Source organism: Lethenteron reissneri, chromosome 18 (assembly GCF_015708825.2).
Source record: "Lethenteron reissneri isolate LAM-NWPU_2019-01 chromosome 18, ASM1570882v1, whole genome shotgun sequence".
Lineage (NCBI taxonomy): Eukaryota > Metazoa > Chordata > Hyperoartia > Petromyzontiformes > Petromyzontidae > Lethenteron > Lethenteron reissneri.
This window is the reverse complement of record NC_083796.1, coordinates 9,425,690-9,569,868: the sequence shown is the minus strand read 5'-3', so window position 1 is coordinate 9,569,868 and position 144,179 is coordinate 9,425,690. Positions and strand designations below refer to the sequence as shown.

The 144,179-nt window shown below is 45.2% G+C and overlaps 1 protein-coding gene and 1 long non-coding RNA gene across 5 annotated transcripts; one reads left to right on the top strand and one right to left on the bottom strand.

Annotated features, from left to right (window-relative positions):
• Positions 1–56,395: 56,395 nt before the first annotated feature.
• Positions 56,396–67,178, bottom strand: LOC133343845 (nuclear receptor subfamily 2 group F member 1-A-like). Of its 3 annotated transcripts, none has more exons than XM_061553755.1 (4): positions 67,014–67,178; positions 61,539–61,991; positions 60,039–60,623; positions 56,396–58,138 (listed from the first exon to the last, which is right to left on the bottom strand). In XM_061553755.1, exons 1-4 carry the CDS (start codon positions 67,042–67,044, stop codon positions 57,864–57,866), a joined length of 1,344 nt encoding a protein of 447 aa, XP_061409739.1. In that variant the 5' UTR covers positions 67,045–67,178; the 3' UTR covers positions 56,396–57,863. The 3 variants fall into 3 exon arrangements, with proteins under 3 accessions (XP_061409739.1, XP_061409740.1, XP_061409741.1); XM_061553756.1 differs by having other exon boundaries at positions 60,039–60,569; positions 67,014–67,176; XM_061553757.1 differs by lacking the exon at positions 67,014–67,178 and having other exon boundaries at positions 61,539–62,944.
• Positions 64,620–124,674, top strand: LOC133343846 (uncharacterized). Of its 2 annotated transcripts, none has more exons than XR_009755287.1 (4): positions 64,620–64,915; positions 109,361–111,080; positions 118,928–119,178; positions 124,325–124,674. It is a non-coding gene; the product is annotated as an uncharacterized LOC133343846 (long non-coding RNA). The 2 variants fall into 2 exon arrangements; XR_009755286.1 differs by having other exon boundaries at positions 118,896–119,178.
• The last annotated feature ends 19,505 nt before the right edge of the window (positions 124,675–144,179 follow it).

Here is a 144,179-nt window from a genome sequence, read left to right as displayed (position 1 = left end):
AGTTAGTGTGTGTAGGGTGCCTCCCGGTCTTGTCGCATTTTAATAATGAACCGAGTCACGGTTGGACTATTTGGACAAAAGTACAGCGGAGCAAGAAGTCTCCGGAGGGAATAGAGCACAGGTCTTAGACCTTATCCATGAAAAACAGATGGGGAAACAACTAAAATGAGACTGGATTACCAGCAATCGATGGACATTCCAAATGAAGCCTGTTGTTTTACCTCCTGCTTGCTCCCCTCGTGTCCCAGCCTTCTGGCCTTGACCCGGTTAGCAAAACAGGGGCTTGCTCGGGAAAACAAAGAGAGTGACAGGGAGGTCTGTAGTCTACAAAGCCATATCTCCCTTCTGTATACTTACCGTGAGCCAACAGTGTGAGGTCAGTTCATGTACCAGCATACACCTTCTGAAGGGGGCCCAGATATTGTAGAAGCTTAGCCATTGCATGCCCCTGACCAGAATAATTAAGTGCACATATCAGCTTACCTCTATTTTAAAGGAGAAACCGTGCAATTTAAAATGTATTTATGCATCTCATGTGGCTTCTAATTTTTTCAAATTATATTTATTATTGTATACTTAGAGTAGACCAGGAAGAAAAATGGATAGTAATTTGTGAGCCTAATTACCTTACAAAGTATTAATGTTCTCTGGCCTCGAAGAAAATTAGCGCTATCTGACCACGAGGGTGCACATTTTAAAATGCAGGATTAATTACCGAAGAACACAGTTATAAGTTTGTTTAAATTATGGTATACATAGCGAGGAAACTTGCTTTTAAATTAAACCTTTTAGGATAATGGCACCAGTGCTCGCAAAGCCACGCAGGGTAGGACGCTGTGGGTGTCTCGTTGTCGCCTTGGCTCAGTGCATTGGAAGAGTCGTGTGTGGTTTGGGCACCTGTCACCTCGCTGGCTCCGATTGTTGTTCGACAAAGGTACGGGGTGCAGAAACGTACCAGGGCTTCACGTCTTGCTAGCTTCACCAAGAATATTCCGCACCCCCCCCCCCCCTCTCACTGGCTATACATACAAAAGTGGAATCTACATATATCAGAGCTCCAATGAACAGAATGTGACAACGATGAAATGAATAAATACAGAAATATAAATCGTCATGATCATTTATTGCCCATTCTCCGTCTACTTCTGAATGAATGCCCCCCTCCCCATGCCTTCAGCCGTGGGGGTTATTTGACTGGTAGTGACCGGCTCAGATAGTACTGTTTAAAATATTACTCACCACTTAGTTTTTTTTTTTTACGTGGGATGGGAATCACACTCAGGGTTACCTGGTTTACAGAGGCAGTGCACTCGTGCTGTTTGACCCAACTTGAGACCCAGAATATTTTCAGGTTTTGTATTGATATTTACAGATACATGACATTCAATATGTTTTTTTTATGTGGAGTCCTATTTATTAATGTGGGGTTTTATTTGTTCATTTAGGGCCCTGTTGTATTAATGTAGGGCTCTATTTAAAAAAGCTTTACATTTTGGGATCGCTCCACCTCCTCTTTGGGAAGTTTCGTCACTTTGCTCTTTCGGCCGTTTTCAACTATCACCACATTTCACGTGTCGTCCACGTGGCTTTCCCCTTTCGTCCGATTTCATCCCCAAACCTTCCACGACGTTCGCGCGCCACGCGCCGTCTTTTTCGTTCAGTCTTTGATTTAGATGTAGTTCAGTGAGCATCTCTTATATTTGTTTTATCCATATGTTAATAAAATACTGTACTTGTTTCTGTGATTATACTGTAAACAATTCGTAGTTATTTTTGTGATAACAGTATGATACTACAGTGTTCCTAGTTATTTTCGTGATTATAAAACACGTGTACAGTATTCATACTGCGCTTGTTTTTTGTGATTACTGTAAAATACATAAGGTTCTCAATTTGCAAGAAAAGCTTGGCATAGTCAAACTTAATGAGCAAGGCGAAATAAAGGCTCTGCTTTGACTTTCGTCCATGCTTTGAATCCTAACCAGAGACGAAAGTGCGAGGTTTTCCTGTGTGCATGTATGTTCGAACGTCTCTCGCACCGTACGTAGCCAACCGTGATGACTGGAGGTGTAGGGTAAGGACAAAAAACTAAACACAAAAAGTCGATTAAATAGTGCATAGCTCCAGTGGCTTGATAATGAAGTGGTGATGATGATGAGGTGGTGATGGTTATGATAATAATATTCGCGATGATGATCAAGTGGTTATTATCATCATCATTATCATTACTTTAGAAGCTGTCAAATCATCACGTGATGATTTTGTGGCCATTTCTTAGGCCGGTAGATAAACAGTTTTAGGGTTATTCGGGGTTACGCAGTCCGACCAGCATCTCACAACTTTTGAATATGTGCGCGTGCGAATGCGTACCCTCAATCGAGTAAATAGACCGCAATTGGTTCCCCTGCTGCTTTGAGAGATGTCCCGATGAGGTGAAACGTATCTCTATTGGCGGAGGTGCACGCAACGCGGCCATGCGTCGTATCGTGCGAGCCCATCTTTGTTCTTGGCGCTGGCAAATCGACGCCACTGCCGCTGTGATACACGGCTGTAATGCATCCGACAGATAGGGTCTCGGACACTCTTAGCAAAAAAAAAAAATCCCTTTTTCTGCTCGTAATTAAGCACATCGGAAAGCTCTCCCCGACTAATGGATGTTTATGAGAGGAAGGGAGAAGAGCCTTTCCACGGGTGATGTTAATGCTCTCATAGCTAACCTTGGATGTGGGATCACTGGTGTGCATGAAAATGAGGACATTTCAGCTGCTTGGTAACAAAGGTCTTCTGTAACATCACCGATTGCTGCTCTCCGTAATCGAGTGGCGTTGCTCTTGGTCCATTGATCGCGTTCAGCATTATCCCACAGTTGTAAAATATATATTTGATGTAAAATATATTTAGCTTTTTTGTGCAATCGTCACATGTATTGTGTGTCATTTAGGAAGAACTGCAACGAATATTGACTTTTGAAATGAAACGGTAATCCTGGATTTTATTCCATTCCATTTCTCAGTCGCATTCATATATATATTTAATATTTAAATTACATCTTTCAAAGTTAATATTTTCAATTAATTGTCCATCATTTAATCCCTTTAATAAAAAAAAATGGGGATAAAATGACAGTGAACAATTATGCAAGAGGTTTAAAAAAACCTTTGTCACTCAAACAGAGAGCGGGGGAAAATCGTCTTTGGCATTCAGCAGCATAGCTGGGGCTGCCTTGCATCTCAACTCCAAACTACAATTGTACATTAGGCGACTAAAAAAATTGCCATTTTCCACAACAGCGCCTCTGCTTTAAATTTGCATAATGGGGGGGGGGGGGGGAGGGGGGTACGTGAATATATTTCCACCGAGCTCAGGGGCTGTCATTTCGAGCTGCCCGCATTGCTCCGGCTCTGATCAGCGGTGTTAATTGAGGGTCAGCGTGAGGACAATGCCGTCCCGTCACTCTCGCCGCCTCTGCCCATCAAGGCCGGGCGACGCCTGCCCGCCACGGCTGACAGCCGCGATGGGCAGGCGCTGTCGAGCGGCCATTAAACCCCGACGCCCCGAAAATTGAATATCGCACTGAACTAAATGGAAAGGTAATGATAGCATGCTGCACGTAATTAGATGCAACGTGGGAGAGAATGGGTGGGGGTGGGGGTGGGGTGGGGAGACTGCCTTTATTTAAAACAATGCAGAATCCTCAAAGATGCCGGAGAAATGGTGGAAATGATTTGCGCGCGCGTGCAAATCATTTCGTGTGACTCTATTGTTTTTTAAATTCTCCCGCATCAAAGGAAGGATGTATTTCATAATGCCGAAACTCCCTGCTTACTTTATAATGGAAATTCATTGGTATTCTATTCATTAAGTGAAATCAGTATGTAGTTACATGTGGCATAATAACTATCCATGTGGGGGACTATCCGATGTTATTTAGGTTTTTTGCTTGTACATGGTATACGTTGTTATAAATTGGGCTTCTCAGCAATTTAAAATATATATACATTTCGAATACGTAAAAACGACATCCCAAAAAGTTATTTTTTTCATGAAGCGCACTGCTGTGAGGGTTATTTACAGATGTGTCTCTCCATTAGACAAATGTACGCTTACTCCCAAATGCTCTGCTTGGTCATGTGTATTTTATGCAAAAAAAAATGCATTTCGAAAGTTACAGGTGGTTTACACCCTCAAGCGGTTCTCCGTGATGAAAACTCAACGATCTTGTCTGCTGCGAAACCACCCCGCGAAATCCGAGCATGAAATATTCAACAGCCACCTTTTACGGCTCGCACGTCTGCTGGGAGAGAGCAGGTACAGGGGGGTGGTGGGGGGTGGTGGTGTACGTGAGAGAACGAGTTTTCTACGGCTGTGAGCGAAGACGGCCGTGCGTATTTTTTTTGTATCTCTTTTCTCTCTCTCTCTCTCTCCTCCTGCAGTCAGGCCTCATTAGTTACGACAGTGACGGCGCGTCACAACGGCAAACAGCTGCTTATGTCATTTCATGTCACGGCCAAAATGTGGTCGCCTGTGGAGTGTTGCTCAACGGAACGGCGCTTTCTCATTACCACGGCCGGCATGCGGTCAGTAGCCCAAGGCGCGGTGAGCTGCAGAACAGCCAACATCTGCACTTTGCTAATCAGCAACGCTTTGCATTCTGGACAAAGCTAAAACTGCAACAACAACAACAACACCAAAAAGTATAAACGCGTTCGATACATACGGCAACGACTTGTTGTGCTCTTGAATGGGGGTTCACCAATGTAATCGATGAGACTCATTTCGCCCGCTTTTCTCCGACGTTGTGTTAGGCTTTCGAAAGGAGACATCTCATTAGAACAAAAACAGAGTCTTTGTTCGCTGTCTTTTTGCCGACGAGTTGAAATATTTTGTATGCAGTGCGTTAACGTTGAAACAATTAACATTTTCAAATATATATATACGCATCGAAAGTTATTGTGAATATTGCCACCCATTGCAAAGTGGATCCGTTTTTTTTTATAAACACAGTTTGGAAGGCGTTCAACGCTTGTTTGGCACATGGTATTAACATTTAAATCATTGGCAAATATCCGGTTACACATTGCAGGGAACATGAGAATTGTACCAACAAAGTATTTGATATAAATATCTTCTGCAATTCAATCCAACACGGCAATTCGTTTTCTTTGCCTATTAAGCCCTGGCGGCAATTAAGCAGTGATGGGCGGTAATCCGATTTCTGGCAATGCTGCCGGATCTCATTTTGTCCTTGGACTGCATCACGGGCAAACTGCATTTGCTAAAGCCTCACGGTGGAACACCTTGAACATTTGCTGACAGATAGGGCTAATTGGGAAAACATTAGTCTCATAGCTGAGTTCTTATATCATATTTATCCATCCCACAGTAATTATACAAAGGATCCTTGGTGGTGTGGACGGATCGACGATTACATATGTTGCCTTTGTAAAACTATCTCTCCATGTTAATACCTAGGCATCATTGTTGGCAGCCATGAGCTTCGCACTGCTGGATGAAGACCTCCCCAAGCTGACACTTGTCACGGCCTTGCAAGGCTACGATCTGCTGAGCTCCCGCACACGAGATGATCTCAACACTTCATCTCTGCAGTAGAAGTCCTCTTCCGTGTGTGTTCCTTCCTTTGGCCGCAATCCTGTCAACCCCCCCCCCCCGGCCACCGTGTCACTGAGTGGCGTGTTCTGCCCAAGCTCACGTTTCCCAGCAGTCTTTAACGTGCGTGCGTTCTCTAATCCACGCGCTCTTCTCCCTGTCTTTCAATTTAATTCCAAGGGCGCGCCTCTCAACGCTTCTTTGCGCACTTTTCATCTTTTTTTTTGTTTGTTCAACGTCGCACGTCATGGTGCAGGTGTCTGATCCACGTGGCATAGCAGGTAATGCACACCGCTACGATTGTTCTTCTGTGGACACAGTGGTGTGTTTCTCTTCATTATTAAGTCTCATTTTCGCCAGAAGTATTCCAAACTGCTTCCATCCACCCAGTTTATTTAATAAATTTCCACCTTCAGTAACTGCCCTTGGTATATATATATAGACCCTGGCGTGCCTTCCAGCTGTGCCCCCCCACCATCCCCGACAGACATCCTCGACTGTTCATCAATTTACATCAACAGATCCGTTTGCCACGTTTTAGAAGTTGCCCGGAAAAATGCACGCATGGAGTCTAATACACGTGCCTCGACTGGTAACCACAAGGTGTCTCTCTTTCGACAGCTTTCATAATCACTTCACTTTGACAAATATAGCTTCACAGGAATAAATTGGAGTTTAGATAAATATAAATGGGATTAAGTGCCAAAACATATCTGCGTGCTAGTTTTTCTGTGCAACTATCAAGCAACCTCTTCATATTGAAACACTGATGCTTGTTTATAGAGCAGCGGTGCACATACACAGATAATGGCTTCGTCAATAAAACGGTAGCCTCAAATAGAAAAAAATATATCAACACCGTTTTGGACGATGGTCCTTCTTCATAGCACATGACGATTGTGGCGCTTCATGTTATACGCACGATCCCACAATCTCTGCAGTAATTGCCAAGTTGGGTCAGTGGGCAGACTTGAGATGGAAATATACCTTGAGCACGACTGATATCAAATTTGTTTTAAAAATCTGGTCAGTAAAAGTGAAGTAATATGTGGTAACCTTTGCAATGGTCATCCAAATATCATCGTCAGTTTGTTCATAGACATTGGAAGAAGAAAAACACACGCACACAAATAATTCTAATCTTTGTCACCTAGACAATATCAAAAAGTGAAATGTCCTGTCTGAGCCCATGGACATGCCAGATTTGTTGCTTCAGCATCGGGTTGCTGATACTTTCAAATGCCTCTGCTGAATTACTGGGACCGAGAGGGCAATTCAGAGATTGCCAAATATTGCATGACTTTTCAAACGGACTTCATTAGTGACTCCTGGCACTGTCTTCAATGCTCGTGATATAAATAAATTGTAGTGGCACCATCAGCAGCATACCGTATCAGTTAAGTTTGTTTGTTTGAAAATACATTTTCACTAACAATTTTACCAGAAATACTCATGAATGCATTATTAAACGCGTAAAAGTTGGTTATGTAACTCGCACAGAAACAATGTAATGTTTATAAAACCTTTAATTAACGTATTCTTGTTGCTTCCCATTATAGTGCAATGTAAATTGTGCATATGTGTAGAAAAATCGCTTCTGTTTACAATAAAAAAAGCAAAATAGACATTTAGCATATCTTTTGATGTAATTTAATTGTGGTAAACAATAGTTGTTTTTTTATATTCCTTTAATCTACCTGTGTATAACAGGGCACACAATTATCAGCCTTGACCGATCTACTGTTGGATGACGGCCTTCCCAATTCTCCACTCCACCTGTCTGGCACCTGTTCATACGTGAGCTGATTTGTATCGCTCCATCTCCTTCAGGTGGATGGGGCAACGTTTATTTGCACGCATTCCGTTCCTTGGCTGCCGCTCCATTGATTATAATTCGCGTACCGATGACAAAATCATCGCCTCTAAAGCGACCTGTCCTGCTGAAGCTCACTTTTATTTAAAATTCCTGTCTAAACGAGATCACGAACACCTGCAGACGTTCTCGAATGAGTGTTCCTCTCTCTCTCACAATGCGAAGTCCATGTAAGGGGCCATCCATTTAGAAGGTACGCAAAAATTTGTCAAAACTTGACCCCTCCCTGTATGCACGCGTACTTTTTACACACCCCCGCACCCCACCTGCGTACATATGCTTGATGCACCCCCCCCCGAATCCTATAGAACGGCCGATATTTAATCCACGCAGAAACGATCAAGGATTAATAATATTCACGTGTTTAGCAAACCGATCGTCAACAGCCGGCTGCATTAAAGAATTAAGGTGCGTACCTTGGCCACTTATTTTGCTGGGCTGCGTGATAGCTACAGTCAGGGGCACGGTGGCATAGAAGTGACACCTCTCCCACAGTCCCACTTCTCCTGGCAGTACTTGGTGACAGCTGAAGCAACTGGACTGTGGCTCATTTGAAGGCCAATGTAGACAAATTATTATCCAGGTTTCACCCCCCCCCCCCCATTTCCTATGCGTACATTGTCAGTAGACCCCCCATATGCAAGCGTACGTATTTGGGTTAACCCCCCTCCCTCCCCCCTCCATGAGTACGTACTCAAGTACTCAATGGATGGCCCCGAAGTTGACCGACTTTTACTGTTTCGATGCGGGGAGTGCCTCCTCCTCTGCATTGCCTCAGTAGCCAATCAGCGCTGCAGCTTCCAGCGCGCTGGTGGCGTGGTCTTGGTCTGGGATTGGCTGCTCGACGCTTTGGACAGCGATCTTGATTTGAAGCTTTCGTGACTGCAGGAATCCATACTCTTTGGTTCTTTCGGTAAAGTTACGTAGATAGAAAATTAATCGATCACGATGTTTCGATCGAAACACAAGCAACCGTCATCAGGTATTAAACAAATTGTATCTACGTGACTTTACCGAAAGAACCAAAGAGTTTGGATAAGGATTTTGAAGGACGGATATTGGGTTGGGCTGAACGATTAATCGATTTCAAATCGAAATCGCAATTTGTAACAATGCGACTAGCAAATCGCAAAGGCTGCGATTTTTTTGCGATTTGAAAAGTCCTATTACCTTCTCATTGGAATTGTTTTATTTTTTATTATTATAACTTTATTTATTTAACTTGACAATTGATTGTTCTATTTCAATTAAACATTATACTAAATAAATGTTGGAAGCAATTCATATCTTTAAGTTCTCATCCTTGCATTAGAATATATAGAGCAGTTCATATTTTGATGGTATCATGTGATAATGCTCCATCACATGTTTTAAATCTATTACACAGTGAATATTGAACTGAAGCTTGACTTAACATTTTTATCGCAAATAAAATCGCAATCGCAATATCTGTCAGAAAACTCGCAATTAGATATTTCCCCCAAATCGTTCGGCCCTAATATTATTGAGGGGGTGGGTGGTTAAAGGAGCGCTGCGTCTCAACGCTGTTTACATCCCACAAAGACAAAGACCCCCTGTGTAGCCTTAATAGACGGTTGGGGCAAGTGCAGTTAGCGACTAGCACCTATGAAGGCCGGAACGGCACGCGAGGGGGGGGGGGGGGGCAGCAACCACGCCGGCCCGCCTTTGTCTCCCCAGTGGCGATGTTTACACACCGCACCAGGTACTCATTTGAGGCTGAGTCGACCTAGGGGAGGCCCAGGTACCAGTTCAGATAATCGTCACTGGTGTTGGCCGTGAGCGGAAATCGAACCCGGGTCGCAAGGTTGGTAGCGCAGCGCGCTGACCGCTACACTACCGCTCCCCATCAAACAAAGACACACACTCTCTCGCCTTGCTCCACCTTCCCGAAAACACGAACCACCCCACCCCACCCACTGTGGGCCCCGGCGTAGTGGCCGGCGGTGCGGGCTGACGGCTCTCTGCTGCCGTACTGCGCCGCGAACAATGCAGAGAGGTGGGGGGGGAGGTGGAGGAAGGGGCTGGATCGGCCACTGAACGGCACGGAGGAGAGACTTCCTCTGTCCTAGCTTGCGAAAAAGTTACGGTTCTTTCCTTCCATGTAAGTCCGCGCTGCGGCACAGCGGTTGTGCAGCGCTGAGCCCGTCTTTGATACCAATTGAGAGGGGAGCCGTGCGATTGGTTAAGGGGAGAGGGAGTCAGCCGAGAGCAATCGGTGAGCTCTGGGAGAGAGGATTGAGAGAGCGCGGTGGTCGTGGCTAAACTCGAGTCCGCCTTGTGAACAAGTTCCCGCAGAGCGATGCGTGTTGTGTTGATGACTTCATGAAATAGGCAACTTTAGAAACGACCTCATCCGAGACTCCTTTGACAGACGCGTTTCTCCATGCTTCTTGACGCACTTCTCAGTTATTGTTTGTTTGTAAGTGGTTTTCTCTTTTTTTAATAGCACTGAATTTACAACAACAACAAAAACAATCTTCTTGATACACATTGCGATGTCACTCCAGTCGTGGTGGAGCCGAGGGAGATGGTGGAGAACAATGGGGGGGGGGGGGGGGGGTGATCGCCGCTCCCCCGAATTTGAGAGATTCCTGGATCCGTCCTTGTATGTTTCTGTCGTACTTTAAGCTTTCTAGAAACTCCTTACCCGTTCGTCCACCTCTTTGTCATTTAGATTCTGGTCCACCGTCAATGGCTGCCCGAGGTACACATGTAATTCCGTCTCTGTGTTTTATAATTCGATATCTATTTACTTTGAATTACAGAAGTCAGTTGACCAATGCTCACCTCCGTTCACAGTTGTGAACATATACGGAGAGAATATTCCATCACGCGACGGTGGTGGGATCCGTTTCCTCCTTCGGACAAACGTACACGGGCGCGGTGTTCATTTAACCATCCTTGCTTGTGGTGTGATGATTGGCTAAGTGGCTGTGAGTGACATTGCATCGTCTCACAGTTGAGAGAGTTCTGCTGCTCCACAAAGTTAAGAGTCCGACACTACTTGAGAGTGAACGTAGGCGTGATGTATTATTATTATACGACACGGACGCTTAAGTAACATGGTTATATATATATATATCCATGTAACCACACAAATGCTCATGATATAAAAAATAATCAAATAAAGCCCCGTAACTCTCAGATGCATATTCTGTACACAGAAACACGACGCATGCATGGATCCTTGCACACGGCCGTGGCGCCCCGATCGCGCGCGTGGACGAACTGTCAGGAACGCGTTCACAGGTTGCGTATCTTAATTGAAGGGGGATGGATGATAAGTGACCCAGCGCAGAGCGGATTTGTCATGGTCTGGGACTCTCAGAATGTGCCCCCCCCCCCCAACTCTTAAGCAGAACTATTTTTTTTATCCTTAGCATATAAAACTTGCAGGACTATTAAAAATGTACATGCTGTATCTTTTCCCTGTGGCCATGTTTTTATCAGTGTAAGGTAAGAGGGTAATGGGAATGCTAAGGAGCCATTAACCGACTGAATCACTTTATGGTTAACCTCTGCTGCCCTATTCATTCGTATTCAACTAATCAGCCATTATGAGCCTGTTTGTTACATGCAGCTTGCCCTGCAGCATTTCCAATGAAGTCACCAACGCATGGGCTTTGCTGTGCAAATTTAAATTGTTAAGCACGCCCCAATGGCAGCTGCAGTCGTAGCGGGGACGCTGCAGCGGTGCAGTGCTGAGCAAACGCCACTTCGTTCTCCCGGCGCGGCACTTATAACGACGGGTATACTCTTTGGTTCTTTCGGTAAAGTCACGTAGGTATAAAATAAATTAAATCACGACGTTTCGGGCGCAACATGCTTTCCCACCTGATGACGGACGCTTGTGTTGCACTCGAAACGTCGTGATTTATTTTATTTTATACCTACGTGACTTTACCGAAAGAACCAAAGAGTATGGATTCCTGCAGTCACGAAAGCTTCAAATCTAGATATAATGGGTATACTTTCTTAATTTCCCTCCAACTTACGCCAACCTACCACTACTATCATTGTACACCCATCGGTACAAACGGGCAGCACCACAGCTGACGTTGATCAGCACGTGGTGAACTAAAGCGTGGGTGGGCACCTCCCGCACCTCTTCTTAAGACGTCTGGGCAGCGTGGAAGAGTAGGCCAAACACTCCCTCAAAGGGGCTCTACAGAGAGCGCCTGCTTTGAGAGTCGTTAGTGTTGTTCTGTGAAATTGTGTCTCTCCTCACCGGAACTGATGTTGCATTCATCAGCGTGTACATGGCTTGTGACTGCAGTGACTTTAACTTGTATGCATTGGGTAACACGCAATGCACTGGCCGTTTCATCAGCTAGCCCTCTGATGTAAATTGTAGCCTGAACCAGATGTTACAAATCTGGCTAAATCATTGAATTAATAAACAGTTCGTGCATTTTATTCCAAGCGGTGGATATAGCCTAGAGAGGGAGTGACAATCAGTGATGGTGTAACGATAACACGTTATACATCACTCTGAGGGTGCACAAAATAGGAAGAGTATTGGGTTATGGGTGGCAAATGGTCATGACATTGGCACTTCATTAGCCGAGAGGCAGGGCACGTGTCTCAAGTTTCAGATTTGTGGGCACGGCAATGCGTCATTAGCCAATACCCGACGATCAATTAGTTTCCGTTGCTGTGTGGACCTCCGTAAGGGCATTTTTCTCATCGTCCTCAATTCATTATGTTCGTGTTAAAATTAATTCCACCACAACTAATTGCCTAAGTTTGCGAATTGTGTGTGAATTTAAATGGAAGGCAACACCTTTGGTCCGTGGTGATAGATTATTTCTGGTTTAAATGACCACTTCCATGAAAATGCCACTAGTTTATAAGACAATCAACAGTGATTGGCATATTTAAAATCTGGCCACTGCAATAAGAATGTGGAATTGTCACCACTGTGTTCAGGGACACCAATGCAAATGAACACTATTCACTCTGAATCTAAAGTCACTCTTACTTCTAAAACGTATCTTTGAAACACTGATTTCCATGGAACATTAATATTTCTGTTCATAATAAAATGCGAAACGTCTCATAACTTAACGATTCATTCCTTACTATTTCGAATTGTTTCATAGCGGCCAAAGGAGTCTTGACAATGACAAAATTCACATCCTGTAAAGTATATGAATATGAAGTGTATAATACGTGACCCGCAAAAAAAAAAATAAGCCGGCAAATAAATAAATCAGGCATTTCGTTAGTATCTCTGCATTAATTATCTATCCAGCAGTGCATCTTATTTTCCCCACTCCTGTCAGCCGCTCACTCCGCTGTGTTCTCTGACTCACCCGCTGCTGGTGCATGTCCTGACTGCAGCTCAGCACGGACCCGAAATCCTAAATAATGCATCGCCTTCATCAGCCATGCTCTTTTAGCCAATGCAGGGGGAAGATGTTGTGTGGTGAGAAATGTGCTGTTCGCCAACACCGGTGGCCTGGGACTTGATAATAGGAAATTCATCCGCATCACGGAGGGATTTGCCAAGCCTCCTGCAGGTTAATAAACTCAGTTTAGATGTTCTCAGACCATAACCACACAACACCCTTAAGAAGAGGTAATATTATCCTACGGGGCTGAGTGTGATACTGTACACATTTTATGTAATGAATTATGAAAGTAATTCCAAGCCCGCTGCTTAGAACCCCCTCCCTCTGCCCCCCCCCCCCCCCCCCAATGCTTTTTATGCTGTGATGAAATTCTAGAGATCCGTATAATGAGGCTGGAGGATTGTAAAGAAAGGGATATAGTTTGATGCCCTGTGGGCTGGTTCAGCTGTGAGGTCTGGTTTCAGTGTGTGCCATGCATGCATCACTTAATAGGCGGTCAGGACCCATCCCGTAATCCTCCATGACAGAAATTAGGCCTTAGCAAACATTAGCTCCATTTCTGAGTCACTGAGTAGACAGCTTCCTCCCCGGATCTTGCCGTTGCAGCCAGCTTTTAAAATTGGATATGAATTATGGATAGGAAATGTCACATATCAGAAAGATCAACATTTGGGGAGCTTCAAAGGGCGGGAGTTCAAATGTGAACCTATCGATTCCTGTACGGTATTCTGTCCGAAGTATGCGGCGGTGGGTCGATCAGGTGCCAGCGTGGATCCATTCAGAGGCGGGGCTGGCGGAGAGGTCTTCTTTGGGTCAGCCACAGAGGTTAGTCTAATAGCCGAGGATGTGGCAGAAAGTGGAGATGATAATGTGATGTGTGGGAGCCAGGGAGTCTCTCTGTAATGTGATAAACGTGGCATTTTGTGTCGCAGCCTTGGCCCTGTGGCCACATTGGCACGAAGCTGGTACCAAAAAAAATGTGAAATTGTCATCGCGTGTTGTGAATACTGTCACGCAACTTTGCCTGGGGTTTTTTTTTGTTTAGTTTCTAATGCAGCACTTAACTTTTGCTTAATTGTTTATGCATTGACCTCTTCAATTATACTTCTTGCTCCAAGTGCGTATCTGACATTTTATTGAATATTACAGGTTCACGGGGGTGGGGGGAAATGTAGATTTAACTGTTAATCTCCTGAAAAACATGCTTAGTCCATTGCAGGAAGTGTCAGGGGTCGACATTCTTGCAAAGATTTCGCAAATCTCTAAATATTTCCCGCATGCAAGCATACCAACTTCTCAGCGAGCAAATCCCCACTACCACCACCCACCCACCCACTCACCCACTCACCCCATCCCAGCACCCACCCATCCACAATCCAACCTTACCACTTCTCCCACTAAGCAAAAAAAAAAAAATCAGCAACGGTAGCTGGATGGGCCAGGCAGGAAGGCTGGATTAAGGTTGAGAAATTATATTGGCTCGGGCTGGTGCAGATTTGTCTGATGTGCTTCCAGCCTCTCATTAGATAGCTTTCTTCGCGGAGCGCGGGGTCAGTGCGTATTAATATGGATTGCCGTTTGCATTACTTCCGCGCGAGTGGGTGCGCTGGGCTAGCTCCCCTACGCCCCCCCCCCCCCCCGTTCCATTTGCCGCTGCTCGGCGCGCATTTGGCCCAGGCCGCCACTGATTCGGGCTGACAGGCCGGCAGCCCTCCCTGCCTGCGCTGGGGCCGGCCAGTCTGCCGCGCCCTGCGAACGCCTCCATCACCCCCCCCCTCCTTCCTCCTCCTCGACGCAGGAACGGGTTGGTGGCAGATGCCAAAGATTAGGCCCTTTAGACTGCCGTCTAATCAGCCATGAACTAAACATAACCCATTTGTTCATATTGTTAAAAATCAAGTCGTGTAAACATTCATTACAGTCTCGGGGTTTGTTTTTTTCGCTTGCCGCTTTAAAAAAAATTGTTGTACGTGTCTGCGTCTTAATTTTTGGTTTTGTTACGTTACATTTTGTACAGTGATGCATTCCTCGATATGCAATTACCGCATGGGGTTCGTTCATTAATTGTGAAATTACAGTGTAAATTAATTGGTTTTACAGTTTGGTTATTTAGTACAATTAGGCTCGCGGTCTAGAAGCCACGTGACACGGAGTACTTTGTTTGGGTCTCAAATCGTCTGCAATTGCATTTGCGGGGTTGGAGCTGCATGTTCCATCGAAACCCCACAGAGTGATCCAAATTTATATATTTTCTAAATATCCACATTTCAGGTGATAATACACCCCTACATATACCTTGATTTGTCACGCGCGATGCGTCGTCAGAGTTTTGCGAGTGTTTCTCACGCTTCATAAAACGAGTTCATTCGTAGCTTTTGAGATTTTAAAAAATATATATGTATACTGTATTTATATTTAACAGTTTAAAGTCACTTTAACAAATTTCTTCGAAACGATAACTTTTACAGCAATACATATTGAGTTTCTCGGAAATCATTGTCGACTTGCATTCGAGTCTTTAAGTAAATCATAAATTAAATGTTAGACACATTTGTTTGCGTAATGTCGCTCAGAAATAATGAATGTGCAAACACCATTGAAAACTCAATGTCTAATAATTAAAATATGTTCACACGGAATTAAATAAATATTTGGACAAGTACTAACCATGAAGTGTGTTAATGGAAACGAATGCGATTCAATTATTTCGTATTCGTATTCTTTATTTATTTACGCATTGTATACCGGATACTAATTTGATGCTACAATGTTGTAGTTCACATAATTAAGCACTGATGACTTTTAATAAACGTTCACTGAAAAATACAGCTTTTGAAGCAATAGCTTACCAATATACAAATTACAATCTACGATTATAATATGCATTTATATACAAAACAACAAAGATAAACAAAGATCCCCCATATAGCCTTAACAGACTGTAGGGGCAAGTGCGGTTAGCGAGCACCTATGAAGGCCAGAACGGTACACGAGGGGGTGGGTGGCCAGCACCACGCCCGACCGCCTTTGTTTCTCTAGCGGCGATGTTTACACACCGCACCAGGTACTAATTTGAAGCCGAGTCAAACTAGGGGAGGCCCAGGACCGGTTCAGATAATCGTCACTGGGTGTTTGCCGTGAGCGGGAATCGAACCCGGGTCGCCAGGTTCGTAGTGCAGCGCGCTGACCGCTACACTACCGCTCCCCATAATATGCATTTATAAAGATAAAGATCCCCGTATAGCCTTAACATACTGTAGGCATTTATATACACACACGCACACACACGTGTGATTGTCGCGGTTGCTTCGACCGAAATCGTCCACGGCGCTACAACAACGAGTCCTAAGGAACATTGTCGCTTGTGTAATCCCGAGGAATGGATATTGACCATATGCCATTTGCGAATTCCTTTTTCACAAAGTTCATCCACCCGTGATTAATTTTCCTCAACACGCGGAGGGTCTCCACACTCGTATGTCGTTTAATTATTTATTTGCTTCGCTAATAATCCCATATTAAAGGAGGCATAAAGGTGGGCTTTAGACCATGTAAACATTATGTATATATAATAGAGTTAATGAAATGTATTGGGGGTGAGGCCTTCATCCAGCAGTGGATAGATCATTGCTGATTATGATGGTTATGGCAATTCATTTCGGAGGGATACGAGTTTTTACAATGAACATGATGGGAATGTCCTTTCCTTTACGTGAAATAAACGTGTTCAGTTGTGTTGTTTACAGTGAAAGGGAAGCTCCTAACGACGTCTCAACGCAAAACAATGCTGTAAATATCTTCTTGGTTCTTTCGGTAAAGTCACGTAGAACGGCTGCTTGCGTTGTGACCGAAACGTCGTGAGAATTATTTTATTATGTTTTATTTTTATTATTTTATTATTTCCCTTCTACGTGACTTTGCCGAAAGAAGCAAGAAGATGAATCCCTGTAGTCACGAAAGCTTCAAATCGAAATTTAAAGCTGTAAATAATTTATTTTATTGGAAATATATTTCCTTGAGTTTGAAAATGCAAGCCCAGAAAGCCATCATTAAGCTTTCAGCATGTCAGCTGACGTGTGTAAGTTAATTTACACCGATTAACAAAGTTGTATTTACAATTGTTTAACTAGGGTGTTGTGACCAGACTTTTGCTTTGCTCACAATTTTATTGTGCCTTCCCTTTTCCACTTTATGTGGGTTTTTTTTGCACGTTCTTTATTTCCATTCGTTATTACAACGACTTCGTCATCAGCTAATTTTGAAAAGCCTGACATTTTTGTTCCCTCTGCTTATGCGTGTCTCTTTATTTTCCCCATCCAATTTTCGAAAGATATATATGTATATGTTTTTTTTAATCACTGCGAATAACCTTGGCAATAGCGTGTCTCCCTGTCTGACTCATGTAATCTCCAAACGTTGTGCTTCCTTCTTCTTATTTGATCTATTATCGTAGTGTATCCATCGATCTCCAACGAGTCTATCTGTGATAAACCATTGTAAAGTACACGCTTAATCCAGTGATAACCATGATCACGGTGACTCATTACACTATAAAATCAAAACGTATAACCTACACAGTCACGTATAACCTACACAGTTATTTTCTTTTTCCCAAAAAGCACAATTTGAGCCTTCAAATTAGCAAGATATTAAACTGGCTCAGTACGGCCGCGAACAATGACAGGATTCTTGCTTCAGCCCCAATTGAATAAATGAACCGCCGGTGCATTCTTACCGGGCTTAAGATCTGCAACTTGCATTCACGTTGAATGTGCCCTGCACTTACATATTTGCAAAAAAAAAAAAAACTATTTGGCAAAGCAAAAGAGTAAATTTTGACATCTCATCACGGTTTCTTTGATTGCAAACTCTTATTTCGTGCTGACACTTCTAATTGGAACCCTGCCCATGAGCCGGGATATGAGATGGGCAGCTTCCTTTAATTGCTTGTGGCAACGCGGTCCTATTTCTGCATTGGGTTATAGCACATTTAACAGATTGTCCCACTGTCTGAAACTTTGGAGACCTTGTAAAAAAAAAGTTAATTGTGGCTAGACCAATGTATGCACTTCTGCTGGAAATATCCGTGACATTACAATTATCGTTACGCTTGAAATACGCACTTGCAGGTATGTCACTCGTTCCAAAAGAGATATTGGGAAATGCACGTGACCGTATTGTGACAGACAACAAAGGAGCCTGAATGTCACTTTTTTTCAAAGTCATTTCAAATTGCGATATAAAAAAAATGTTTAATGTCACAACCTTAATGTTACAAGTTTAAATATATCTGTTAATAATGAGACATTTTTTTTCTAGTCACGGTCACGCAGTAAATGATCATACAACGGTCATATATAGTTATAGATTTGTTTTTTTGTTAATGTGTCATGATTGCCTGTGAAGCAGCATTATGAAAAACGCATTGTGCCATATCAGAAAGTTAACATTTTGCGTTAATTTATCACTCACTTTCACGGAAACGGTACAAGGGGGGGAGGGGGGGTGTATGGGGGGGGGGGGCGCAAGCCTCAGTGCTTTGTGACATTTATCTCACACGTCTCGCCGTAGAGCGTGTACCATGCACGAGTTGAATCAAAGGTGAACAGCATAAAAACCGCGCACTGTGTCTCGGAAGCAAAAGTGCATTGACGTGTCCCGGTCACTCTTCACGTGACATCATTTTCAGAAAGCCAGGCACAGAAATGAAACACGAGCGGCCACGGACGTGAGCAGACGGATCACCGCGTGACCCGACATCTAACTTTCTCCTTTTGTTATGCTGCATAGGGATCACTTGACAGCTAATGAAGCATTAAATAGGCAAGACGTGAGGACGCAGAGCGTCACGTGGCACGTCGGTGAGTGGTTGGAGATGACACTGATGACGAGAATGATGTCGAGGAGGTTGATGAGGATGATGATGATGAGGATCACGACGATAATGATGATGAATTCAGGTGTATTGAAGCAATACGTACATCTCGTCCGTAACTTATCACATGTAAATAAATAATTCGCTGTGTTCATATATATGCTTTCGTCTGATAATGTCAGATATTCATTCGAATTTTTCACGCAAAGATGTATACTGTCGTGTACTTGTTTACATATTATTTTGCTTAACGTGTTGTTTTTCTTTTCTCAAACATATTTAGAACTATTATGATTCTAAGTATTATATTCTTGGTTCTTTCGGTAAAGTCACATAGAAGGGAAATAAAATAATAATAAAATAATAATATATATTTTATTATTTCCCTTCTACGTGACTTTACCGAAAGAACCAAGAATATGAATCCCTGCAGTCACGAAAGCTTTAAATCAAAATCTAAGTATTATGTTGAACTTCTTTCGTACCGTACCTAGCCAACCGCGCCAATCGGAGGTGCAAGATCTAACCTGATAGTGCACACTTAGGCTACAAGTTACTGTGCAATGATATTGCAGACGTATAATGTCGGAATGCAATAAACTAATGACAATGAAATAATAGCAATAATATCCTCAATGCGATTGACATTTTATAAATGCTACTCAATTTCGTTTGGACGATCTTTGACGACCGTGTACAATACACGAAGTGCCGCATACCTGTCAAAAAGGTGTGCTCTTGCAAGCGTTAGTGCCACGTCAACTCACATCCACGATGACACGGACCTCGTTAGTTGGAATAGACTCGATCTGACCGCGTAGTAGCATCGAATGAACAGAACTAGACGATAAACATCACCGGAGAGGCATAATATATTATTTCATCTTCTTGGTTCTTTCGGTAAAGTCGAAAGAACCAAGAAGATAAATCCCTGCAGTCACGAAAGCTTTAAATCGAAATATTATTTTATATTATTCATTATCATTTTCACCCAAATTACTCGAGAAATTCAGCCATTTGTTGGCGTTTCAGCCGAAAACATTCGTGACGCCTTCCGTCAGCGGTCCGAGACGAAAGCTTAAAACGGAACCACAGCGAGCACGGACAACCTGAAAACTTCGATGTAAAGCTTTCGTGACTGCAGGGATTCATCTTCTTGGTTCTTTCGGTAAAGTCACGTAGAAGGGAGATAATAAAATAATACAAAATAAAACATAATAAAATAATAAAATTCTCACGACGTTTCGGCCACAACGCAAGCAGCCGTCCTCGGGTGAAGAACAGGTCTGTCGGAAAGACAGCGTCTGAATGACGACAGACCTGTTCTTCACCTGAGGACGGCTGCTTGCGTTGTGGCCGAAACGTCGTGAGAATTGTATTATTTTATTATGTTTTATTTTTTATTATTTTATTATCTCCCTTCTACGTGACTTTACCGAAAGAACCAAGAAGATGAACCTGAAAACTCTGCGCTCGATGACGTCTCGCCGAGATATTCCGTTGCGCTGCACAATTTCCGGCCTTCTCCGCAGGTGTGCGTCCCCGGCTCTTTTCAAGGTGGCAATCTCAAACAGCAAAAAATGACGCGCGTCAAAGCGTCCACACAAATAATAACCACGTTGCAGCTATTTTTTCTCCGGCTGTAGCTCACGCAGAAACGCGCCCCGACGTGTTACCCTGTGTGTGTGTGCGTGCGTGGGTGGAGAGCTTCAACAAACGTGAACGCAGAGTCAAGTGCGAAATAACCACGATCGCGATGTGAACGCTTCCCATCGGCTTTAGCGTCACACTCCACGGGAGGCGAATTACTTGGTTCACCGACGACGAGACTATGATGATGACGACGACGACAGGGGGAGCGTCTTATTTGCGTTTAAAGCGTTGAGCGTGAGAACTATGGAGTACTGTAGAATGTGTACGTGGCCGTGCCCTGTAAGTGAAACTCATGGACCTCCTGCCCATCGTGACGTTGGCCAACGTATAACACGTAGGACTCGGTTACATCTCTGCCACGTTTGAAGCTATCCTGGCCCTTTCGGAACACAGATAGGGCATTTCATCAGCCGCTCGAACACGATCATCGACCCGGCTACCTGTGTTGTACACGCGCTCCTGTGTGAGTTGTTGAGAGAACGACGTTTTTTTTTAAATCATCGGCATCATTATGAACGCGCTTTGTTTAGTCCAAGGAAAGCCTCGCTGAGTCTCGTTACGGGAGGGTCTTGCCAAGAGTCTCAGGCCCGTGGCGCCGGAACGCAAATGGCTTACTCTCTCGCATGCCGTCACGGGATCTTTAACGTCCACCGTGAAAGCAGACGGCGCGGAGTTATTGCTCACAGTATTAACTAGGGCGGCCGCTCGATTTGAAACCGCGAATCTCTGCAACAAGCAGCGAACTCGCTCGGCAGTGTCACCCAATTGCACAATGCTACTTTGACTCATAGAGCAGCATCGACGCGACATTTCCGCGATTACTATTGATGAAGGGATTGATGTTGCAAAGGGGACGCCATGCAAGAGTTGAGAACAAAGTTGCTCAAGTTACCAATCGTGAGCGCTGGTGTGGCCGCACTTCTGCTGGGCAACGGAGAGCGGCTGTCGCCTCGCGACTAACGGGGCCAGGCCAAAGCGTCAACGAGCAGAGTGTCTCCCCGACTGATAATGAACACCACGAGTGATGATGAACACCACGGGAGATGATGAACAACACGAGAGATGATGAACACCACGGGTGATGATGAACACCACGAGTGATGAAGAACACCACGAGTGATGATGAACACCACGAGTGATGATGAACACCACGAGTGATGATGAACACCACGACTGATGATGAACACCACGGGTGATGATGAACACCACGTGTGATGATGAACACCACGAGTGATGATGAACAACACGGGAGATGATGAACACCACGAGTGATGATGAACACCACGAGTGATGATGAACACCACGAGTGATGATGAACAACACGGGAGATGATGAACACCACGGGTGATGATGAACACCACGAGTGATGATGAACACCACTAGCGATGATGAACACCATGAGTGATGATGAACACCATGAGTGATGATGAACACCACGAGTGATGATGAACACCATGAGTGATGATGAACACCACGGGTGATGATGAACACCACGAGTGATGATGAACACCACGAGTGATGATGAACAACACGAGTGATGATGAACACCACGGGTGATGATGAACACCACTAGTGATGAAGAACACCACGAGTGATGAGACACCAAGTGATGATGAACACCACGAGTGATGAGAACACACGAGTGATGATGAAACACCACGATAAAAACACACGAGTTGATGAGAACACCACGGTAAAGGTGATGATGAACACCACGAGTGATGAGAACACCACTAGTGATGAAGAACACCACAGTGATGAGTGATGAAAACACACAGTGAGTGAAGAACACCACGAGAGGATGAACACCACTAGTGATGAGAACACCACGAGTGATGATGAACACCACTAGTGATGAAGAACACCACGGGTGATGATGAACAACACGAGAGATGATGAACACCACGAGTGATGATGAACACGAGTGATGAATGACACCACGGGTGATGATGAACACCACGAGAATGAATGACACGAGTTATTTGAAAATGAACAACCACGGTGATGATGAACACAGTGAGATGAACAACGGAGTGATGAGTGAAACACACGATTGATGATGACCACCACGAGTGATGATGACCACGAGTGATGATGAACACCACGAGTGATGATGAACACCACGAGTGATGATGAACACGAGTGATGATGAACACCACGGGTGATGATGAACACCACGAGAGATGATGAACACGAGTGATGATGAACACCACGAGTGATGATGAACACCACGAGTGATGATGAACAACACGAGTGATGATGAACACCACGAGTGATGATGAACAACACGAGTGATGATGAACACCACGAGTGATGATGAACACCACGAGTGATGATGAACAACACGAGTGATGATGAACAACACGAGTGATGATGAACACCACGAGTGATGATGAACAACACGAGTGATGATGAACAACACGAGTGATGATGAACAACACGAGTGATGATGAACAACACGAGTGATGATGAACACCACGAGTGATGATGAACACCACGAGTGATGATGAACACCACGGGAGATGATGAACACACGAGTGATGATGAACACACGAGTGATGATGAACACACGAGTGATGATGAACACACGAGTGATGATGAACACCACGAGTGATGATGAACACCACGAGTGATGATGAACACACGGGTGATGATGAACACACGAGTGATGATGAACACACGAGTGATGATGAACAACGCGAGTGATGATGAACAACGCGAGTGATGATGAACACCACGAGTGATGATGAACACCACGAGTGATGATGAACAACACGAGTGATGATGAACAACACGAGTGATGATGAACACACGGGTGATGATGAACACACGAGTGATGATGAACACACGAGTGATGATGAACAACGCGAGTGATGATGAACAACGCGAGTGATGATGAACACCACGAGTGATGATGAACACCACGAGTGATGATGAACAACACGAGTGATGATGAACAACACGAGCGTACGGCAGTAACTTTCTTCGCTGGTGAGACCCGAGCCACCACCCCCCACCCCCCCGGTAAAACAAACACAAACACGTTTCACATCCCTGTGGTATGGGACCCTGCGAGGGGTCACTGATGCGAGGTGACCCACGCGCACGCGCACCGGGAATCGAACTCGCAGACAAACTTTTGAGTCGAACGCAACTTTTTTTTTATTCATTCAGCTGAGCGCCAACCGGTCGGGTGCCATATGCCGAACTTCTTTCGCACCGTACGTAACCAATTGTGCTGATCGGAGGTGCGGGTTACATAGGTTTGCATGTTGAACTTCTTTCGCACCGTACGTAACCAACCGTGCGAATCGGAGGTTCAAACTAATTATACACCAACATTCGCCAATAAGAATCACGAACAAAACCCCCGACCATGTTTTTGCCCACCCCCCCTCGCACCCCCAGGATGAGAAGGGCATCTTAAATCGCGCACACGACTCGTGTTTTACACGTGGCGCTGCTACACGCGTGGCACTTTATTTTGTTTTTTTGTTGCACGCCGCCGTCATTGCGCATCGTCAGAGGCACCTCGCGCGCACTTGGGGCCGGGGTTCATCCCGCGAGCCGCTTGCGCGACAGAGGCGGCTCGACTCGTCGTGTTCGTCGCGATGCCCATCTCAAAGTTGAATGCCGTCAACGTGGCGGCGGCCTGCGCGCTGCGTCGTTGCAGAGGCGTGTTCCTGATTTATTTACTCTCAGCTCTCTCAGCTCTCTCGCTCTCTCTCTCTCTGCCTTAGGTAACCCAAAGGGATCATAGGTGAGCAACATGAGCTTTCTGGCCTGAGGATAACGTGGCTACGTCTCGGGATCGTGAAGGCCACTGCTTCTGAGCTCAAATTTCGACTCGAAATGTATTCAGCGCATATATTGTGTCAAAGCCACCCGCTATGCGATATGCACGCCTGTGTGACAGGTGTCACTGTGTGCGTGTAGTCAAAGTTAAGCGTTCATGGTGTACGATGCTGTGGAGGAGCCGTGTTGAAATCATCATCGGCGTGTTTTGTCTTCTGACGTTGCGATGAAAACTGTTCTCAGGTTGGGATGAAGATGGGACGACAATAGCGTCCAGACCTTTTTTTTGGTTTCCAAAAATATTCATTTTGGAGGTGGCCCGTGACACGTTGTCTGCGAACGATAATGAAGCAGAGCGGAGCAAAGAAAATAAAACAAAAAACCCGTATATTACACAGAAGAATTAAATCCTTTTTATATGACTACATGAACTTACTCGCAGGAGATTAACATTTAATTTGTTTCGCTCTTGTAAGTGCTCAAAATGTTTAATCGCGCGCATATATGTAATAGTGTAGCCGTCTTTGATACTGCCGGCTTACCTATATATATAGTACAGTACTTGAAAAATATGCATTGCCTTCGTTATAATCGTAGGCACAAAACATTTGGCATCTGTTCATATCAACGGATAAACTGCCTAATTGGTTTTGCGGGAAGCGCCGTGCCCTTTCGGTTGCATGGAACTATGGGCCAAGCGAAGTGGAAACTGAGCTTTAGTTTTTCGTGCCTAAGGCTGTCTCGAAATCTGTCGACAATGACTCCACCATCCACACCAGCCCATCCATCCCACACCTCCCCTCCCCTCCCTCCATCTTCTCCCTCCATCTCCTCCCTCCACTCCCTCTCGGGCATTCTCTCTCTCTCTCTCAGTCGAATCACACACACACACACACACGTGTACGTGTAACATCGTGTACAAAATTTAGGACGCATTTGCACGTGTCTGTTAAAATGTAATACACAGGCGTACATGGACGCGCAAGCAGGCCTCGAAATAGTCATACGAGTTCATATATTCGTATGCATGTGTGTTTGTACCTGTGGATGTATGTATGAGTATGCACTTACACGTACTCTGTGTATACACTGTATGCAAAACAACAATAGTTTATTGTGAAATAGGTGCATTAAAGGTTACGCAAAGCAATATATATGTCGGCTATGTAGTACTGTAAAATGACGCGTATTATATATTTAAATGTACGATAAAAAAATACTATATGCGCATTTGGAGATCATTAGAGGACGTTTGTCTGTGTTCAAAAACATTTTGCCAGCATTGAATCATCTCAACCACGCCACTGGGATTGCGATAGACTTTTAGACCATTTAACGTCGGATAAATTCACATTCATATTATGTTTTTTTTCTTTTTATTTACCACCGCCGATGTTTGCCAAATGTTCCGCGTTCAAGGGAGACAGACTGCCGTCTTCATGAGCTCACAGTGCAAGTTGCAAGATGCAGACAACGGCCCTTTCTCGATCGATCGTTGCGACTTTTTTAGTTCATCATGCTCGGCAATTACTTGTTGTCATTCGCATTGTACCTTAACATGAGGATTACTGCTTCGAGTACACACCATGCATAATTTATCACTGGTGCAGAGCGCCGAAAAGTGCATTGCGAAGGATATGGAGCCAGACAATCAATGTCTCTCGGTGCAGCTTATCGTTGCCCCTGTCAAACATATATGCATATATATTTACACACACACACACACACAATGTATACTGTTCAATATTTCAATTTGTATCGTCTTCTTCACAATATGCTGCTTTAGTGATGCATATATGTATATATATATATAGACACATACATATATGTATACAGTACGTAAATATGCAAGAGGCAGCGCATGTATACACTACATGTTTAAACGCAGAGAGGAAGTTTAATAATGATCCAGTAGTAGAATCCGTTTGCGTGCGTTAGCTCAATGTGGGGAGTGGTCGTGTAGCGGTTAGCGCTATGCTGCGCTACAACACCAGGGGATCCGAGTTCGATTCCCGCTCACGGCGAAACACCAGTGACGATTATCTGAATCGGTCCTAGGCCTCCCCTAGGTCGACTCAGCCTCAAATGAGTTCCTGGTGCGATGCGTACACTTTGCAAACCGGGAAGACAAATGCGGCCGGGCGTGGTGTTAACCCCCCCACCCCCGCCGCCCTCGTGTTCTGTGCCGGCCTTTATAGGTGTTCGCTACCAGCACTTGCCCCAACAGTCTATTACGGGGGGGGGGGGGGGGGTCTTTGCTCAATATGAACCGGGAGCGATGCAATGCAGCAACGGCAGCACCAAGGACAGCGCTCTTGGTGAAAATCGCGGAGTGTGTGGCCGTTAACCAGAGGTCGCAAACGGGTTTAGATTCCTTACCCGTACCCTGGCCGCACTAGGGTCGCAAACGGGTACCCGTACCCGGCCGTATACGGGTAGGGTACGGCTATCGGGTACCTGATTGCGACCTTTAGGGATGAAGCCATGTTGCAGGCGCGGGTGGGTTGATTCTAGGAACTTGAATTGTGAGAAGAGACAAGACGTTGGAAAAAGAGTGACAAACAGTTACTCACCAGTGACTCACGGTCTACCCGTACCCGTACTCGGCCGCACCAGGGTCGCAAACGGGTACCCGTACCCGTACCCGGCCGGGTACGGGTAGCCGGGTATCGGGTAGGGTACGGGTATCGGGTACCCGGTTGCGTCCTCTGCCGTTGACGCAGTGGGGCTTGACGCGCGTCTTTAAACTCCGATGTTGTCCGCTGCAAGTGCATGCGTGTGCGGCGAGAGACGCTCGCGTGCTTCGCGTACGTTGAACTTGAACTTCTTTCGCAGCCGCGCTGATCGGCAGGTGCGAGGGGTGGACGACGAACTCGACGCATGAAAGCGGTTCGAAAGAAATGAGTTTTTTCAATGGATATTTTAAAGTGCATAGCTCCGTTGGGTTCCTAACGTCGGGATGAAGAGAGCGTTCCAGACGGCTGCAGAAGCGCATCTGAAAGCGCGCGATGCAGTGACCGTAAAAAAAAATCAGTGCACGAGTACTGTATTTGTTACAAGAAATAAAACCCAAAGAGCTAATTATTACATTAAACGTGGAAATTTTGAAAGGGTCTAGCATGCAAGCGACGAAGTATATAACGCAGTTGCGAACAAACAGCAGAGTCAGTGCAAACGTGTGTACAACATGAAACAAGTGTCAACAGCGAGTGCCTGACAGTATAACAACACGTGCACATTATCAGCGGAATTTAGTTTTTTTTTACATTATCCAATCGAGTCACGTGAAGTGTGGCATCTTAATTAAATCGCTAAATAATAAGGATCCAGAAATACGAATGGTACGCGTGCGCTGTAAACGCCGCACCCGTTTCTGCAGAGATTAATTCTTTCCACCAAAGTCGCGTTCCCTCGTCTTCGTGTCGCTACGGTGTGGTTAAGAGATTAATTTACGAACAACGCAGCGGGTGATGTGGTCGCAGAGCCCTTGAATTGTTTCGCAACAAGTTTTAAAAATAACAGGAATTTCGCGAGTGTCTAGAACGATCGTTCTGAAAATAACAACAACTACACGCTCAACAACACCTCATCGCCATAAATAATTGACCGTCTTAGGAAGCATTCAACTGATAATAAAGTATTTGTATGTATGTATATGTGTGTGTGTGTATATATATGTGTGTAGGAGGAGGCTCGTGAAGGACGCTGCTACTGGGCAGTCAGAGGCAGTCGCCCTCCAGCAACAACGGAGGGCAGAGGAGCGACGCCCACAACAACGAGCAGAGCGCCGGGCGGATAAAATACAGCAAGTTGGCACAGTCGGGGGTTACAGCTGATGTGCATCTACCGGTCATCTCAGTCATCCAACCCATGGCACCTGCTGGGTCTGTCCCGAGACTTCCTCCTGTCAGCAGCGAGCCTTCGACACTTCACGTGGCTTCAAAGTGCACCTGGCCTGGCACAGGCGCCGTGGTGAAGTCACCATCACTTCATGGCGAATGGCGGCTATTGGTATTATATATATATACATATACACGTGTGTGTGTGTGGCGGATGGGCGTAGTGTTGGCCAGCCACCCCCTCGTGTGCCGTTCCGGTCTGCATAGGTGCTCGCTAACAGCACTTTGCTCCAACAGTCTGTTAATGTATACTGGGAGATATTTGCCATTAATCACCAGTAAGTATATCTGAACGTAGGCTTACCTGTATAGCTATGCTATGTAATTGATATATACACGTGCAGTATATGTGTGTCGTTAAACTCGTGCTACAGGGATAGCCGTTGAAATGTCAACACATTCGTTGGTAAAACGCAGCGTAAATAATAATAATAGCGTTACACAATCCTCCACTTTCGTAAGTTATATTGGCGCATTGCGTCGCTATGATGTGCCATCTCTGCTATATCAAAATATAGACGGTACCACAATATCTATAACGACGCATCATCATCATCATCATTATGTACATCTCAGGTAGAGATAAATTCAATTCTGCGCACGGGGCTATTGCAGATTCACTGCCCCCGTTGCGTTTTCGAGTCGATCCCGCGTCGTTTTTCCGCCGTCAAAAGTGCCGAAAAGTCGGCACGCCCGCTACTCGAGTTGCTCTCCCAGAAGTTTCACGCCTTCCGAGCTCAGCGTCCCAGCGACGCCGACGTTTCGCGTTCGCGCGCAGCCTGAAAAGTTGAGCGCGACCGCTTTGCGATTTAGCTCGGAATCGGTTGGGGGGGCGGGGTGGGGTGGGGTGGGGGGTTGCCCGCTTTCAATTGGCCTTGGTGTCACACTCGCAGCGCGACGGGCGAATTACTTGGGCTCGTTGCGACGACGACCGTGATCGCGTGGCGCGTTACACGAGGCTCAAAGCAACAGAGAACTTCTCTGTTTAGGAGAGAGAGAGAAACAAAAATCTCGACAAGCTATTTTAAAGACGAACAATATGTATATTCGTCGACGTTTCAGGCAATGGTCCTCCTTCACAGCACGCGAACTTGTTGCATGTTCATCCCGCCGCGAAGGGTGCAGGCAATCGTGAGTTTTCGTCGTCTAAATGTATAATGTAGTTTTATACAATGTTTAGTCACGGGCATGGGATATATTACATTTGTGCAAAACGTCAGCATTGTAAATCGTTACAGATTGCGTCGCGATCGTCTAGCAGTGGAGCAGCGGTTAGCGCACAGCGCTACGAAACCCGGACGACCCGAGTTCGATTCCCGTTCACGGTCACCAACAACCGGTCCTGGGGCCTCCCCTAGGTCGACTCAGCCTCAAACGAATACTTGGCGGGATGTGTAAACGTCGCCACAGGGAGACAAATGCGGCCGGGCGCTCGTGTGCCGTGCCGGCTGGTGTAGGTTGCTCGCTAACAGCACTTGCCCCAACAGTCTGTGAATGTACACACGGAGGAGGGGGGGGGGCGTCTTTGTATTTGTATAATATTTTTCTGTAATCACGTTCATAACGGAATATTGATTATTCACAGGCAACAATATCGACAGCACTTTGCCTTTTCAAAGCCACGAATAAACTCGCACAAGTCTCCTTTACGAGTGATTCATTTACATTACGAATACGTTTGGACGGATCGAAAATGTAAAAATCGTTGTTCGGCTGTTTATACTGGCTTGGATAGGATCTTGTCCTTAAAACTTTTTTCGTTTACGACTCCGTGTATATTAATACACAAAGCACACGTGTCCATATAGATGAGCTCGCGGTATAAACCGTACACCTGTTTAACACAACCCCGTGTACCGTGAACAATGCGCGCACAACACAGCGTGGAAGCGTTCAGAAATGTCCCCACACTCACGCACCTGCTTTGCATGTATTCTCAACAATTACGCAGGTACTCCGCGTAATGATTGTAGTACATGCGTGCACGTATAGTGTGTGTGTGAGTCGTAGTGGGGGGGGGGGGGGGGTAGTGACGGGGCGGGTGGCGAAGGGGTTTTACGAATCAAATCCAGTCTCAGCACGGCAATCTTCTTCCGAAAGGCCACTACCCAAAGCGCGCCACCTACCGTTAAGTGGACGTTAAAGACTCGATTGGAGACATTCGAGAACGATCCACGTTTTGAATTCGTCTGTTTCGTGTGTCCGGGCCGTGAATCGGACTCATCTTGGAGGAATCCGATGAGTTCCGCAGCTTTTCTTCACGGATGCCCAGCGCAGAAAGTTACAGCCAGAACGACACGAACAATGGGAATTGTTTAACCCTGCACTGCAGCCACGCTCGGGCAAATCGACGGAGTTGTAGTTGGTATATCGGCGATACGTGTAGGGTGTATATATATACACCGTAGGTGTGAGTGAGAAGAGACATACACACAGAGTAACGCGTATTGAACTTTGTAGCCAAATATCGTAATCGCGATCGTAAATGCATCCCCCACAGAGCCGATTCCATACGGACTGTTGGGGCAAGTGCTAGCAAGTATAGCAGCAGTGCAGATGAACGCCGGCACGGCACACGAAGGGATTGTTGGCCAAGCACCACGCCCGACCGCCTTTGTCTCCCCAATGCTGTTGTCCATGCAAAAATGCTGGCGTAAAATGTTGCATTTACGCACACACACGAAGACAAAAGATCCCCCGTATAGCCTCAACGGACTGTTGGGGCAAGTGCTGTTAACGAGCACCTATTGAGGCCAGAACAGGGGCACAAGGGGGCGGGTGGCCAGCACCACGCGCGACCGCCTTTGTCTCCCCAGTGGCAATGTTTACACATCGCATCAGGTACTCATTTGAGGCTGAGTCGACACACACACACAGACAAACGTTCACGTAGCGATAATTGACTCGAGAAAATAAAGTACTGAACAAATTCGCACCTTTATATGTTCTAGTAAATGTCGAACTCCATATTTATCCGTATGGAGACACCAACAGTCGGTCGTATTGTGCATATACGCATGGGTATCATAGATACCGTGGGACTGTTACCTAAAAATACTAAATGTGTTCGAAACACTAGTAATTATAATCGGATACTGTGTGCATTCGAACTAAGTGTCGTATTAACGATTCCGCACACGGAGTCTTTCCTTTGTATATGTGTTGGATAATGTAGAGGCGCTGGCAATTAATTTGCTGAACTAACAACGGATCTTGCAATGTGGGGGACGCGGCACAATAACAGTATCGTATTCCTAAAATGCAAACACACTGTAATTAAGCATCGCCGCCACATACATATACATACAAGATACGCACTCTAATATTAAGCTTTATTAACTAAAGCACGAAAGTTTTTTTTTTAATTCTCAAAAATGTCACTTTTAAAGTGTCACAGCCATCTGTGGTCCCCATCTGTGCGCTACGTGCTTGCAATGCGAGGTATTTGTTCCAATAACAGCAACAATAATAACAACAACAACAACAACAAAAACAACAAGAATAACAAATAATAAATGTACGCGTCTCGGGAACATCTGCGTGTCGGTAGTTTACGCGTGAATACATTACCTGTGTCGAGACCGTGCTGCGTTATCGTGTTAAATCGTGCTCATGTGCCATACTCCATGCACGCCCTCACATTGATTGACTCTCGGCCTGGATTCCAACCGACTGCTCGAATGTTGCCCTGTTGGTGCATGTCGCCCACGTGGCCACTACGAAAACAAAGATCTCCCCCCGCCCGTGTGGTCTTGAGAGCCTCGGAGGGGAGGCAAGTGCTGTTTGCGAGCACCTATTGAAGGCCGGCACGGCACGCGCACGCGTGGGTGGCCAATACGGACTATAAACAAAGACAAAGATCCCCCATTTAGCCTTAATATACTGTAGGGGCAAGTGCTGATAGCGAGCACCTATGAAGGCTGGCACGGCACACGAGGGGGTGGGTGGCCAAGACCACGCCCGGCCGCCTTTGTCTCTCTAGTGACGGTGTTTACACATCGCACCAGGTACTCATCTGAGGCTGAATCGATACGGACTACACACACAATGCAATATATATAACTATATAAAACTGATGTTAACGTGTGTAGCATTCTCAGGGAACGATTAACATCTTTAATTGTGTTTGTATGCATGCAATACATACGTGGATATCATCACGTGTACACATTCATTTCTTCGTATAGTATATAGGCTCATTTGCAACTAAATTCGCCTCGGACATATGTATGTATCTATTTAAATATAATATATGTGTATCTATGTAGGCACTGGATAAGTCATTTGCTGCGTTGACAAAAAAATCGCGTGCACGAGCCCTTTACTGAATACATCTGCGTTTATATATATCTATATATATGCGAATTAAGGTTTCAATCACATTGCATATCGGACTACATTTCTCTGATGCAAGGCGCATATATGTAAATACTAAAACCGGCGATGCTGATCCCGTATGTAAATGCAGATTAATTAACGTGTGAATTGCGTCAATCCATCTCGTCATGTGCATTTTGTTCAAATAATTGTTTTTATTGGAAAAAAAAACCTGACGTTTTAATATTTGTAAATATACTATTCAGTAACAAAAAAAAAGTATACAGATCACGGATAAATAAATTGCAGGTATTGTTCGCACCCAACTCACAAGCAAACGGTTAACGCATAACGCTGCAAGTTATTGACGTCTAAGGTTTCTAACCGCAACGAGGGTGCGAACACAATTTTATTGGAACGAAAGCTCGGGATCTACTCCGGTCGTCTTTATTGAAATGCGAGTAAACTTTAAACGCTCGCACAAACCACAGGGACGTCACTTCCAATTAAGGGCGGCCCCGCGCCTGATTAAAGGCGGCGTCACGAACCCCCCGTTCGATGCCCAGTAACTCTCAATTCCCCTTGTCTGCACCCCCCCCCCTCGCCATATCCACAACTCTTTGAACAATACAGGACATTACATTGTACACGCGATGTGCTCGTGGATTTGTTATTATTTACATGGAAAAAACAACACGAGGATCCGTAGCGGTGAGTGTGTGTGTGTGGGGAGCGGTGGTGCAGTGGTTAGCGCGCTGCGCTACGAGGCCGACCATCAGTGTTTGAGTCCCACTCACGGCCATCAGAGAACACTGTCGATGATATATCTAAAGCGCTCATGGCCCTCCTCCCCTAGGGCGACACAGCCTCAAGCGATTACCTGGTGCGGTGTGTGAACATCGCCGCTGGGGAGACAAAGGCGGCCGGGCGTGGTGCTGGCGACTCCACACCCACGTGTGCCGTACCGGCCTTCATAGGTGCTCGCAAGCAGCACTTGCCCCAACAGTCTATTACGGCTATACGGGGGATCTTTGCATTTGTCCTGTGGTGATATTGAAATACATTTTTATTAATATATTTAAATGTATTGCAACAAAAAAACAAATTACGTTTTAAATGACCGGGCCTGTTCGTACAGTCCATGCGCAACTCATTTCCTCCGTTATGTGTTTTGATTTAATAGATGATTTCAAAACGAGAAACAATAACAATAATAATGTGCTAGCAATAATAATAATAATGTCGTGATTCGGATTGCATTGCCGTGGCCACGTGTGCGTGACGGAGGTTCATGGGATGCCGCGATGTCAAAGGCCCCGGTGATGAGCGGGAGGACAGCAACCGTCGCTAAAGAAAATAAAAAAGAGGGGGCGGTTTGTAACAAACAAACAAACAACAGCCCCCCCCCCCTAAATAAAAAAAAATGATGAACGGTGAAATGAGACAACGACGAAGGATGCCGCGAAATTTAATTTCGAAACGCATTGTTAATACTACAATGAGACCGTCGGTCATCAGGGCCACGAGAACACGTGATACATTTCAACAATCGTATCTCAGTGTTGCATGCGACGCACATTTTGTCTCGGGTGTTACACCACGTTGTACCGTTAAAATAAACGCGCATCATTATTTGCCCCTTTTATTTAATTTCATGTATTTATCCTGCCATTAGGGTATTTCTCTTTTTTTGTAGCATTCGTATTTTCTAACACATTTTGTCGGCGTTCCAAAATAGTGCTTGTTTTGCATAAACCACGCAATTATGACATTAACAATATGTAATAATACTACTACACGGTAGATTGATTAACCGAGCAAATAGAATATTTATGGCCGCTGTGCATGTCATCATTTAACATCCCGTATTAACATTGCGAAATCCATCCGTAGGCGCGCACACACACATCACGTTTAACAAAGCGTCCTGACAATCACATGAATTAAGAAACATTCCGTTAGCAATGACTTATTCCTATAAATGCGATATGTATCGTTCACTCGTTTGTGCCACGGGTGTTGAAGGGAAACGAAATGGAGTCTGTCGGGATCGCAGTTGTCCACAGGACCGAATGTGTTAAAATGTACGTGTTGAACTTCTTTCGCACCGTACGTAGCCAACCGATCGGATGTGCGGGGCAGGGACAACAAACTGGACACACAAAAAAAAATCAGCTGTCAAGAAATGAGTTGTCAATCTAGATGATGATTTAAACGTGCAGAGCTCTCCAGCGGCTTCCGAATATCGGAAGGAAGAGCGTTCCAGACGGCCGCAGCAGCAGCACACGTGTGCATATTACGGAGCAGAGATTGATGCCATGTATGTCGCCCTGCTGCTGCCCACGTACGCGCGACCATCGCTTGCAGCGTATTCCTTACGCGAACCTTCCGTCGGAGATACAAGCACGTGTGCGTATACACACAATTGACAAACGCAACAATCGTCCGTTTTAATCATGCAACAAAGCGCGTCACAGTAGCTCTCTTATTATTACATACTAAAAAAATCGTATAATAGTTGGAGCACCCCTTCGATACAATAAATAAAACATCACCGCCCGTTGTGTACAACGGAGCGGTTCGCAGCCACACTGCGCCGTGCCTTCTATCGACCACGCTATTATAATTCGCTACCGTCCCTGTCGTTTGTTATAAATAAGAGTTCAACAGCCCGTGGCGGAGGTAGCTCGCGTTAATAGGCCCATTTGCGATTCACGTGTATATATATATACCATATATATCGTCCCACCCCTTACACATAGTGCGCTCTCAAAGCCTGCGCCCATAATTGACGCTCCGCTCAAATGTGCAAAGCAGCCCAAATGATGTGGAAATTAAGTCGCGCGAGGCACCGAATTCTCTCGCGAAGCTGAAATCTCCGAGAATGCAAATGATGATAATAATAATAATACTAAAGGCAATAGCAAATTGAGAAACGTAGCGTACATATCTCTCTCTCTTTCTCCCTATCTACATCCGTGCACAAGGCCCACGGTGGTTTGCGTGGAGATGACGACGCCTCTGCAGAATAAGTCGTCGCGGGGGGAGACAATGTAAACACGACGGGAATGATGAAGGTTTGGGGAGGAAAGGAGGTGGTTGTTGTGAAGGTTGGTGGGTTGGTGGTGGTGGCAGCGGCGGGAGGGGGGGGGCTGATGAGGCGTTAAGGGCAAGGGATGGGGGTGTGCATGTCGGGTTAGGAGGAGTGGTGGTGGTGGTGATGATGATGATGATGCGCTGTCTGGCTTGGCGAGGGTACATGAGTTCGCCTTAGCGAACAACTCGAGGCGACGGCTCTAGACTGCGTTGTAATCCATCGTCCAGGAGAGACATATACATCCACACACATTAAACAAAGTTGTATTCTTCATTGGTTTGGTTTGTAACGCTGTCTTGTCGTGTCCTCGGCGCTTCGCCACGCAGACTTACGCAGGCTCCAAGGCACAGACACGTGTGTGTGTGTGTGTCTGTGCGTCGTGTGTGATTACCGCGATCGGCGAGTATTGGTACCGCTTCTGGGCCTTCCCCTAGGTCTACTCAGCCTAAAATTAGTACTTTGGTGCAGTGTGCAAAATCACGAGTACTGGGGAGACAAAGGCGGGCTGGCGTGATGCTCGCCACCCAACCCCCTCGTGTGCCGTGCCGGCCTTTATGAGGTGCCCGCTAGCAGCACTTGCCCCAACAGTCTTGTGCAAGGCTATACGGGGAATATTTGTATTTGTTTAGCACATCTAGTTTGCACTCTCACGTAAAAACAACAAATATATTCAAATCCGTGCTTGATTGTCACTGTATTCGCGAGAAAACAAATGTTAGGCATCCCGCCCCCGTGATACCGTTGCATTAAAACGCACACGCATACACACACCACGCACAGCGGTACACGCGGATTGTGTCTGTCTGTGTATAGTATACCCATTGTACATAACGCGTTCAACGAATGCATGCCGAATCGTTCGGTATGCTTACGTTGTGAGCTATTCCCGTGTTTAATATCAAGGCGATGGCGTCGAACGCCTCACCATATACATACGCGTGCACGGAACTTGCAATGCAGCCGCAGTTGGATGTCATACGTGCCATGGGCCGTGGACAATACCGAGGCGTTTTGACGCCTAAGACGCACGCTACAGTGTCGCACACCGACAAATGCCGTTACGGATTCCTCCGCGTGGCGCAGCAAAAGCCACGTGCGCGAGACCCTTGTCCGTGACACGAGTCCGTCGGACGAATTCATCTTAGTTCGGCTAAGACACCGGGCTTGGGTTTAGTTTCGGGTTTTTTTTTCCGCGCAGGTAAGACGACTCTCGATATGAAACACGGAGCATAGCAGCTGCGCGTGCTTCTCACGTTTCACGTTTCTTCTTCATCTTAAAAAAAACCCAAAAACGAGAGACGCACGCGCACACGCGCGCGCGCGCGCACACACACAAAAGACTTACTCCTTGGCAGTGGGCGACGCGGAGGGCTTTGGGCAACCCGCTCTGCGGTGCAGTGCACGGCGCTTCCATTCCGTCCTGCGGGGTAATCGGCCATGGAGGGAATTCTACGAGGAAATACACAATTATTGTGTCTGCTCAGTGACGCCCTAAGTGTAACTGCACGAACGCGTGCAGCACGCGGGCGTGTTGGTTGTGTGGGGGGAGCGGTAGTGCAGCGGTTAGCGCTGCGCTGCAAACCCGGCGACCCGAGTTCGATTCCCGCTCGCGGCCGACAGCGGTTGACGATTAATCTGACACTGGTCGTTGGCCTCCCCTAGGTCGACTCAACCTCAAATGAGCACCTGGTGTTGTGTGTAAACATCACCACTGGGGAGACAAAGGCGGCCGGGCGTGGTTGTTGGTCATGCATTCCCTCGTGTGCCGTGCCGCCTTCATAGGTGCGCGCTATCAGCACTTTGCCCTAACAGTCTGTTAAAAACTAAATGAGGAATCTTTGTCTTTGCTTTGTGTGTAGTTGGGAGGGTCAGCGGTTTGGTTCGTGCACTCCGCTACGACCCTTCCGACCCGAGTGAGATTTACGGGCCCTCACCGTCAACATTCCCGGCGAATATTTAAACCGGTCCCGGGCCACCCCTAGGTCGACTCAGCCTTAAGTGGGTACCCTGGTGTCAACATCAGCAACTGGGGGAGCAGAGGCGACCGGGCGTGGTACTGGGACACTCCACCGCCCACCCAGAACTTACACGCCGTGCAGGCCTCAATAGGTGCTCGTTAGCAGCACTTGTCCCGACAACCGACATGTCTGTACGGGGGATCTTTGTCTTTGTGTGTAGTTAGCGTGCGTTGGGTGGCAATATTGTTGTCAAGGTCTCGTTCAAATACACGCTCAGACATTCTTTACACAATATTGTTGTGTTTTTTTTGGTATATCCACTGATAATACTATATAGTATTGTATAATTATCGAACATTATATATAACGCTTCTTGCATAAAGGTGAAGCCATGGGCGAGGTGTAATATTGGGCAGTTTAATCTGTCTTTCAAGGTTCTATCTTTACTCTCTCTCTCTCGTGTATAAATATATAACACCACTGCCGTTATATTTACCATATTGTAACATTACATTGAAAATGTCGAGTAATTATACAACTGTCACGATTCATCGTTGCATTATAATCCCATGTATACCACCTTCATCGAGAATAACCCGGCTATTTTCTGTAGTTCCCGTTTCTCGTAAGCCTTCAAACATACTAATACGCCTTGATTTAGCTGGTATATAACCTAAAGTAGTAGATAATCTAACGTCCAATTCGATACAGGCACATTCCCCCGCCTGGATCTCAGTGGTGTGTGTACAGCTGTGTGACTTGGCGCTCTGTAAGGAGCGAAAGTTATTTAGACCAAAATAAAAAGGCTCTTCCCATTGCTTCCCGTCTTTATTTTTAGTGAAGAGGCGGGTTCCACTCCATTTGGGAACATTTATTTAACCATAACCACGGTGTAGCAATAGTACAGCATGAGTGAAAAAAAACAATCTCTAATGTAACTATGCAAGCCCTGCAATTATTCCACGTGCAATAACAGTATTATCCTGTATTATTAAACGTAATCGCGTGTGATAACACTCGTACATGTTTTAATGCAATAGCACTCACAAAACATTTAACGATGCAATCAAAACTCACGATTTAACTTTGTTTGCCGTAAACGTTACGAATTTTGATGATGTATAAACTGACCGGAACGCGAGCTTTGGCGAAATCAGATCACTGCGTGGCTTACTTAACGACCACTTCACAGCAGGTGGCGCGGTTTGATAAATACTCCTGGAAATCGCCCATCGGAGTCTCCTTGCTGGTGGTTGTTGGGGAATCGAACCGTGACGACTGAGGACCGTTCATATGCTCATCGATCTGCTGGCCTCAATTCCATCATCAACAGAGTCAAAAAATTTACTCTGCCTGTGCAGAGCGGTGGTGTACCGGTTAGCGCGCTGCGGTACGAACCCCTAGGTCGACTCGGCCTCAAATGAATACCTGGTGCAGTGGTGTGTAAACATCGCTACTGGGGAGACAAAGGCGGCCGACCGTGGTGCTGGCCACCCACCCCCTCGTATGCCGTGGCGGCCTTCATAGGTGCTCGCTAACAGCACTTGCCCCGATAGTCTGTTAAGTCTATACGGGGAATCTTTGTATTTGTCTTTGTCACCTAATACATTGTTTTCTACGATGTATAAATATCCTGTGTACATATGTAAAGGCGCGACCCTGCAATCGCCTGCTTACGCCACGTGCTGCCGGACGTGCCTCCACTGAAGCGAACTCGAGAAGCGCATTCATTCGGTCTGCTTGTCCACGTGAACCGGGCGTGTTGCAAAGGTGGGTATACCCACTCTGCAGGAGGGAGAGCCCCTCGAGAGGGTACGTGGCCTATGTGCGTAGGCAGCCGTGCTAATCGGAGCTGCGGGGGATAGGAAATCAAACTAAACACAAAAAGCAGTTCGACAGAAAAAAAAATTATATAAAAAAAAAAAGATTTTTCAAACTACGCTGGACCGACATTTTGGACGGGGACGTGAGGAGTGCCCACAATTTACCCAGACCCACACACGCAATCTGCCGAGCGACATACGATATTACTGCGTGGGCAGGGTTGGGTGGGTGGGGTGTATTACTACTATTCATATTCTTTTAAAAAAAATTACCAGGTGAGGCCTACTGAGCGATATTGCTCTCTTTCAGAAGCGACCTGGCCACAAATGATAGCTCAACGAAGTGGCTTGTCACGTGGAAATTTACATCAGCCAGATACTCTTAAGGGCATGCTTCTAGATGTGGAGGGGGGACCCGGAGGAATATCCACGCGACTACGGGGAGAAAATACAAACTCCAAATAAACAGTCGTCAAGGTCGCCATCGAACCCACGTCCTACGACATACCAGGCGATAACTTCCGGGCCAAGAGACCCAATCGAGTCGGCGCGACTCACGGATTGCATGTCCAGTGCGCTAACCATTAGACTCTGACAGCCCCTTTATAATAAATGCCCAACAAACGTAAAAAGTGACTCTCTGCTCAAACGAGCATCGAGGCCATGCCTGTCTCCTGTTGATCGCCCTAAACCAGTGGTAAAACATTCCACATTTCTGTGGCAGGGGGCGCGTATATCAACAGGTCAACCACTTCTACCGGAAAATCTGCGAAACTACTGGACATCCGTGATAAAAGAGCTTTATAGCTCATTGGATTCCTCCAGTAAAAACAAAAAATTAGAAATTATGATTCAGACTTTTGGCTTCCGCACAAAATGCTACTCATATAACTTGTTTCGTATCAACCCCGGCGGGCTGTGAAGAAACTTGGTGAACTCCCGGTCACCGTTTGAACTCGCAACCTTCCCAATTGCGAACGGCGCCCACACTGCCGCCGCAATCACCACGTTGCAACGTGCGCGTGTGCGTGGCAACACTGGACCATCAACAAGGTGGGGGAGGCAAAGCCACTTAAGTCGAATACGTGGGACGTGGCACACAACGTCCAAGAAATCACCCCCCCCCCACCCACCACCACCGCCGGATAAGCGGATCGAGTCGCCCCCTGCGAGCGTCTGGAGCTACCGGGCCCTATCTCTGTCTCGTGTGTTGTACGGGGATGTTGGTTTATTATCACCACTGTGTTCAATTCCTTCGCCTTTAAACAACAGGTGTATGCAGCGGCGTGGTGGCTCGAGGCTTGGTCGAACGCAGGGCTCGCAGTGAAGGGGGGTGGTGGGGGGGGGGGAAACCCCGGCTGTCATCCGCAATGCGTGCGTAAAATACTGCGACGTGTGATTTGTTGTTGTTTGTCAATCAACAACAAGAATCATCGGCGACATCATCATCACCGCCACCGCCACCACCAGGCACGCCGATGCGAGATGCACGCCGAGTGATAAGGATGCCGGGCAGCGGGCGGACTTCGCACCGCGTGAAATCGAGTGTGCTGAGCGCCACCTGCCAGTATGTTGGGGAAACGCGGACTCTTGCTGCAAATGTTCAGAGGTGACACACACACACACCTGCCTGCAAGGTGCGTCAGTCTACCTTTGTTTGCGCTCTTACAGCGCAAACAACACAATCCACGTACCTTCTCTGTGCGAGTTCCAGTGGCCTGAGGAATTAATAATTGGCGTGCCTTACACGTCATTGTTTTGTTTGTATCTCTACGCAAGTGCAGCTTTAAATAGCGTAAGTTATAGACCCCCCCCTACTCCCCCCCCCCCGCGTCTCACACACCGCCGCCCCCCCCCCCATTATTTCCACCTCCCACTAACACGCATGGTGCAGCAAGCGGTACAGCGTGGCAGGCAATTAGCACGTATACTATATGAGCACACACACACACGTGTGTGAGCATGTTTGAGCACGTGGATTTGGTGTGGTACAGGGGAAGGGTTTATAACGTGTGAATCCAAGATTCCATTAATGCGCGCATATTTACCTTTCAGTGTGGAGCAGCGGGCTTCCCAATGTCATTCCATTAATAATTAAGCAATAAAACCATAATGTGTATTTCTAGGTTTAACAATGCCATTTTCTCGTAATGGATGTTTGCTTTACCTAATTGCGTTTCGCCGTCTCGACTGCAGCGAGCGGTGAACGAACGGTGTCTAAACAAACCCACGGAGCGAGATAACATCTCGGACTAACTCCGTAGCGCTCATCACGACCCCCCCCCCCTCTCTCTTCTCCACGATCGTTTACAAAGTTATAAAAACTGATGGTGGACAATTAGATTCACTTAAAGTCCCTCCCTTCCACCCCCTGCCGCAATAAACGGCGTTGTAATAATTCTTGAGCAGATTTACATCAACGGACGGCTCTTCCATTCATGTGTCACCCATGCCGTCCTGGGTGTGGGTGGCATTGCGTGCAAGCAGGACGCCAACGATGGCAAAGTTTGAGCACGGATTTATTCATCGCGGGGAAAACAAATAAAAAATTTAATGGGTCAGTTGGGGTGCGATGCAATACTGGAAGTAGTAGTAGTAATAATGATATTTTTTTGTAATATTAAAGTCTACATCGATCCATTATTCTCCGCTTCTAATTTAGAATTGGATTGAGTTTCGTCTTTGGAGGCAGTCATTGCCGTGTGCGCGATTACGTGACCCTCTTTTCGCGCGTGATTTGATGGATTTAATTTCTTTCTTTTTTTAATCTACACGAGGGTCAAGGGGAAAGGACTTTGCCCACCTTATTAAATAAATTGTGCTGATGGAGACGAAAACAAAAATCAAACAATTTATCAAGTCCACGGCGAGACGGCTTCGAGCGTGGGATAGGCGGACGCACGTCGGGATGAAACCGGGCCTTAATGATCCGTGCCTTTCAAGAGGCTGTCAATCAGAGACCGACCACGTTTATAACAAGAAGATGCGAACGGGTGGAACATTAAACGCACGCAATAATATGTTCGGCACTTCAATGACCAAACGTTGTTTATTACACTCGTCATATATAGCTTTATTTCTTTTTTTTAAAATACAACCAGAAACGTGTGCATCGCGTATCAATAATAAAACAAATTCTCAATTTTAAATTTGAAAATATAAAATGCAGTTTTACGGCATGCAGTTTTACGGTATTTTATATTTAAACAAAGACTCGTGTATTAAAAAAAAAAACATTCGGGCCGCTTATCTTGCGACGCCGAGATGCTCTGACGTGCCTATAATTGCGCCTCTGTAAATTAAATGCGTATCGCTGATAAGGCCAGAAAATAAAGTTCACAATATTACATAAAACCTAATTTAAACCCGGCGCCACCGTATATCAACTAACATTTGCTCGCGTTTAAACGGAAACTCATTTAAGTGCCTATAGTCTGCACGACATTAGTGCCTGTCATGGCTTCGCCACAATACAGCTGCTGTCACATTGAGTAACAACATACACTACACTACTTACTACACACCCACCCGAGCGATATTCATCCTCGCACGAGACTATTTATTTTTCTTGTTCTCTAGAGTACAGGTGTAACGAAGGGGAGGAGGGGTGGCAGTGGTGGTGGAAGAAGCAGATGAAATTAAAAAAGGTGTTTGCGACTGTATTATTATTATGATTATGCATTACGTTAGCGACATGAACTGCTAAAGAATCACACCAACTTGTCTTGGGGCGTGATGCGTCACTTGATGAACAGGTCCACAGTGGGCAACCATTCGTTCTTTATTTACCACGACGGATGCCGCTGATGTGCGCTACACCTTTTGGGTGTCGTGGGAGCAGCCATAAATATTACGCGATGTATTTGATTAAAAAAAGGCTTCGAAATTTCCGACTTGTTTTTTTTTCGTTGACCTCCTCTCTCTCTCTCTCTCTCCTCGTTCGCTCGCTCGCCGGCTCGCTCTCTAAATACATGAATTGGCCGGTGCCATTGACGACGAAGACCTTTAACCTTGGGGTTTCGTCATAAATACCGGGGTTAAAACTGTCCTGCGCGCGTGAATGTGTGCGCGCGTGTGTTAATGATAAATCTGCGCGCACGGTATTAACGTCCGCGTGCGTGTAAAGTGTACACGTTTTTCTTTTTTTTATAAATAGCTGTGCATGTGTGATGTGCACTCGCAATAAAGCCTGCAAAGGATGCAAATTCAATCAACATTTCTTAACGACTTTTTTTTTAAATACACACATATATGTATAATTGTATAAACGCGTTCGTGGCACCCGTTGAAAATAACGCTGACAACGGCGTAATTGTTATCGTGTCGTTGTTGTCGTTGTTTGTTTCTTCGCGAACGTTTAACACAATGGGGACATGGGGGGGGGGGGTAAAAATGAATTAAAAGGGGGTACGGGAGGGAGACTCTGAATCGCGATGCTGTAACGCGTTTGGCACAAACTCGCCGCTCCGGGAGCCTGGACCGCGGCTCTCAGCGCGGGAGCCCCACTTTGGTGGGGGTGGAGGGAGGGAGGGAGGCTGTGCATCAGATCAGCAACATCAAACATCTGGCTTGAGATAGGGGCTAACGATTAGAATGTAGCGCGAGTTAATGAGCTGGGTTTGTCACGAGTGATCGGGGAGGGAGCGTGCCTCAGGATAATGCGCATCGCCCTGTCTCCTCTCTTGCATGCAAACGTGCTGGTAGGTGGTGGTGGTGGGTGGTGGTGGTGGTAGGTGGTGTTGGTAGTGGGTGGTTAGTGGTTGGTGGTGGTGATGACCGCTTGCTATTGCCTGCATGCATCACCAATGTAGGGGTACACGGACAAGTTTGGCAACGATGCCCAACATTGAAATGGAAATTGAATAACCTGCAGTGCCAGCGAGGGGCTTGAATGAGTGTGGGCACACAAAGACAAAGATCCCACGTATAGACTCAACGTACTGTTGGGGCAAGTGCTGTTGGCGAGCACCTATGAAGACCGGAACGGCGCACGAGGGGGTGGGTGGCCTGCACCACGCCTTTGTCTCCCCAGTGACGATGCTTACTACACACCGCACCAAGTACTCATTGCAGGCTGAGTCGACATAGGGGAGACCCAGAACCGATTTAGATAATCGTCACTGGTGGTGGCCGTGAGCGGGAATCGAACTCGGGTCGCCGAGTTCGTAGCGCAGCGTAGCGCTAACCGCTACACTACCGCTCCCCACTTATAAGATACGCACATACGCTGCATTCGTGTGTGCTTTTTGTAGACGTGAATGTGTCTATATGCGTGTGCGTGCGTAAGCGTATGTCGTGTATGCAATATATGTGTTTTTGTGTCGTTTAAAACAACGCGAAAGCCAATTCGTGTTGTAATTAAAGACATGTTGTGTGATTCTGTGTTGGCAGTCACGCGTAACAACAAATAACACACATGCAAGACACCAGTCGAAATAACACTGTGGTCTTAAGATGGAATATATAACAGGCAACGTTTCGAGCAATGACCCTTCTTCATAGAACGTTGCTGGTCGATGTCCGTCTTAATAACGACTATATAATGTACGTATTTATTCATTCAGGAAAAGTCTCAACGAGTCTCGAGGCGTTGTCATCAAGAACATCCTGCTTTGAGAAGTGAGGCTAATTTTCGTGTTATTTAACGGCGTTCTCAGTAAAACAAATATATAGTGAATATGTATCCAGGCACGCGCATATATTGAACTTCATCTGGCGTAACGCTGTGTCGCCATAATGTATCACTTCGTGGTCTAGATTTTTGTTTTATTATTGACTTCATGTTTATTATATTCAAACCATCCAAGGTGGCGTATAAGATATCGTCCGTCAATCACAATCGCTGAAACTTTCACGTTAAACGTGAACAATCAAAAGAATAAGACGCGATTGCGTTTGATAGCGTCCCCATTTACGATGTTCAAATGTTAATTCTATTTCAAAAAAATGTACGCGCGCGTGCAGCAGTGTTTCGATTATTGTACGTACATTTGTAGGCAAGCGATGAGTCCAATATAGCATTTTACAAAAATAATTACTAACTTACACATTTACCAGTGATTAATGATACTGAATTATATCGGTATTGTGTTAATTGCATTGATGGAAGAACAATCTCGTACAAACGTGTCTTAATGCATTTAATGCCTTCCGGTAAATGCATTATTCGCATAATTACATTACAATTCACTAAACGTACACATTTAAATAAACGTATATATATTACGTAGAGAATATCACGGGATAGCTATGCACTCGTGTTACAAAATATAGGCGCGGAATATTTCGGAATGGTAATTAAGAAAACGTCCGTCTGTGTCCACCTATACTGCACATTTGTAATCATTGTAAACACGTGCTGCACTTTGACTATCGCAGCCGGATATTTTTGTTTGTGCAAATCTACGGTTCAACACAATTTCACGGTGTGATCATCACTCACACTTGTGTCATATGTTCCGCATAAAAATGCGTCTCGTATCTATAGTATATATATATTTTCGTTTTCATAGCACAGTGTCAATACAAAAGCATTCGTCCGCAATCGTAACAAACAAAAATGAACCACCCATCGTACATGATTTGTATTCATATAATAGTTGTGCGTGTGCATACCCATGTCCAGCTACACAACAAATACAAAGATCCCGCGTATAGTCCGAGGAGACTGTTGGGGCAAGTGCTGTTAGCGAGCACCTATGAAGGCCGGTACAGCACACGAGAGGGTGGGTGGCCAACACCACGCCCGGCCGCCTTTGTCTCCCCGTTGGCGATGTGGTTTACACATCGCACCAGGTACTCATTTGAGGCTGAGTCGACCTAGGGGAGGCCCAGAACCGGTTCAGATAATCGTGACCGGTGTAGGCCGTGACCGGGAATCGAACTCGGGCCGCCGGGTTCGTAGCGCGGCGCGCTGACCGCTACACTACCTGCTCCCCACGTCCATCTATACACACACGCGTACAACATGCGTAACACACGTACAACATACGTAACATGCGCGCATGCATCACCGTTGCATATCAGTGTAATTGTATTAACCGTACCCCGTTGTTGTGTCGCAAAACGTATTTAGTGTCAATAAATCCGTCGCGGGAAATCTGTACGCGGACCCGTCGATTGAATGCGAGCCATTATTGTTGTTGTTATTTATTTATTAGGAAACGCCAATGCGAAATTGAGAGATGTGATTAAGCGATAGGCTTGTGTTAGCTACAAGCAAATCGGGGGGTGAGGGGGTGTGAAAGGGGGGGGGGGGGTCAGGGGGGGGGGGGGGGGTCGGGGGGGGGGGTCTGAGCGCAATTACGACGTGAGCCACACGGAGCTCAGTAAGAGAGAGAGAGAGAGCTCGAAAGAAAACATATATACACACACAACAACAACAACAACTCTATTGCCAGCGCAAATAAATCATAAGTAAATAAAAGAAACAACTCCGCATGCGTGTTGGGTTGTTTTCTTGTTTTAGTACATACATACCTACACATCGCGTTTACAAACACTGCAGCAGCAGCAGTAGTAGCAAGTAAGCAAGCAAGTGGCAAGCGCCGAGAATGCATTCACTTGTAGTTTAAACGCACAGGCTCGTTGATACCGGGGGATGCACCACCACCACCACCACCAACCCCCCCGTGTGAAATTGCAAATCTCCCAGATGAAGCCGCCGCATTGCCGGGTTTGGACAGGAAGACAAACTGTGCCAAGAGCAGGGCACCACCACCACCACCACCACAAAGCCATTCACTTTCATGGTCGCCCCTTCGCTTTACCGACATCCCTGGCCCTATCCCTTACCGGGTGTGTGTGTGTGGGGTGGGTTTTTTTCATATCGAGAGAGAGAGAGCAAGCATAGGGCAAACGTGGAAAATCCAAGAGGCACGCTTTCAAGATGACAAATCACTTTGTCATGCTACTTACGGACAGTTTTTTCTCTCTCTCCCGTTTCCTCCAGGCCAGCGGAGGCGAGTTGTTCTTCTTACTCGTGTGGACGATGCCGCGAATCTGAAATCTTCGCCGGTGAATTTGCCCGGCACGAAATTAAAAACGAAAACCCCGTCTTGCTTGTAAACCCTCGGCGCTTCGTCTGCAGGACAAAGTGCCGGTGCAGAGTTTGCAACTTTTTTGATCGTGTCGAGTCTCTTAGAAGATCGCTACTCCCCTCGTACAGAGGGGATCGTGGACAGATTGAGACATATCGGCTCCGCGAAAGAAAAGGGGGGGGGGGGCTCCGTTTGATCCAAACTGTTGACAAGGAGCCGGGTTCGCCGTGACTGGCATGCCTGAGCAGCTGAAGCGAGCGACGGGTTTCCCCGGCTTTTGATGAGACAAAAGCCGCTCAAGTGATGGCTGAGAAGAGCCTACATGAGGCTGAGAGGCGCAGCGCTCTGTCCCCCCCGTGAAACACAAAGAAAACACTTTCACCACGTCGTGTGCATGCAGTGCGTATGCGTGCGAGCATGTGGTTTTTTGCGGTCGTGGTAGTGTTCGGCGCGCTGGCGCTACCACCCGAGTTCGATTCCCGCACACGGCTCGATCGTCGGTGAGGATTTATCTGAATCGGGCCTTGGATCCCCTTCGAGGTCGAGTCAGCCCCAAACTGAGTACCTGGTGCGGTGCGGTGTCTAAACATCGACACTAGGGAGACAAAGGCGTCCGAGCAGGGTTGCTGCACCACCACCGCCCCCAGCCACACCAACTCGTGTGCTGTTCGGGCTTTCGGAGGTGTTCGCTAGAAGTACTTGTCCCAACACTCATTTAAGGCTATATGGGGGGGGGGGTTGTCTTTGTTTTGCTCCCCTCGCCGCCACTCATAACACTCGCATTTGTATATCGTTCAATTAAATCGTCCATGTGCAGCGCACGTGAAAAATAAAGAGGCGATAAAATAAAACCCCCAACGCGGCGTGAATTGATGAATAAACGCCCCCCACCACCACCACCATCACCACCACCCCCGCCCGTTGCACATCGAGAGTCCAGACAGCTCGTGCACGATATACGAGGGCGGCCGAGACGCGAAAACGATAGCACAGAAGCGCATCTCTGTTAGCTGTCAATTTGCATTCCACCCTCGGCGATGCTAATGAAGTCAATGGACCGCTGATGGTGGGTGGGGGTGGGGGTGGGTGTGTGGGTTATGATTTCATCCAGCGACATCGGATCAATGGCTGACCCTAAAGGTGAGCTGTCGGTGGCTCCGTAACCGCGCGCCGCGACGGTGACGCCGCGCAGGCAATCGCGTGTGCGTGGAAGGGCCTCTGGCAAGGTGGCGGTGCTGCGGGCAAGGGACGTGCAGAGTCTAGAGGCCACACGACGGTGGCCTTTGGCGAGCGAACGAGCGAGAGAGAGCGCGTGGGAGGCTGAGAAACACAGGCGAACACGCGTAGAGTTCAACGCAGCACACACCCGCGTGTATCACTCGCGCGAATGCGTGTCTCTCTGTGTGTGTGTGTGTGTTTTGTGTCAGCGTGGTGAAGTATGGTCAAATAACTCCATCCCCCGCCCGCCCCCAATCCCCGACATCCAACAACAACAATCCGCACGGCGCGGAAAGGACCGCGCAGCAGTAGATTGGCACGAGGGACGCACGTGAACGTTTGTTCCGTGCCGGCCTTCAACATTTGTGCTCGCTAACAGCACTTGCCCGAACAGTTCTGCTAAGGCTGCAGGGGGAACCTTTGTCTTTTGAGTGTGTGTGTGCGCGTGTGAGAAAGTAAGTGTGTGTTCAGCAATGACACGGGAGAAATTGAGAATTAGCTTGGAAGACGCCCCTGATTTGCCATGGAACGAGCCGAGGACGAAGGCGATTAATGTGCTCACCAACATTGACGGAATGCGGCGAATCCTGGTGGGAAAACAGAGGAGTCACGTAATGATCCTTTTTGTGTGTATGTGCCATATTTCCTAATGCCATTGCTTGGGCTGTGGGACTGTACGCCTGAGGATTCCGAGACTACACACCTTGAAGATCAAGTGTTTCTCTCTCTCTCTCTGAAACCTCCAGTTACCCAATCGATTTAAGAATGCGTTAACTATAACACCAAGGTGTCAAATATGCAGCGCGCATACGCGTATGTCCGTAGCAACGTTGCTTTATTCGCCCCAGTGTGTTGCGTAGGATCATCGCCTGAACGAATCAAGAGACGCGTGCGTGTGTATTCATGCATTCGTACGAATCCGGCGACTTGAGTTCAATTCCCCCTCGCGCACGACCAATAACAGTAGCGAATATCAGAACCAGTTCTGGGCATCTCCTAGGTCGACTCAGCCTTAAACGAGAAAACTGGCGCTCTGTATAAACATCAGAATTGGGGAGGCAAAGGAGGTGGAGGCGCGGGTTTTGGTCACTCACCCCCCTCGTGTGCCATGCCGGCCTTCATAGGTGCTCGCTAACAACATTTGCCTTAACAGTCTGTTAAACACTATAAGGGGGGATCTTTGTTTCACCCATTGCTTGCGAACAGCACGTGCCACAACGGTCTGTTACAGGCGATACGGGGTTACATTTTTTGTTCGTATTTTTTGTCATACATATACATTCGCACACAAACACACACATTGCGTGCACGTATCAATTTATTGGTGAGCATATCCCGCATGGACACATATCCACGCATTCACGACAGGGGAGGATGAGCGGTAGGGAGGGGGGGGAGGTCAAATATGGTTTTGGGATAGCTTGCCCTGTACGCATCAACAACGCAAAGTGTATTTCGGTATACAATGCAGTCTCCTCCCATAACTGTGTATTATAATATAACACGGTCAGCGTGGAAAGATGGGAAGTGTCAAATTATACTAAAAACGTTTACGTGTACTGTGTGTGTGTGTCTGCGTGCGTGCGTGCACGTGTGTGTGTGTCTGCGTGCGTGTGTGCACGTGTGTGTCTGCGTGCGTGTGCGCACGTGTGTGTGTTTGTGTGTCTGCGTGGGTGTGTGCACGTGTGTGTGTCTGCGTGCGTGTGTGCACATGTGTGTGTGCACGTGTGTGTGTGTATGTGTGGGAACAGTGGCGCACGTGGTTAGCGCCCTGCGTTGCGAATCCAGCCGCCCAAGTTCGATTCGCGCTCGCGGTCAACACCAGTGACGATAATCTCAAGCGGTCCTGGGCCTCCCTTAGGTCGACTCAGCCTCAAAACGAGTACTGTACCTGCTGCGGTGTGTCAACGTCGCCACTAGGGAGACAAAGGCGGCCGGGCGTGGTGTTGACACGCGGACCCTCGTGAAGTGCTCGCTCACAGCACTTGCCCCAAAGGTCTGTGAAGGCTATGACGGGGGGAATCTTTGTCTTTGTGCGTACGTGTGTGTGTGGCAGAGGGGATGTTGTGTTTATATGTGCATGACAAATCAAGTTTCAACACAGTGGGGGGCGGTAGTGTAGCGGTTAAGGCGCTGCACTATGAACCTGGCGACCCGAGTTCGATCCCCGCTCACTGGCTAACACCGGTGACGATTATCTGAACCGGTCCTGGGCCTCCTCTAGGTCGATCCACTCTCAAATAAGTAAAAATACATTTTGCGGTGCGTAAAAACATCGCCACTGGGGAGACAAAGGTGGCTGGGCGTGGTGTGCCTTTCCGGCCTTCATAGGTGCTGGCTCGCAAACAGCACACTTGCCCCAAACAGCCTGTGAAGGCTACACGGGGGATCTTTCTCTTGTGTTTATGCGTGTGACGACAAATCAAGTTTCAGCACACAGAGGGGGCGGCTGCACGTGGCGGCGTGGGATGGAGTGGGGCTCGTGGCCGTGCCGACGCGGGCCGGGAGAGGCACGGGGAATCACGTGCTCGCTACTTTCCACAGCCTCGCATTCCAGCAGTCTCGAAGGGCAGCCGTGAGTTCGCACGGGCGCTTTATAAATCTGGATAAATACCGCGGGTGGCCATTAGCAAAAGTGCGTGCGCGTGCGCGCGTGTGTGTGTGTTAATGTTTATGCTCGTTTGTTTGATCCGCGTTTCTTACGGCCGGGTGTAAGGTCTGCTACCAAAGGGCGACTGTGACTAAAATAATTATGCCGCTGCGGTAACAAGACACACTTGAGATCATTTGCAGATTTCTGGACATGGATGAAATATCTACGTCCCAAGGCATCGTAATAATAAAAAAAAGTATAAAAGCTCGCGACAAGACGAATGGGTGTATTTTAATCAATCGTGGAATCTCTTATTATTATAGAATGCGCTTAAGATGATGTGCATCTATTGTTTTATATATTTATTTTACCATTGGTATATGCATATACGTACACTTGTGAGTTGAGGAGAGGACAATAACATTCATGGTTTTTTTTTAGATTGTGCATTATAATTATTATAATGCAGAATTGTAAAGTGAATAAGTATTATAATACCGTGGACGTACGAAAATAAATGATTGGTGGGGGGGGGGGGGGAATGTCGTGGTATAAAAACGCGAATTCATCATCGCAGATGCCAGTGTGTTAATCTATGGCTCGATCGTTTTCCTTTTGAAACCAATGAATGGTTTAAACTTTGAAGTGTGCTTGTTATACGACTCCTGCGAGGATAAAACGAAACTGAAGTCCGCTAACAATCTATGAAGTCCTAAAAATAGGTCAATTGAGCACGTACTCCCAGGCGTTTCCAGAAGCAGACGAAAAAAAATTCTTCCAAAGAATAAACAAAGCCGGATATTTTTTTTTCTTTTCCTTCTTCTTCACGAGAAGCAGTAAAATATCTTGCGTGGCTGTCGCGAAAATTTCAAGTCTTGACGCGTGCAGGGATGTGCTATGTTTAGCGACAAACCAGCCCCCTGATCGAGTCCCACAGTTTGAAGGGCACGGAGGCTGCATCTCTTCACACGCGAATGTAAACCAAAACAAAATTTGCCTATATATATGTCAGTCCGGCTAAATAAAATCGTATACGTTCACATTTGGCCGTTTAATATACATTTATGTATTTTTAAAATAGCAAAATTTCTTGGTAGGATCAAGAGTGCGTTATTAATTGCGTGGCTGTGAGTTAAAAGAAAAGAAATCACACGAAACTAAATCAGAGTGCACGGGTTTAAGTGCGTGTGCGCGTGTGAATAAAGCGGCGTGTACGATGTGCGCGCGTGCGTTTACGTGGTGTACAACTTGAGTGTGTGCGTGTATATATACACGTACATATTTTATCTTTGCAACGGTCTAGCGGGAGAGGGGTTTGCGACGAGAAATGGTGACTGGTGCGATGGCTGATACGCGACAAGAGCGTGTGTGTACGTCGAACCCTCTCGTGCACCTGACTCTGATTCAACGGCGCAGCAATCTAAACAAGACCACTCCGTTGACCGCTGTAGCGTTGCTGAACATTATATATTACAGACCCATAAGAGAGACAAGAGAGAAAGACGCGTGTGTGTGGATGGGACGTTATCAGCGGATGGGGGGGGGGTGAAGGGGAGGGAGGGCAGAGACATACACACACCAATGAAAAGGGTGCCAGACCCTAAGTGCAGGTTTGTAATTTACGCACCGCGAGTGAAAGTTGGAACTGCCGCGGAGTGTGTTAAGCCTGCCGATTAGAGAGCAAGCCAGTCGCGAGTTTGTCCGATCGGCCTCCGATTCGGGGACGTCTGCAATGTAATTACAGGCCCTTCCCGCCCGCAGTCGGATGCCATTAGGTTCAATAGACTGCGGCCGGATAATTAAGTATCGTCGCAGTGGGGTGGTGGTGGTGCCGGGGATAGAAGCCCCCAAAATCCCAACTAAACTAAAAGGTTTTTTTTTTCCACGAACGCATGAATGATCGCGGGACACAAGGTGTTTTCTGTCTCTCTCTCTCTCTCGTAGCTTCACACTGTTCTACATGCCCTCAAACCAAATCAACACCAGACCATCTATTACCGCGAAAGTTGCGCACAACTTATAGTAAATTGCTTCATGCTGTTTACACAATTGGACGTAATTAGTTAATATACCTCCCAAGTGACTGTGTATTTTATTTCAGCTTCGCCGTGCCCTTTAGAAACGTTGATTGCTTCAATTCCCTGCCAACACGTTAACTAAATTGATTTACATTGAGTTAAAACCTTCAGAGAGAGAGAGAGAAAAAAACACATCTCTCACGTGGACGCGAATGTGAAAAGGACCACAAAGGTACGAGCCATTCGAAATGAAAGTGAAAATAATCGCGAATCGTGAAAATATTTACAAAACCCACCACCACCACCACCTACCGCCACCAGCGACATTGACACACAATCACCAAGCATGCATCACCATCATCATCATCATCATATTCGGTGATGTGATCGTCACACGCTGATACACTTTTACTCGACTATATGCATGCACGGCGGTGCAAGCTTCGTTATCTCTTGAGCAACGTTGGCGCTAACATCATACGGACGTGCAGCACAGCAGCGCGGCATAGATCACGTACAGACGACATCATCATAACACGCAAATGCATGGTGGTGGGACCGCCAGTGTCGGTAACATCGGACAGCCCCCTAACCTACATACAGTGTTATGCCAGAGCGTGCTAACAGGAGCCACGCGCCATTCAGGAGGATTAAGTATCATTTTGTTTTGCCTGCGTGCAATCCTCAGCTTTACCGAAAGGATAAAGCCTTCGTGGGGGTTTAATTTTGCTGCGGCACCCCCCCCCCCGACACACACCCCGCTCACACCACCCCCCCTTACACTGCCTTTCTTGTTCCCCTGTTAATGACTCACGCCCGCCGATGTTTCGTGCGGCAAAGGCTGTAAGCGTGGCAAAGCAGAGGCAGGGCACGGGCAGAGCAATCGAGAGAGCTTGCTGATGCTGCTGATGCTGCGGCTGCTGCTGCTGCTGGTGGTGGTGGTGAGACGACCACACAAACCTTGCAGGCAGGCAGACAGCAGCAGCAGCCATGTTAGAGCGTCGCAGGCATTGCAAAGCGCTCCCTTTTTTGTTGTCGTTGCTTTGCACTGCCTGGGCATTGCACGCTTGATCCGCCGTTTCACAGCCTCTCGTCTCTCGCTCTCAACTTCGCAATCCGTTCCCTTCCCCCCCATCTCTCTCTCTCCTCCTTCTGCTCCCCCACCACCACCACCACCCACTCTCTCTTTTCCTTCTTTGTTTCTTTTTTTTATTCTGCCAGCCGGTAAAGCGTTCAAGCCTCGGCTCGAGTGCTCCAGTAACACTTAACAGCCAAATGGATCCTTGTAACGCGCGCGTGCATGCTTGCCATGCATGGATCGACTAAAAAAAAGTATAGAACGCACGTTGGCAGGGAAGGGGGGCTGGCTATGGGTGCGTGCTGCGTGCGTGGCACATAGGCTGCAGTGCAGTGTTACAATACATACAGGCACCCCGTACGGGTGTGAATTAAAAGAAACAACCGAACCTGAACACACACACACACACATAGTACTGCATACACCATTTTGCACGACCACCCCCACTGACACCTTGGTGGTGCACGGCGCTCCAGCGGCGGTGTGGAGAGCAGCGTTCTGACACCACGACACGCGTCAGTGGTACACACACACACACACAACAGACAAAGATCCCCCCTGTAGCCTTCACAGACTGTAGGGGCAAGTGCTGTTAGCGAGGCCCTTCGAAGGCCGTGCGGCACGGCACGCGAGAGGGTGGGTGGGTGGCCAACTCTACGCCCGGCAGCCTTTGTCTCCCCAGTGGCGAATGTTTACAGCAGGTACTCATTTGAGGCCGAGTCGACCTAGGGGAGGCCCAGGAACGGTTTAGACGATCGTCACCGGTGTTGGTCGTGTGCGGGAATCGAACCCGGTTCGCCAGGTTCGTAATGCAGCGCGCTAAGCACGACACTACCGCTCCCCGTGGTATATATATATACACACACGGACACACACAAGGCGCTTTCGAATTCGACGTCGACACAGAATCGGTTCGGTGATACCGAAGAGTGTAGCGAGCAGGTCACAGACGCCGCGGGCAAGCTGTTGTGTTGCGCGTGTGTAGTGTGTATATATACATACACAACGGCGAGTTGCTTTGCGCTGCAGAATGATTGTGTCGTGCTGCTGTTGTTGTGTTACTGGGGGTCGAAACGTGGTGGAAGCATGCGGGGGGGGGGGGGGGTCCGGAGAGACACGCTTAATGTTTGGATGCTTTTAGCTTTGACAAGACAGCACGCGCTGATCACACGGATAGCAGGGATGCTATGGAAGTCGGACGGTTGTTATCGCCCGTGCCGTTTAGAGATCCATTTACCACCATCACCAGCACGCATTATGCACGTTGTACCACCGCTCGGATTCTGCACATGAGGACGCACACCCGTGCATATTATATGACTGAGTGCTTCCGGGGGGTTGAAGATTCATGCATAAGCTTGCTGCAAACCGTTATCAATTGCTGTTGTGATAATGTAATGCAGCTATACGGTATCGTTTGTTCAGTATATTGTGTGCTGTATATGCAAAAATATATTTGTAAAAAAAAAAAAACCATAAGGCCAATGTTTTCCGAGAATGTATTTTATTTTAATTATTTAAAAAGTTAACAAGGAAAATACATTGTATACATATACGACTTATGCGTTATAATGTCTGAACATCGCAAAAAATATGCAATGTGTACACTTTTATATTAGGGAGCTGGGAGAGAAATTCAAACACACAAGAGCGATGGCTAAAGATTTTGCGTTTTGTTTTTAAATTATTTACTGCGATTCCAGAGACAGAGCGAAAGAGAGGAAATGAACAAAGGGATATGTACAACGCATTGTTAAGAATAAAACAAAAATGTCTTAAATATTCCGAATAATTCCGAAATGGCATAAATATGCAGGTTTTTTTTTGTCAGCGGACAGATAGGTAATGTCTATCAGTCAATCTGATATCTATTTATGAAGGCAACATTAACAAAAATAAACTCAAAAAAGTCCTGCGATTGACATTAAAGCTACTATAAGAGCTCAGAGTGACAAAGGATGTGCATTCCGATCAGAAGAGTAGAGTTGTACGCGATGTCATTTTTACTGCACAGCGCTTTGGGTTTGAATTACTAGCTGATGTATTTAAATATAAACCATTAAAACGATTTGTATTGTCTATTTGTCTGCAAAATAACTCATTGTGTAAGTACTATAAGCTGCCTTGGGTCCCAGTGCAATTGTACAAAGTGAATGCAAAGTCAGGCAAGAGCCAAATTGCCCAAAGGTGCACACACTTTTTATTTTGCTTTATACCAATGGTTTATGTACATAACAAATAAAAGCACTGCTAATACAATTTACAATTGTAAACTTAACATACGTATTGAATGAGACGTGTCCATTACCAAGGTTACTGACTGGCTGAATGCTTTTCGAAAGATGCACACATATCTTTATTATTATTTTAAAAATTCAAGTGAATTCATAAGCAGTTGATGCATGCGTCATCGTCATCATGATTATCGTCAACATCATAATTTCATATTATTAATCACTGTCCGCTTTTGATTTCACATTGAGACCCTCGTATCGAGTAGTGGAACAACAGCAGTCTTGAGAGATAAATACAATTCATGAAATTGGTCTGCACATTAAAAAAAACCATTGTATATTCTTGTAATTAACGCGGTTTTGACATCAACCTTTGAATGATCATCATCAACTGTTTGTATTTCTCTCTCATAATTGTTGTTATTATACTATATGCGTCAAGTCTTGTAGGTACACAATGTATCACGGTTTTATAAACCAATACTCTGGGCAACGCAACGTGCATGATTTTTTTTCCTTCTTCTTCTCCTCTTGTTTAACTATACAAAAAACCAGAAGCATTCTACAGAGTGGGGAATAAGGAGACTTCATAAACACACCAACATGCGTGCCTTAGACACCTTTGCCTATGCAATGCAGGTCTCCCGAACGACCTACACGTAACACACGCGGGCTCCACGCCCAGACCAGGGGGTTTGCACTGGTCACACCAACCGGCACTCGGGCCCGTTTTAACTTTCATTTAAAAGTATCAAGTACATTCCATTCACATACGACAATGGAGGTATAGAGAGAGCATACTTGTATTTATTTATATGATGCGCTTTCAGCGGGATCTTGAAGTCCAAAAAAAATCTGTCCTCATTTCAATATTTAATCGAATTTACTTATTTAATTTTTTCTCTCAACTTGTCTAAAACACACCTTACAAGATACACCTTACTGTATACGAAAATGGTTATATCAAAATTATTAGTATGGAATCACGAGAAAAAACTGGTTTGCAACCAGAAAATACAAAACAGCTATGGATACATAGACACAGGACAATTTACAATAATTTGGAAAATGTTAATTTCCTTTTTGTCGTTTTTAATCTTTACATCGACATCCTTCCATTGCTTGAAAAAAATATGTCCATTTTTTTTTACAAAAAAAATTAAACAATAATAATAACTAAGAGCTTGCCATGTTGCACTACACATACAACTTCTAAAGAAATACGCCGGCATCATTTTGTACAAGATATTTTTTTTTTACAGTCAAACGCTCCGGCCTGCTCACTTCACAGACTTCATCCGCTTTTGCTTTTTTTTCCTTCCTTCTCCTCCTCCTCTCTCCTCTGGGCACCAGGACGAAAAGTCTGTTTCCCCCCCCCCGTTCCCACGGTCCATGCGCAAGCGAGTGTTCTCTATTGGATAGGCATGTAGGGCCAGTTGAAACTGCTTCCAGACAGTAACATGTCCCGGATGAGAGTCTCGATCGGGGTTTTACCTACCAAACGTACGAAGAAGAGCTGTTCGATTACCGAAGAGGACACGGTGCGAAGCGAGGGCAGACGCAGCAATAATTTCCCGAACCGGGTCGGCTGGTTCGGGTACTGACTTCTCACGTACTCTTCCAACGCACATTGCGATTTCTCTTGTAGACTTTCTATGTGAGCAGCGTCCGACAAGCCACACGCATCTTTGGAGGGGAAATGAGACAAAGAACGCAACAAAGCCTGTAAATTAAAAAAAGACGCCTCCGTGCTCATGGTTCAGCAATATGCACACCCGAAAAAAGCCACCGTCTGTTATCGTTACGTTGCTTATACGTTAATGTCCGTGCCATGCATTGTATCGTAACGCGTACTAATGATCATCATATATCGTGCACACTTTCAAAGGGGTTATTATTCTCAGAGGGTAAACATTGCGAGGGCGTGGGGGTCTAGCGTGTAACTCAAACAGCACGCATGGATCGCTGGGCGTATCGAACAATGCTGTTTAATCCACAGCCCTTTTGTCAATGAAGAAGGCCTTCCCCTACGCGGATATGCCGACCCCGTGGAGGTTATTTAACCATACTTCACCACGCTAGTTTCATGACACGGAGGGGGCACAGGACCCGGTTCAGATATATTACTCGCCCACTGATGCGAATCGTGGCGGGGGAATCGAACTCAGGTGGCCGCGTTCAGAGCGCAGTGCGCGCACTATTTGCCCCACCGCTCCCCCAACATAACAACTCGATGTATCAAACGACGTTATCAAGGCCTGCGGCTGGCAACCCCTTTAACACGATACCCGCATACACGACGACACACAACGCACATTTCTGTCGGTATCATTCAAGAAACATTCCACGCGAACACGTCTCGTGGCCTAAAGCACAGGGCCACTGTACGTAACAGGTACAAAGCACGTGTTCTCTCTCTCACACTTGCATTACACAGCAGCGTGCGCATCTGCTGCTACTGCTGCCCCAGTGTTGACGAGGGCGGTGATATACACGACACGTGTTCACGTGCACGAGAGGAAGAAAAAAATATTCCCAATTTCGTGAATTAATAATACACGGAACAGCAGCAGCAGCAGCATAAAAGCGTGTGCCAATTTCATGCGGTGAAAACTGTGAAGAAAGCACGCGGTCTTCACGTGGGCCAAACGTTCTGACCCCCCCATTTAAATGCGTACACGTGCATAGCTCCGCGTCCAGATTACACCACACTGTACGTGGATTTCCACTGAATATTTTATACATGCAAATTAGTTATCGGTGCTTAAGCTGTCAAGGGGTTGTGTACCTGCAAATTAAGTGCCATCGAGAGCTACGTGCCGTGTACATTGTAATGGCAACACACACACAAAATGCTCCTGTAAAATGTTTAGCGGTCGAATTTGCCTGTTTGCGCGCGCGTGTGTGTGTGTGCATACGAACGCGTATACTTAGCACGGCCGTAGCCATATTTCGCAAATAATTGTATAATGTCGCAAATTATCGTTTCGTGGCGTCTCTTAAGCCCAAACACTTTCCTTTAATTGCATGCAGTGGTAGAATTTATCCCGATATTACGATGAATGTATATTACGTGGTGTCGAACCGCACAATTAGCAACGTGTTTAATAAGTGTTACCAAAAAAAGTATATGCGTGTATTAAAAAATGCGGTTCTCCACTTAAAAGTAATATCGTCAGCTTTTTTCCCCTGCCCAAAGCTGCGAAATGTGTTCCATTAATTGCCATAACTCAAAGTGTATGCAGGCCAAAGTGTGCACGCGTATATTACAAATGTAATGGAGCATACGCTTAAATTTGTGTTTCTTTATCAAAGTGAAACCACTATTTAGAAAAAAATAATGCTTGCGAGTAAAAAATAATCACAATCACTACGATCAAAATCACCGCAAAACTGTAATGCAATGAAATTTAAATGTGAAATTTCTGAAGATTTAACCGCAAAAACACAAGGTGCCCGTGACACACGCACGCCGGCACCATCTAATAAACACACCCATAAACAAACAAACAAACACGGACCACCGCCACACACACACACACATCTCTCTCAATCCACGCCGTGTCATCTCTCAAGAAAGACTCACCCGTGGTGAACAGCACGATCGCCTTGATGCAGCTGTACTCGGCCGAGTCAACGTGCAGCGCCTTGAGCTTCTCCACCTGCTCCTGGAAGATGCGGATGTGGTCCATGAAGGCCACCACGCGATCAGCGGACATGGGCGACGCGTGGAGACCAGCGGCGGCGAGCAGCGGGGCCACGTGGAGCGGCATGGCGCACTGCGCCGCGTTCAGCACGAACAGCTCGCTCCACACGAGCCGTAGCAGCGCCACCTGGTCCGTGATCTGCAGGTCGGGGAAGAACGGGATGTTCCTCGCCCACTCCACGGCGCTGAAGAGGAGACGCGCCGCCAGCTCGCAGATGTTCTCAATGCCCATGATGTTGTTAGGCTGCATGCACTGGCTTCCGTAGCGCGACGTGGGGTAAGGTTCGGCGCGCAGCAGCAGCGAGATGTACCCCGACAGGTACGAGTGGCCGTTCAGAGGGTCGCCGTTAACCAGGGCGTACTGTGCTGGATTCGGATGCTGTGAAGGAGGCAGTCTTCCCCTCTGCACGGCTGCAATGGGAGACAGAGAAGACCGTTGCATTGCAGACCCGAGACCCGCACGATCTACGGGGCAGTCACATCGACAGTGTGGGGTCAAGCACAGAGAATGGTGGAGGAGGGGGGGGGGGGGATGAGCAGGGAGGGAGGGAAGGGGGTTACAATATTTACTGTACTGTATACGTGGCGGCAAAACTGAAAAGGGGGGCTTACAATTGACTAAAGCAAACGCACGCGTATATATATATGCACGAGCAAGTGGACGTACACACAGACACACAGACACGTGTGCGCGGACACACACGACACACCGCGCAGACGCACGCACACGAAGACGCGCGCGAGCCCCGACGATGAGCATTCAATAGCCACGACACGCACACGACACACACACACACACACACCACGCACACCACACACACACCACGCACACACACACCACAGGCACATACCACAGGCACACACGAATGACACGCGCACACATCACAGGCACACACACACAGGCACACACACACACGACACACACACACGACACACACACACACGATACGTACACACACTACAGGCACACACACAACACGCACACACACACACACGACACACACACACATACGACACGCACACCCATACGGCACGCACACACATACGACACGTACACACATCACAGGCACACACACACACACGGCACACGACACGCACACTCACACACGACACACATTTAGAATTATCTCACGCATAGCGTCTAATTGCGGTGGGGGCAGGGGGTGGGGAGGCATTTCATAAACGCATTGACAATACGTGATGGCAGCTCTTCTATTTACAGTCCGAACGCATCATGCGAATGCACGATGCACACCATAGCACGCACGCACACACGCACACACATGCACGCAGACCCGTAAATAATAGAGAGACTGTATGGTGAGCGCGCGTGTGTGAGTGTGTGTGTGAGCGAGTTTGATGTTCGCACGTGTTCTGTACCTTCGCGTCGCATGCCGACTTTGAGACATTTCTTGAGTCGGCAGTACTGGCACTGATTGCGGTGGTGCTGGTCGATGGGACAATTCCGATTGGCGCGGCACGTGTAGGTCAGGTTCCGGCGAACGCTGCGCTTGAAGAAACTTTTACATCCCTCGCACGTGAACTGTCCGTAGTGCTTGCCGCTCGATTTGTCGCCGCACACGACGCACTCCACGTTCGGCTGCTGCTGCTGCTGCTGCTGCTTGTCACCCTGCGTGCTGCCCTGGCCCGGAGTCGTGGGGGGCCCGCCCGACTGACTCGGCGTCTGCGGCGTCTGCGGCCCCGCGGGAGCCAGCGGGGCTTGCCCCGCCTGGCCGGGCACGTTCGGGGGGCTGGTCAGGTCGCCCTGTGGGTCTCGCCACGGCCCGACTACCATTGCCATCGCTTGTGGAGAGGTAGGGGAGCGGAGAGCGTCTGCCCAAATCGGGAGGAAGGTTGTGGGTCGTCGCGGCGATGGTGATGGTGATGACGGCAGCGGCGGTGGTGGTAGTCGTGGTGGTCGTATCGTTCACGACGGCGGTAGAGGCGGAGACGAGGAGAAGGAGGAGGAGAAAGAGGAAGAGTCGTCGGTGCAAGCGGAGGCGATGAGATGCGATGGGAGGGCGGGCGGGCGGGCGGGCGGGCGGGAGGGCGCAGGGCGGGAGGAGTTCAGGATACGCGGGTGTCGGAAGGCCAGGTCCAGGGCAGAGCGCAGTCAGCCATTCAGGAAAGCAATATATATTATTATTATTATAAAATACCGAACGAAAGGTTAAAGATTACAAAGCTTCGCGCATCTGTATTAAGAGTAACAACAACAACAACAACAAAATTCCGAATAAGACTACGACAATAGACGACCCTAGCGCTCAGGAGCGAGAGAGCAAAGTCACAGTGGCCGCAAATGAGAAATCGGATTTGTTCTGACTTCCTTTCCGCCGCACGCAAAACAATTTAAAGGCGAAACACTCTCACGGATTCGAGGCGGGCTAGCGAGGTTTCGAGACACCTCCGACAGAGCGCAGGAGAGAGCGCAGGAGAGAGAGAGCGAAAGACGCGCAACAACAACCAAAAAAAAATAAAAAGACACAAGCCACTTGGTGGCCCGAAGTTTGCCCACCACCTTATACAATAGGCGGACCCCCCGAGAAAAAAAAAAAAACCTCCTCCCCTAATAAAATATTCAGAGAGTGCGCGCCGTTTGAAGAAGGAGCTGGATGCTTGGCGGAGTGCGCCTCTGAAAGAAGGAGAAGCGCGGATGTCAGTATATAGTGAACTTTGACACGAGGAGCGAAACTGACACGTTACCGTGGCGACCGCTTCCATATAAGGCTCGCAGTGTCAGAGCGTGCGGGGAGAGGGCCCTCTGGCAGCTGATAATCAAAGGCGAATGGTCAGAGACTGGGGCCCGGGGGGTGGGTGGGTGGGTGGGCGGGTGTGGAGGGGTGGGTGGGTGGGTGGGTGTGGGTGGGTGGTTGTGTCGTGGGGAGAGAGAGAGAGAGACAGAGAATGTGTGCGTGTTGGGGCGGTTGAGGTTGGTGGTTTGGAGGTTGGGGTGGTTGGGCGGTGGGTGGAGAGAGGAGAGAGCGAGAGCGGTGTTTGTGTGTGGGTTGTAGTATGGGTGGGTGGAGTGGGGTTGGGGAGGTTATGGGATGGATGGTGGTGGTGGTGGGGGGGTGCTTTAAGGGGGTTGGTGGGCGGTAGGGGGAGGACGGGGTGGGTGGGGGGAGGCTCATGGGGAGAGGCAGGCAGACCGGCCCCTGTGGGGTAGAGCCGGGGCTAGTGGCAGGGTTACTCGCGTGCGGTCGCGACCGTGCTCGTCGAAGGGGCTCTTCGGAATCGCCGACCAACCATCACCACCCCCCCCCCCGCCTTTCCGATTCGGCTTCGCCCTGCCTCCCTTTAGAGAGCTTTCGTTCACGTTTTCCTCCACGTTTCGCATCGTGTTCACGAATCACCGCGCTCTCGTTACGGCTGTTTGTCAGCGGAATAGACGGTGCCATGTGGGTGGTTGAATGTGCTTTGTGGCTCGTCCTAGCACTCGGGATGATTTGGATTATTGCGGGTAAAAGATAATCCTCATTGCAAGGCAAACAGTACTTGCTTAATATTTGTCATATGACTGGGTCATGCTCGGATGTCGTACCGTTTCTTAGTGGTCACTTGGTGATCCAAACCGGCATTAGTCTCTTAAAACGACGCGAACATTGTAGTATTGAAAACAATGGGATAGTACAGACGAGGCCTGCTGTAGGTGCAAGAGAGCGGTCCTGTGCCGTGAATCAGCCGACGTATGGAGAATAATTATATATATTTTAAAAAATCCACACTTTTACATTGCTACTGACACGTACCAGTGGGGCGGCGAGATAGGTTACGTTACAAACACACACACGTGATGTACTCGCAAGGTAAAACTATTTCCACGCGTACACACGCACACACACACTGACCCAATATTGTTTTTGTATTTAGTTTGTTGTCCTTCCCCCGCACCTCCCGATGAGCACGGTGGGCTACGTACGGTGCGAAAGAAGTTCAACATACATACGTACATTCACGTGTTACTTCACAAAGCTATGCTTAAGCCGTTACCCAGATTTAGTTTTGGGGGATTGCATTTAAAAGTATTGTAATCAAGATTTTTTTGGGCAAGCAAAGAAAAAGCAATGTTCCAGAATCAATTAACCTCGCGGATGAAATTGCCGAGAAGCAACTCGCTTAATTGAATCGTAGACTGGGCTGTGTGCGTAGTGTCACCTTTACCTGGTGCACACGTGTGCACGACTATATCTCATCAATAATTCACATCCGAGAAAGAAGGGCGCAATTATAGCTTTTAAAAACACAACAACTTTAAAGCAGCTCAATGTCAACGTTTGACTCGCGGCGGTACGAAGAGATCGCTACTACGTGTTACTTCGTTTTAATTGTTTTAAGTAAAAAAAAAATAGTTCAGATAAATACAACGGGGAAAATGGAGAGCTGTCTCCACCAGACGTGCACTTGACTATCGCACGTGTCACAGCGAGATCTTGCAAAAGCGAAAACGTCTCGCTGCGTGAATCGCACCGGTTTGTATCCGCGAACGGCCTGCCGTAAAGACAATTCCTGCCGTCGCTGTGTAGGTAGGAGCGGTGGTGCTTTCGCTTCTCTTCATCACTGTGGCTGTGTAGGTTTTTTTTTTCCCTCCCTCTCTCCTCTCTCCCCCCCCACCCAACCTCTTGCCCGTGCTGTGAAGAAGGAGCAGTATCTTACTGCCATCTAGCGTGTAATATCGCATTTAACACGGCCGCGTTGCGCGTTTTCCCCATAACGCGCACCGGGAGGAGTTGTTGAGAGCCAACTTGGAGCAAAGAGTAAGCAAAGTCTCTCTTGTGTGTTCTTTTAAAAAATGCGGCGTTTCTCGAATGACAGTGTCGAGTTAAGCGATATTTTACGATAGCTTGTTTAATTGTTACTCATCCATTGAGTCACGATGTCATGACGAGACGTTTGCAAGCTGATTTTAGCAGGTTGTTGTTGGTGTTATTCCGTTCAAAGACGTTACGAGAACATTAGAGTATTTTACAATACGCGTGGATGTTTGCGTAGCCAATGATGTGCAGTAGACGCAACTGCCGCTTTGTTCACCGTGTCTTCTGGTATGCTTACAATTGTTCATACTTAAAATAATTGCATAGTAAAGGATTCAATAGGGGATATTCGCCTCTGTGACTATTCCCTGGCATATAGCTTTAGAGCGTTTCAAATGGGAGTTTGTATTTTGTATGTACATCACCCCAATGTCAGCCCCCCCCCCCCATTTATTTGTACAATTACGCTTCTGCGATTCTAAAACAATTGCCGTTAAACTTAATTACATTCTTAACGTGCACGCGAATAGAAAACGATTTACACTGTTGTAAAATGTGCAATGCGCCCAATGTTTTGAGAATTGCGAAATCTCTTTAACTGACATCTCAGGTACACACACACACACATAAATATACCTATACAATAAAATATGGGCAGATTAAACTTAAACCATCCGTGATGCCATAGTCAATCACTTAGCAAACAAACACAAGTCAGCACGTATGTATTCTCGCTTTGTGACGAAATGACAGCTCAATTTAACAACAAGCAAACGTGCGACCATTATCTCATTTCTCTTGCTCGCTCTACAGAACTTAAGTTTGACAATTTGCCCGTCTATTTCATAGCTCAAGTCTGTGCCGTAGTGTTTTTGAACGGGGAGTCCAAAAAACAGTCTCTCTCTCTCTCTCGAAAAGTGAATAGATATTTTATATTCGCGTCGTCCTTGACCCGTCGGCTGTATTTTATCACTGCACGCTTCAGCCCGTAGACACAACCCGAGCGAGATAGCGCGCACAACGGGCACACGGTCTGTGCGCTGAGAATCACGCAACGCACGTCTAAGACTCCGCGCTTGAAGAATGATGGACGTAAAAGACGAAGCATACAATACATAGGTGAACGGTGTAGGGGCCTCCCAAACAAATATTTTTTTCCGGAGGAAACATCTCAAAGCGTTTGGGAGGCCAAGGTAAAGACAAAAAGGAGCCCGTCGAAAACCTCGCTATTGCGTTCGTGCGTGGCCGTACAGGTTTTTTTTAGTTGTTGGTACATTTCCGCGGAGTACGATGACACGCGGAGAGCGAGCGAGAGAGACATCGGAGTCAATGTGTTGAGTTCAAGGACTGCCACGGCACACGTGACAGATCCACCGCCACACAAACGTAGTAAGCACATTACGGTTAGAATCGTTCGCTCTCACTCCTCTCGTTGTATATCAGATGTCTATCAGAGCGGTGACCAAAACATATAAATACATGGGCAGCCACGCGGTTTTTGTTGTCTGTTCGTCAATAAGTATATGCCTAAATCACGTCACTTCGGAGGTATTAAAAAGGTATGATACATTACAGTACTTCGCCGTGTATAATCGGTGGTCAACTGCGACGCGTGCTTGTGCTATCATTCGATCGTGGCGGCTGTCACACGGCGCTGTTTTTGTTTGTTAGTTGTTGCAACAATAACGCCCCGCGCCTGCGGTAGACACGGACGCGCGGTCACCCAGCGCACAAAAGGTGGGCCGCGCTATTCACGAATCTCAAGATTAGTAAGCGCGTCGCAATTTTAGGTTTACATATACGCCATCGTCGGACTGTCAAGATTCAAGTTGTAGCCTCCGCACGCGTGCGCGAACACGCGCGCACTAATCAAGAGAGGAGGCAGTTGAAGTTACGTCGAGATCACCTTGACTATACAGAGCTCGCACGCACGCTCGCACGCAAAGTCGCGTTCGCAACGCCGCGTATTAACATCGCGTATCAATCACGCAAAAGGCATCGTTTGTTATCGCGTAAAGCGCGCGCGCGCACACACACACACAGAGACACAACAGCAGCAAGAGCCACAGGCAGAGCGCATCACTTCCCGCGTTCCACTTACCATAAAAATGCGGTAACGAGTCTAAAGACATGCATGCGTAGAAAACAACACGCCGTGGAGTGAATGCGCGCAAGGCTAAATATGTTTTAACTCCACGCGAGTCTGCAGGCTGTGGCGATCACAACGTGGAAACCTTCCCTGTCCAGGCACTGCCCAAGCCGGTTTCTATTCGCCTCCACCCTCTTTCCTCAATTCCCCTCCCCCCGCCCCCCTGCCCCCCCCCTGTCCCTCCCTCAGCCCCCTCGGTTCGCCCCCCTCCCTCTCTCCCTCCCTCCCCCAGTCACCCCCCCTGTTCGCCCCCCCCTCTCTCTCTCAGCCGGCCGCCCCCCTCTCTCCCCTCCCTCCACAATTCAGTGCCCCAGGGGCCAAAGGTCCCTAACCCCGGTCGGGCCCCGTCTCTACGCTTGGCTGCAGCTGCAGCCTTTCCCATTTACATAACAACTTCACTTGCCGTGCGTCCGCGGGCAGGCCGCGTCTCCGAATTCGCCTCGCAATTAGTCCGCAGACTTGAATTCGGCCATGGAAATTGCCACGTTTCTTCGTACTAAAAAACACTCCCCCCCCCCGCTCGCCCGCCCACCCGCCCACAAACTCATAATCCGTTACATTAACATTGGTTGAGGTTATAGAATCAATAACCTTTTTTTAAAAAAGAAATATAACAGTTATTACCGCGCTCTGTCGCTTAAATGTTTATTACCGTTCCATAACTCTCAATTCGCACGTGAAATAAATAATGAAGTGTCCAATTTGTGTCACGTTTAGCTACCTACCTCCCCCCCCGTAAGACAGCTTCAAGAAGTCGTCTGCCGTATGGGTGCGGCAGACGTCACCACGGCTGTATATGATTTCAGGTCTGGTGGGTGAATAACCAAAAGAATCTGACGACTAACTCGAACACCCACTCCCCGACACTCGCGATTTCAATCCCAGAATGGTGTCAACAACACGGGGGCAATGCACGTGCTTTATGTATCGTCGTCATCGTCATCCTCTCGGTTGTCTTCAAACAATTAGATTTTGTGTGCTTGGTCTTCCTCGGATTTAGAGGTGTACTGGGGCGAGACGTTAAAATGATTCTCATTGAATTCTTGAATTTTTGACAGGTTAAGATTATGAATAAATACGTCCGATTTTATTTTTAAATTAAAGGTATATAATATACACATATTTCGCGTTGAATATAAGCAGCATGAACAAGTTAGCCGACAAACAACATGCTTATAAAAGTGTGGTGCGAGGGAATTTAATCGTAACACTGCATAACCGTTCTATAGATCGTATTCAGTTTAATTAGAACTACAGTCTATATATTAGAAAAACAAGTACGGTGGTATATTCATCGATGCTGGTATAGGCTTTCGCACTGGCCTGCTCCGCTAACAACCCAGACGGCGACATCATAGGCGTCAATGTCAACAACGCGTTGATCTTCCACTGTACCCTCGATGCGATTTAAAGTTACGGCCCAAATGTTACATTTCGCTGTGTATTTGTTTTACGTCGTACGTGCACGCATGTCGCTTTATTGCGTGTGTACACACGCACGCGTGGACTACAACTTGCCGAATGTGATTACAGGATACGGTTAACAATATATTGTAGGTATAGATTAATTAGCCTACTCTGGGGTATATAAACAAGAGTCGATAAATGTTTAATTTGTATTGATAACTTCCTTTGCGATGCGCTTTTTCGTCGTCATATATTCACGTTCTTATCAACTACATCGAGGTTATCACGACAGCGCATCGCCGCTATCTGTTATGAATGTTTGCATTTAAATATTCGTATATTAAGCGCGACTTTGTTAGTGCCTTGATACAAATAACTAAATCGTTTAAACCCCGACCGCATTTACGTACTGTATGGGCTTTACACCTTTGTTAACGTGATCAGGTTGGAGTAGTGGCGTGGTGGTTGGCAGACTTGCGCTTTGAACCCGACTCACCTGAGTTCGATCCCTGACCAATTGCGCGTGATATCTGAAACGTTCCACACCCCCCCCATCTCCACAACATCATCCTACTCTTTCACCTACCTGCGCTGATACCAGCGTAGTGAAGTATGGTCTAACGCCAACCCCCCGCCCACGATCTGTACCTAACAACGGTAGCTAAGAGGTCTTCATTCGGAAATAGATTTAAATGACGCTGTAAATATTTAGATTTTAAAAAAATTAAACGTAACCATATGTGTGTATACAAAATATTTCCCATATATATGCACAATTTAGCCTGTTGAAGATAATCACATAAATGCACAATTACATTAATCCTATTACGCATCAGATTTCCATCTTACACCGACATAAACAATTAAATTATGTTGCTAGATATCAACTACGGTGCACGAGAGTGATGTTAACAGCTACACATTCAATACCGTCCCGGACAAATTTGATTCACCCCAATACATAGTTCTTCATTTTTAATCTCCAACTCATTCATTTAAACAAAAACGTAGAAAAACGCGTTTGTTTCCACGTTCATTTTTTTTCCTTGAACGGTCGATGATCTGCCGTTGACTTAGACTCTTAGGGGGACTTTGCATCTTTTGAAATAAACAACATCACGGCACGACACGACCCCTAAGTATAGCGCCGCTCGTAATTAAAAGCCGGGGCGGAAAACAGCGTCGCCTTTCTTTTCTTCCGTTAAGCTTCTGTCATTACGAGGCACCGTGTTTTGCCCGCTGTGCCTTTTCTCTGTTTTTATTCGCCCCCCGTTCCACTACCTTCGCGCGTGTGTGTGTTTTTATGGCTACAAAGTGGAGAGAGACGGAGGTGGTGGTGGGGGGGAGAGAGAGAATGGAGGCAATTCCTTTTGTGCAAACATTTACCAAACTCACTTTGGCCGGGGACTTGTCTTTCCCTCCTACTCAATCAAAAAGTCTAATTATTTTATTGCCCCCCCCCCGCCGCCACCACCACTACCACCTCATCCCTCCCTGCCCTCCCGCCCCCCTTATTCTCAAAAGTGCCGCAAAGGCGATTAGAGGCGACGTGGTCACGACGAGGGCGAGGTTTGGGGGTAGAGACCACGGCTTTGCACGGTCGGAGCCCGCTATAAAAACGACGGGCAGGCTGGCCAGGAAAAGTTGGCGGGCGGGCCCGACAAGGGATGGTGGTGTGGTGGTTGGCGTAGCTGGCTGGCTGGCTGGAGGGGTAGGAGGCGTGCAGGTGGACGGGAGGACGGGGGTGGGGAGGTGAGGGAATAACATCCGCCTTTGGTTTGGCGCTCCGCTTGGGAAACGAAAACCTGCACGGCCGCTGTTTTGCTCAGTGCGCCTACGCAGGTTCACGATCCGTGATTGTGCGATGAACGGTCGGGAGTGGTCTTTTAGTTGTTGGTATTGTTTAAGAATGCCGAGTGATTAATGTGTTGATAAACTAAATATGTATATTCGCTATAACGCTGGCGAGAATATTAGTAGTGTAATAAAGTAAGGGTTAGCTCTTTGTCAATCCACTGCTGGATGATGAAGGCCTCCTCGCGCTGTTTGACCCATGCTTCATCATCACGCCCCTGGTAGGTGGGGGAGGGAGAGGAGGTTATGTGCTGGGGGGGGTTGGGGGGGGGAGATCGGTTCAGGTTTCCATCGCCACTGATGTCAGCCGTGACAGGGCATCAAACTCAGGTCGCTGGGTTTGTCGCAATGTGCGCTAATTACTGCTCCACCGCTCTCCCATTTATACGAAGTATATATGCGTATACAATACTGGATAATACGTGCATCGTATATCTACATGCACGCGTGCTCTGATATACACAGTGATGTAAACGTTAACATGTGTACATCAGTACGTCTGTACTTATATCTATATATATACGTTAGATTATATTCGTATACATCCGCGCAAACGCGCACGCAAGGATTACATTTGCAAATGATATACGCCATACGTTTGAAAGGTTCCGACGCATTTGATTGAATGACCGCATACCTATTTAGTGATGCGATGTTAAACGCGTTGCTTGTCGGCGAATGTAACAAGGCGACGTTCAGATTGTGGTCGAATGCGCGAGTCAAGAACATAGCAAGAACAGGTAAGACGCTGCTACATCGACTATAGGACGTGGGCTTGCTGCCGTCTACAACCTCGCCTGCACGTCGCAACAGCAAGCCGGCTCGTGAAATCCAGCGGGCGCATTGCATTGGTCCCTGTCGTCCTGCGCATTGCCTCGAGCCCGTGCAGTCGTCGCGCACTCGACGACGAGGTTCGTCATCGTCACTTTCTCGTCGTGCGATGTTTACAATCCGGAGAGCCACTTGCTCCAAACGCCGTCTCACTGGGTGTTGGAAGGCGGCGTGGAGGCGCGGCGGCGATGGGGTTTATTTATCCTCCACGCGCGGCGACTCTTCCGTCTCTAATCGCTCCGGAGAGCGATACAAAGTGGGAAGAGCGGGGGGCGGCAAGGGGGGGGGGCTCGTTTTTTTTTTAGTTGCGCTGTCAAGAGTCCTTGAGAGCGTCCGTCCACCAAACAGCAACCTTTCACTCACAACGTATCCGTCTTGGCGCGCGGGTACGAGAAGGAACGGATCGTGACAAGCGCTGACCCCTCCCGTGCCCAAACTCACCACCACCCACCCCCACGACCCGTTCCGAACACAGCAGCAGCTCCCCTCCCCCCCCCCCGTTGCCCCCGCCCCCCGCTGCCCCCCCCCCCCCCCGTTGCCCCCGCCCCCCGCTGCCCCGCCCCCCCTGCTGCCCCCGACCTTTAATCTTCCCCCTCCTCCACCGCGCCCTTCCCCGGACGTACCGTACCGTACCCTCTCCCCGTGCAAAGGTTAACCGTCCTGCCCGCGAAACAAAAAAAGTGGCCCCTATATAGCATGCAGGGCACTCGTTTGGCACGAAGCGGCTTTGAAACGGGTTTCGCTTTTTTTTCTCTTCGGGAGCAAGTGCCAATTAGGCCACGGGCGCGGAGGTAAATACCGCGCAGGATTCGGTCATTGCACTTTTTATATCTATCGGTAGGCAGCGCGTAGCAGGTGTATTGCTGCTTCGTATCTTTGCCCCCCCCCCCCATTGTTAATACAATGTTAATTTTGAGCCCTGTGTTCGTAAAACGGCTTCCCATGGCCGTGTCGGTCGTGAGGGTTTTGTTCTACGGACCGAGATCACTTGCCTCGGTACTCAGTGGCTGGGAATCGAACTCAACTTACCCCGGGGTGATCCGTAGCCAACGCTCTGCCACTTTGCCCGCATGTGCGCATTGATAATTATGACAACGCGCATAGACTGCATGTTTTATTTCCGCTGGCCTCGCAAAAACGACTCACACTTTGCACGCAACAAGTCAGACACCTGTTAATGACATCGCATTGTCGTGTGTGATGTCTTCAACACTTGCGCGGTGCAGCGAATTCCGACTTTTATTTAGCTTTTTTTTTGCACGACTCTCCTGCGTGTGTATTAGAGTGCACACGCACTCACACACAGTCCGTCCAGGTATAGCATTGTCACATACATTGGTGTACAATTCACCCTATCATAGAAATGCTATTATAGTGCTCCTACAGCGAGTTCACTTTAATTCAGATGCATCATTCTGCGAGTTTGTTCGCAAAGGGTGAAGGGGCGATGACACTTGCTCGTGCGTAGTTTGCTGCACGTGTTTACGTTGAACTTCTTTCGCACCGCACGTAGCCAACCGTGCTAGTCGGAGGTGCGGCGGGTGGGGAAGGACAACAAACTCAACACAAAAAGCAGCTCCCAAGAAATGAGTTGCCGGCTTGATGATCGTATCGCAGAGTTACCATGGGAGATGGCGAAGGCTTAGGTGGAGGGGGGGAGGGCCTCCTCCAGCAGTGGATTGATCATGGCTGCTCTGCTCCTGCTGCTGATAGTTCTACAGGATGCCCCCCTCCCCTCCCTTGGCACCGGTTCGCGCATTGTTGTTATGAACCTGGCAACCACTGAGGTCCATTCCCGACCACGGCTAAGACCAGTGGCGCGGGATATAGGAACCTTGGCAGCGTCCGCTTCACCAACTCGCAGCGACCAGCGTGATGAAGTATAGTCAAACAACTCCAATGATATCCCCCCCCCCCTTCATCCAGCAGTGGATTTTATAAAGGACTGCAAATTCCCGTGATGGAATTCTACAAACATATTATCCACGCGAGGAGCTACACTTACTTCTTTTCATTGGTTGTAACTCCAGCGCCTCTGAAACAAAGTTGGGCACGAACCCGCACATTCTTCACGTGCAATATATCAACTGGAAACAATTATCCGCAAGCTGCTCACGTGTGACCATTTTTCTGTTTTTTAAATGCGCCGACGACCAAACAATCTGCATCAACCAATTAGTAGCGACTCTTTACAAAAAGAGACAAAGATCCCCTGTATAGCCTCAACAGACTGTTGGGGCAAGTGCTGTTAGCGAGCACCTATGAAGGGCGTGACGGCACACGAGGGGGGTGGGTGGCCAGCACCACGCCCGACCGCCTTTGTCTCCCTAGTGGCGATGTTTTTTTACACAACGCACCAGGTACTCATTTGCGGCTGAGTCGACGTAGGGGAGACCCAGAACCGACCGGTTCAGATAATCGTCACCGGTGTTGGTCGTGAGCGGGAATCGAACTCGGGACGCCGGGTTCGTAGCGCAGCGTAGCGCTAACCGCTACACCACCGCTCTCCGCATAGGCACACACACACACACGCGCGTGCACACATTCGCCCAGCAAAGTCCCGACTCGTTTATTCCACACAACTAGTTTCAGTGGATTTTATTTGCGTGTTCAAAGAAGACGCCTACTAATAAAGGCGCACGACTGTTCATGTTTTTGTTTATTCGGTGAACCCGGAGGTGTCGCTTGCGACCACGTGACGGCAACGATGCTGCGTCATCGTTGCGCATCTTCTGATACCTATAAACATTTCAATCTGTAGCCTTCCTTTGGCACGCTTCGTATTGCTCACTCTATCACATTTTCCGGCGGGGGGGGGGGGGAATACAACAGCCTGCGTTTCATCACCGGTGCTACGACGGCGGGCTCCGTTGCGGCAGATGTTTAATGTTATGCTCATACACCGGTTATTCATATGCATACTTTGGGCTGGGCACGTGTGGTGTGTGCGGTTGCTTTTCCTTTCGTGCCCTCCTGCATGGCGTTGTCCAAAAAAGAATGGAATTAAATAAAAATCAACTCTCTCCCCGCACCACCCCCCCCAACTGCTTTGGAGCACACGGCCGGCAACCGCGCGCGGGCGCGTGTTGGTGCGACTGCGACGGGGGGCTGGTTGGTTTGGGGGGGGGGGCAGATACGGAACGCGGAAACAACCACCGCGCGAAGGAAGGGAACGAACGGAGGAGTGGGTGCCTGGCTGGGTGGGTGTAGGGGGGCAGCCAGAGAAATAAAAGTAAAAGCTTTGTACGCAGCGATATTTACCAACCGCTCGACCGGGTGCGAATTATCATCACTTTTTTTCTATTTACGTGGTTTTACCGAAAGACCCAAAGAATAGAAGATGCAAAAAAGAGACAACAAAAACAACAAACGAGTGGGGGGGGGGGGGTGTCTGATGGAATTTTTTTTTCTACTAAAGACTGCCGCTGAATTATTAAGGCTGCGCGTTAGTTTTGCGGGGAGGAGGAGGAGGAGGCGGGTGGGCTGGGGGGGCGAGTCAGGCGCTGCGCTGATAACCGCGCCGCGAGGATGCGATGAATGCTCCAAGGAGCCGCCAAAGAGGAACGCGTTAATAGCTTCACACGGCCTAATGCAGCGACATCGCGGGCATTTCATTTGTTCCTTCGCGCGCAGCCTCTGGGGCGCACGGATAACTTTAAAGAGAGGAGGGGAGCGTAGAGAGAGAGAGGCGGGGGGGGGGTGTAGGGGGTGGTGAGGGGAGGGGGGTATAACCCCCGCGAGAGTTACCATCCGAGACCAGTAAATTAAAGACGCCACGGACATTCCCTTGTCCCGCTGCTCAATAAAGTGACGAGGTAGTTACGCTCTCCTGTATAGCGTGGGGGTTTGGAGGGGGGAGCTGGTGGGGGCGGGGGGGGGGGTAGAGTTGGGGGGGGGAGGGGAAGGGCAATTTCCAGAGCTCGCGGAAAAACAAAAAAAACCCCGTTTCTTAATTCTTAGTAGCGGTGTAGCCGTGCTCCACGCGGAGTACACCCACACCACCTCGTCGCGCGTTCGACCGATAAGGAAAGGAGAGAGAGAGAGAGGAGTGGGGGGGGGAGAGCGGGGCGAGGACACCGTTAAGCGTGGGCCGTGGGTGACTTTGACGGGCAGGCAGACATCGGGGATAGCGGGGGTCGAGCAAGATGCCGGAGCGCGCCGTGATTCTTGAAGGCAACCCCCGCGTGTCCCGTTGTCCATCTCGCGGGCCGTGGCGTGAAACACCCGAGCGGGCTTTTATGAACGCGCAACACATCGAGGCCATATCCGGCCAGCCAGCCATGCAAGTCAGCCGGCAGCGGATTCTCTCTTTCTGCCGGACTAAAACGCAACGAGAGCACAGGACACACAGCAACGCAAGCCGCTTACGTTTCTGTAATGCACGCTCTCTCGCTCGCTCTCTCTCTCGCTCGCCGGGGGCGATAGCAGCGTTTCAAAAGAAAATGATTGGGTGGTAATTTGAATGATGGCAATTGAAATCTCAGCGTGTTGCAGCGATCCGAACCAACACAAGTCGGAATGTGACCGGGAGAATTAACACCTGTGTCATTGCCAAGTCGTTTGTCGTGAGTGCCTGCAGATGCATATTTTATTTGGCGAGAAGAATTCGTTTCACGTTTAATTTCATAGTCACGGCATTACTGTAAGTTTTGAATACACTTGAAGGTAGTCTTTTTTTTATTACAATATTTTAACTTGACCGATGGAGTAGATACATCTCGTAATAGAGGTGTGATCCATAGATTATAGCTCTGCTCGAGTTGTGTTTTATTTCAGAAACGTTACGTTATACCTACCCATTGTTTAGTATATGCTCGTATCATGAGAATGTTACATTTTATAACGTGTGCTATTTACAATAATGTTATGGGATTCCTTGCGGATGATAATGTTGTGGGGTGAGCTAGATATTTCCGTGATTATGATATTATGAAATATATTTAAGTGAAATAAAACGTGAGAGAATTGCTCACAAAGCATTGATGTTATTTTTTATTTTTCGATTTAAAGCTTTCGTGATGTTATTGTTTCGTGGCAATGACGACAATTCCATTGGTGAATATTCGGTTCACTGTGAATGTGTAAACAGGCCGGACAGTGGTTGACAATTATTAACAACTTAAACAGCGGGGCAACACATAAGAACACACACGGCACATGTGCTCCCGCTAGTGTGTTAGCATGAACCGGTTACTCACTCATACTTCAGTTTTAACTAATTGTCTCCCAAATGTGTGTGTGTGTGTGCGCGCTTAGATGGACGGATTAATAATAAATATAGACAATTCGTGGTGACAAAAGCCGTGTCAGGCCAGTCTGCTTAATGTCGAGTGGTACACGTTTACGACAGTGCATCAACAAGCAAACACCTGGTGTTGTGGCTGGGTCTGTTTGCTTTGTTTGCAATGGCTTTCGTCGTGTTTACGTGCGCGCGCGCGCGTGTGTGTATGCGCGTGCGTGCGTGCGTGCGCGTGTGCAATCCACACACATTCCGTGGACGACATTCGCCCTTTCAGATTCCCATTCAGCACACGAGGCAAGTGCTATTTCCCAAAACGCACAAAAAATTCAGTATCTTCCAAATGACAACTTACGTAAATGTTAAGCGGTAGAATGGGTTAAGAACAAAAATGGGGGGGGGGGGAGGGAGGGGGGCTAAGGAGCTTCAGTGCCAACGGACACCAGGTCTTTGTTTGTGACCACTGGAATCTCGCGCCAAGCTGCCCAGCCAGCCAAACAGCCACTCATTGTCCATGGCAAACAGAGCTTCTCTCACTGGAAAAAAGGCTGGAGGTCATTCCGCAGAGGCCGGGGTCAGGGGTGAGCATGTTTATTTCAGCGGCATTTGAAGCCGCTGGCAGCGGGGATTGCCACGCGGTGAGGCCAGCGCAGACGCAGGAGGCGGCCACGCAGAAATGTTAAAGAGGGCCTAAAAAAAAAGAAAGGTTCTGCAATTACAAACCTCAGGGCTGCGCGATTATTTAGCAAGCGCTCGCAGGTCTGTTTCACCTCGGCCCCAACTTGACGGTGTCAGTGCGATAGATGAAACCGTGGCCAACTGCATTTGCAATCTACGAAGTATAGGGTGTGTCTGGTGTGTGTGTGTATATGTTGAACAACAACGACGACGATACACGGACACAAATGCACAACAGAGAATTTCATTCTTGTTGTTTCCGAAAATAATAATACAGAGAAGCCTGCACAGCGTGCATTAGCAGGTTGAATGTAATCAAATAAATTATAAAGGCTAAACACACATTAACTTTTCTTTATAAAGCGAACGCTTACATTTGTGTTAAATATTAGCTATGCGGTTAATTAAAGGCAACATCCCTCCGTTTCCATGGAAAATCTTTGCCGCGACGTTTTCCTTCCCATCTCGTTTTCATGCGGCGAACTCCGTGTGATTGGATTCAGCCTCACATTTCCCAACTTGTTAGTTTGTACAACCAATTTAATACTCGGGCAAAAGTCAGAATGGGTGCTGAACCTAAAGCAACAACATTTGTGTTGTTTATTTATTGCAATTTGTTTATTCATGAAATGCTTGTACACGTTGCAAAGTGTAAAACAATTACGGGCACGATGGACGGAACCAAATTAATTCTGGGTGCGCTATGGTAGACTCCACGTGTGTTGGACGAGTGGGTGCATGGTTATTGCTGCTCGTTAGTTAGGGAAGAACACACATTTTATCACGGCGTTATCACACGCAGCTGACAGCTGTATAAATTGCCCTGACATAGTGATGCATGTAGCATTATTGAATACTCATATTTTTTTGCTATATATACATTATATAGGAATAATTTACACTTTTTAACTAGTTTTGGCCATAGTTTTACATTTCACTAATTAGCATCTGAGAAAAAAATTCTATAACGATGGTTGTTAAAAAAATGAGGATTTTTTTTTCGCGTTAATTACGTTTTTGCAAGTTTTTTTCTCTCACGAAAAACCCTTTATGTATTCCTAAATAGGAGCATGCAGGTTTAATAGATATGAATGTAGTTAATGTAATAAAATGTCATGTTTGTATTTTTTTGGTTCAATGTTTACTTTATACTAAGTTCATCCGGTTGGACGTATGATGAGCCAATGCATTATCGCATGACTTGCCTGCTCCAACCAACATTGCTCAGTGCGCATCTTCTTGCCATACGCTGTCAAGTTAATTGTTGCATTAAGTGGCGATGCATTGCTCAAAGTACACCTCGGGTTTTCTGCCGGGGCTTAAACCTGGCAAATTAACATAGGGTTGATTTAATGTTCTTTTCAAGGCTTTTCAGAGGGCACTCCAGAACAATGCTGGCAGATCACGTAATGGAAATGCATTGCTTTTAACACACTCGCTGACGCTACGTTACAATGCGGTTAATACAGTATTACTACTGCCTGCAACTTTATAAGCAAGATTTGCACCTTTTACCTAAGTTCATTTACTTGTGTACCACAAGGCTGTATGTCTAATGTAAGTATATACGTAAATACTTAAGCAGCCACGGGGGGTGGGGGTAACACTGTGTGTTAGGTGGATTGTGTCACCAACGTGTTCCATGGGGATTGTGTATATATATCAGGCATTGCATACTTTAAAATGTGGAATGACAGGCCACGTGTAAAGACCACTGTGTTTATTTGAAGTGTCACTTTAACTATTGTACGTATGTTGAACTTATATCACGAGTGCAGTTCACGCTCCGCAGACGTAAATCTAGATGCGGTGTCATGAAGCATTTTATGAACACATTAACATAAACTGTTTTACATTTCATTATTGGCTCTGATATAACTATGTATCACAAAATAGTCCACTGGGGAGACAAAGGCGGCCGGGCGTGTTGCTGGCCACCCATCCCATCGTGTGCTGTGCCGGCCATGATAGGTGCTCGCTAACAGCACTTGCCACAACAGTCAGTCAAAAGGCTATACGGGAGGGACCTTTGTATTTGTACGTACGTATGTGTGCATGCAAAATAGGGTTAAGTTTGTCTTAACATTTCTAACTGATGTATGTAAAAGACAGACACACGGAACAACAAAAGGCCCAAGAAAAATCCCAAATGGATTTTTTTAAAGTAAAAGATCAACTAAGTGTAGGTTAGGCACCAAGTCAGGAATTTAATTAACTTTGTTGGTGAGTAATTAATAGTGTGGGGAGAGAGAGAGAGAGAGGTGGTGATGGACAGCTGTATCAAGGGTGTGCCTCCCACCTCCTGATGAAGGGGGTTTCTCTATCTCGACGGAGGGTCTTCCCTTTGTTTCATGCCTAAGTCGTGGGTCGCATTGCCACTCCCTGTTGTCATCTCGACAGCGCCGCGCCATTTGTACCCCGCGGATGAACAAAAAAGAAGAGAGAGGGAGAGAGAGGTACGCACCAAAACTCGTGCTGAGACGCGCCAGCGCACAAGTGGTGGTGGTGGTGGGGGAAATAACAATGCCAGAACTGTTTTCACTTTTAAGCCAATGATGTAATAGTATTAAAGCAACAGTCAAGGTGTCGGCATATAATTAGCGTTGTTTAATTGAGTGCATTGTCTGCTTTGCATGCATTTGAAAGCAATCTCAAGTTTTAATGGTTTCTTTAAATAATTCTGAAAGTATTTGACGCGGTTATTTATTTATTTAATTAGTGCCTCTATTCCACACTCGTCTCCCAATTAATATAATTCGCGATAAGTAGAAAAATCCAATTAGGAAATCTTCGCTTTGTCCAATAATTGGCGAAGTAAAATTACGGTATAATTGAAAAGTATGCTTTTCAAAAACTACCAAAATATTGCGTTCTAAATGTTGAAACACGCACGCCAAATTGACTTGTTGTGTTCTTTGTTGTTTGATAAATACATATCAACACGCGCAATTGTGTAAAAAAAACATTGCCTTCATTCAGTCTTGGTGGAGTTGAGGGCCCCTTTAGGACGTGGTCGAGTTCAATGTGTCCTTTTGAAAGGGAAGATGGCAAAAAGTTTCAAGCAGCATCTCGTCTCTCGAGCACAAATTACATTGCCAAGGACACAAGGCAACTCCCGCTTCCACGTTAGCGGACATCATTTCACCGCGGAGCACCTCGTCAGTCACTATGAGCTCCAGTTAGGTCCTTATAAAACACTCATGGTTAAATCCTGACGAATTGGAGAACGTTAAGAACATCCCAATAGGAGCCCATCACCACAGAGACAAGGCCACGAAAGGCCCTTTTGTTGGGAAATGTATTGCAAACTGAAGAGCTATGGCTATGGTAGCACTGCAGTGCATATATCCAAAAACCTTCCTCCTACAATAGGTCAGCTTACAATATAAAAAGGTGCTAATGAAAGATGCACCGATGGTACTTATTTTCCCTCCCTCTTCATAATGCTGCCTTTTATTTAGGTGACTTTCATTAGCCGTGTTTGCTCTATGGAACAATACTCGCATGCGAGGCAGAACGTGCACTTTCAAAACAAGAATGACAATAAAAACAAACAACAAAAAGAAATATCACCACATTATTGTGTCACTGGATGCAAAAAATAGGTTAATATTTGATGAGAAAATCCATGGTGCATAGAGTGAGAGGATTGCCAAAAGGCGTCAGTGTGGGCTGCTTAGAGCATCAAGCTACTCTCCACGTGTGTGAGTCAAGTGTGTAACAATGCCAATTCAATATCCTGCTGGAACTGGACTTTACATTGAGCTTGTGTAGTTATTGAAAGTCTTCATTATAAATGAATGTGCTTTCTCTAAAAAATCTACATCGCACAATTTTAACATTAAAAATTTTGCATTTGTGTTATTATTATTCTTGTGCTTGACATGTTGACTTCGGGCATAAAGATAAATGCTGAAAGTATTGACCATCTCGGACTTACTGTTGACAGTGATTATAACAACCAATGGAAACGAGCTACGGGAAATGGTTGATGGACTTAATAAATTCAGACACTGTCTTTTCGACAGACCTGTTCTTCACCTGATGACGGCTGCTTGCGTTGTGGCCGAAACGTCGTGAGAATGATTTTATTATGTTTTATTTGTATTGTTTTATTATTTCCCTTCTACGTGACTTTACCGAAAGAACCAAGAAGATGAATCCCTGCAGTCACGAAAGAAGCTTTAAAACGAAATTTAAGGCTGCAAAGTTGCGTTCAATGTAATTATGAACAAAGCAAACGTTACGCACAACACGTTCACTCTCCGTTGGAGGGACACATTTACAAAGACGCATCAAAGTATGTAACACTATCGGCGATTATTCAAGGCAGTCCAGGATCAAAATTATAAAATGAAGGGGTGACTGACAGCAGGATATAGAAAAGCAACGCGCGCACATGTAGCTAAAGAAAGACATTTTCGATCAGTGGATGCTACCTGCCATGACATAGGGGTCAGAAGCGTGGACTCTTGACAAAGGACATGGAACAAATGCCGAAAAGTACAAAGGGAAGCATGGAGAAATCATATGCCGTGGATTACACCGAGGGACAGAATGAGGAACGCGTGGATTACGGAACGAACAAGTGGGAGAGAGGTCCTGTTGACTGCAGTTGTCTGGGAGAACGTCACTTGAAGGGGACCAGAGCAGAGGACGGAACAGCAGCCAGCAGAGGGGCGAGGGTCGAGAGGACGACCACCGCTGAGATGGCGAGATGAGATCACCCCGGGCGGAGAGGCGAGGAGGGTTGGGGTTTTTCGCAAGATCTTGACAGATCGGTATGACGAGCAGTGAGGCCTTCGTCCAGCAGCGGATAGAAAATGGCTGCCGATGATAAACCAATATCTGACTCGGCTCAATCAGTTTGGTTTTGTTCGCGCGAAATTGCATCATTTCACCACAGTCTATGTTGTAAATGCAAAAAACAACACCAAATTGACTATTTCTAACTCAACTGCTTTTCTTGTTTTAGTAGACATTACTATTTTTTTCCTTCATTTCAGATCCCTCTATACCACATCTGTTGTGGTCAGAAAGTGTGAATCTGTCAACGTTTTCCGATATCTCGTCATTTAAATTTACCTGACCGTGCAGCAACTGTCCAGTTTTCACAAAAGCAGTTTTCTTTTGTATTCCCGTGGATGTTGAAGGCTATAATATAGGTTTTTTTCCCCCTCCACTGCAAGGACAGAATGTGCTGTTTTTATAATTGCAAAAGACTTTCATTTAAGCTCGCGCTGTCCACAAAAATCGATATTGTCAGTTGAGGCCTACTTTCCAGTCAACTCACTTTCTGCCGAGTGTGCTGCAATTTTTTTTATTTTCCGGAGGTCGCTGCCACCTCCAAATGGGGATCAACAAAGGCAAGCCACACGTGTTGGCTGTGCATCGTTTCTCCCCCCAAAAAACTCACTGCCAGTTACTTCAGTGTAAACAAAGCCAATGTATACTTGGCCAAGGGGTTCAAATAAATGTAGTTGTTTTTTGTGTGACTTGGGAATATAAAAGTTAACTAATAATAATATGCAAAAAATAGTAAACTTATATTTATGCTTGGTCGTGTACACAGGCAGCATTGTGGGGGAGGAGGAAAAACGACAACAACAACGACGACGCAAATGCAACATTTCACGTTATTTTATCAATGGGCTAATTGAATTCCCTTTAACAGTCATTGTTCGATACTTCACTTTGGACAGCTCTCACAATGGCCGGGCATCGACGATCTCGCTTCGCCAACGTGCAATGACGCTCCTTTGATTGCGCGCGTCGCTCCGTCACAAGCGCAAGGAATGCGGTGGTGTTGGGGGTGCAGTCTTAGCGGTGTGGCCCAGGAAAGCTGGGGGCCTGGCACTAATCCAGTGCTTCCATTTGCTTGGTAGGGTGAGCTGCCACCCCCAACCCCCAACCCCCAACCCCCCCGTGCGATTCCGTGTGAGGAGCTCTCCGTTATCCCGTTCCAACTTCTTCCAACTCCACCGACCTTGCCGGCCGGGGGCAGAGAGGCGGAATGGTCCCAGCTGACAACCGTGATTGATAAACTCAGACGTTCCGACGACGGGTTTCCTGTAGCACATCAAGACACTTCACTGCACGGGGCGGGCTGGCCGGTTGAGTGGTTGCGTGCGACGAGAGAATGAATCGGGAATCAAAAATCACTCATTCAAGTTCACGTGTGTGGTGCACGTTCCCTCTCGATCTGTCGTGGCGTTTTTTTTATTGTCACTGGAAACACTTTTAATTGAGAGTAGTACCACTTAGTAATGTGTTACACGGAGTTGCTCCCTTTAAATTGGCTCTCTTCTTTAATAATGTTATAATTCGCTCTCGCATTGGTGTGGTATCCTGCAGAGCATCCTTTTAACGAGTTCCTCTGTGCTACTGAATGTTCCAGCAGTGTCTACATCACGGGGTGAATATTTACTGTTAGCGCCAGTGTGTAGCACAGACCATCTCTTCCTTCCATGAAAGCAAAACATTTTCTCTGTACGAGTACCGTAGATTCCCGTTATGCAGGTGCTCTACAGAGAACGTTTCAAGCTCCGTTCTGATATTGACGCCACTGCCGCGTATCACCTCCCATTGTTATCCTTGTTATAACAATAATTTTAAAAGCACAATTTCTCACGCTTCGATGCCCATTCCAATTGCTGTATCTCAACAGAAACAACATTCCGCGGAAGAAAAAAAACCACCACGTGCGTAGACTTTGCCGCAGTCGCTCAGTGTGAAAACTGCAGCGCCCAGTGACTTTCCTCTTTGCGAGAATTCTCTCAGCTCCGAGGGACGAGAGGTCGGAGGCGGTCTGTTTTTTCCCCTTCCACGCTGCACAGATGGCATGCAGCCTGCAGGTTTTTTTTTGGTTAGCGGTACATGACGAAGCGTCCCTTGGGGGGGGGGTGGGGGGGGATGCCTTATATTTATTGCGCAGTTTACCGCCACCACCGCCAGCCAGCGAACAACCGCCGTGCGCGTTTGTGCCTGATTGTGAATTTCTGGCCCAATAAAATGTTCACCAATCTGCATGCCGCCGTACAGTACCAGCAGCCATCTGCGTCGTAAGTGGCCAAAGGTCTCTTGGAAGCTCAGTGAGGTTGAGCGTCCGTCGTCGACTGGCCGGTCGCGGTGTGCGTTGTGTTGTGTATATGCTCGAGGTTAGGCTCTGAGCCTTAAGCCACAGCAGTAGGTAGAGCAATTACAGCGTTTGCAAGGCACTGGATCCCCAGACACCATTGTATAACCACGCGCAGGAAGCTAGCGCTGCTAAAAGCTGACTCGGCTGCTAAAAAGTTTCACCACCACCACCATCCCACCCACCCACCCACCCCCGCGCGCGTGAGGAAAAGGTCTCCACGGTCTCTCTGCTCAGCTTGCGTCTTTGAAGTGCTCTCGTGTTTCGGCTCGGGGGAGCCACCGTGTGGGGTGGACGGAAGGGACAGCCGAGGCGGCCCTGTTTGTGCTTTCAAGCGCTGAGATACGCGTACAGCATGGGGAAATGTTTGCAAACACGGATTACGGTGGCCCAGCCTGCATTAAAAGGCCACCCTGAGGTTTTTGTTTTGTTGGCGTGCATCCAACTGCGCGAACCTGCGTTCTTTGCCTTCCACTCGGCAATATTGGCGCTTTCGAGATGTTTACGGTTCGATTTCTAAGAGGGCTTTTATTCCATAACCGTATTTTTTGGTCTCTGTTATGTGTTTCTGTTGTTGTTCTTCTTCTTCCATGTGTACTACATATGTTTGCTACGTACGTTACATTCCTTGTTTAGATTGCATGTTGGTTTGTCTTTGAAGACTGCAAATAATGTGCTCAGTAATTGCATAAGGATGTGCATGCTTAAATAAAACTCCGTGCTTGTGTTGGCTCAGCGTAGAAATCTATACTGGGATTGCTGATGCAGCTTGCAGTCTGAACTCATATGAACTGAATTAAGGAATTTTCCAAGAAAGGGCAAAGAAAGTATCATTTTTAAAGCTTACTTTTAGTGTCATTTTGGTGTCATTCTATAAAAAAAATGTAAGATAAAAAACGAGCCAATGCCGATTTTAAATGACGATAAATAAGCATACGCTGGTCGTCGTAAAATATTAATCCGAAAAAAATCACGTCTTAAATTACTTAAAGTAAATCATTAATTTTAATGGCAATACAAATATAGTGTATTTTTTTGGGTTCAAAGCAGCTACATCATCTTTTTTGGAAAGAAGAAAAGAAAAAGGTTACCGCAAAAAAATAAAACGTGAGAAAACATTGTTAAACCATAAACATCTTTGTTATACCACGCAGTAAATAAGATGAGCATGAAAGAAATGGGCTGGCTGAGACAGTGAGGGCATTGTCTGGGTAAGAGCGGCTCTGCCAAACACACTCTGGGGGCAGAGAGAACGCCATGCCGATGTTGTGGTTAGCAGAAATAACACAGCTGTCCAGAAAGCCAGAGAGAGCACCCTCCCAGAGGTGCCCCATGCCGGGAAAAAGGAAATATGAAAAGGGGTATAACAAAAAGAGAGAGACGGGGGGGGGGGGGGGGAGAGAGAAAAGACGGAGGAGGAAACGGAGCGCTATGTTTATTACAGCCCGCGTCTCGTGATTTATGGCCACGTTTTTTTGCCACGATTTCCTGGTCTTATCAGCCAGAACATGAACTGAATTGCAAATGTTGTCGTGACACATTTAGAATGCGCAGAGCAGACAGGTTCGCTGATACTCTTGCCATGGAAGCCTATAAATTGATCACCCTTCGATGTGAGTTGTTAGTCCATGCGTACTCCTTGGAAGCTGTGTTTTGTTCGCGGTAAAATGCTGCTTTGGGAGACAAGCTGAAAAATCACGAACAAAGCCAGGCGTGACTTCACTTAATTTAAATCTCACTCCTTTTGTTAAACTCATGAAATCCACCTTTTAAAGAAAGTGGCGGTCTATTCATTTTTGGAACGTGTGCATTGCTCTGCTTTATGACCACGTTACCAGATGTCATTTATTTCACACTGAAGAATAACAGGAGCATGGTATTAAGCTATTTCATCGGTACCATTGTAAGAATTGTTATTTCTATTTTTTTATCAAGCGTTTCTCCCACTTGATAGTCACCGCTTAATAATCAAATATACTGTTATTTACAGTAAAAAAAAATGCACATGTAAAAGAGTGAAGATAAGCACATGACATGTACAAGTTCTGGGAAAACGGTGGAATGCAAACTTTGAGTCTGGCTCACTGGTGGGATGAAGCCTGTAAAAAAATGTGCAGAATATATAAAGATAATACATTTATAATACACCCTTTACGTACGCTCTGTTTGTAAACACACCCACATTTTTTGAACGATCTCGCAGTATGAAATGTGTAAATTAATAAATGTAATTGAAGATAGTGTTTAAAAATACTACACATTGGAGAAAGAAAATGATCACAGGACCTACCCAGGACAAATCACAACCCACAGTCATTTTATGTGTGTATGCACATACAGTATATGGGAAATTATGAAAAAGGTAGGAGAATATGACATCCACACTGCATCAGGTACTCATTTACAGCTCAATCAACCTATGGAAGGCCTAGAACAAGTTTTGATATCACTTACCACTGATGTTAGTCGTGTACTGCAATCAAACTCAAGTGAATGCATGCATGTACGCTGAACTTCTTTCGCACCGTACGTAACCGACCGTGCTAATCGGAGGTGCGAGGGAAGGACAACAAACTAACTCATGGGTTCGTAGTGCCGTCTGCTAACTACTGCACCACTGCCCCCAACTTTTGTACACGCGAAAAACAGACACGTTTAACAGAATTTTGTCACGACTGCTGTCAGCGAACACCTTACAAAGGCTGGCGTTGCGCACGATGGTACGGTGTGACCAGCAACCCACCCGGATGCCTTTGTATCCCCAATGCTGGCGTTTATACACCGCGCCAGGTACTCATTGGAGAGATCCGGGACGAGTTAGGACATTCGTCACTGGTTGCACGGTGAGTAACGCAGTGTGATAACTACAATACTACTGCCTCAAGGTGCATGCAAAGACAACGTTCCCCTGTATCGTCTAACTGTTGGGAAAAGTGTTGTTAGCCAAAGCCAACGAGACAAATATCCCCCTATAACCTTAACAGACTGTTGGGGCAAGTGCTGTTAGCGAGCACCTATGAAGGCCGGCACGGCGCACGAAGGGGTGGGTGGCCAACACCACACCCGGCCGCCTTTGTCCCCTTAATGGCAATGTTTTTTACACACCGCACGAGGAACTCAATTAAGGCTAAGCCGGCTTAGGCGAGGCCTAGGACCGGTACAGATAATCGTCACTGGTGTTGGCCTTGAACAATAATCGAACTCGGGTTGCCAGATTAGTAGCGCAGCGCGCTTACTGCTAAACTACCACTCCCCACCTATGTTAGTGTACAAAGAACAAACAAGGATCCCCCGTATAGCCTTAGACTGTAGGAACAAGTGCTGTTAGCGAGTACCTATGAAGGCCAGAACGGTCCACGAGGGGGTGTGTGGCCAGAACCACGCCCGACCGCCTTTGTCTCCCTAGTGGCAATATTTACACACCGCACCAGGTACTCATTTGAGGCTGAGTGGACCTAGGGGAGGCCCAGGACCGGTTCAGATAATCGTCACCAGTATTGGCCGTGAGCGGGAATCGAACTCGTGTCGCCAGGTTCCTAGCGCAGCGCGCTAACCGCTACTCTACCGCTCCCCACACACGCGTGTGTACACTAGTGTACAAAGACAAAGATCCCCCATATAGCCTTAACAGACTGTAGGGGCAAGTGCTGTTAGCGAGCACCTATGAAGGCCGCAACAGTACACGAGGGGTGGGTGGCCAGCACCACGCCCGACCGCCTTTGTCTCCCCAGTGGCAATGTTTACACACAGCACCAGGTACTCATTTGAGGCTGAGTCGACCTAGGGGAGGCCCGGGACCGGTTCAGATAATCGTCACTGGTGTTGGCCGTGAGCGGGAATCGAACCCGTGTCGCCAGGTTCATAGCGCAGCGCGCTAACCGCTACACTATCGCTCCCCACCCACACTAGTGTACACACACGCGTGCACACACACCTGCCCACATGGCTTCATTCTATAGGGGAGGTACTCCCTCCAGGAATGCACGAGTGCACCCTCGCATGCGCAGGTGCCATCATGATTGCAGTATTACGACGATTCCGTAAGCAAACAAGCATCGCTAATTATGAGGCACACGAAGGCGATGATAGCTGTGAATGCACGTGCACATACCTCCATGTACACGTATTCTGTAAGGCCCGACAGGGTCACCTTCGAAACGGAATGGTCAGTGTGCTTCTAAGCCACGATGTGGTCAGGAGATCAAAACAACTTTTCATTTCTTAAAAAAAAATGGTATTACGTTAACATTCTTGGACTTAGCATACTATGCACTACTGTAGCCAACGTGCATTTCACTTCGGTTTTGTGGATTCCACATCTGGTTTATGCACAAATCTACCATTAGTCCGCAAAGTTGAGGCCCTGTAGGTAATGCTATTGAAGTCAGGGCCAACACTGCATTCTCTTTCACTTGAAATAGGAATGTATTTTTTGAGTTTTAGTTCGTCTGCCTTGAAAATACAAATGTTCTCAGCACATATCTCCAAAGGGCATCTGTAAAAAACTATATAAAAGCAGACATCATTTGAAATAGAGATGCATAGAATATGTGAGTTGCCTTTAAAATAATCAATCAGAACTCATGCTCAGGCATCTATTTCTCCCAGTGAAGCATATCTTGCGGGTATAATGGTATGTTTTGCCTTTTTGCTCTGAAAGAAGTTCAACTTACATGCATACATGTGTAAACGATGCTCTGAAGTTTAATAGTGTAATGCAGACACGTTTTATATAACAGCTACCCTTTACAATGTGCCAACCCATCGGAATCACCATTGTCAACACGCACTGCATAGATTTTAATATTGATGGCAATGAGAAAATGTGAAACAATAATGTTGAGCAATTAAGTACAGGACAAAGCACCCTACCGAAAATAAGGGCTCATCTAATCTTACTTTAAAAAAAGGTTAGCGGTCATAAACAAATGATTGTAAATGCATATTTTATTAAATGATTGTCGCGTACGTTTAGAATATAAATGCCCTCTCCAACATCATTGTAGCTGTGCCTGCTCTTGAATGTGTTTGTTTTTGTAATCCAGATCTCACTTGAAAGAGAAACGTGTAGTCTCCGTGGGGTGAAGCAGTAGCACGTTGGTTAGCACACTCCACTAAGAACCCCGTGACCTGAGTTTGAAGTCCTGGCCATTGCTAACATGAGCGGCCAATGATACCTAAATATGTTCCGAACAACTTATTTCACCAACTCACACTGCTGATCTCGTCAAAGAGCATGAACTATCACGCAAACTCCGGTCATCCTCGCAGCAGCTTTTGGCTAACCATCGAACAAACGCGGCTACTGCATCGCGCGCTTTCAGATGCGCTTCTGCGGCCGTCTGGAACGCTCTTCTCTCCGATATTAGGAAGCCAACTAGAGCTATGCACTTTTAAATCAACTAGATTGAACATTCATTTATTTTAAACTGCTTTTTATGTTTAGTTTGTTGTCCTTCCCCCCGCACCTCTGATTAGCATGGTTGGCTACGTGAGGTGCAAAATATGTTTAACATACACACATACGTGATGAAGTATGGCAAAAGAGACCCATGTGACCGACACCTTCAACCACGAAGCAATTGACAAAGCACTGTAAATTCTTTAAGAAAAAATATACATGATTTAGTTGCAACAGGCTTTTGCCCGGTTATAAAGAATACAATAATTAAACACGTAAACATTTTTGTTACAGTTTAAAATATTCATTTCCAAAAAACGTTATTTCTATACAAAATGCATGGATCCTGTAATTAATTTTAAGACTTTCTGTAGCGGAACACAATAATAAACGGAGAGTTTCCAAGGACATGACATTGTTGTAAATTCTGAATTTATGACGGCCCTCAAGCTTATGTGCACAGCGTTCCCAAAGGTAATTCCTATGCTGCACAGGAATTGGACAGTGACTCGATCAAGCCAGAATATGTTCAATTCACAACAATTTCTAAGGCGCTGACGTGTATTTTCATTTGTTTAAAATGCGTGCAAATAGCTTGAAGAATTCACATTAGGGATTCGTTGCAAGTTGCATCAATAATAACGGTTGATATTCCAGAAACATTTTTCCAGTGCCAAAAAAAAACCTGATGTTGGTTCCAGATGTTTCCATCGTGGAAATTCACCTCATAGAAATTCCTCATTGTTAATGTATAGATACTATGAATATATATGCATTGAAGGATACATTTCTACTTCTCCTTCACCCCCCCTCCCCCCACATATTTTTGTTTCGCTTTAAAATGCAACAATATATTCGATTTGATGTCTAATATGCCAGGAGTTGTCAAACAGAATGTACATATGTATGTTGAACTTCTTTCGCACAGTGCGTTGCCAACCGTGCTAATCGGAGGTGCGGGGGAAGTCGTTCTATAACAGGGGTCGGCAACCAAAATAACAAGAAGAGCCATTTCTTTCCAATTCGGTACAAAATTCAGTATTTCAAGAGCCGCAATGCATCTGAGTACATACTGTACATACGTACATATCGTCAAGAAGCAGCCCGTAAAGAGCCGCATGCGGCTCCGGAGCCGTAGGTTGCCGACCCCTGTTCTATAACATACCAAACTGTGAACAAACTACACCAAATGATGAGAGGCTTTAGTTTTCGACCACACCAACAACATTAACTTCAGCAAAATGTAGACTGCAAGCAGTGCTCGTGACAACCCAAGAAAACACAACACCTCTTGGTGATTAGACGTATCGAAGGCAATGTCTCACCTGATGTACTCTTTTGTTATTGCTTTTGGAGTTTATGAACTTGGGAAGCTGTTCTGGATAAAAAAAAAAAACCTGTGTGGCTCCAAAATGTGACCCACAAGGCATGCTGTGCCTTTGCTTTCATGGCATCCAAGTTTTGGGAAATGATTCTATTCTGAGGTTTTGTGTAATGTATATGGGATCGATATAGATTTAAATTCCTCTCGACGAAACAGTCCATCATCCAAACAAGTTTGTTATTTTGTGTTTGCACCTGAACCCAAATGCTAAATATTACATGCATCAGTGACTAAATTATATTTAGTGAACTAAGTTACATTTGGGGTGGAGTGGTGGTGAAGTGCTTAGCACACTACTGCGCTTTGCACCCAGCACCCCGAATTTGAATTACAGCCGTGACTAACACCAAACGTCGAGTGATATTTGAAACAGGCCCGGCCATTTCCTTTACAAAATTCGCACAGAGCTGTGTGGTGAAGTATGCTGAAGTATGGTCAAACAATCGCAAGACCTTCATCCAGCCGTTTGTACGTTATTGTTATAAATTCTTATTTTTTTTTTATGTATTGCCTATTGGCGATGCCTCGTTAATTTATGTTTGAAGGATTTGTATACTTTGTGTTGCTTTGTCGGCCAGGCCTTCCCTGGACTCGTGATCTATGATCTCACGAGGCTCCAAGCCTTGTATAGATAAAGGGACATACATCCAACTCTTGTACATTTGTAAGGATTCCAACTGATAACTGATGCATGGCTTGTTTAAACAAATACTACACCCGTAGTGAATATTCGGCCTTCTCAAAGCTGTTGCCACCTACCACGGACATGAAGACATTCATCATGGCAAGCACATTTTCTGTCTCGCTGACATCGACTGGACCAAGCACAATTAAATGCGACACTGATCACCACCCACGACTTGTAAGGCGGCAATGTCAGTACGTGCCTACTGGCGGTGACTTGTACAAAAAAAATGCAGTGATTTCTGTTGTTGTTTTATTTGATATAGCGTTTTTTTTTACCAAAGCACTCGCATACGTCCGCAGTCTTTATTGCAGCGTGTGTCTAAAGTGCAAAGATGAGCTAACTGCACCGCGCGTAAGGCAAGGGAGTTAACAAGTTTGAGATTGACATAGTTGTACATGCCAAATACACAATGAAACTTCAATTTATTCACGCTAATTATAGGGAGAGCCTTTGAAACTAATCAGAAGCCCATTATAACATTGTGAATAATCTGCATACTACTTAATAATTGGTGAAAATAGGATTTTTTTTTCTCTCTCCGCTTTAAAAATTGTGCCTCCAAGGGTCAACGAATCATTTTTAGCAGCGCAGTAATAACACAGTCGGGCTAATTGGCACCGAAGGCTTCCCAACTTATCGACTTTTCAGAGTCGCAGAGATTATTAGCTAGCCTGTAATGAAAGTCTCGGTCGCTTTGACAAAATGGGAACGTGCGTGTCACATCAAGAGTCCCTGTGTATCTCAGTGGTGTTATCACCGCGTGTATTTATCATGTATACATGGGTTTTGGTGTCCTGTGAAAATTTAATGAGCCTATAGATTCATCTTCGTGGAATTTCACTTGTGTTTATAATCACTTATAAATTGCCTTACGCATCACCACGAGTTGGGGTGTTCGTACGTGCCGAGGAACGTCTTTAACAAAGTCAATTGATAATTAATTTAAACAATCATGGTTTAGTTGTGCGATTGCTGCCGTGTCGTGTAATGTTGAGCAATCCATAGGACGCCAGTTCGATTCCATTTCCGGGTGCAGCAGTTGAAACAATGGTCATGTTTTTATTATTATTATTATTTAAATCTGCTTATATTTGTTTATCGAGCAGTATAATTGGGTGCACCGCAGTTAAGTAAATCGGCAGGAGTTGCGTGTTGTGGGGTAAAGTGTGGGTAACTGCCACCTCTGCCCAGACGCCTGGCCAGCATGAAAGAGTAGGCCAAATACACCCTTTGGGGGGACTGTCTCGAGCAACCGCAAGTGAAGCCCTCCCAGCAGAGGCGGCACGGACATCTGTGAAAAAGAGCTTTATAGCTCATCGGATTCCTCCAGTATAAATACATATTCTGATTCTGAAGTTATTTCAAGGCGGTGCATTCACCCTCCGCCTGCCATGTTTACAAACAAAATGGTGCCCCGAGGTATTACATTAATGACCAACTGTCGTCATCGTCACTACTACCGCCGTCGTCGTCAAAGTAAGCCACGCTGACCTCATCTTCGCTTGGCCACAAAGCAAAGGCAGAGACGGAGCCGCGAATGGCAGGCGGGTGTTTTATGGGCCACGCGACAAACACAAACGACGCCAGGTCTCCTGTTTGGCGGACGCAGGATTTTCAAGGAATAGTAAAAGAAACACATTGCGAGGGGTCCAAACAACACGCAACCGGCGGTGTTAGTGTGGTGGTGCTTGGGGCGACGCCTTCGGTGCATCAGCCAGTCATCTCGGTCATCTCGGTCAGTCGACCCGTGGCACCTGGGTCTGCCCCGTGACCTCCTGCCAGCGGGCGTTCGACACTTCACGTGGCCTCAAGGTGCACTTGGCCTGGCACAAGCGTCGTGGTGACGTCACCGCCAATTAGTGGCGAATGGCGGTTGTTGTGGTTGTTGGGGCGACGTACATTTTTTTGTTAACACGCAAAGGCACGTCTCGGTGCGTGGTGATGTCGGTCGGATTTTGCCACGTGCCGGTGAGTGACCGGGCATCCGTGTGTTGGAAGATGGTGCGATTGACGGTGTCGTTTCTGGGATAAGTGTGGACGAGTTTCGCAGTTGCCACCGGGCGGTGGAGCATCGGGCAGTGATCAAGGAGTTTTTCTTTTGTGTCCGGCGTTAATTTATTGTGGGAAAAAAAATGTCTCGACCTGAGTGCAGGAAAAAACATAGGCGACTGCTGCCACAACAGGCGTAGTCTTTTCATGTTTCGGAAGAACTCCGGAGAGGTCAAATGTCACGGGCCAGTAGCCCTCAAGTCAGGAAGAGGTGGTGTCTGGGCAGAGCTGGCATTTTTCACGAGTTGGAGCCAGGTAGTGATTCAATTATGCGCAGGTGTTTGTTTGTTGCCTTAAGTGGTGTGTTTTGATGGTGTCCGCCCACACCTCGTATGATGCAATATAAACTGGTTTGGGACCAGCGTTAAACCTCAAGTTTAATGGGGTTTTTTATGGTCACGACTAACGTGTAATAAGTAATAGTAATTCTGTGTTTTCACAGTTGTGATGTCTATGTCTCTGATGTGTAATTCAGATTGTACAACGTGTTGTCCGGAATGATGTCTGACATTTCAATCCATGTGCTGGGAGTTTCTTCAATGCAGTTCCTGGAGAAGCTCCCAGCACTGTGGAGACAAAACGTCGGATATTGTGCCAAACAATACACGGCACAACCTTCAAAACGCATCAGAGAGCGAAATGTTTTATTTATTTGTTCATCGGTGCTTTGAAAGAGTGGGCCATCATTCGTACACTGTCCCTGGCTACCTATAGCGAATACATGGAATCACAGCCATCAAGGAAGAGCAACTCAGAGCAGCTTGTATGATAAACTTGATACATTATTGGCTGTCATGTAAATATTCAAGAATGCGTGGCTACAAGTAAAACATCTTCCTGTTAGAGGTAGGCCAGAAGCAACGTTTGTGGCAAGTTGTCCTGGGGGTGTACAATATTGGCTTTAGTTCTGATGGTTTTGTGACTCAGCTGCATATGAGATAATTCCCAAATGTAAAACACATGATAGCAACAGAATATCACACAATTATTGAATCAAATTCAAAGAATAAAAATAAAACATAATAAAACAATTCTCACGACGTTTCGGCCACAACGCAAGCAGCCGTCCTCAGGTGAAAACCAGGTCCGTCGAGGCGACAGAGTCTGAATGAAACAGCACACAGGCTTAGAGCATATATATAAGCTGGGCGCATTGACAAAGGAATTTGCATATCAACAGGAATTTAGCATATTCATGGGAAATGCAGGAATGTAATTAGTACTGCATATGCATGTGCATTATGCAGGATTAACAGTCGCCTCGACGGACCTGGTTTTCACCTGAGGACGGCTGCTTGCGTTGTGGCCGAAACGTCGTGAGAATTGTTTTATTATGTTTTATTTTTATTATTTTATTACTTCCCTTCTACGTGACTTTACCGAAAGAACCAAGAAGATGAATCCCTGCAGTCACGAAAGCTTTAAATCGAAATCAAATTCAAAGACTTACAGCTAAAAAAATTGCACTCTGTAGCATGGAGTATGCACGAATATCTCCAGAAGACTGAATTTGATTTTAGTTGAATTCAATTATTTTACTGAAAGTATTTTAAGGGTTTATAGCATTGTTACTTATTTATGTACCAAAGGCTAGTTCAATATATATATCTTAAAACATGGATAACATTGGGATCTAACGAATCGAAGCTATCTCCGATAGACACCAGATTCCCATCGCAAGCGTCATCATTAAACGTCTATCTATGATCTGAATTGATGTTCTCTGTCCTATCTCTTTATCTTTTTGTTGAATTACATTGCCTATTCAAATATCTCAATATAGTAAAAAGGACCAATACAATGTCACCATAATCGTTAGACCTGGACAAACTATGCAGCAATTCAAATTGGCTATAGGTAAACAAAAAAACATGTCTTCTTGGTGCTTTCGGTAAAGCTTTCAATCGAAAAAAAACACGTGTACACGTATACTGCTGCAAGGTAGATTATTACATCGCACATTTGTGAGAGGTGGCGGTGGCTTTGGGAGACCTTCATCCAGCAGTGGATTGACCATGGCTAATGATGTTGATTACAAACACATTACACAGTGCATATACAATGCAATTGGATTAATACTTCACAGGATTGTGATAAATGGTGGCATGGTAAGGCCTTTGTAAAGCAGTGGATTGACTGTGGCTCCTGCTGCTGATGACAAAAAGACATGAAACATAATGAGTATCTTCTTGGTTCTTTCGGTAAAGTCACGTGGCCGAAACGTCGTGAGAATTATTTTATTATGTTTTATTTTTTATTATTGTATTACTTCCCTTCTACGTGACTTGACCGAAAGAACCAAGAAGATGAATCCCTGCAGTCACGAAAGCTTTAAATCGAAATATAATGAGCATCATCGAATTGTTACATCGCAGGAGAGTGAGATATGGCTATGACTTGGTGTGGCCTTCATCCAGCAGTGAATTGATCATGGCTGATGGTGGTAACAATGGTGGTGATGATGATGATGGCGATGACAGGTATATATATCTCAAGTAAGCAAGGCTGCAAAGCCGGCAGCACTTCATTTCCAGGTTGGAAGTCTTCTGATTTTGAGGTAGAGCTCATCCTCAAACGAGCAGGGGACCTGGCCTCTGATCCTTCCATTTGAGCGCTTCCTGCACCACGTGCTGTGACTTCCAAGCGTCAAAAGAGCCCCTAACAGGATGCGGGGCTGCATTGTTCAGCTGCATCCTCTTGTTCGCCTCCGACACGGCCCACGCCCGCACTGTTGTGCCTGGCAGAGGCCCTCGCTAATTGCTGCCCTGTCCTCATTTCCTGATGATGGACAAAACATGGCGGCTTTGGGAGACAGCAGAGGAAGGAGCCTTCGGTAGAAAGGAGGCGGTGGGGAAGGTTTATTATATTGTTCTTGTAAAAAAAAAATATATTAAAATTTCAAGGCATGCAATGACGATTGTTTTGACTGAAAATGAAATCTGGAGCCTGCTATGATGAATTGATACAACAATGCATGTTTTGTCCTTTGTTTAAGATCGGGTAGGGGCTTCCTTATATTATTCAAGATTTGTGTTTAAAAAATTGACCATGTAAGGCTTCGCATTGCGTGTTGACTTAGATAATTATAGAAGCATTTTTTTTCCCACCCACCATTGACTCATATCTGTTAACAATGCTCAACATAGTTTTTCGGTATTAATAACAAAAAAAGCCCACGGAGCAATATATTATTTTTTAAGGTCACGTATGCATAATATACTATGGTCATTTGTATTTTTTTTCTTAGGCATAAAAGTTTTGGCAGTCAAAAATGGTCAAGGGAATTGTCCAAGGCATTACTCTGGATTTTCATCCAAATACATGGTTGCACTCACAATTTTGCAAATTTCCCACAACCATTGAAGTTCATGGCTAGAGAGCCAGGGAGGCATTGAATGGCTTATGAACACGAATCAGAGTTCACAGGGGCTTGACCTGCCGGCGACTTGTGGTCTTGACCTCATTAGACACACATGGTCTCCGATGGCCTCATGGTGATAATGATGATGGTGATGATGTTCGCGTTGATAAGCACAAACATAATGACAAATTTTTTAAAGATTATTTCTTTGCAAACATCGTTAAGTATAATTAGAGTCTCGACTTACTATGAGGAAAAAAAACATCGCTTGTGTTTTTACGAGTTATCTGTCGTAATTAGTCAAGATTTTGCAGCTGCTCTGCCGCTGGAGTTTAGGTATATGTGCAGCGTGCACAGTAGACATAAATTGTGATAGATCCTGGCGCATTTATTTTGAATGTAGAGCATTGGGGCTATGGCTTGATGAATTAGCGTACTTGAGTGCGCACACATTTTAGAAAGATCACTGGTGGCATGAGAAATGTCTGTTGTTAAACAGAGGCTCAGCACAGCAGCGTGATGAATGAGGTTACTGCGTGTGTGATGGATACTCCACTCAGGACAGACCAATGTCCTGATCTCAATGTCTACATCAGTGGCTATTGTGCATTACATCTCACTGGGCCTGATATGTGCACCTCTTGGGAAATGAGCAATCTGCACCTAAATGAATAAAAACAATTAATTTGTCTGCACTCTTATTAATATGCATAATTTATTTCCGCGGCCAGTGTTAATCAATGACATTACTGGGGCACCGTTTTTCTGCAGGTGAACATTGTTAATTTCGCGATGTGCTATACGGTAATTATTTATAATCTCCTCTGACACGGGCATAAACTACGAAAAACACATTTTCAAATATCCTTAATGTGTACCAAGAGCATTTTAAACAATAAGGAATACATATTAATTTTATATAACAGATAATTTAGATAATTGCCTTACCATAAATAAAATGTACAAGGGGTAGCGCGAAAGTATTAACAATGGAAACTAAATTATGCACACCCTCACATTTGTAAATGTACTATTCAATGTAAAAATTCAAATTTTCATGTAATTGAACGTTTTTGCATCTTAATATGTCTAGTAAATAATTATTCTAATTATGGTCCCTATATAAATATAACATACCAAGGCCTAAACCAAAATAAAACAACACCATGGCTAACCACTGCATTTATTTTGACTTTGGAAACGAGGCAGCCGTCTAAGCCGAAATTGGCCATTTCTCTCGCGTCTACCTCATTTTAGATCGTAGAGTTTTGTTGTTGTTAACCCAACGAAGAGATAAAATTGAGACACTGTCATTGGCAATCTCGGTAACGTTCGCGACAACTAGTTGTAAACGACACTCGCGCACCTGATGTCACCGTGCCACGTACGCCATCACACCGTCTCTCACCTGCACCGTAGGCCGCTCAAACATCGTCAGGTGCACGCAAGCGCCATTGTCTCAGCCGCTCCCTGGCCCTGATCCCTCTTTTAAAATCCGCCTAGAGCGGCGTGCGGATTTAAATCAGTGACGGGCAGCTCTCCTTTTTTATGTCTGTCACTGGAGCAAGTTACCAATTTGTACGTTTAGGAAGTTCTGAGAATAAGAGATAACAGCCACAGGTCTTGTGGTTCCGTGGAGGCTGTCAATGTACATACGGTGGACGAAATGGACATTTTGATCAGTCGGAATCTTTATTTTGACCGCAGGAGGAATCCGATGAGCTATGAAGCTCTTTTTCACACATGTCCAGTATGGGCGGGGTCATCAAGTTAGAGCACCAAACTACACAAAACAACGATGGAAGTGCATCATGGAGAAAATTGTAAGCCAGTCACTAAATATGAATAATTAATAACGAATTTATTAAATAATTCTGATTTATCAAGCTTGGACAAGGCAGTAAAAATAACAAAAACAGTCCCGCACCACACCAAGGCAACACAGAGTCCCTCAATAAAATGGCACATTAAGATTGAGCTGTCGACGCACAGGTAAGGATCAAAGTTACAAATCAAATTTGCAAATGGGACTGTATCCAGCACTATCCACGCTGCGGCATCACGTGCACTGCCCTTTCTCCCCTACGGAAGGATCGTAAGCATGGGAATACGACGGAACCGTTCTCAAAAAGTGCCACACGTGTTTGATAGGGCATACCATCGTGTACTGCCCCATTTGGACCACTGTGTACGTCATATATTTCAGCTCTAAAGTTGGACGAGTAAGTTATTTTTTTGCTGAATAGGCAAACATGTGAACAGACAAATGTAAGTCGTCGTGTCTCCTGTCCTATCTCTACGGGTCTTTTCCAAAATATTCTGCGCAGGCCACCGCTTCTGGTGTTGGCATTGCCATTGTGTGGTGCTGCAGGGCATCTCAGGAGATGATCCATGGTTTGCTGACAAACACATTGGTCGGTTTTGTAGAAGCTCCCCCCCCCACCCCCGCATGATTTCATGAGAGAGTTGCATCTGCCGAAACCCACTTTCAGTCTGTTTAGGCTCCGCCATGTGAACCATTTGGAATTGGAGCCAGATGCGAGCTCCTCACTGCGGCTGATTCCAAATTGCAATAACGAAGCAGCCATCCACGGAGTAGACAGACCGGGAACATCACGGCGCTGTACTTGAGAGCGTGGCTGAATGTTGGGGTGGCGATTTGGACTCACACCCAGGGGTGTTGGTCACATTGCCTCAGTGTTCTCACACAAGGTGCAGTCTCAGAGCCACCCAGTCACCTCTCGTACATTTCCGCAGGCCATGCAGAGGTCAGTGGTTTGAGGAAGTGTTGCATTGTAAAACAAAAAGTTCCACAGAATTCTATGATATTTCACAACGTACTGTATGAATGTTTGTGTACATACCTATCCCCTGGACGCACGCATTCACCAGTTTGTACCTGCGCGTGGGTGCACGTGAAAGTGTGCGTGTCCAGCGGTTAGCGCGCTGCGCTACGAGCCTGGCGACCCGAGTTCGATTCCCGCTCACGGCCAACACCAGTGACGATTTGTGATTGGACCTGGGCCTCTCCTAGGTCTACTCAGCCCCAAATGAGTACCTGGTGCGATGTGTGAACGTCGCGACTGGGGAGAAAGTGACGGCCAGGCGTGGTTTCTGTCCACCCACCCCCTCGTGTGCCGTGGTCGCCTTCATAGGTGCTCGCTAACAGCACTTGCCCCAACGGTCTGTTGTCTTTGTGTGGCCACATGTCGGCAAGCGTATGCTCGTGCCTATGGTACGAGCATACGCTTGTAGGTGAGGTATGGGCAGGTGCATGCACGTGGCAATGTGCTCAGTCAGCTGGTGCGTGGCAATGTCTGTCTCACACTTGTTGGTGTGCACGGGTGAGCGCACATTTATGTCTCAATCCTCCCTCCACTCCCTAAAACCTTGTCACCCCTCTTCCCAGCCCACTCTGTGCCATGAGGGATTGAACCGGCATGCACGGACTCCATACAAGGGGGGGGGGGGGGGAAATGGCGTTTCTCATGAGGGGAGGGGGGTGGGGGGAACCCTTGGATAACATCGGTGTCCCATGATACTCTACAAAGTTTAACCCTCCAGTGTGAGGACAACTCGACATCACCGAGTTGAGCCGAGGGAAACCCAATGAGGTCACTGGGTTAAGTGTGGGTGAGGCCAGGCAGAGGTCTTTTAGTTGCGACTGGGGTATGGTTCGGACGAAACTCGACGTTGAGACTAGTATTAGCATAGGCCTAAATCCTGAGAATAATAGCAGAGATCTTGAATGGGGTTGAGGTTGAGATAAGGGTCGGCTAAGGCCTGAGGGCTTTATTTCAGAGCAGCAGTACGCATGCTAAGTCAATGTTTCCCTGCTCAAATGAGCATTGCGGCAGCACTCAACTCCATTAGTAGCCCTGAGCCACCGGTGGACATTCCGTATCCCCATGGCAGAGCCAGTCTACTCAGAGGATGACCACTTTTTTTTACTTCCTTGCGCACGCATGCATGCATTTATCATTTGCAAATGGATATTTATGAGACAAAAACGTATGCTTACAAGTGTACAGACGCCGTTGCAGTGTAATGGCTAGCAGAGTGGATTTTCAATCCAAATGTCGCTCGTTCGACGGGCACATTTATTTGCCTCTGTCCACCCGGTGGTATGAATGAGTTAACACCGCAGTCGACTGGAAGGTCACATGCGGAGGGGCAAAGGGTGGGTACTCGGGCCTCTTCGAAGACGTCTGGCCGTCGTGAAAAGTGCGGGCCGAAACACCCTCGAGTGATGGTGAGAGCCTCTCAACGGCAGTAGTGGGAAGCAGGTCATTGCAGCCTCCACCTTTACCTTTGACAAGATGCTTTACTTCTTTACACGCATTTGCGTTCGCTTGCAATGTAGTTTTAACGTTTTCGCAAGTTTATTTACAAGTGCCTATATATATCCCCCCCCCCCCCCCCGAAAAAAATAAACAGTGAGGAAAATATATTCTCTATCAACGCAATTGTCATCGAAGCAACGGGAATGTAAAAGGATACATATTTGATATGTTTTGTTTGAAAACAACACACAGAGAAACGATACGCATTTATAAAACAACAGTCGCCCCCCGCCACACGCGGATTTAATAGAGCAACGGGTCAGTGTATGTACATTGAACTTATTTCGCATCAGTTCATCACGTAGGCTTTCGCGACCAATATCATCCATAATAGAGGTGTTTGGGTTAGATCGCGTAAATATATAAATGTGTCGTTAAAACCCGCCACCACCCGACAGCCAATTAGTAAGGTTTGTAACGTAAACAAAACGTGGCCAATTTGTCACTAGTACAGCACACCGGTGTGTTGGAGAGCCAAGCCACAACATTTACAATCAGAGTACGACGTTTCGCCAGTAATTACAACTGAAGTTATTTCGCATCGTACGTATCCAACCGTGCCAGTCGGAGGTGTAACCATGATTCATTAGGGTCCTTGTCCATTTTCGAACGACACATCCAAACACCAGGTGAAGACGTATTGGCTTTTTATTTGATACACTCAACGTGTTGTTCCAACTGGTCGGGTCCGAGCAATGTTTTCCCATTTTCTTCTTTTTTGTTCACGCTAACACTTCAGTCTGCCAACAGCTGCAAACTCTTTAAACATGTTTCAAATTTGCGAGCTGAGTTCACTGTTTCTGGCAACCGCACGTGTGGAGTAGGACAGCCCAGGCGAACACCTGGATCTTTTTTTTTGCTGCTGCTGTTGTTGTTGCTGCTGCTGCTGCTATGTGTTGTCATAGGGGAGTGTGGCAATTAAAAGTAATTGTTGCCTGATGCAGGCAACACAATACGGAGCCTGTGCCGCAGAGGGATCGCCGCTATGCACGAGCCAGTGAACGTGTCTTTGGATTCACCAAGCTAATGTGTAGTTTCTAACAATGTAATAAACAACGCTGGTCAAATCAGATGTGTTCTTTGAACATTTTAAGTCGGTTTTTCCTCTCCGCCCCCGCGTAGCGGCAGTAGCCCGGCGCCTACGCAATTGAGAAAGTTAAGGGGGAAATGATGGAGAGATGAAACAGAAAGTTTTGTGGTTATTCTTCTTTTTTTTTCCTCCAGGAAGGAGCAAAAAGACATCTTCTTCTTTTCTCGAGCTTGTTAGTAGCTCGAGAGGGCTTAAAGTTTATGCTGACTTAGTGCAATTCATCCTGAGGGTATAGGTGAAAACGTATGACGAATGCTAGCATTTCAACTTTATTGCTTAAACAAAATAATAAAAACCCGAAGAAGCAAAGACCAGCCTACAGCACTTGGCAATGATTGTTAGCTGATTATCAGGGTGCAATCAGGCACGAGGACTGTGAGCAACACTTGATTCGCCGCCTGTTTAGCATACGAGAGAGGGGATATTGGCTATTATAATGCCAACACATTGGACCTATCAAGGAAATGATAAGAACTGTAAAGTATTCTGTTTGGTCTCTTTTTTAAGGGAGTGTGAACTGGATACATACATCGGTACAGAATATATGGTAATGTGTGTTTCCTACCCACCATTGCAAGTCGAACATCACCAAAAACGTTCAGAATCATAAGAAAATGGCTAACAGATTTTCAGTTGTACGCCTTCTGGTGTCATCTGGTCCAACACCATTGGAGACTAGGCTCTAAGGAAAGCTGTCTCGGGTGTGGACCAATCAACTTCAAGGACAGTGCATATTATTATCATCATCATCATCAGAGTTGTTTCTTTTTGTTTGCATTTTGACTACTTGTATTGTGGTTATTGCAAACATGATGACTTGTATAAAGGTGTCAGTTTTGTACCAGTTTAAAGGGTAAAAACCTACTACTAGATAAAAAACCCTTACCGACACAAACACGTCGTTGTGTGCCATAAGCTACTTTGCATTTTAACTGAGACGTGGCCGCAGACAAACGATTCGCTGGAATTGTCGCGCAGTGTTTTTTTGCGAGAACCTGTGTAGTTGGGCGGCCATTAGTGAAAGGTCCGTGCAGAGGAAGGAATGCCAGAGAGGATGTTCCAACGAGTCTGAATAAACACTGCGCAGAATTCCCGCTAACAAACAGCCCAGGCGGGTTATCGGATTTCTCTCTCCTGTGACTCTCCCATGTCCAGTAACAGATGCAAACAAAACACGAGGCCATTTTTGCGAGATTTTACGAACCAAGAATGCTCGGCCGCACACATTGTGTAGCCTTATGTTACGGTTTATGCGTTTGTGCCGCAGGCAATTGCAGAGCACCCAACTCCAACCGACATTTTGAACTGTCGTCTTATATTCTGATTGCTCTGCTGATTGCCAAGATGATAAGCGTTCTGCCAAAGCACAAACTGGGGTTTCGTTGCGTTTCTAAGAATCATTTGGAACATCGTGCAAATTCGGTACTAGAAAGCGCATCATTTGTCGAATTTTAGATTGACTATTTTAGAAAGGCACTCTTTATATGTTAATGCGCTGGCATAAAATACGTCAGTTCGTCGATCGACAGGTCAGATTTGGTGAGGTCAAGTGTTCGTGCCCCCAACTCTTCCAAGATGTCTGGCCAGGATGGAAGAGTAGGCCAAATGCCCTCTAGAGCGTCTCTCTAAAGCTCCTGCTAGCGGAAGCCCTTCTGCCAGCAGTGGCGTGAGCATACAATTGCAGGGCTGCACCTTTACCCTTAGCGACATCACATTGATATCTCGCTTCTTGACTGATGTGAGTCCGCTTGTAGTGTTCGTGTATGTGAATGTATGTGTGTGCGCGCCCGTGCGAGTGTTTGTGCGGGGAGCGTGACACTGCTCAAACACACCTGGAAACCCGAGTTTGATTCCCAGCTGTAGATACCGTCAGTGTGGCACATGGTATTTGAACTTGTCCTGGGCCTCCTCTAGGTTGACTTAGGCTTAAATGAGCACTTGGTGCAAGTGTATGAACATCATCATCGGGGAGACAACGTTGAGCTTCAGCACCTGCACGATGCCTGCTTTAGGAGGTGCTTGCTCACAGCATTTGACCTGGCAGTCTATAAGGTGATACAGATGACCGTTGTATTTGTGAGCATGGATATGTATGTGGGGAGTGGTGGTGCAGCGGTTAGCGCGTTGTGCTACGAACCTGGCGACCCGAGTTCCATTCCCGCTCACGGCCAACACCGGTAACGATTATCTGAACCGGTCCTGGGCCTCCGCTGGGTCGACTCAGCCTCAAATTATAACCTGGTGCGGTGCGTAAAAACATCTCCACTAGGGAGACAAAGGCGGTCGGGCGTGTTGCTGGCCACCCCACCTCCTCATGTCGTGCCGGCCTTCATAGGTGCTCGCTAACAGCACTTGCAGCGAGAATCTATTCAGGATATATGCAGGGATCTTCGTCTTTGTGTCCGTGTCTATGCACGTGCAGGGCTCGGTGATTATTGTAATGCATAAAAAATATATTTAATCACAAAAATACTTAAACTTCAGCTCTGTACAACCTCCATCCTGGATCCCAAGGCCTAAATCCAGCCCCACTAGGTCACTTTGCAAATACCAGCAGTAAGCATTTGCTCTCTCGGCACGGCATGCAATAGTTGGCGACGATTACTCGGCTAGGGTGGCTGTGGCCAGATTAGGCCCGCGGTCAGGAGATTAGTGCACTGTTCTGTACAATTTAACTTGTAAGCTGGATAAACACCCGACAGTCCATCTGCAAGGCATTAAGACTGAGTTCTGTGTACATTGAGGCAATGACATGGGAGCTGTTTGTGTTGTTTTAGTTTTGGCTGAATTTTACAATAAATTCTCTCAGCCACGGGCATTTTTGTAACAGCTCACTAATGCTGTGCGACGTTTTTTATTAACTTATGAAATGAACATTGAAACATTTTATTTGATTACACTCGCCAGTCAGTGCACAACACATGGGAGCAAATCATTGTTGAACCGAGCTGCTAGCCAACGGAAGATTGCGAGTTTAAATCCTCGTTGGGAGTTGGTTCAGCCCACAAATCTAATTGGGGGGTCGATAAAATAGTTACCACTTTGTGGAACAAGTAAACAATGGATGTCATGTGGATAGACTTGCCCTCAACATAATAATGTGGCATTTCCACCACTGGGACTGTGAGCAGGCGGTGAGCACCCCTCGGTGCTCATTTGAGGTCAAATCACTTCGACTTTTTGTTAAACAAAAAAAATCCCACATCTTTAAGCTTAACACTGAGGAAAGTCAGCCAGATATTGCATTGAAATATTGTTCGTCAAATTACAGTACAACGCAATACAATGTCCAGTCCAATGACCTATTGAGCACTTCTTGGAGAAAGGGGAGAAAACACGTTTAAATAACCAATTGGCTAATTAGGACAATTTCCAGAGTTTGCCGATATATCCTGGTCCAATCCCTTAAGCAAATGAGAAACAAAAACAAATTGTGATGATCAAGAATCGTGGAGATTTTTTTCCATTTTGCCATAACATTACAGGTTAATATTTGTGTCTGCCAAATGATAATATGGCACCATTAAAAATAACTTAAGTCATGCATAATTCCTTGTAGCTCAGTGCAGGCTAGGTAACACAGCAGCTTGGCATACAGTTGTCGGATATTGAGGCAAGGATGCTTTAAGGGAACATATGACTTCAGAGTTATTAACAGTGACAGGAGCCTTCTGTTAAATATTATATATGAAATACAGTATTACAGTTAAGCAGTACTTTTGGCACAAGCAAATGATTGAAACATCAGGTATGAAATCTCCAACGAATGTTCATGCACCAGTTCCCCAGATTTATATGCCCTAGCATCAGGTGACATCTCTTGGCCAGGGGCCAAACTGAGTCATGAGATCTGTAGCCAGCGTGCTGCAATGGTGGGAATACACAGCTGTTTACTATTGTTATAACCAGTTCGCCTTCCCTGTCCCCGGGGCAGCTGACACCAGCTGCCCGTCTCGTCGTGTATCGATGACATTGCGGTTCCGGTACCTTCCGTGTGACTTGCATGAAGTTCTGATGACGCAATATAATCTTCTTGTTTCTTTCGGTAAAGTCACGTAGAAGGGAAATAATAAAATAATGAAAATAAAACATTATGAAATAATTCTCACGACGTTTCGGCCACAACGCAAGCAGCCGTCCTCGGGTGAAGAGCGGGTCTGTCGGAAAGACGGCGTCATTCAGAAACGTCGTGAGAATTATTTTATTGTGTTTTATTTGTATTATTTTGTTATTTCCCTTCTACGTGACTTTACCGAAAGAACCAAGAAGATGAATCCCTGCAGTCACGAAAGCTTTAAATCGAGATGCAATATAAATTACGAATTGCCACGAGGCTAAATGTATTGGGACGGATTTTCATAATTTAGGGCCCTTTGTCAAGCCACTGCTAGATTCCGGCTTTCATATGAGGTGGAGGGGTTACCATACTTCACCACACTGGTCAGTGTGGGTCAGTGAAGGTGGGGGGCAGCCAAGGTCGGTCAAGATATCGCTCGCTGCTAAGAACCGTACCACCACTCCAGCCAGGTTGCCTTGAATAATTATTAATAAATTGACGAATTTTGACTTGAAACTTTCGTGACTGCAGGAATTCATATTCTTGGTTCTTTCGGTAAAGTATTTTTTTTCTATCTACGTGACTTTACCGAAAGAACCAAGAAAATTGACGAATGTAATGATGTGCCGGTGGAATTTAAAAGATATTGTAATTTTGCCGATAAACTTGACCCCTTGAACACAATTTATAAAACTAAAAATAAATATAACATGGGGGGATGATGCCCACAATTGGAATATTACAACATTAAAATGCATTGTGCAGTATCACCTTAGAGCGAGTAAAGTTTGACGTTGATTGAACATCGTCCGCGACTGCAATTAACGATGGCTAAATGACGTTGATGAATGCTACTTTTCACAGAAATACTTCCACACAAGAAGGATGGTATCGGCACGAGCACTTAAAACATAAACTCATGTTCGTGTAAACGGCAACAATCATCGGCATTATATTCAACCATTTTATATCCACTGTTTGACGAATCCCCCCCCCTCCCTCGACACGACACTGTCGGCTATAATCACAGTACCTTGATGCCACAATGCATCTCACTCCTGCGTATCAACTGACGCTATTGCTCGATCTCCTTGGTGGTTATCCTCTTGGGCATGTTTACTCCTTTTGGCTGCCGTTCTACCACCAGCCTTGTCAAGTGGCGACCGTCGATTCGAGTGATGGGTCTAAGTCCAAGCCCACTTCTTGAAATCAATTGCCTCTGCTTTGCATTTGTCCCCTGTTCCATGCGCTGTTCTTTCTGTCGCTTTGTGTAATCCTGTAACCGTATTTATATTTTTACGCCTGTTTTTAATTTGTGCCTAAGGACTATTGTTTATCTTGTTGCAGTGTCCTAGCAGGAGTTGTTGTTGGTTTTGGTCTTTTTGTTCGTTTGCACGTTCCCAACATGCAATGTCCCGTAACTGCCACCATTGCTGACAGTCTTGGGCTCTGGTTATCCTTGTAACAAAGCTGCTGAGCTCAATAGGCATTACCAGCTGAGATCAAGTCTGAGTTTTAATTCAATTTCTCTATGCATCTTTGGCACATTTTTCATATTTTCTTCCACTTGTTTTGACATTGTCAACGTTTCAGACCCAATATGCACTGATTGAAAACGTTTTATTTAGGTGCACCAGTATGCTGCTTTTCATAGTCAAATAAAAATTTACAGAAGTATTCCATCATGATCTTGTGTGCTTGTTTATTTTATATATTTGATCCTAATGTGCTTTTATTTATTTATTATTTGCCCAGGTATTTCGCTCTATTTTAATGCAGTGTCCCTCCAACAATTAGTTTTACTTTGTTGAGCAAACATGCTGTTTAACATACTTTTAGTTTTTTCGTTAAAGTCACGTAGGTAAAAAATTAAATTAAAATTAATAAAAATAAAATAATAAAAATCACGACGCTTTGGAAGCAACACAAGTCTCCCTCATCGTCGTGATTTTTATTATTTTTTTTTTATAAATTTTTATTTTATTTTTTACCTACGTAACTTTACCGAAAAAACTAAGAGTATGAATCCTTACAGTCGCGAAAGCTTCAAATCTAGAAAATTCTGTTTAACAACATTGTATATAATGATTTAAAAAACCCCAATCGACAAATACACATCACATCATAAAATACTGTCAAATGTAGCACTATGCCAGCTACACATCGGACACTACCGTTTAACACTGGGTGAAGGGGTAAATGTAATGAAACACTACCTACAGTTTACTGCGTTTTTCAAGGTTGTGGAGAGAGCTCTTGAAGACAATGGGAATCTGTCAACTCGATTTGGAGCCTGGACCCAGCATTCTGAGCCATGAATGTGGATTTCTCAACGTGACCTCGGTGGGCCAATGTGATCTAAAAGATACAGCGAGTTGGTCTTAGGGAACATTGTGTGGAATTCTGTCAAAGGACATTCATTGCATGGACACACATAACTCATGCCAGCAACATCATGTGCGTCGTATATAAAAGGTTTAAAAAATAATGTGCAACTACAGATTCGCACAAAGCCGAATGTTGTATTCGAGCTGGCTGAATTTGAGTGAATGTTCTGCACCCAGTGCACTTGTGCCATGGCATGTGCCCTTAAGCCCTGACACGGATTCTTAGAATTGGCCAATACAATCTCTTATAAGCAACTTTTTTTTTTTAAATCAAGGCAGACGGTTGTGGCATTTAATAATCCACTATTATCCAAGATACTGTTTCCTTTTTTGTAGTTGTAAAATGAAAAGCAAATATATTGTTCTGCCCCTTTACCATTTCTTGCCTCTTGCAGAACCTTAAAGAGCGACTGCTGTTGTCTGCTCGGAATTTTCTCAACAAGTATTCTTGCCGATATCACTCGGAGATAAGTATAACTGTTTTATTCCACTGTCAATCAGAGGTGCTAAAGGATTCACTTAATTTGTGGCAAATTAAAAAATGCGACCTATACATTGAACACTAACACATTCCCCAAACATAATTAAACGTCACCGAAAATATGCAGAATTTGTCTTCCGTGACGTTTAATTGGATTGTTTTACTTCCCATGTGCAGGCAATGTCTTTAAAATAATCCACGAGTGAAAACCCTCCCCCACACCCTGACGAACTCGATCAATTAAAAATATATGGGAAAGGTATATTACATTAAATAAATACGCAAATAAATTGTGTTAATACTCTAATGTTTTATGATTGTCACATGCACTTCAACGTACACTAAGTTAAGAAATTTGTTAAAGGGAAACCATTTTTCTATTTTTTTTAGTTCAATAAATTAACACTACCCGCTTGTCGTCCGACCATATCAAAGCTGACAGGTATTAAAGGATGCATGTTCTGCAAAGTGCCATGTGGGTTAAACCAGAATTAATTATTTCCCACAAGATGTATTACATGTCGCTCTTAAGGAAATAAGGAAGCACCAGTACACGATTGCCAAAAAAGTCAAATGAATGGGCCTTTGAACTCGAGGCAGGCGCAGCAGTTTATACAATTGTGCTTAGGAAATGGAGCTCATGCTACATCACTCTTACAAATAAACAGCGCCAGTTGTTGGCTAATGGGGCTAAAAACGCACTCCAATTATAGAAACGTATGGGTACAATGCACCAACAGTGGTGATGCCACTGATTGCCAAGACTGCTTGAACATAATGTTTGTTTGTTTTCTTTATTTAGTATTTATTGTTGTAATATTCGTGCTAAGAGTTTCCTAATGGCCTAGAATGAACCACACACACACACACATATACGTCCAATAAATCTGGATGCATCTCTGTTACGCTTTTTGTTACTTCCTACTTTTTTTGTTGCAGACGTCAATCGAAGTTTTGTGATGCTAAATCGTACGTTGTTGCAGATTAAACATGCTCGCATAAAATGCTTAAAACAAGACAGAAGTATTGGCTGCCGAAGCATAAAGTAACCCGTAAGGTCTTTGGAAGTCACAAAAGCTTTTTTTTGTGGTCAGAGACAAAGCCAGTATGAAAGGGGCTCATAGTCAGCCACCGGTGGCCTTCACTCAGCTTTTAGCAAACAGGCAGAGGCACTGGCTTTGCGGGGAGGGATATCATATTACCACCAGCTGCAAATCACAAGGTGGGCATTTGCCACAAACACACATGGGTGGTCAACAAATACATCCCTGATGCCGAGGCAGTTTTCTTCTCCCATTATCTCACAACAATGTCGCGTAGGACAATCTGTAAATGCGTCCTGGTGTATTGCTTGATTGTAGAGGAGACTTTTACAACGCGGTGTGTGTTTTTTTAGAAAACAAGATACATCGTATTCAACCAAATTCTGTTTCACACCACTCAGGTCTCACACCAACTGCCAATGGACAGCCTCCATCATCATGAGTGGCAAGGGAAAGAGATTGCTCCACATGCTTCCACTCTGGCCAGATGGTTTGAAGAGGATGCGAGACCTACCATTTACTCCACCACAAGCAGTCTGGCAATAACAGATGAAGAAACCTGGCCTCGGTCTCAATAGCCTTGATCTGGAGGTCTGGATTCCGTTTGCCAATGCATACACAAATGCCCTTCCTGTGTTAGCGTGCTCACAGTACTTTATGAGCAACTTAAACTGACCTTAAGAAGATGGATACGTTCATTTTTAGCAACAGCACCTTTAAGATGCTTTGCCAAAGGGAGTGGCCTCGCTTTGCTTCAGCTGGTTAATCTGGTAATAACTCGAACCAGGTCAGGTAATCAGATAATTGTCGGTAATACTAGACCCATGCTGGAGATAATGGTCACTCCCTCGAGAATATCTTAGGAACGCTTTCCAGAGACTGTGTTTGCAATCAGACAATATCCTGCAGAAATAAGCCTCTAATTGTCATTAACGCGACTGAAACAGAAAAACAACCCGCCAACAGTGTCCGTTTAATAGTTTCGCAAAGAGACACCTGTGGTGTGTGTTTTCGGAAGTTTTGTTAGCATACCTAGCATCTTTATTATTATTCCTGGTTCTTTCGGTAAAGTCACGTAGAAGGGAATTTTATTTTATTTTACTTTGATTTGTATAACATTTTCTATTTTATTTTAATTTATTTTTATTTATTTTATTATGTTTATTTTTATTATTTCCCTTCTACGTGACTTTACCGAAAGAGCCAAGAATATGAATCCCTGCAGTCACGAAAGCTTTAAATCGAAATTTTTACCTCGCATTCTCAAGCGTGTTTATCATTCAATTATTTCCAGCAGAAATAAGGAGAAGTTGACTTTACAGTTCTCAGAATACCGAATATAGGTCAAAACAACTGTTATTGTTCTAGATTTGAAGCTTTCGTGACTGCAAGGATTCATATTCTTAGGTTTTTTCGGTAAAGTCACGTAGGTAAAACATTAAAATTTATAAAAGTAAAATAAAATAAAAAATCACGACGTTTCGAAGGCAACACAAGCTTCCGTCTTCAGGTGGAACCGTCACAGCCTCATTCACTTGATACAGCTGTCGTGCTGTGACGGTTCCACCTGAAGACGGAAGCTTGTGTTGCCTCCGAAACGTCGTGATTTTTATTTTATTTTACTTTTATTAATTTTAATGTTTTACCTACGTGACTTTACCGAAAAAACCTAAGAATATGTTATTGTTCTATTGTAAGTTAGACCCCTCTTTATTATTTTGATAATTCACTACAATATTTATATCACACGAAGCATTGTTAACGGTCTTAAATTATGATAACAAATGTGTCAATAGCACTGCTCTCGAAGGAAAAAAAATGTATGTTAGGCGGCATTCCATAGCCGTCACCCTCCTTCGTGGACAAAATGTATCATACTGCAGGTGATGTTTTAGGTAATGGCCCTTTAACCTCTTAGGGCAGCGGTATTGACAAATGTGTTGAATTTGTGTTAATTGTGCGTGTGCACCACTGCCAATGCACTATCACAATTTTTCGATTTAAAGCTTTCGTGACTGCAGGGATTCATCTTCTTGGTTCTTTCGGTAAAGTCACGTAGAATGGAAATAATAGAGTCTGAATGACAGATCTGTTCTCCACCTGAGGATGGCTACTTGCGTTGTGGCCGATAATGTTTTATTTTTATTATTTTATTATTTCCATTCTACGTGACTTTACCGAAATAACCAAGAATATATCACAATTTTGTTGTTGTCAAATTATAAATGTTTTTGTATTTGATATTGCTTTTCACTATAGGTTAGCTTCTGAGAATATGTTTACCCTTTTTTCTGGCAACAAAACAGGTGTTAAGATGTTAAAACACCAAACTGAAACCTTTTAAAAGGAATTATGTTTGCATTAACCACAATACTTGCGGTCACAATGCAAACAAAAAACGTACTCTGATAATGTATGCATTGTCTTTGAAACTGATTGGTCCACACCAGAGACAGCTTTCTTTGGAGCCTCGTCTCAACAGGTATTAGACCAAAGGACACAGCACAAAGACAAGCAAGGGGAAAACCTATTCTCATAATTTGGTACTGGCAAAGGAGGTCCCATGATGAGGTTAGCTTCTGTTAACAATACACTATCCAATACATAATATCACGTGTGCATTTGGAATGCATGTACCGTTGCGTATGAATCACGCATCTTGTCGGATTGTCAAATTAAGTTGTGAAGGCGATGGAGTTATCCTGACTGATGAATTGTTCGACATGAACCACATTTAGGGTCACCAACGCAGCCGTGTGACTCGTGCAACATGTCCTGTATCATGTTTACACCAATCATGCGGTACAATGACACAGTTTACTGGCATTGATTGCCACACAGCATCACTGCTCCGTGATAAACGAGAACTGTTTTCTCAACAACACCGAATCCTTTCTAAAAGCAGTGGAAGTGCATTTTGTGCATTCAAATTTATATACACTTTGGATTTATACCGTACGTAGCTGGTCCCGGTGGTGTTTTATGGGATTATGCCAACCATTCACTTGCATGTCACTGCGTATGTCTTTCTACTGCAGTTATACAGCAACAAGCTTGTCTATCCGTCGGTATATGCTTAGCATTAAGTTTCGTAACTTTTTTCTCTTACAGCAGCTAATACATAGCGAATGCATCTCCACCTTTTTCCACGTGAAAAAAACAAACATTGCAACATAACCATGACAATACAACGTCACGTGTCTGCCTCACTCGGGATCGAGGTGTAGGCGGGAACTGTGAAAAGTGCCTTCATGGCCCCTTTACTCATCTTCATGCAAAAATGAGTTGATAGCACAAGCGAATTGGACCCACAAATGATGGGCTTTGCGGATAAGATGGTTGCCAAAAACACAAGAGTTTTGCGATATTAAATATCATTTTGTTGAGGAGCATTGCTCCAAATTAAGGTTGCGTTGTATCTGTGCAGAATTTGCGCGTTCGAGTGTTTTTTGCGACGAGGGTGGCGATTTATCATTCCCAGGCATGAAACCTGTCCCGGGATTCAGGGTGTCCAGAAATAGACACGTATTCGTGCATAATTGGTTCCAAGGCTCGCTGTTCCTGGAACGCCTGTACACCTTGGACATTCTGAAGCCATATTCTTTGGGTCTTTCGGTAAAGTCACGTAGATAAAACAATAAAATAATGAAAATAAAAATAAAAATATTTTAATTATTATTTATTATTATTATTATTTTTTAGTCACTTTCTTTTCATTTTCATTTTTATTATTTTATTGTTCTATCTACGTGACTTTCCCGAAAGACCCAACGAATATGAATTCCTGCAGTCACGAATGCTTTAAGTCAAGATTCTGAAGCCAGTCACCTGTCATCCTGTGCCTGATGGCAACGGCAGCTCAGGCAGCAGTGGGAGGGGTGCACACGGCAACTATTTCCTCCAAGACTCCCAGTGCACGTCCGGCTGTTCAGCACTCTCTTCTTTACCTTTGTGTGCGTGTGTCTGTGTTGTTTTTTTTTAAAGAAACATTAGCACGTCATTTGTCTTCACTTCTTTCGACTTGCAATGAAGAATCGCCTTATAATTCCTACCCATGCATGTTTTTTTTTTCGTCGTGAAAGTTTCAGCCATAACGCGGCCGGTCCCGTTTTGTATTTTATCCAGGATGTGCTGCGAGTTTTAATGCGTCTCCCATTCAAAATACCCTTATCATTGTTTGACACATTTATTTTTAATTGAGGCTGCCTTAAAAGTGTGCAGAAGTAAACAAAGAAAATAAATGCGTTTCAAAAAAAGTCCATAAATAAAATAGAAATCCTGGCAGTGGGCTGGTTTTCCCCACTCAATTATAATGAATAAAAATGTGCGAATTTGTGATTATTTTTCCCCAATTGTCAAACCTCTAAATATAAGTGGCGTGGGAATAGATTGTGCGATGCTCTTTCTTGAAGAGAAAATTGCTACATTTTAAAATAAAAACTAGTTTCAGAATGTTTTTGTTGCAATCTGCTTGCCTCTATTTTTTATTGATGCCAAATATAAATTGTCCTGTAGCGGAGGTGAGATGTTGTGAAAATTGGCAATAAATGTGATAACCGTAGCCGAACAACGCAAGACCACCCACAATTCTTTGCAAGCACCTTTAACTTTCTTCTTACAATTATTTACTGCCAGCTCATCCGAACGAAAAAAACAAAACATACCTCCTCACCTCTTCGCACGGAAGTAAACAATGTTGCTCAACAACTCTGTTTAACGTACATACGCAATTGACACCTCCGTCCGATGCGTTTTCAAGTACGTTGATGCCTTTTGATACGTGTAGAAAAAAAATACTACCCCCAGTGCTTTGTAACAAGAGGCGCTGAGATCGCTGTGTTTGACCAACAAAACACACGAGGGACTTGCATGTCGAATATGCCCTTGTATTGTCTGTCCCGTCTCTTCAGTGTCCGCTTAATCACGTGACGCTTACCCTCGGGTTTCAATGCGAGTTCACAGCTCAAACTGCAGTCACAGAACCGGACACCTGACACAAGATTCTCCCCTCATTGTGTCTGTAAAATTGACACAATGTCAGTTATTGTGAACTATATTGGATTTTAACGAGTTGGCTCACTTGATAATGGCACGGCTGAAAAGAATGCTTTTAAGTGGCCATTCCCACCTCGCCACTGGGATAATGTTAGCAGATGTATTGCACAGCTCCGCCTGTAGTAAAATGCACTTCTGGCAAACGAATGGTGCTTTGACTGCCATAAATGTGGAAGTCATTCTGGATTTATTTTAATGAGCTGGCTCAAGTCACTACTTTGTGTAAGAGTTGTTAGCTGTTATCCAACGACTCAAAACTCTGAACTCATCGATTCAGTTCGAAAGCATCACGATTTACAATTTATTAAGAGCTTATATGCTGTCATTTAATGTTACCTCTGCATTTCCCCTATGTAAACGATAAATAATTAGTTTTACTTATATTCTCCACCACGATGCTAATGATTCTTTAGAGTTAACACTTAATAATGTAAATTCTTCAAAAAATGTAATAGTGACTGTAAAGAACAATTCATAAACAATCTGCATGGACACAACGGTAAATAAATGTTCATATCAGATTCACAATGCTGTGAATCTGAAATGACCAGTAAACTATCTGTGACTTGCCAACTAAAATAAATGAATAAATAGGCTGACTATTCTGGGAGTTCATTTGGAAAGGCCTGGCCCCTGTGCAGGATCGCGAGCCGATGTAAGGAGGCAATCACTCCCAAAGGGGGTCGGTATTTCCTATCCCACTAACTAGCAAGGCACAGGCACATGCTCGGTATGTATGAATGTATCATACGCATATTGATTTGTCGGAAAGATGTTTGTCATTCCGCAAATATATCGCGACGACGAAAAGTAGTACAAGAGAAATCGATACAACGTAGGTTTGTCTGCAAACTTTACCTTTTTGAAAATGTAAGTATTTTTTTTTCTTAAAAGAGGGCGTGAAATGAGCTGAACAGTTGGGAAAATGTCTTCAAAGAGACACCTGTCTCTGGATGGCTAAATGAGAATGTTTCTCGAGAATTACCATCACAAAAATACCTTTTGATTGATTGAAAGATGTTTACTCTTTGGTTCTTTCGGTAAAGTAACATAGAAAATCAAATCAAATAGTAATAGAAGACGACGTTTCGGTTGTAACACAAGCAGCCATCATCAGGTAAGAATGAATGATACACATGCATGTGGGTCTGTCTATGTTGTTTCCGTGTCTGTGTTTTATCATTCATTCTTAGCTGATGATGGCTGCTTGTGTTGCAACCGAAACGTCGTTTTCTATTATTATTTTATTTTATTTTCTACGTCGTTGGGTATGAATCAAGATGAAGAGCCAGTGAAGACTGAAGGCCAGCGAGCTAGACCTGAAACTCCCCTGACTCGCCGTTCTTGTAAGGGCCGAGCATGGCAAGCCAGTGGTGCGACCTCAGAGCAGCGAGGTCTGATGTCCTTGTAAGGGCCAAACTCGTGTGGCTGAGGGTCAGAACCTGCGCCGAAGCTGGGCCAGGCTAGCGAGCCTACATTTGGGGAAGGTCTGGGATAGAGAGAAGTAGGGAGTTAACGGGGAGCGTTAGCTGGGGAACTCTTCCTCTAATAGACCGGGTGAAGAGGCCGATACCTCTTCGAGTGTTAGAGTCGTTACTCTGCTGTACTGAATTAAATTGTAATAAATACGTGTTGCCTCCATCAACTTCTCCTGCGTCACCTACGCAGTCACGAAAGCTTCGAATCTAGTCTGAAAGATGTTTGTTTTCAGCATCATCATGGAAGATGTTTAAGTGTCATTCAACTTTCAATGTGACCGTGATGGAGATACAGAGGCCAACAACACTGCCAAAGCTAGTTTAAGGATATGTTTTAAATGAAATAAGTAAATCTGCGGCCCTGGAATTTCTTCCTAACAGCACTGCTGGTGGAAGGGTTTCCATTCGAGGGAGCTCTCGAGAGGGATCTCTAGAGGGTATATTTGGTCTACTATCCCACACAGGCCAAATATCAGGGAAGACGTGGGAGTAGTCCCACATTTACCCTACCACTACACGTGACCTGCCAATTAACTAATTGTGCTCTACCCATTTATACTGCTGGGTGGATATGGGGGGAGATTTAATAAACTTGCACCATTGTTTCAACTGCTGCATAAAGAGATTGAACCAGTGACCTCCGTAGAGCTAAGCATTACACCACAGCAGCATTGAAATGGTTTCATATTAATTAGTTGAATACCAATGACTATTCAACCAATACAGCTAACACATTGTCTGCAATAGGTTGATGTGAACGTGTTGGCACTTTTATTATTATTATTGTTACTAGTATTGGCAGGATCACAGCATTTGTATTGTTTTGCATTGTACTCATCGTTCCCAAGATATCGACTAATATTGTGTATGGATGTTTATGAAAGACAAAACCAAATATTTTAACCGTTGTCGTTGATCTAAGAGAGCCTCACTGGAATCTTAACATTGTTTTTCAGGAGGGATGTTTGGCCAATTGAATGAGAAATTGCTCTCGCGAGGAATGTTGGTGGTGTATTTGCAAATCATCCTTTATCTTTTAACCCATAAACACGTGGGTCAGGAAAATTACCTCGTGGCGAAAAGCATTTGTCAAACCGCATTACCTAAAAGTACACCTGGTGGCACCTCCGATTTCCCGCACCTCCGATGGCTACGTACGATGCGAAAGAAGTGCATAGCTTGAGGCAAGCGCCGTGGTAATGTCACCGCAATTGAATTGGATAGATTCTCTCTTAAAGACGAAAGGGGCCAGATGCCATGTTCTCACAACCGCTGAAATCTGCGCAAGCTCCATTCTCACACGGGGGCCATGTTCCCATGGCAGCCGTATCAGGTTAACCCAACCCCAAGCGACCTCGTCATTCGGACTCTTGGGCATGGTTATCTTACCATGCCACAAGCTTGGAGCTGGGCATCCAGAACTCTCCGTGACGCCATGGGGTCAACGCGTAAGAGACAAGCACACTCAACTAAAACACTATTTCATTTTATTTTACCAGGTAAGGTCCACTGACCAATTTAGTTCTTTTTTTTTCAGAAGCGACCTGGTCACAAATGATAGCTCAAGGAAGTGGCTTATAATGTGGAAATGTATAGCAGCCAAATACTCTTAACGCACGTAGAACATGCAAACTACAAATATACATCAGGCGTCAGGGTCGGGATTGAACCCACGACCTCCTGCATACCAGGCGAGGTAGTTAACATCTCAGGCCCCACACGGTGACGTCACTCCCTAGTTGAACTCTGCCTGCCGTGTTTGTGTTGAAATTACACGGTGGAAAATGACAAAAATAAATAGATTTTAACTTGCAGTTATCTAATCTAACGCACGATTGCATTAAACTTTGTTTCAAACAAACTCTATTTACAGATTGCTTCCGGACTCCCTCCCTGTGTTCACAGGGAGTAGAGAGAGAGGGGGAGGGTGGAGGTGGCGAAGATACGAGCAGTAGGGGGCTGGGCTGATGGATCCCAATGGCTCAAAGAATGTCGGGACACAGGCCTGGGTCCATGCTGCTAATCCTGGGCCAGAAAAGGGACAATTCCTGGGCGAGCAAAGCCAGCTTTCCAGTGTTTGCATACACGAGGCAAAAAGAGGTGAAAATCACAAGAACCAATTGACATGAACGTGAACAGCAGGATCCGTGGAGCAGGTGTGTATTCATCTTCTTGGTTCTTTTGGTAAAGTCACGTATAAGGGAAGTAATAAAATAATAAAATAATAATTAAAAATAAAAATAAAACATAATAAAATTATATAATATAAATATATAATAAAATAAAATTATAAAATAATATTATTAAATTATATAATAAAGTATAATAAAGTATAATAAAATAAAATCATAATAAAGGTGTGTATTATAGCCTGCTGGGCCTTGCACAGATTGCACAATACCAACGAGGACCTCGGTTCTGGCTTTAGCGAGGTTTGTGATCCAGGTATGTCGTCTGTTCTCATCGCCACAGCTTTCCCAGTTCCAGCTCATTAGAGACTTGACAAAACCCGTTGTGTCGGCTCAGATTTGGAACTGGTTGGAGTGGGGGGGGGTGTGAGCGGAGCGGAGGGGGAGGTGGGGTGCTAAATGGGCCCAGAGTTAGCCACGCGTGACCTGCCGCTGCAGGCGAGCATGGATACTCACAGGTGGAAACTGGGGATTCTGTTTCAGCAATGACTGACGCAGGTGCCGACATTCCAATAACAGACAGCGGCAGCAGCCTCTCCGGCAGGCACAGCAGAAAGTTCGCATTGCCTTCGAAAGTGCTGATGGCCAGCAAATTGCCTGTACGCATAATAACATTGCATGTGATCATTATGACTGCGCCTGCCGACTTCCCACACCTATATATATTCATCTGCTGGCACAACAAAGCATACCCAATTAAAGCCATGGACATTAAATATAATGAAGGAGACGATATGAAATAAAGTTGCACATATAGAGGACTGATTAATACAGACTTTTTTTTATTACAATAAAATGCCTTGGGGCATTTTCTTCCATGTGTACCTGTACACAGCTTGCACAACTAATGACGATATACCCAAATGCTAAAATGCATTCATTTGCTGGTCCTCATCGACACTTTACAGTGTGCTTGAGCAACCAGGCCCAAGACGGAGCACGATACATACACATGACATTGATAGGTTTGACCTTTCTATCATTGGCCAACATTATGCTTATCCAAATCTCTTTCTTAAGACCATGCTTTACATATCACTTTTGACATTTCTGCCGAATGTGCCCTAGAGCTCAACACTTCGACAATGTCAAGTGAAACAAAAATCAACAGTGGCCTAAAGTTAAGGGGAAAAAAAACCTTGACCATTTACCTTTCATAAATACAACCGGCTGGCACGTTTACGAAACCCAACCACAATGCATTGTTAAACAGTAATGCACAAACAGAAATGCTTAGAGGTTTAGTCTTTATAATGTGATGCCCTTTGGAGCACTATTTGCAGTTATGATTTCGAAGTAAAGCACACGAATGCAATGTGTGGCTGACCTAGATTTTTTTGGGAGGGGGGGGGAGCATGAGGCATAATTAACTGTTTGATGATGGACAAAAAGCGAAAATTGTGTTTAAATTTAAAAAAGTACATCTAATCTAGTTCACAGCCTTTACTTGTTTTTGTATTCCTTGTACTTTTTTTTTTCAATAGTGCATACGATCACATCCAAACCGGTTTAGTGGGAACAATTCAGGACGTCAGTCACGAGGGAATATGATCTGCCAAAACAAGCTGCAGAAATCCCCACCCCACCACGCCCCACCTGACCCTCACTCCCACCCACTCAGCTGCCTTACTCTGACAGCGCTGCCAATACTCCCACAAACCTCCCCCGTCGTCTTCGCGGTGCCGCTAATGCACTACCTGCCCACAGTCTCAGCAGCACCGCCACTGGCATCACGCCGTCGGCTAGAATTCTTGTTTCTCAGAAAACGCTACACACACACACAAAATGCCACTGTGCATGACTGCTGACGAAAGGCCGCTAAATTCGCAAATGAACATTTTGTTCTCAAGTTTCCTAACTTTTGGGGATTTTTTCGCAGGTGCCGGTAATGTAACTCAACAAAGTCATGGAAGCCAAAAAGTGACGAAATTATATAAAATAACCCACACCTATACTTTGATGGTGGGGGTTTTTTTTCTTTCGTTGAACTCCTTTCCTTGTGAGTTGATGTCATGTGTTTCAGAGAGATTCAAAGTGCAAACTGTGAACGTGACGGCATACTTAGGGCAAGGGTTTGAATTACTTAAATAGGGGAATAAAATTTAATCTTGGGAATGAAAAAAAAGTAAACATTTAGTGCAGCAAATTTCAAACAGGGCAGGTCTATATATATACTTTTTTTTTAAACATTAGCACTTTTCATAACTTTAAACCCTGACAGAGCAGCTATAAATACTGGACAATGCTTGAATATGGATTATGGATTAAGGATGTTGGCAGGATTAAAGATTTTGGCATTTCCTGTTGAAATCCTTGATGCCAAAAGAAGCTGGTAAATTTAAAGCCCGGCTTCTTTCTGAGATTGATTTTACGTGTGTGTGTGTTTTTATGCTGCACACCTGCTCTCTGACATTTAACCCTCAATAATCCCATGCGGGGTGGAGTGGCAGTGGTTAGCGCGCCGTGGTATGAACCCAGCGATCTTAGTCCAAGTCCCAGCAACGGCTAACATCGGTGGCGGTGGGAAATTTGAACCAGTCCAGGATCTAGCCCCCCTCTAGCCCCCCTCATCCTTTTAACCTTCAGCAATCCACGCCAGCATTTGAATCAGAGGGCAGTGCAATAAAACAGCTTGTTGTATTGTACGTTTATGCTCGCCTATCTATGCTCATTGCCATCACCAAACCAACACGATGTGGTGAAGTATGGTAAATCAACGTTCCCTTAGAATTGGCACAACGCGACAAATAATGTGATGATTGTTTAACTTTTATTATATCACACTCCTGTCATTCTTCGAACAAAACATGCATTGAGGGTTTTATGTAATACCAAAATAATGAATCAGATATACCCTTCATTAGCTCATGATTATTATCATTATCATCTTATCCATTGTCGCTGTCATCAGCAATATGTATTAAAAAACAAAACATTGTTATCAATTTTATTACAATAACCAGAGATGCGTTTACAGTGGCGTTATGTAAAACTAAATTGTAAAGTTATTAAGTTAAACATGACCATGAAAGGGATGGGTTTATCGAGGCACATACATTCCTTGTGCACATATGAACGAGCTCGCTAAGGCTATTGCCAATACAACAGTATTGTGGGAGATGATCTGATATTGGAGTGATTAATCACTGGGGGAGATACATGCTTAGCCCCAGTTTTAAAATAACCATAATCATTCATTCTCAATCCACTGTTGGAGGAATGCCTCCACATTGACGTAAATTGCTTAAAGCCTGTAGTCCATCACTCACATTCACACAGACTTAAATTTTAAATAAGCCACACCATAATTGAATGGCATACTCGGCTGCATATAACAAATAACCGTGATGCTTTATAGAGACTCATGTTGTTCACGGGTTCTCCTATCCTGTCTCGTTTTGTACCGTCTCATACATTTTGTTTTATTTCTACTCTGTCTTCATGAACGCCATCTTAGTAATTGTGCCTATCTCAATTAAACGGTCTAATTTTCATTGTATATATAATTTGTAGGGTCTACTCCACTGCCTGCCTAGTTCGTACTGTAAATGTATACTGTGTATCCAATTCGTACTGTCTGTCTTGCTTGGTTGATATTTGGCAAACAAAATGTCCCTGTTTGACCGGCACAGTCCCCGATGCTCGAACGGCTGTCCTGTAGTCACGAAGCTCTTGTAAAAAAATTGTTTGGATTTTGTCCTGGATACGTATCTGGATTAATGTATGACTCATCATATGGGTGAGAGGTTGGGCTACCTGAGTAATGGGTGTCTCTATGTATACTCTTAGTTCTTTCGGTAAAGTCACGTAGGTAAAAAATGAAATTAAAATGATTTTTATTTTATTTTATTTTTATTATTTTTTATTACATTTTTTAGCTACGTGACTTTACCGAAAGAACTAAGAGTATGAATCCTTGCAGTCACGAAAGCTTCAAATCTAGAATTGTCTCTATGTATGTTGAACTTCGTTCGCACCCTACGTAGCCAATCGTGCTAGTCGGAGGTGCAGGGGGGAATAGCAAACTAAGCACAGGGCGTGTGGTCAGGAGGTTGAGGTCAACATGTGGCACGTGGGCAACATGGAAGACTTTGCCGATTTTTAAATCCTTTACATTAAGTTCGCTTGCTTGCTTGCGTGCTTGCTTGCTTGCTTACGACCGTGCAAATCTTTCAGTCGTTTTTTAACCCACTTCCCGTGATCCAATCGAGCTGACATTTTGCACACAGACTCGTTGTGCGTGACAATTAATTTTCGTGGAAAAAAAGCCAAAAATTTTACACTTCGATTTAAAGCTTTCGTGACTGCAGGGATTCATCTTCTTGGTTCTTTCGGTAAAGTCACGTAGTATGGCTCACAGGGCTATACCTAATAAATGAATTTAAACTGAAAAAAATTAACCCGTAAAAACAAAGTGTTTCACTATATATCCTTTATATGCGTGTTCAATGGGCCACAACCCAGCCCACATTTGTCTTTGAAACGGGCGGCTAGAGTCCTCTCGTCCTCTGGCTTGAGATGGATGCCATCTACGGGTCAGATGATTGTCTGCCACCATTAAGCAATTGGTAATTAAATATAATTTTTTCTTCCTAAAAGGTGTACAATTTTGGAAAAATTTTTTTCACGAAAATACATTGTCACGCACAACGAGCCTTTGTGCAAAATGTCAACTCGATTGGAGCACGGGAAGTGGGTTAAAAAACGACCTAAAGATTTGCACGGTCGTAAGCAAGCAAGCAAGCAAGTGAACTTAATATAAAGGATTTAAAAACGGTGTGGGTAGGGCTAGTGATTGAGTGGGTGTGTCTATGTAACATTGGGTGGGGCTGACAGAGGAAAGGGACTTCCGGTTCACTATACGTTCCAGTTGAGACTCCCAGAAATTGTGTCGTCAGTCTTGTTTGCACTATCTCATTTGCATCGTCTGCCTTGGATTGTTTGAATCGCGTTTTGTCTGTCTCCTGTGTCTTGTCCGTCCTGTCTGTACCGTGTGGTTTGCAGTTCTCAAGTCCGCTTGCATAAACTCTGTTTCATTTTGCATTCTGAATTGCGCTATCTGCCTCGCCTTGTTCTGCCTGTCCTAAGTTTACTGTGTCTTGTTTTTTCACAGCGGGTTTCGGCCAGCCATCGAACAAAGACGGTCACCGCATCGCGCACTTTCAGATGCCCATCTGCGGCCGTCTGGAACGCTGTTCCTTCCGATATTAGGAAGTCACTGGAGCTATGCACTTTTAAACTGTCTAGATTGACAACTTTTTTTTCGAACTGCTTTATTATGTTTAGTTTGTTGTCTTTCTCCTGCACATCTGATTAGCACAGTTGGCTACGTTCAGTGCGGAAGAAGTTCAACATATATACTTACATTGGTTAGCACTGCTTGTCTTGTTTCCATTGCCTGTCTCATATGTATCGTCTCACTTGTACTGACTGTCACATTTACATTCCCCCCCCCCCCCCCCCCCCCCCACAATTTTACTCCAACCTCAGCTTCCTGCCTGCCATCTCCCTCCTCAACTTCTGCTCCCACGTGGCATCATCTTGGATTGATTGTAACTTATTCCAGGTAAACGTTGCCAAAAAACTAAGGTATTCGTCATCGGCAAAAAGCCCTCACTCAGGAAAGACTCCAGTCTGAGTGTTTACCTCCGAAGCTCTGACATTAAAGTGTGGTTGCCACTGATCCCGGGCTCTCATGCATTTCTGTCGTATCTCATCTCCACCCATTCTCTGGCCTCATTCAATATTTCATCTACAAATTCCAGACGATCCAAGAAACTGCTGCCAGACTCCTCACCTGTACCCGTAAACGAGACTACATCACCCCCCATTCTCCACCCTCTACTCTGGTTAAGTCCAATCTTGGATCCACTTAAAAACTGTCCTCACCTTCTTTACGATCCTCCATGGACCCAGCCCTGTCGAGCCCTCCTCCCTCGTCTCACTGCGCTGCAATCCACGCTCTCTGCTCCCGCATCCAATAGTTTCCGTCAAAAAACCTCAGTCAACCTTTGCACAGTGGGAAGTTGTTCATTCTCCTTTGTTGCCACCCATAGTCTGGAACTTAATTCTCCCAGAACATCTGCGCTGGGCCCCCTGTTCCATTCCAGCCTCAAGACCTTCCTCTTTGTGCCGCTGTCGTACCACTGTACCGCCTTTCTCTGTGCAATAAACATCCCCACTGTTTCTGTACAGCGTCCTGCGATGCGGTCTCATTTAGACGTCGCTATGTAAGTCCGCATTGTGTTGCGTTGTAAGTGTCCTTTGCTGGGGGGGGGGAGGGGCTCAGCCTTACATTCACTTTCGCTGTTGAGTTAAACTGGAATGTTCATGATTAACATGTCACCTGAACAGACTTTAACACATGCGATGCGTTCCACTTAGCGCACCTTTCTCTGCTAATGACAAGGTATTAGCATGCTTTAATTACTGCAGTTACGTTAAAGAAAGAGCATGCCAGTCAAAATGCCACTGGAACCACGTGTTTTACATCAACGTGCTCTTTAGTTATACCTTGCAGACGAGGTTAGGAGTTTTGTACCCTTCACAAGCAACTGGATGGATATAAAAGAAGAAACATTGAGTACATGTGCAGTGAGTTCTCAGGGAGACAGACGACGTAGTTGAGGCACACTCTTTTATTTAACCTAAAGGCGGTAACAATACTTGAAGGGGTAACGGCCCCTTCACCCGTACTCAATGGGAAACACCCCTAGCACTATTCCCTGACTCTCCTATTCCCAGTCCTCCGCTAAGAGTGCCATGGGAGGCTATCTGATCCGGCCATGGTCAAGCACGGATCCCGGCACCCAGCTAACCAGGCCGTGCTCTTACAAGAGCAGCGGTCCTGGAGCTATTGGGGCCGCGCCACTGGCTTGCCCTGCTCGGCCCTGACAAGGACAGCGAGCCAGGGGAGTCCCAGGGCCTATTCTGCCGGTCTTCAGTCTTCACTGGTAAGCGTCTAACACACTGGCCCCGAGCCCTCTGGCTCCCTGCCTTTTAAAGGAATCCTCTCCGAGGGGTGGGGCTATGGGGGATCACAGCGCCCCCATGGCCCCCCAGGGTTAACCGATGCGGACGTGGATGTAGACACCCGTGTGCGGGTGCAGACACCGCTGTGTTTCTGTCCGCCTTTCTCCCCGTAACAACCCCTCCACCTGAAACAAATTAGGGAAGAGCATACAAGATATTGGGCCGAGGGCAGCAGTGCAGTGGTGAGCACGCAATGCATTGACCTCGGCTACTACAGTTTGAATCCTGGTCATGGCTAAAATCAGGTGCAAGTCATAGCTGAAGTGGCCATGGGACCAAATTTCCCCAACCCACACTAACCAGTGTGACGAAGTATGCTCATGAAATCCCCATAGCCGACAGAGTGCGTGGAGGGCTTCATCCTGCAGTGGATTGACAGAGGCCTGTTGATGATAAATTTGCTGTATCTGCTAGACATATCAGGATTTTCATCAACTAAAGATATTTAGTAATAGGTTTTTACCCTTTCAACTGGCACAAAAACTGATACCTTTATACAAGGCATCATGTTTGCAATAACCACAACACAAGCAGTCAAAATGCAAACAAAAAGAAATAACTCTGATAATGATATGCACTGTCCTTGAAGTTGATTGGTCCACACCCGAGACAGCTTTTCTTAGAGCCTAGTCTACATTGGTGTTGGTAAAAACCTATTACTATATTTTGCCACTGGTAAAGGAGGTCTCATAGTGTAAAGATATTTAATCCAGGCATTACATTGTGCAACCAGGTATCAATTATTTAAAATGTCTGTAAATTATGCACAAATAATTATTACTATCCCTTTTGAATAATAGAGCAAACACGACAAAAATAAACAAACACAATTTGTATTCAAATTGTGACAATTCATAGAATTGCTCGGTGGATGGGGGTCGTGAGGGTGGGGGTTTGGATGAAGAGGTGAATTGATATTTGCACGTACTTATCGAGATTTTAATTGTCAATAGATTGCACACCTGGGTAATGGAATGCAGTTTTACCTGCTCCAAGTGATACACAATCAAGTGCAGCCACTAATGCCAATGACAATAAACCAAATGCAAAAACAAAGAAGCCGATTCAAGGATATTTCTAGATTTGAGGCTTTCGTGACTGCAATGATTCATATTCTTAGGTTTTTTCGGTAAAGTCACGTAGGAAAAAATTAAAATTAATAAAAGTAAAATAAAAAAGAAAATAAAAATCACGACGTTTCAGAGGCAACACAAGCTTCCGTCTTCAGCTATCATGCTGTGACGGTTGCCTCCGTAACATCGTGATTTTTATTTGATTTCTTATTTTACTTTTATTAATTTTAATTTTTTACCTACGTGAATTTACCGAAAAAACATAAGAATATCAAGGATATTTGCTAAAGAAAAATGCCACCATAATAACACGAATCCCCAAGCCATCTATGAAAACCGAGTGAATCCAACATTAAACTCATCTAACAAATGATTCACATAATCGCAAGCTATCGCTATCGGAAGGTGAATTTAACATCGGCCACATCAGCAAATTAGTCTATCCAATGCTGAAGAAATGGATTACGTTGGAGTCTATGTTTGTCGTATAGGTAAGCGAAGCAGTTGGACAGAGTCCAAATAGTTGTTTCCAAGTGAAGGGTTTGCTCACAGCACTTGCACATGATAATGCCGTGGGGGAGGGGAGGGGGGACAGTAAATAGTGAGTTCTCCCATTCCAAGTTCATGGCAATGCAACTTTGAAGGAAGTCAACAGTCGGTCGGCCGCCGAGGGACCGACTTCTTTTTTCCTGCACCAAGAAACGTGCCATTTACATTTGGCTCGCCATGAAGGCATCGACCACGAAGCACTTCCACGTGCTCCTTGGAGCCAGGAGACACTTACGTCGTGTCGATGACCACGCAGCAATGTCAGACCACCAAAAAAAGTAAAAAATTAACCCGTAGAAACAAAGTTTTTCACTATAAATACTTTATATGCCTGGCGGCTAGAGTCCTCTCGTCCTCTGGCTTGAGATGGCTGCCACCTATGGGTCAGATGATTGCATTGCACCATTAAGCAATTGGTAATTAAATATAATATTTTTGTCCTAAGAAGTGTAAAATTTTGGATTTTTTTTTCACGAACATTAATTGTCACGCACAACGAGTATGTGTGGAAAATGTCAGCTCGATTGGATCACGGGAAGTGGGTTAAAAAACGACCGAAAGATTTGCACGGTCCTAAGCAAGCAAGCGAACTTTATATAAAGGATTTAAAAATTAAGCAAGCAACGCGAGACATTCGTTTTCCTCGTTGCACTGACGCCACACGTCGGCTCGGCTGAATATCCACTTCGTAAAAAACGAATGTCTGTGTACGTGCGTAAGGGATGTCAGGGGGGTAGGAACGAAGATGGACAGTGGGTTAAGGGTCATGGAGAGGATTCTCGCCAAAAGGAGGAGGAGGGGGGGGGTGCAGTGGAGCGGGAACAGTGGAAGAGTGGAGGAGCAGGTGAGGAGGTACAGGAGCAGGTGAGGAGGTACAGGAGGAGGGGGGGAGGTACAGGAGCAGGTGAGGAGGTACAGGAGCAGGTGAGGAGGTACAGGAGGGGGGGAGTGCATCGGGGCATTCTGGTGGAGAACGGATTGGGAAGAGGGCTATGGGCCAGTGTGGACTGGGGGGAAATAAAGGGCGGATCGCCCCCCCCCCTCCTCCTCCCCACCACCAGCCTCGCGTCGACTCTACTTTACATCTGTATACTCTACTTTACACTTTACACTTGTGCTCGCACGCCGAACAGCTGCCAGGTACTGTGGAGCGTGCGCGTGACAACGCCACTCCATTAGGGCGCAAACCTGCCACAGGTGATCAACATTCCAGCTGCACCTGTTCCACGCGCGGAGCCTTAAAACGGTGCCAATTTTAGCGTCACCTTTGCTCTCTGACTTTCACTTTAATGAATCGGCGGTGGCGGCGTTCTCTCCGCACCCGCCGGCGCTGGAGGCGAGAGCCGCGTGGCCCTTTCTGTCGCAAGAGGTTGCCGCTTTTGCGAACGCGGATGCCCGTTGTTGTCTGCCGAAGGTGGTGAAAAGATCGTTGCGGGCAAAACGGGCGCGCAAAACGCGTCCGCAACGTTAGACTCGGTTGTATCCGCCGTTGGCAAATATTCCCCCAGCGTGTGTCAAGCTCGAGGTCGATTGGCCCCAATTGTTGGTTCAAGTTTGCGACCCAATTGTTGGTCCGCGAAGTGTCCGATTTTAAGGAGGAACGGCAGCTTGCCGTGCGAAGCAGCTGTTTGTGTCATACTTGCATTGTCGAGTTCGAGATGATTTATGCAGATACTAAAAAAAAACTGCACGTTTTGTGAGTGACGGCAAATAATTTAGTCCCCACTTTTCATTTGTTTGTTTGTTAAATGATCATTCTCCCCCAAGTAATTGTACTATACACTCTTGGTGTAGCTGGTAGATTTAATAACACGTCGCTAGACATGCATATACATATACGGTGTGGTGGGGGTAAAGTGTAAGTACTCGTACATCTTCTAAGAAATGCTGCCAGAATGGAAGAGTAGGCCAAATGCCCTCTAGAGGGCCTCTGTAGAGGTTCCTCTAGTGGAGGCCCTTTCCAGCAGCAGTGGTGTCAGTGAGCAATTGCAGGGCTTCGCCTTTCCTTTTTACTATATGAAGCAACATCTGGGTAAGAGTGATTCATATTTAATTAGCATTTTCAACTTTCACACACGCCTCGCTTCGCCTTGAGCAATTGAATCACTAGCCTCACAGTGGCAATGTGGAACCGAGCAAATGTTAGTTTAATATACGTGATGATATTTGCAAAGTTATTGCAACAAATTATTAATTGAAAAGAGAAAGTGCTTTTGTGTGCCTTTAAAATTATCTAATAAAGAATATTGCGTCAAATATTTTCCCGCCTCGCTTTACAATAAACCTTTTTTTCCGCCCCTTTCATTTAAACGACCTTGTGTGGGCTAGATGAACTTTATACTACAGCGAAAATGGCTATGATGTCTGGAAGGGATTATTCACGAGGATTAGGGTCAAAAGATCAAGCACAGTGGATTACTCAGCCGTTATTTTTCAGAGTAAACCTGCCATCATTTTAGAGAAGGCCACGCGGAGTATAAAAGAACAACTCCTAACACTCGAAACATATTTGTATGATTTTCCACGGTTAAATTATATTTTATAAAAGCAATTATTATTGTTTATGACCCTGTGGTTGAGCGTGCAAGGTTGTGGTGCTAGCACTTACACATATGAATGCACTCCATGCCCAAGGAGCGTATTTAGTAAAAGTTACACGAGAAGGCCTAATAAAGTTGTTTGTAACCGTTTCTTCGGGACTTTATATGACCTCTGGGACTAAATTAAATCAATGCAACTTACTGAAGACCCACCTGCACATGAGACTGTACACACAGTTTCTTTTTACAAAAAAAGAACAACCCAGGGCCAGAGGAGCTATGCATTCCATATGGCACGGCCCAGGCCGATTACAAAGCGAACCCATTTCCAGCCGGCAGTTACTTCCACGACCGGTGGATCCAACGCTCGCTGTGTGCAGGTTTAATGTTCTATACAATGAATGATGCACGCACTCTACAGGTAACCATAACATTTAACATTAATGCTATTATAAATCTAAAATAACATGTGGTGAAAAGTGCATTCCACCGAGCATATGTTTTTGACATCGGAACAAAGTCTACTGCATGCCGGCATGCGCGCGCGATCTGGTGGGATTCTCATTCAGCAAAGTGTGCTGCAGTGAAATTGTAACGGCGGTACTTCAAGTAGTCGTGTGTTTTTTTTTATATTAGACATGCAGGAGTCAATACTTTTGTGTTCATTAAGAAATAATACGTGTGTGTGTGTTTTGTATGTGTTTATAAAACCCAGGTACTAGCTGGTAAGGAGGGATTCTCTGTCTCGCGAATGGATGTCGACTGTGCAAAGACATGTGCACACACGCACACACGCACACACGCACACACGTGCGCGCGCATGTACAAATTGATGCACATGTTACGTTCGTGCACTTATACCCCCACGTGCACACATTCTACTCATCATTTTTAACATCATCTTTAGACATGGTCAATCCACTGCTGGGTGAGGGTTTCCACATGCTATTGCAATCCATCACCGTCCGTTTTTTGTTTGTTGCGGTTGCACCCGATTCAAGAGCTGAATGGCTCACAGGGCTATACCTAATAAATGAACTTGAAACTTGAAACATCTATCTTACTGATGCACGTGAACTGTTCTGAATGGCCATAACTATTCATAGATTGCCTAACCCACGTTTCTTGACCGTGTGTCATAACAGGTAGGACATTATGGATAAAAAAAATTAACCCGTAAAAACAAAGTTTTTCACTATAAATCCTATATATGCGTGGCGGCTAGAGTCCTCTCGTCCTCTGGCTTGAGATGGCTGCCACCTATGGGTCAGATGATTGCCTGCCACAATTAAGCAATTGGTAATTAAATATAATTTATTTTTTCCTAAAAAGTGTAACATTTTGGAAAAAAAATTTCACGAAAATAAATTGTCACGCACAGCGAGTCTGTGTGCAAAATGTCAGCTCGATTGGATCACGGGAAGTGGATTAAAAAACGACCGAAAGATTTGCACGGTCGTAAGCGCACAAGCAAGTGAACTTAATATAAAGGATTAAAAAAAAAGTTCTTCCTTTATTCACATTGATTTGTTACTTTTCATGATCAAGTTCAGCTTTACAATGGCACTCCAACCCACACCCGTTTTCATTTTGGTCCACCTTCAACAGCTGTATATTCTGCTGTATTGTCCACCTTTATAAAAGTACTTTTTTCAAAGTAGTTTAAGGCCAATAAAGCAAGGCATTCGTACTGGTAGACTGCTTGATACATTTGGTCGAGGTTAGTTGAGAGGATTTGTAGTTGTTACTGAGAAAACATGTTAAATGCCCTCTGACAGATGAATAGACAGTTGGACAATCACTATTTCCAGGGCAAGGTAATAATCATCATTTAAAACACACAAATCATCCGTCCGTGTGCTTTTCTATCAACCCCCTAAAATAATTTCCAGAATTTCAACTAAATACAATTATTTGCAATGTGCGGCATTTTTGGGGGAATGTATTGACAGTTGTACACAAATAGTGTCACTGGCTGTCTGTCACACAACTGGTTGCAAGATTTTCGATGAGGTTGAATTTAAGAAATACGATGTTGAATTTCATTTGAATTTTAGTTTGTTTTATTAAATACGTGTTTTTTTGTGGACGTGCTTCATGTAATTTCAACATTTGCATTTGATAATCAAAATTTGCTTTTTTAAATTAAAAAAACTTACTGTATAGTTTATGTGTGTGAAGGGGTTAATAATTTCAAATGTGTTTATCAACCTTGGCGATAACCCATGATAGGCCAACACGACGGATTTTTACGCACGAGTAACAATTATAAATTACAGTTTGGAGTTGAAAAAGTGACAGGCCGTGGTTGGAGCTCCAATTGATATAATGCGGATTAAAACGAGCTTAAGCTTATTCTGCTGGGAGTACATTTAACATCCCTCGTATCAACATCCATACAATCTCAAACGAAATTAAGCTTATTTCACAGAGTAGGGGGGGGGGGAATCTGAAAGAACATGCCTAGTAATGTAATGGATACACCTTCCCTGTCGGAATGTGTGGCTCTGCTAAGCTTGATGTGACCCGCTGTCATTCTGGGAAGAATCAAGGTCAATAGTTTAATAGTGCTGATTACAGTTCTCTGTAAGCCCTAGCTAGGGTATTTTTAATCAGTGCCTTAGCTCGCTCTTCTACCGTGGGCTTTACGGTGGGCCCAGGTGACAGATAGAGACAGTAATTGATATAATGACAAGGCAACTGGCAGAATAAACAGTAATGTGCAGTTGTGAGCTACAGGATCGAATTTCACGCTTTCACCAGTGGGCGAAAAACTCTCAGACCACTTTTTATATATTTAGTACTTTCCAAAAAGGGGGCTTGCTGCGTCACATCGCATGGATGGTTCATGCTAGCCAATCTCTCCTTTTGCAATTAGGCGTGTGGCGTTGTCCCCATCCTAACTATTGTCTCCGTGCGATTTGTGCCACTGCGATCAGCTCACCGAAGTTGTTGGGTGAACGTTATCACAGCGGCTCAGCAGCCAAAAGCTGAGAGCCGGCAATGGAGAATGTAACGCAGATGAGGCAACGTGGCGTGTGTGTTTATGATGTGGGTCTTTTTTTCTTCTTCTTCTAATTTGGTCACGTTACTGATCACAACAGCTTTCCGCTCTGAAGTGTCATGACTTACGAGATATTCAGCTTCTGCTAGTGGGTGGGGTCATAAAAGGAGAGTGCCACTACACTTTATATGGCCAAACATCGCGGCTGCTTTTACTGTAACCAAAATGCTTCCAGATGGGGACGCAATTTGGGCCGCACGTAACAAGCATGAACTAGCCCTAATTTTGACTGACCGTGCCACACATATGTTACGCTTCTCATTAAAGCATAAACGCATTCGCGTCGTAAATTCGCGAATGCCAAACTTTCACATGCATGGCACGCCATTACGTGTCGCATCTCTCTTGTGATTGAAAACACCAACGGACGGAGCGCTTGTTCACAAAAACATACAAAAGGCATTTACCGTGCACGGTTTATGGTAAACATTTAAATTATCTTCCTCACTTCCGCGAAGCCTTGACTCCGCATAGCGGCGGCCTTTGTCGAAAAGGATTCGAGCGGTTGGCAGCGAAATATTCTTTAGAGGAAAATGATTATGCTTGCACGGCAGGACCTAACAAAAGCGGACAACAAACAAGCAAAACAAATGAATGCAACTTTCTGCGGGTGTGGGTGGGGGATGGTAAGCGGAGGGAAGGGAGGGAGGGAACGTGCACGTGGTCGGTAGAAAGATCCAAACACCCAAACAGTGTTAACGGTGCTTGTGGGCAGATAAAGAGATCAAAGGTCTTTAATGGACAGAGTGCGCTAACAGTCTCTATTGACCCCCAGGTAATGTCCGTGTTGGGAGCTGGTGACATTGTGGCCAACCGCAGCACTGCAGTTCCATTACACAGCCCACATTCGCTGACGGTAATGCAATGTGTGCGGGTTTTCTTCTCCTCGCAATTGTCTTCAGCGTCCTGAGGCTACACTGTATGGACATGTTTCGTTGTGTCTATTGCCACAGATTTTGCCGGACAGTTATTTAATTCGGGGTTAAGACAATAGAATAAAAATGCTATACGTGGTCAAAGCCACCATTGAAATATTTAAGACATAGGGTGTTTTTGTTGTTGTTCATGCTCTCGTTCTCAAACTCCACACCGCAGTTTGATACGTTTTAATATTCACCAACCTTCAATTGATCATTACCACGAAGCTATGAAAATGGAAAGGTATTTTAAATAATCAGCTGGAATTCTACAATGGCACATGACTCAAGTTAGGGAGCCATGCTTATCGATGACTTTAAAAAATGAAATTAAATGTTACTTTGAGACTTGTGTAAACTTGAAACAAAAACGGTTATAGCTTCACTTAAACGTTTACTTATTGGACAACATCAATTTTATGATCGGAATGTGTAACCTATCAAAGTATACAATTTCCACGGAGAGCAGTTTCCTAATGCAGTATTACCATACAGAATCAAAGGTGTATGTACGTTTTTTTTTTACGCACGAGTAACAAGTGCGCTGTTACAATTTATGGCTCCCATCAAAGCCACACATTGCTTAATCCCCGCAAGTAAATCCAACAATTGGATAGCATCCAAATGCTTCGCTCGTTGGTATGCAGTGGCCTAATCAAGCGGCCTCACACAATCGCCGATGAATGGAAGACGGTTGCAGGAAGATGAGAGACTTGGGGAAGGATAATTTTCCTGTCAAGTTGAGCGACCTTTGGATACGTTTTTGTTGTTGTTATTTTATTGCCAGTCGTCCACAGTACAAACACAAGCGCGGCAAAGCCACAACCCTTAGCCGGACGTGAGCACGGGTCTGCAAAAAAAATCGTACGACAGTACAACGCAAAAAAAATAGCCCGAGCGTGCCTGCCATTTTTGGCTCAACAGAGGCACCATTGCTTTCTCAAAAGTACCAGGGTGACACCACGTGTGAGAGTGCCCTGGGATATATGTGTCGCTAAACCCCCCACTGGATGGGACCTAAAGTGTTTGAATTGGGGAATGTTGGCAATTACCACTTGTTTTGACTTTTGACACAGCTTTTAACCCTGGCCACCCCGTTTCCTGTTCTACAGCCTCCTGCAGTCCATCCCACCTGATCCGCCCGCCACTTTGTTTATCTAATTCTGTCAGCCTTTCACAAAAACTACAAAATTCCCTTGTCCAAACATTTCTCTAGCATAATCAAACAATATAAATGCTACGTTGAAGTGTTTAAACCTTTCATCCATCACAAAACGTGGGTGATTTTTAAACTGCCAGCTAATTCAACACGTACTGAAAATATTATCTTTATAATTAGGGCCAATGTTTCCATGAGAATGTTCTTCAAGGTCCAAGAGATATAACTTAACACACAGTAGCGAAAGCTGTAGCTGTAAAACTAATGGGGTAACACACGTGGACATATATTCAAGCAGTACTCAATTACATTTTTTTTACTCCCAGTGAATAAACACACTTTAATGTCACCACACGAATACTGATACCACGATATACATAAACATCAATATACGTGATGTACTGCAGTCAGAATGGCCAGAATGCACACACCAATTACAAGAGGGCAATGTGCTTTGGTGCAAAAATGTCAATAAATGGAAAGTTGCCAACTTGCGTGTTTGGGAATGGCAATTTAAGCATTAACATTTGTGTCAGGTTTCACGCATCTTCATATTTTTACGAGCCACAGTTTGATCAAATCTCTGGCATCACGTTAACCTTCCTGTTATGACAAAATCAAGCATTCAAACTAAAATATTTTTTTTAATATGAATTTTGTTGACATTTGTTGATATTGTGGTAAAATAATGAATGTGCATTAGACACGCACACATCCGTAATATGAAATAATTCTCAATGTAGTATTACAATATAAACGTTCAGAAAAAAGCACACATCAGAATCAAAATATTTGTTAATACTGGAGGTATCTGATGAGCTATTAAGCTAGTTTTCACAGATGTTCAGTCGGGACAGGTAAAAACGTTAGAACAACCAACAATACAAAAAAAACATGAAAGGAGGTACAAAAGCAGACAGGGTATATGCATTTTATTTCAAAGCAGGGTAGCATATTGTCAGACATGAAGCTAGGCACATGCTAAATTCAATAATTTATCCACATTAAAAGGTGCAGCCCTGCAATTGTATTCTCACACCACTGTTGTCAGAAAGTTCTCCATCAAATGTAGCTCTAGAAAGCCTCCTCGGAGGGTATTTTGGTCTACTTTTCCACAATGGACGGACATCTTGGAGGAATCTTCTTGGTTCTTTCGGTAAAGTCATTAGAAGGGAAATAATAAAATAATAAAAATAAAACATTATTAAAATAATTATCTTTTTTCTTTTGTCTTCCCGACAGACCTGTTTTTCACCCGAGAACGGCTGCTTGCCGAAACGTCGTGAGAATTATTTTTATTACGTTTAATTTTTATTATTTTATTATTTCCCTTCTACGTGACTTTACCGAAAGAACCAAGAAGATGAATCCCTGCAGTCACGAAAGCTTTAAATCGAAATCTTGGAGGAAGTTGGAGTACTCACACTTTTAGCCCACCACACGTGACCCACCCATCGACTCATTGTGCTGCACTCGTTTATACCGCTCGTTTGGGTTAAGGTGGGGGATTTAAGAAACTTGCTAAACATTGCTTCAACTGCCACGCCAGGAGATTCAATAAAAATATAAGCGACCTCTGGATTGCAAGTCCCTTGTGATGACCATCACACAATGGCAGCGTCCCCATTCCGCATAGGATTTATAAATGCAATCATCTATCATCGTCCAATTAATTATTGTTCTTGATATGTTGTCATTTGAACAAAATGTGAATGCATTAGTTAATATCTAGACTAGTTAGTAAAATGTGTATTTTTGTCTTTCTTAATTTAAATCCTTAAACAATTATGTGTTATTGGGGTATGGCCAAATGTGGTATATTTTGAACCAGACTGCCCATCATTAGGTTAGAGTTTAATACAATAACATTAGAAATAGAAATACTTGTCTGAGAGTGCATAGAGTTAAGTAAATTCTAAGATAACAAAAGAGATGTTTGTGACCCCTGGCCCTACAAAGTTAAGCCAATCAGCGGATTAACATTTCTTTATCATTAACTCCTTGATTCAATTAGCACTGACTACATTTATCATTCAGACGCTGTCTCCCCGACAGACCTGGTCTTCACCTGAGGACGGCTGCTTGCGTTGTGGCCGAAACGTCGTGAGAATTATTTTATTATGTTTTATTTTTATTATTTTATTATTTTCCTTTTACATGACTTTACCGAAAGAACCAAGAAGATACATTTGTTATTTATACACTAGAGAGAGAAAAAAACCTCCGAGATATGCCAATAAAACAGAGAAGCAGAGAAAACAAATGCAGATATAAACAAAACATTAAGGAACATTACACCACTATAGAAATACGTTACAGACATACGTTTATATCATATCTGTCCCTCTATTTAAGGAACGAACCAGGATGATTTGTCCACAAATCTGGCAGTCCGCCTGATGATGCTAGTTGTAATTACTGGCAAAATGTCAAACTCAGATTTTAAATGTTGTGGATTTGCTCTCAAACGCACTGGCGTGCTGTACTAGTAACGAATTGGCACGTTCTGTTTACGTGACAAACCTTACTAGTTGGCTGTGTCGGGTGGTGGCGGGTTTAACGACACATTTATATTTACGTAATATAACCCCAAAAAACTTATATAATGGATGAAATTGGTCGCAAAAGCCTACGTGTTAACCTGACTTTCATGTTCATAAATATTGTCACGTATATTTTTTTATTAAATGAACTGGTCATTGTTTTAGTGTCCTCAACCGGCCAACAATTGGCCGGCTTTTAAATCACAGGACAAATATACACACCATTTTACAAAAAACATCCCTGCAATACACAATTTAACTTAACTTCACTTGAACAAATATGGGCACGCACAAGAAGTGCATACGGTGGAGACATGCATGCTTGCACAAACGTCCGCTCGCTCTCTCGCCCCCCTTGCTCTCCTAGAGCTCTCCCTCTCTTTCACACACCCACACAAAGGTAAAGCCAAAGATCCCCCGTATAGCCTGTGACAGACTGTTGGAGGCAAGTGCTGTTCGCGAGCAGGGCTGAACGATTTGGGGAAAATATCTAATAGCGATTTTTTTTTGACAGATATTGCGATTTGATTTGCGATTAATTTTTTAAAGTCAAGCTTCAGTTTAATATTATTTGTGTAATAGATGTAAAACATGTGATGGAGCATTACCATATGATACCATCAAAATATGAACTGCTCTATATATTCTAATGCAGGGATGAGAACTTAACATATATGAATTGCTTCCAACATGTATTTATTAAAATGTTTTCATTCGAATAGAACAATCATACATAGGACAATTGTTGAGTTATAATAATACAAAATAAAACAACTCCAATAAGAAAGTAATAGGACTTTTCAAATCGCAGCCTTTGCGATTTGCTAATCACATTGTTTCAAATTGCGATTTCCACGTGAAATCGATTAATCGTTCAGCCCTATTTGCGAGTCGCAGCACCGATGAAAGCCGGGCACGACACGCGAGGGAAGTTCTTCTTGGTTCTTTCGGTAAAGTCACGTAGAAGGGAAATAATAAAATAATTAAAATGAAACATAATAAAATAATATTGTTTTTTATTAAAAATAATAAAATAATAAAAATAAAACATAAAATAATTCTCACGACGTTTCGGCCACAACGCAAGCAGCCGTCCTCAGGTGAAGAACAGCGTCTTCCCGACAGACCTGTTCTTCACCTGAGGACTGCTTGCGTTGTGGCCGAAACGTCGTGAGAATTATTTTATTATGTTTTATTTTGTTATTTTATTATTTCCCTTCTACGTGACTTTACCGAAAGAACCAAGAAGATGAACCCCTGCAGTCACGAAAGCTTTAAATCGAAAATTTACGCGAGGGAAGTGTTTGGGCCAGCTCCACGCGCCGGCCGCCTTTGTCTCTCCAGTGGCGATGTTTTACACATCACACCAGGTACTCCCATTAGGCCGAGTCGTCCTCGGGTCAGGCCCAGGACCGGTTCAGATAATCGTGACTAGTTTTGATTTAAAGCTTTCGTGACTGCAGGGATTCATCTTCTTGGTTCTTTCGGTAAAGTCACGTAGAAGGGAAGTAATACAATAATAAAAATAAAACATAATAAAATAATTATCAGACCTGTTCTTCACCTGAGGACGGCTGCTTGCGTTGTGGCCGAAACGTCGTGAGAATAATTGTATTATGTTTTATTTTTATTATTTTATTATTTCCCTTCTACGTGACTTTACCGAAAGAACCAAGAAGAATCGTGACTAGTGTTGACCCTGAGCGGGAAATCAAACTCGGCTTGCCGGGTTCATAGTGCAACCGGACCACTCTCCGTACCAACAGGCGCGCACACACAACAGGGTTCCATTAGTATTTGCATGTTGCTTGAACAATCTCTTCTTTATTCCGACAAATTCCTGTCACATGTGTAAAAGAGGTCAAACCTTGTCACGTGCACATCAGCTCGCATCGTGAAAAGTGGACAGTGGACCACGCTCGAAATGGCTCGCTGATGTGCCGGAGGGAGCCATGCACCGATGGTGTTGCTGTTGCTCAGCAGGCCCGGGATGCGCTGTTTGCTTTGCCCACTCGTGCCTGGCCAAATCCCAGGCGCCAAGTGTCACAGCCCCTTTTGAAAACCACTGACCTCTGACACAAGAGCACTGAATAGGCAGTCGTGGCCTTTCAGTTTTCTGTATTTTGTTTTACTTCCACCCCCCCCCACCCCCCCTCTCTTGTCCTGCATGTGAAATAAACTCTGCACAAACAATATGGATGCATACATTTGTCCTTAACAAAGATAGACAGTTGTATTTTTTTGGGTTTGTTCAGTTATGTGTACTTTTGTTTGTTTGTTTGTTTCGCTCTGGAATGTGTTACAATGCACTTGGCTTGCTCATGCCGATCTGCCATTACATATTTGTCCGTTTAGTGTAGTGCAGTAGTTTGAAAAGTTGCGGCTCAGAAACAAAAACGCGATTGTGCTGTACAACTGCCACAACAGCGCAAGAAGCGTCAACGCAATTGCTCAATTGCCACGGAGAGTGGGGCGCCGTTCGAAAAAGTCAGTTTGCAAAGCAATGACAAGCGCTTTATCCTCGGTGATAGTTGCTTGTGTCAGTGCTGTCAGCGTGCGTGCCTGGATCGCACAGGCAACCCGGCAGTGTTGCTCGTGACCCACGACTAACCAAACAGACGTGGATCAGGCCACGTCTGGCCAAAACACGACCCTTTCAGGAATATTAAAATATATATATGTATATTTTTTAAAGCCAATATTTCATAAGCACGTGACCTAATGAAGAGATACTTACATGCAATTAGGCAGTCTTTATTATTGGATATTAATATGGATTAAATATTGTATGGGGGAGGGGGGTGGGTTGTTACGTCATCACCGAAAATGCACCGGATCTTATCAACACTCAGTAGCGAAGCCGAGTTGAACCTGACCAGAGCTAGAATAAGAGGCCAGAATGAATAACAGTTGTTATAGGCTGCATGACAACATATTTAGCCATTAGAGGGCAGTGGAAACAACATACATTGTTGTACTGTACTGCCTTTTTTATGCTCTCAAGTCTATGCTCCGTCTCCACCAACCTGTCGTGGCCAAGGCACCGTGGTGGTGAAGTATGGGGGGGAATAACGACCACGGCTCACAGGGCGTGGGAGCGCCCTCATCCAGCAGTGGATTGACACAAGGGCCTTGCGTGGCCACGTGTTCATGTATTTGTGGTGGCAAATTGAATGAGGATGGGTATTAAAAAAAAAACATCCAAGCAAAACGCGGTACCATGTACTAATGCGCACACTAATGTCTTGATGTGCATATTCACTGCGTTTAAATAGGATAATCATTCTTTGAAGGGGGAGAATTCAGTTTCTAAATGAATGAAACGAGCAACACACTATCGACAAAGATTAAGCGATGACGTTAGTTAGTTGATCCAGGATCAGGTAACTTAAACAATGTCATGCATTCGCTAAAGTGCAGCTTTGTACGAATCCATGAAGGTCCATTGGTCTATGAGCCTTTTAATACTGACCTTTGCTAAGCCGTGATTGCCATGAGGACACAATGACAGATGCACACTGTGAATGGCTATTCTAAGCAAAGCTGCCCCCAAAAGCCCAACTGATGTCACAAGTGATGTCCGGTGTGGTGATGTGGAACCTTTATCCATTTAATATACAAGCACCCACACCAGCATATTGACAAAGGAAAAACATTGTCTTGCAAATTATTTCGAAGGTAATTTTCAACAACGGACCTTTTTGGAGCCTCATCAACCCGAGTTCATCGTTACACTACACAACAACTGTGCTTCACCCAGTTGTGCGTAGCTATATAGGTTAAAGGAGGGCAATTTTCAGCACTCACAGTTGAATACAACCTATGAAAACATAGACTGAAAGCAACATCAATAAGAAAAAGAGAGGCAACAATATGTTTGCAAAACTAGAAAATGACACCACGAAACGGTATATTTTTTTTTTTTGTAGCGTGGGAAAATTGACGTACAAATTTAAGATGATATTTTTGGAGGAAGCCACTGGAGCTATGCACTTTTAAATCTACATTGAACACTCGTTTGTACCACTGGGTGGATAGAGGCGGGAGCAGGGAGGGGGGAGATTTACGAAACTTATCCGTGGTTCCAACTACCGCACTGGGAGATTGAACTCGCAACATTCTGGATTGCAGGTCTCGTGTGATGATCGTTACACAGTGGCGGCAGCATCATCCCGCTGCTTTGTTTAATCTGTAATTTTTAACCCCAAAAAAAAATGTTGTGTTATTAAAAATTCTGCTTTCAACCGCAGCTGCAGAGCGTGCAAGTCGGTGTGCGCGCGCCACTAAGTCGGTTTGCGTGGCGTCGACAGATCAATTTGCACAGTTGCTCAGGAATTTCTGCAGGGAATTAATAAAGGATGCCATCTGCTGAAAAGTAGATGTCAAAGACACTAATGGCAAAATATATTTTTGTATGAAATTCGATAACAAAGTTCCAACAAAAATACCATTTTACTATCATATATTTCTAAAAACAATAAGAGTTGCCCCTTGTGGAGTTGTTGTTTAGTCTGTCTATTGCTGTATACCAACATGCTTTGACCTTTACACTATGAGACCTCCTTTACCAGTGGCAAAATATAGTAGTAGGTTTTTATCCTTTAAACTGGTTCAAAACTGACACCTTTATACAAGGCATCATGTTTGCAACAACCGCAACACAAGCAGTCAAAATGCAAACAAAAAGAAACAACTCTGAAAATGGTACCATTACAACTCTGATAATGGTACCATTATCAGAGTTGTTTTTTTGTATTTTGACTGCTTGTGTTGCGGTTATTGCAAACATGATGCCTTGTATAAAGGTGCCAGTTTTGTACCAGTTTAAATGGTAAAAACCTACTACTCTGCTTTGACCTGGTTTTACGAATTAAAATAAACCCGATTTTCTGTCTAAATGCAAAAATAAATGTTTTAATTGTACTCCACAAAGAAGTGATATAATGTGAATACCGTGCTCTATGAACTCAGCATGACAAAGCAGAGGTAATTTCCGTTACAAATTTAACTTCGATAGTGTATACACGCTCATGGAACAATGATATGGGGAAATAACAATATATGGTTCCGCACAAACAAATATAGTTATGCTCAACTAAAATGGAGTAAGGAATAAGGCGAATTATGATGATGATGTTGTATTTAGTATTAGTGACACCGTTAAAAGGTTTAGAAAAATGGGGAAATATCCCGCGTGGACTTTTCTTTATCTCCATAACTTGGAACTGCTACTAATCTGCGGGGGAATGTGAGAGCTGTGAGGCCAAACCCAAACAAACCAGAGTGTGTTTACAAAACAAAACACTTTTAAAATCCTTGCTTGGCAAGCACATTCCGTAGCCAGAAGCGTCTGTCTCGCAGTGGCCCCCTCTTTTTTTTCTGCCCATCATAAATGCCTTCAACTTCAAAGGCGCGTGATGGGGTGCTAGAAGAAAATCCGTCGTGAGTGAATGATCATGCATTCGATGTCTCACATTAAAATGTAAACGGCGACCATTCGGTAAGGTTAATTGTCAAGGCACCGTCAATTCAACGTTTAGCGTTTACTTCTAGAATGTGTCCATTAGCGTGAAGATATGGTATTGTTTGGTCGGTAGATGTGGGATTGTTGAGATTAATATTGGCTCAGCAAACGCAAACTTTAACAATATTGATTTAAAATTTGTACTGATGCAATGTTATAATGCACTATATTGGTTGTATCACGAATACCAAATTAAATGCAAGAAATTGTGGGTTACTGTCATTTAGTTTCAGTAGTAATTAATAATTATTTGACCATATCTCACCACGCTGCTCAGTGCAGGTTAGTGAAGGAGAGGCCCAAGACCGGTTGAGATATTACTTGCCACTGGTCAGGAATTAAACTAAGGTCGATAAGTTCATAGCATATTGCTGTAAACACTGCACCACCACTCCACGAATTAGTAATATTAAAAAAACTGTAATACTCTTGTAGTCCATATTTCAAATTGGCTGAAAATGTAAACACATTAAATTTGAAGTAGTATGTTGATCAGATTATTTGGCAGTCAAAAATTAAGCCTTTTCACATCTCTGCGCAATGTCAGTAAAGAAAGCTCAAGTACCT

Coding starts and splice junctions, on each gene's coding strand:
- LOC133343845 (XM_061553755.1), bottom strand. CDS start 67,044: ATGTCTTTAGACTCGTTACCGCATTTTTATG. Junction 61,992..67,013: donor CTCGTTACCGCATTTTTATG/GTAAGTGGAACG, acceptor CGATTTGGGCAG/ACGCTCTCCGCTCCCCTACC. Junction 60,624..61,538: donor AGTCGGCATGCGACGCGAAG/GTACAGAACACG, acceptor ACTGCCCCGTAG/ATCGTGCGGGTCTCGGGTCT.